Source organism: Sturnira hondurensis, unplaced genomic scaffold (genome assembly GCF_014824575.4).
Source record: "Sturnira hondurensis isolate 20B ecotype Veracruz unplaced genomic scaffold, ASM1482457v3 Scaffold0004271, whole genome shotgun sequence".
NCBI classification, from domain to species: Eukaryota; Metazoa; Chordata; class Mammalia; order Chiroptera; family Phyllostomidae; genus Sturnira; species Sturnira hondurensis.
In genome coordinates this window covers 7,834,229-7,978,407 of record NW_028076902.1, presented here as the reverse complement: position 1 = coordinate 7,978,407, position 144,179 = coordinate 7,834,229, and the positions used below count along the sequence as shown (strand labels likewise).

The window sequence follows — 144,179 nt, the reverse complement described above, 5'->3', positions numbered from 1 at the left end:
AATCAGTGCTTCTCTCTCTCCCTTTCTTTCTCCCTTCCTCCCTCTCTAAAAACAATAAAAAAAATGTCCTCTGGTGAGGATAAAAATAAATAAATAAGCAATAGAACAAGCTCTATTTCGGAGGGCTATTCACAACCACCATACTCATGGTATATGAAAAACTAAGAGTCATAAACAGATGGGGCCAGGTCATTTCATGTACGGTGGGATGGCTTCTCAGTGGTCATCAGTGCAAGCAGAGTCTATTTGGGGACTCTCCTCATTCATTCAGCAGAGGTCTATGCTGAGAGCTACTTCCTTCTTAAAATGCTTTCTTCTTTACTTTAGTGATAGTACAGTTTACTCTTGCCACTCTTGCCCGAATCCCCTTCTGTGACCATTCCTAGCTATAATTACATTGATTATTTTCTGTCCAGTTGCCACTGGACAGAGGCCCCTGACATTCTTCACCACAATTACAGGCACAGCCCCTCAAGTTTTCTCACCCATCCTCCAGTCAAGGCCCCCCTTCACACTACAGTCAAAATGCAAATAAAGGCAACTTCAAAGGATGTCTCTTCTCTGCTTAACCTCTTTAATGCCTCCTAATTCCCATCAGGATAAATTTAAACCTTTTGTTGGCTAACACTGACTTTCAGGGACTTTTTGAAAAGGCAGTTGAAAAATATGAATCACTTTATCTTTACAGTAAGAAAGACCAATAAGTGGGAATCTATGGGCCCCTGTTAAAGGGGTAGCAGAGTTACAAGAGTTGCTGCCATATTTTGAGTATCAGCTCTGGTTCAGGAGCTTATTTTTTACAAAAATCCTGTGAGGCCTATCTCATACCACATTACATCTCCACCTTAGAGATGAGAAAATACAAGCCTAGGAAGGATTGAGTGAACTGAGCAGAGCCGTAAAGGTAGAAGGTGGCAGAGGGGATTTGAACCCAGGCTAAATGAGTACCCAGAGCCTGCAGCTTTCACAGCCTGCGTCTCCCACATCTTGATTCTGTAAGTCATGCAAGACTGTTGCTGGGCAGTGAGCACGTTGAAATTTTAATAATTTGGGAGATAAATTTAGATTCTTAAACAGGAGTGTTTTCTTGCATAAGGAAGGAAAGAATATTTTCTCAGCAAATTTAGTATGATTCATCCTAAATGGAGAAGCCATTAAGAGAGTGACAAAGCAGGAAAGCATATCTTTATTTTCCAGGTTGTGTAAGATAAACAGAAAGAGTGCTGTCTTCTGGTTCCTGGCGGTACAGTGGGGACTGGAGCCTCTCAATCTCAATTTCGGCTCTGAAATTCTGTGGCATTCTGATTGTTTGCTGCCCAGTAAACATCTTCAAGTTTCTAAGGCAAATGCCTGAAAATTAGAAGAGCAAGTTTTTAATTTTTACTTAAATGCTTTAAGCTAAGTATAAATTGTTTAGTTAAATAAATTTACCATCTGTTGTAGGAAAAGTTATTCAGGCTACTAAACATGTCATTTTCAATATAACAATGCCAGTCTCTGCTGTGGTTTGTATTTTGGTAATTTTTTGCTGCATGGCAAACTGACCCAATGCTCAGGGACCTCAGATGACAACAATATATTCTGCTCATGAATCTGCAGTTTGAGAAGGTACTAGGGGATGCTCATCTCTGCTCCACTCACAACTGAGGCACTGTGAAGGCTGTTGGCTCGGGGTTGCAGGCCAGAAGACGCGACCTCCCCATGTGAGACTCATGATTTGGGGAATGGATTCTAAAAGATAAGAAAGAGAGGGAGATAGCCAGGTGGAAGTCTATCAGTTTTTATGACCTAATCTCCAAAATCTGAAATCTTGCGGTGTTGCTTCTCCTACATCCTTTTCATGGAAGCAGTCACAAAGATCCACCCAGGACCAAGGGCTGGTCAGGAGGCCTTGTGCTGAAGGACTGTCATCTCTTTGAGGCAAGAGATTTTTGTCTGACTTTTCTCCGATGAGCACATTGTGTGGCACATAGTAGGTCCTACTAATCTACGCCATTGAATGGAACAAGACTCTGAAACACTTAACAATAAGAAAACAACAACCCAATAAAAAACTGGGATTAGAGCCAAGATGGAGGAGTAGGTGGAGATATTGTGTGCCTCCTCGCACAACCAAAATTAAGGATGACAAAGATTTAGAAACAAAAACAACCAGAGCAGACAGAAAATTGAACTGTATGGAAGTCTGACAACCATTCAACCAGACAGACTGGTAAGAGGGGTGGAGTCAGTGGCCAGTGGAGAGGGGTCGTGGCAGGAAAAGGTGGTGGCTGCTAGACTCGGGAGCACAGGCAGCACAGGGCTGGCCAAGGTCACATATTCACATGCAGATAAACTAGGCAGAAATCGGCAGTGAGACAGACCATGCAACTCAGGGCTCCAGCACTGGGAAATAAAGCCCAAAAGCACTGATTGAAAAGGTGCCAGGAGAGATTCCTAGCCTCACAGGATAACTCTTTGAAGAGACTCACTGGGTCCTAGAACGTACACAAGCCCACCCACCTGGGGAACCAGCATCACAAGGGCCCAATTTGCTTGTGGAAAGTGGCAGAGGGAACTGAAATTCGAGAAAGAACAGAGCAAGTGCCATTGTTCCCTCTCTGACCCCACCCCCCACATACAGTGTCACAACTCATGGACGTGGGTTGACCTGCCCTGGTGAACACCTAAAGCTCTGCCCCTCACTACATAACAGGTGCAAGCAGACCAAAAAATTACGGCTCAAATGGAGGAACAAAGCAAAGCCCCAGAGCCAATACTTTTAAGCGACCAAGAGATATCCAACCTAGTAGATGCAAAGTTCAAAACACTTGTGATCAGGATGCTAACAGAACTGGTTGATTTTGGTCACAAACTAGATGAAAAAAATGAAGGCTACACTAAGTGAAATGAAGGAAAATGCACAGGGAACCAATAGTGATGGAAAGAAAACTGGGACTCAAATCAATGGAATGGACCAGAAGAAAGAAAGAAACAACCAAACAGAACAGAATGAAGAAACAAGAATTCAAAAAAATGAGGAGAGGATTAGGAACCTCCAGGACATTTTTAAATGTTCCAACACCTGAATTATAGGGGTACAAGAAGGGGAAGAGAAAGAGCAACAAGTGGGAAACTTATTTGAACAAATAATAAAGGAGAACTTCCACAATCTGGCAAAAGAAATAGACTTCCAGGAAGTCCAGGAAGCTCAGAGAGTGCCAAAGAAAGTGGAGCCAAAGAGGAACACACCAAGGCACATCATAATTACATTAGCCAAGATTAAAATGAAGGAGAGAGTCCTAGAAGCAGCAAGAGATAAGGGGACAGTCACCTACAAAGGAGCTCCTATCAGACTGTCAGCTGATTTCTCAAAAGAGACCTTCCAGGCAAGAAGGGTCTGGAAAGAAGTATTCCAAGTCATGAAATCTAAAGACCTACATCCAAGATTGCTCTATCCAGCAAAGCTTTCATTTAGAATGGAAGGGCAGATAAAGTGCTTCTCAGATAAGGTCAAGTTCAAGGAGTTCATCATCACCAAGCCCTTATTATATGAAATGTTAAAGGAACTTATCTAAGAAAAAGAAGATAAAAATATGAACAGTGAAAGGACAGCAAACTTGTGGTCTCCACCTACACCCCAAGCAGGAGCCAGGTCACTGTGGGCAGGCCACCGTGGGCAGTGCTATTCCCTGCCTCATCTGCTGAACATCAGCTGCTCAGGATTTCCCATTAATGTGCAACAAATTCTACTCTCTCTCTCTGACCATTTGCCTGTCCCATAAACAGACACCAGTGGACCAGTTCGATACCATGTTTTACCTGTTTGACTGTATCACCTCTGTCAGCATCTGTTTTGGCATTATTTTTCCTTGGTGTTGACCCCTCTCAGGGCTGGCCTTGCTCTGAGTTCTCCTGGGCCTGATAGTCTCTGAATGGGACATCCTCAGCTGCACAACTTCTTGCAAATGAGTTATTGTCTCCATGATAGACTGAACATATCCTGTTCTATGTCTGGTGTGTTGTGGTGGACTCCGGCCTGCAGGATCCATGTATGTCATGGCTGCTCATGAACAAATACACATGGACAACAGAAGTTCTGGGGAGAAAAAGGGATGGCATGGGCCACTCTTTAAGTCAGAGAGAGAGGGTGAGAGGGCCAGAGCCCTCAGTCCCTGACCGGACAGGCTTTTATTGCTCCTCATTTAGTATGCACAGGTTCACTGCAGGTGATTACTTTTTACAGATAACATAGGAAAAGAATGTTTCTAATTACTCCAAAGAGAAGGCTATTTAAGACCACGGGAAAAAGTGGTTGAACTGATCACACTCCATACTTGGGAGGTTTAGCTCAGATTTTAGGAAGTTACAGTAAGCCCTTTCTGCCTCAATTCAGGATGAGGGAGTTTTAGCAAAAGGAAGCCTCATAGCAGCTTAGGTATAATGCAGGCCTGATTCCCCATAGGAAAACCTATCCACAAGAAAGGTCCTGTGTGCCACTCGCTCCCCACTGGTTTTCCACATGAGGGCTGAGCTACATTTCCACAATACGTGAAACAGTTCCCTACAGTGTGTATCACTTCGACTGGAAAGACAAAGCTATCAGCCTTCCTCTAAACCACAAACAGGGGTGGAGTGGGGAGCACCTAGTCCAACAATGTAATTAGGTCCTCATCCCAAAGGATTTGGAAGCTTCTGCTGACTCTTGTGTGGCTACGGATTGGTCTTTCAGAAGTTTATATTCAGGTATGACACTTTTCCTTACTTATAATATTTTGGCAACATATTTCAAACTTCACCAAGGGAAAGCGAAAGAGCATCATTCATATTTTGCCAAATAATGTAAAACCTTGTGAAATGCTTACTCTATGGGGATCCAGGTTGCCTTAGTACAGAGCAGTTAGAAAGAGGCTTCCCCTCTGCAAGGGTCAGACTGTGCTGTGTGAGAATCAATACTTGCCATTGAGGTGTGTGTGTGTGTGTGTGTGTGTGTGCATGCGTGAGTGCGTGAAGGTAACTGTTACCCCTGCATATATGGAAAAATAAAGTCACAAAGTCACAGACCTGCAGCTCAGCTCACTTGTTGTTGACATCTCAAAGGAGACCCACATGGCATCTCTGTACCCACCTTATAGGATTTGGATTGCAAAGGATCATTGTCGTTCCTGCTGTAGATCAAGTGTATTATTTCAAACAGAATAACTCAGACACTGTGGACATGCACTCTTGCAGAAAGGGGTGCTGAGCATTGGAAATGTGGTTTTCTGGACAGTGGGTGGGGATTTTACACTGCAGGCCTTTTTGGAGAGCAACAGGCCTGAGAGCAGTGGCAAAAGCTAAGACCAAGGGCATACATTCAAATAGCTATAACTTCAGGGCAGAGACACTGGCCAATCAGAAGAAATGGTGACTGGGGCCTAACTAGCCATTATTTTAGTAATTTTTTATTTAACTATTGTTCAAGTACAGTTTTCTGTGTTTTACTCCAAACCTAGTCCCCCCAAGTGCTCCCCACCTCCCGCCCATTTCCACCCCCTTCAGTTTTTCTCCATGTGTCCTTTATACTTGTTCCTGTAAATCCCTCCCCTATTTCCCCTGAAATTCCCTCCCCTCTCTCCTCTAGTCCCCGTCAGCCTGTTCTCTATTTAAGTGTCTTTGGTTATATTTTGCTTACTTGTTTGTTTTGTTGTTTAGCTTTCTGTTAAAGGTGAGATCATATGGTATTTGTCTTTCACCACCTGGCTTATTTCACTCAGCATAACGCTTTCCAGTTCCATCCATGCTGTTGCAAAGGGTAGGAGCTCCTTCTTTCTTTCTGCCACATAGAATTCCACTGTGTAAATGTACCATAGTTTTTTTTGATCTATTCATTTATTAATGGGCACCTAGGCTGTTTTCAACTCTTGCTATTGCAAATTGTGCTGCTATGAACATTGGGGTGCATAGATTCTTTTGGATTGGTGTTTCAGGTTCTTAGGATATACTCCTAGCAGTGAAATTGCTGAGTCAAAAGACAGATTCATTTTTAGTTTTCTTAGAAAATTCCATAGTGGTTGTATTGCATAGTGCTTTTCATAGTGGTTGTATTCCATACTGTTTTCCATAGTGGTTGTACCAGTCTGCAATCCCACCAACAGTGAACTGGGATCCCCTTCTCCCCATAACCTCTCCAACATTTGTTGTCTGTTGCTTTGTTTATGATGGCCCTTCTGACCTGTGTGAAGTACTATCTCATTGTGGCTTTAATTTGCATCTCTCTGATAGTTAATGATATTGAGCATCTTTTCATGTGTCTCTGGATCTTCTGTATGTCCTCCTTGGAGAAATGTCTGTTCAAGTCCTTTGCCCACTTTTCAATTGGGTTTCTTGTCTTCTTGGAGTGGAGTCATGTAAGTTCTTTGTATATTTTGGAGATTAAACCCTTGTTTGAGGTATCATTGGCAAATATGTTTTCCCATACAGTTGGTTCTCTTTTTATTTTGATACTGTTTTCTTTTGCCATGCAGAAGCTTTTTAATTTGATGAGGTCCCATTTGTTTATTCTTTCCTTAATGTCCCTTGCTCTACGGGACATATCAGTAAAAATGTTGCTGCATGAAAAACCTGAGATTTTCTTGCCAGTGTTCTCCTCTAGGACTTTAATGGTGTCATGACTTATATTTAAGTATTTTATCCACCTTGAATTTATTTTGATGTATGGTGTAAGTTGGTGCTCAACTTTCATTTTTTTTTGCACATAGCTGTCAATTTCTCCCAACACCATTTGTTGAAGAAGCTATTTTTACTCCATTTTACGTTGCAGTCATTTTTGTCAAATATTAATTGACTGTAGAGGTTTGGGTTTATTTCTGGGCTCTCTGTTCTATTCCATTGGTCTATGTGCCTGTTTTTATGCCAGTACTAGGCTGTTTTGATTACAGTGGCCTTGTAATACAGTTTGGTATCAGGTATTGTGATCCCTCCTACTTTGTTCTTCTTTCTCAAAATTGCAGCTGCTATTCGGGGTCTTTTATGGTTCCATATAAATTTTTGAAGTGTTTGTTCTATGTCTGTGAAATATGCCATTGGTACTTTAATAGGTATTGCATTGAATCTGTAAATTGATTTGGGTAATACAGAAATTTTGATGATGTTAATCCTTCCAGTCAATGAACACAGTATATGTTTCCATTTGTTTGTGTATTCCTTGATTTGCTTCTTCAGTTTTTCTGAAGAAGGAGTTTGTACTTTTCCATGTACAGGTGGTTTTCCATATACAGGTCTTTTACTTCCTTGGTAAAACTTGTGTAGTTTTCTGTATACAGGCTTTTACCTCCTTGGTTAGGTTTATTCCCAGATATTTTATTTTTCTTTTTCCTATATTGAATGGGATGTTTTTCTTAATTTCTGCTTCTGCTGTTTCATTGTTGGTATACAAAAATGCCTTTGATTTGTGGACATTGACCTTGTATCCTGCTGTTTTACCAAATTCATTTATTAGGTCAAGCAGTTTTTGGGTGGAGGCTAAAGGATTTTCCATGTACACTCTCATGTCATCTGCAAACAATGACAGTTTTGTTTCCTCCTTTACAATTTGGATGCCTTTTATTTCCTTTTCTTGTCTGATTGCTGTGGCTAGCACTTCCAATACTACATTGAATAGAAGTGGTGAAAGTGGACAACCTTGTCTTCTTCCTGATCTTAGTGGAAAAGCTTTTAGTTTTTGCCCATTGAGCATGATGTTGGCTGTAGGTCTCTCCTACATGGCTTTTATTATATTGAGGAATGCTCCCCCTATTCCCACTTTGCTGAGTGTTTTTATCATAAATGGGTGTTGTACCTTATCAAAAGCTTTTTCTGTATCTATTGATATGATCATGTGATTTTTCTCTTTGCATTTGTTTATGTGATATATTACATTTACTGATTTGTGAGTATTGAAACATTCTTGCATCCCTGGAATGAATCCCACTTGGTCGTGGTGTATGATCTTTTTTATGTATTGTTGGATGCGATTTGCCAATATTTTGTTGAGGATTTTAGCATCTATCTTCATCAGTGATATTGGCCTGAAAGTTTTCTTTCTTTGTTGTGTCTTTATCTGGTTTTGGAATTAAGATGATGCTGGCTTCATAAAAAGAGTTTGGGAGTCTTCCATCATTTTGGATTTTTTGGAATAGTCTGTGAAGAATAGAGGTTAGCTCTTCCTTAAATGCTTTGTAGAATTCTCCTGTGAAACCATCTGGTCCAGGGCTTTTGTGTGATGGAGTTTTTTGATTACTGCTCCAATTTCATCTGCTGTTATTGGTCTGTTCAGGCTTTCTACTTCTTCATTGAGTTTTGGAAGATTATATTTTTGTAGAAATGTGTCCATTTCACCTAGGTTTTCAAATTCCTTGGCATACAGTTCTGCATAGTAATTTCTTACAATCCCTTCTATTTCTGTGGTGTCAGTTGTAATTTCTCCTCCTTCATTTCTTATTGTGTTTATTTGTGTCCTCTCTTCTCTTCTTAATGAACCTACTTAAAGGCTTGTCTATTTTGTTTATCTTCTCAAAAAACCAACTCTTGGATTCATTGATCCTTAGAATTGTGCTTTTAGTCTCTATGTCATTTAATTCTGCTCTGATCTTGGTTATTTCCTTCCTTCTACTTCCTCTGGGCTGTCTTTATTGTTGTTCTTTGAGTTCTTGTAGGCGTAGGGTTAGGTTGTTTCTTTGCAATGTTTCTATGTTTTTAGGTATGCCAGTATTGCTATGAACTTCCCTCTCAGGACTGCCTTTGCTGTGTCCCATAAGTTTTGGTTTGTTGTAAGTTCATTTTCATTTGTTTCCAGAAACTTTTTGATTTCTTTCCTAATTTCATTCTTGACCCATTTGTTGTTTAATAGAATGCTATTCAAACTCCATGATTATTGGGACTTCCGCCAAGATGGAGGCATAGGTGGAAACACTGTGCCTTCTCCCACAACCAAGTTTGAACACAACAAAGGTTTGGAGAACTAGGACACACCCAAAGACCAGAAAACGGAATTATACTTATATGGAAGTCCGACAACTACGAACCGTTCAATGTTGATGGTAAGAGAGGCGGAGCCAGCAGCGGAGCTGGGTCGGGCAGGACAGATCCCCCGACCTAGTCGCGCAGGCAGCCCGGAACCAGTCAGAGTGTGGGGCAAGTTCTAAAGAACTTGAGACACGTGGTTATAGACTAAGGGGGGGAGACTGGTGGGGGAGGGAGTGTGCGGGTGGAGGGGAATGAAGGGGGGGAATAGAACAACTGTAATGGTATAATCAATAAAATATATTTTTAAAAAAACAAAAAAACTCCATGATTTTGGGTGTTTTGAGTTTTTTCCTTTGTGGTTGGTTTCCAGTTTCAGTCCCTTGTGTTTGGAGAAAATGCTTGGTATGATTTCAATTTTCTTGAATTTGTTGAGTCTCATTTTGTGTCCTATCATGTGGTCTATTTTTGAAAATGTTCCATGTGCATTTGAAAAGAATGTGCATTTATCTTCTTTGGGATGGAGGGCTCTCTCTATATATATCAGTTATGTCCATTTCATCTAGAGTGTCATTTAATGCTGCAATATCTTTGTTGATATTTTGTTTGGAAGATCTGTCCATTTTTGACAGTGGGGTGTTAAAATCCCCTACTATAATTGTGTTGCTGTCAATATCTCTGCTGAAGTCCTCTAAGATTTTCTTTATATATTTCGGTTCTCCTATGTTGGGTGCATATATATTTACGATGTTAATGTGTTCTTGGTGAATTCTTCCCTTGAGTGTTATGAAGTGACCTTCTGGGTCTCTCTTTATGGCCCTTTTTCTGAAGTCTATTTTGTCTAATAAGAGTATTGCTACCCTGGCTTTTTTTTCTGTCCATTTGTTTGGAAAGTTTATTTCCACCCCTTCACTTTTAGTCTGTGTAGGTGTTTTGTCATGAGGTGGGTCTCTTTTAGGCAGCATGTGTGTGGGTTATGCTTTCTTATCCACTCAGGTATTCTGTATCTTTTGATTGGAGCATTTAATCCATTTATGTTTAAGGTTATTGTTGATAGGTACTTATTGATTGCCATTTTTGTACCTGTGTTCCTCTCTGTCTCTCTCTTTTCCTTCCTTTCCTTAAAGTAATCCTTTTAGCATCTCTCGCAGAGCTGGTTTGGTGGAGGTGTATTCTTTTAGATTTCTTTTGTCTTGGAAGCTCTTTATTTGGTCTTCTATCTTGATTGAGAGCCTTACTGGGTAAAGTAGCCTTGGATGCAGGCCTCTGGTTCTCATTGCTTACAGTATTTCTTGCCATTCTCTTGCTTGGAGCATTTTTATTGCAAAGTCAGCAAGTAATCTTATTGGGGCTCCCTTGTATGTTACTTCCTGTTTCTCCCTTGCTGCCTTTAAGATTCTCTCTTTGTCTTGGAATTTAATTCTGATGTGTCTTAAAGTGGGCCTTTGGGTTCTTCTTGATTGGGACCCTCTGTGTTTCCTGGATTTGTGTGACTTTTTTCTCTCATCAAATTAGGAAAATTTTCCAAACAGGAAAATTTTTTAAATTATTTTAAATTATTTAAATTATTTTTTTCAAACTAGGAAAATTTTCCAAACAGGAAAATTTTTTAAATTATTTTAAATTATTTAAATTATTTTTTTCAAACTAGGAAAATTTTCCAAACGGGAAAATTTTTTAAATTATTTTAAATTATTTAAATTATTTTTTTCAAACTAGGAAACTTTTCCAAACAGGAAAATTTTTTAAATTATTTTAAATTATTTAAATTATTTTTTTCAAACAGGTTTTCCATCCCCTGCTCTTCTTCTTCTCCTTCTGGTATTCCTATTATACGCATATTATTATGTTTCATATTTTCTTTCATTTCTCTTAATCCCTCTTCATTCTTTCTGAGCCTTTTTTCCTTTTCTTGTTCTTTCTGGGTGTTTTTTTCTACTTTGTCTTCCAACTCACTGATTCGATCTTCTGCTTCATTGATGCTGCTTTGGTTCCTTCCATTGTGTTCTTCAGTTCAGAAATCGTATTCTTCATTTCCTCTTGGCCCTTGTTGATAGTTTCTATTTCCTTTTTCATGTTGATATAGTTTGCAGTGAGTTCCTTGTAGTTCCCCATACTTTCTGGTAGCTCAGGGTGAGCTCTTTGTACTTCCTTGTAACCAGTGCTTTGAATTCAGTATCTGCTAGCTGACTTGCCTCTATTTCATCTAGCATTCTTTCTGAGGCTTCCTCCTTTCTTTTCATGTGGGGATTGTTTCTTTGTCTTCCCATTGTTTGTGAGACTCTTCTTGTTAGCTTCGGCTTCTTAAATTATTTTTTTCTGTCTCCCTGGGTTTATGGTGTGAACTTCTGTGGTAGAATACCTGTGAGATTTGGTGGGGTAGTCTCCTTGATCTCCCAAGGTCACTGATCTTGGGCTGTTCTTTAATTTGGCTCTGTGTTTGTGTTTGTGTTTGGGTGGTTTTGGGGTCTTTCTTTTGTGGGTCCTTCACACCAGCTGGTTAACTGATGTTCCCTCTGTCTACCTCCTGTTTTAATTTGTTGTACTGGTGAGGGCAGGTTGTGGTGAAGCTAGTTGTTTCATGTGTACAACGTTTTGAGGATTCTCTTTGCTCTTGTTCAGTTGTTTGTACTGGGTAGGTTTCCCCTATTTAGCTGCATTTCCAGATAGATCTTAGATTGAGGTTTGTGTGGTTTCCACTCCCCTCTTCACTTTCTTCTGTTGTTATCTGTTGGCAGTTCCTTTGTTGTTGCGTTTCCTGTTCCCTTGGGTATCCTGGTGTTCACCACTTCCACTTACTCTTTTTTTTTGTGATCATTTGGAGGGGGAGGCAAAATGATTTATGACAGCAGGAGAGTATTCTATGATATTTAGAGTAGCAGCCAGTAGAGAAGAGATAGGAGATCTCTAGGCTATGTATAGTGTTAACCATAATCTTCAACCCAACTAGCCACCTTTAAGAAAGGATATACAGAAGATAAGACTCTAGTTGGGGAGGGAAGGCTTGTGAGTTGGATCTAGAAAGCAGTGAGGTTGTGGGAGGTCAGATTCTGAGGTAAGGTGAGAGTGAAGGATAGTAAATAGGTGTAGTGTGTGAGCGAATAGAGTTAACCACTGCAGTAACAGAGTTTAGGAAACTGTGAAGTGGGCTAAGATCCAGGAGCAGTTTTGTGAAGTATTTACAGTTGTATGGAACAGCTATTATTTACAATAGTATTAGAGCAACAATCATATGACAGAATCTATGTGATCTGGATAACATGAACAGGGGGTATAGAACTTTGAGTAGTGTGCTAAAGGAACACATTTGACTTGAAGTACAAAAAATTAGCAATACACTGTGGAGGAGAGAACAGGAAAAACCTGTCATATGATGCAATATAACCAGCCAAGGCAAAGAAAACTATACAGAAAGAGGAGGAATACAAAGATACTATTAAAATAAAAAATGTAAGAAAAATGAAAAAATAATAATAGAAATATTTAGTAACTTGTAGTTTCTCTGCTATAGCAAAGTGAGCTTTGTCTCTCTGTCTCTACTGTTGGGATGCTCCCTCTTTGGGTCCAACTCTGATCTTTTCACAGTTCCAAGTTTTTTGTCTCACTTGTGGTGGAAAAATGCAGGAGAAGGAAGGAAGGAGAAATAAAATTGGAAAGAAAGAGGAATAAAACTAGAATGAAGGAAAGAGGGGGAAAATGTATTGAAAGATAAAACAATAATAAAGTTAAAAAGTAAAAGATTACTTAAAAATAAAAAAACACCTCTTGTTGGTTTCCAGTTGGCCAAACTGGTCTTTCTGGTCTCGCTGGCTGCAGCAGCCTGAGAGCCTCTTTCACTTCCCAATGTGTACCCAGCTAGTCTCCTGAGCACTCTCCCAAGAGATAGCCTGGCACCTCTCCCCAGCGCCCCACAAAGGGTATCCAGGTTTTCTTCAGAGCACTCTTTCCCTGGGAGTCATCACCATCAGCTGGGGTGCAGGTGTGTGCCTGGCCAGGCTGCCTGGGTCCCGCAGGTTTGGCCACGAACCCTTCCCAGTTCTGTGGGGGAATGCAAGTCCTTCTGCCCAACCTTGGGATCGCTGCCAGGCTTGGTGGGGAGTAGGCCAAGCAGTTGTCGCAGGAGAATACCCCAAACAGTTTACTTTTCGAGAGATTTCTTCCCCTCAAGGCTGCCCAGCACAGCTCAATTCTCCAGCCAGACCAGTGACGATCGGAGTTGGACTCCGACATTGGGCCTCTCAATTCTCCCAAGCTGGTGGCCATAGACTCCGTGTGTGATCACCGCACTTTGCCCATATTCCCCTCTCTGCAGCCTCAAGCAACCAGGTCTCTCCCAGTGTTGCCTAAACCTTGTTTGGCCAGGAAGGGAGGGAGCTGATGACCCAGCTTTCTCCCAAGGACCCTGCGGCAGGCCCGGGGCTTCCAAAGAGTCTGTGGTAGACCCAACGAGCTCTGGGTGCTGGGCTCTGGGCACTGGGCTCTGGGCACTGGGCTCGGGGCACCGGCCAAGGCCTATGCCGCTCCTGTCTTTGCTCTGGGCCCTGAGACCCTACTGTCCTGCAGCTGTCTCCTTAGCATCTAGTTTTTTCAGTGTCCCCTACTATTTCTGGTCTTTTATTTTCATATGTGCTGAGGAACTGTTGGCTGTTTGTGCTGTTCCTCTGTAGATCGGCTAGGATTTTCTCCCATGTGTAGAGGGAGATGGAATCCGCTCCATCCTACTCCGTCGTCATCTTTCTTTTCTCTCCTGACACTATTTTAGTGATTTTTTGTTCTACTTTTGTCCTGTTAATTACCAAACACCTACTGTACTCTTCTTTTCCTTCTCTTTTCAAGATACAGCTGGAAAAATCCTGGGGTCCTCTCCAGGTCTTCTAAATCAGAATCTGCATTTAAACAGGATCCTCAGCTATTTTCAGTTGGAGAAGCTCTCATTTAGAGTACAAAAATGGCAAATAATGCCCTTTGCCCCCTAAACAGCCATTCTTATCTATCTTCTCTCCAAATAAAATCCCAAATTTGTAATTGGGCAAATAAGGGTGTCTTGCAGACTTTGAAAATAAAGCCAAATTATTTTCCTTGCAAAATTTCTCTACAAATTACAGTTGCCAGCAAAAGCTTCTCTAGGTAAAATGAGTGATACTGTGTGGACGAACAAATGCACAGCTTGGAAGAAGGGAAAAGGAACTGTTCTTCCTCCTGACATCCCTGCACCGAGGGCACCAGCCTTCCTGTTCCCTGATCTGGGTCAGGGAACTGGCTGGGAATTGGGTCAGGAGTCTGCAATGAGCTGGAGACGGAGCCTCTGCCTGCTCTCTTTCCAGCTCCTCTGAAAACTACTGACATGGCTGCAGTAGGTGAAAATTGTGGTATGGGAATAAGGTTTTAGAGACAGTCTGCTGTGTCTGGAAGACAAATTAGATCTAGAGTTTGTCTCTTGAGAGCTATTTTCTGTTGACCTATGGGGAGTGCTCATGTCACTAGCCCACCTACTTCATACAGATGCTGAGAGCCCCAAGTAAGATGATTTGGGCAAAGCAAGTTGGTTGACTGCTGCTAAAGTCTGATGTTTTCATCCCAACCAAATTCATGTTGAAATCCTAACCTCCAAAGGTGGTGGTATTAGGAGGGATGGCCTTTGAGAGGAGCTTAAATTATGAGGATAGAGCCCTCAGGGATGGATTTAGTACCATCAACTGAAAAATAATATTGACTAGTTGTTTCATCACCTTATCCAAGTAAAACAAGTGTTCAACCCAGTGCATGCAGATGTGGGCAAGCCAGGTGCACACTGCCCTGTGTGGCAAGACGGGATGGTGTTTATATAAGGGAAAAAGGAAGTTAAGGGGAGGGCAGTTCTGTGAGCATAGAGTTATTCCTGCAGGATTCTCATGGTTAGATAGAGTCGAGAACTCCTCCCATGAGTCCTAGCTCCTCCTATAGACTCTTGACTGATATGTTCCTTCAAAATCCCAGTTGGTTTTTATCAGTCTCCTTGTAGAAAAGACTCCAGAAGGTGCTCTCACACCTTCCACAATGTGAGGACACCAGAAGTCTTTGACCTGTAAGGGGCCCATCACCTAACCTTGCTGTTACACTGATCTCTGACTTCCAGCCTCCAGAAATGTCAGCAATAAATTTCTGTTGTATATGAGCCACCTGGTTTGTGGTATTCTGTTATGGCAGCCAAATGAACCAAAACAACTGCAAAGTAGCAATTAAACAAGAGGAATTATAATAACTGCTATAGTTTTTGCATTGACTTTTAAAAATGCAGTTTTGAACATTCTATAAAAATTTTTTACTTTTTAAATTTATTTATGTTTATTATACTTTTCCACTACCATTTATTCCCTTTCCATTTATCAATTACTATTGCATCTCAGGTCTCTTTGACTTATTACTTTCTTGTTGTAGATCACTCTGCCTGGTTTTAGGAATTGTATCTGTACCCCTTGTGGCTAAGGGCAAGGGACAACCTTTGGAATGTGAGCCACAGGGGACAAAGCTTGTCTCTGGTAGCAAACACTGCCTCAGTTCCTCTCCCTGCCCCAAAAGCTTGATTGGAAGTCAACGATGGGTAAGACCCCTCACAGCGGGGGGCAACCTAAGCCAGACTCGATCACTTGGGAGGCCTTTATGGAAGGACTTGGTGGGCTGCAACAAAGAGCAATGGACTCTTGGCCCCCGGCTTTGACATAGCCCGAGTCCCCAGGTTCTCTGGGAGAAGCACTTCCTGGCTCTCATCCATGATGGGGGAGGGTATTAGAGCCAATCTCTGGCTCTAATACCTGATGGGAAAGGGTGTAGCTTTTTGCCTTGCTAGAGCGTGTCCTGGGGAAAATCTGGCATCACAAAGACTTCCTGATAAACCTGTGAAATCTGCTCTGCTAAGAGTGCTTTCATTCATATGATAAGGGTCCGAGAGGAAATGAGTATGCCTCCTAAAGTTTCTGTAACTCTCTTCCGAACAGACACTGACTCAGACTCTGAAGCCCTCAGATACCTTTGAAATGTTATCTACTGTTTGATCCTTGCTGCCCTGTATTCCTGTGTATTACAATCCAATAAAAGGCTGAGGAGGAAGACGCTCAGGGCCTTTGTCTCCTCTGAGAAACTGGCCACCAGCCCACTCCTCTTCCCCAAGCAGATCACATCATGTCTCGGCCATATTCACTCTCCGTCCATGGCACCCAGGGGGACTCGAGAGAAGTCACTCCCACATTTTCTTACTATCCCTTCAGGTAAGGAAAATGTGTTTGGGTCTCTCTCTGTACATGAACTGCTTATGTCTTTATATCCTAGTGGTTGACTAGACCTTGTAGAAAAATAATGATACAGTCAGTTTCTAGTAGAAAAATCTGTATTTTTAATTCAGTGCAACAAAGATTGTCTTTCCTACAAGGGTACCATTGAAGGTCCTGGGGATAGAAAGATGAATAGAGTATGATAGCTTTCATCAAAAAGTTCATAGACTTTGGGGAAAAAGGTACAGAGAATAAGTAGCATAAATGGTAGGTACAAAATAGACAGGGAGAGATTACAAATATTATAGGAAATGTAGAAGCCAAAGAATGCTTATATGTATGACTCATGGACATGAACTAAGGGCAGTGGGGAATGCAGGTGGGAGGGGATGTGCAGGGCAGAAGGGAATAAAGGGGGGGGAAATGGGACAACTGTAATAGCATAATCAATAAAATATATTTTCAAAAAACTTCATAGACTCATTGGTTGGGGGCAAGGTAATACATATTCAATAGTAACATTTTTGCTACAAAGAAACCGGGCCTTTTACAGTGATCGTCTTAACTAATTCTTTTAGTGTCTCTCTTTACCATATTCTCTCCCCTCTAGAGAGAACTTTGGGAAGATGGTGGGTGGAGATGGTAGGCTAATGTGTCTGATAAAAGCAGAGGACCTTGGATAGCAGAGCCAGAGACATCCAGACATCTCTAAGGGAACCTATGGCTTAGAAACCCCATGTGCTCCAAATACAGCATTAAGTTCAAACCAGGTGAGCTCTGAGACCAACGTGGCATCAGTGCTTGTCCACAGTAAGCAGAGAGAAGGCAACAAGGCTATTGATGGCATCCCTGAGACCAGAACAGTCCTGTGGAGGGTGGTGGGCTCATTAGAGGCCAGCAGAAGCTGCAGGGAGCATTTGCAGCATTGTTTACCTGTGTAGGGAGAATGACATGATAGGTCTGAAAGTGCTGGAGATGTCAAGCCTATCATCTCCCCAACCAATCAAACTCTCTTCCAAAATGGAGATCCTCATGGAGGGAAAAACATTGAGTAGAATCCAGTTAGAGAGAGACAGGGGAGATGAGAACAAGGCAAAGAGAAAGTCCAGATAAAATCAGGGAAGGGAAGCAAGGAAGCAGATCCAAGAAAGCACAGACAATTTTTGAAAAGTTTACCAAAAAACCAGAAGCTAGAAAAGCTATGGGGGCTTCTTGTTTCTCACAATATGTACAGGGAAACTCTTTTCACTAAAATGGAAAATATAATAAAAATACAAAAAGGAATCATGGTTGAACTTCTCCAAAGTCACTGTAAGAAAATTGAGAATAGGAGAAAAAGAATGTCTTTTCAGAAAGCACAACAGACCCAACAAATCCTTCTCTCTGCACTCAACTGTTAAGAGATGAAACACTATGATATTTAAGATGTGCTTCAGTCTGGAATGAATGAAGTGGATTAGGGTATAAAAGACATGAGATTCGTGATAGGGCACTGTGTGTGTGACACTGCCCCTGGTTAATTTTGAACCATTATCTCCTACTTTCCCTCTGGTAGTTCTTACTCAGTTTTTATGGAGCGCTTGTGAATGATGGACTCAATCTTCAGCTTTCTTTCCCCAAATTTGGTAGAACTGAGCAATTCACATGCTCATTTCTAACAAATTGGAATTTTTCACCTAGACATGTCTCCTGAACTCCAGTGTGCATTTTTAGTCGTAAGCCTCACAGACACCTGAAGGTCAAGGCGTCAGTGGCTAAACACATTGACTCTTCCTCAGTACAGCCCCTTCCCCTCTATCTCCCATTTCCACAATATTTCCAGCACCTCAACATTTCTTCTTACCCAAGCCAGGAACCTGAGAGTTATCCTAGATTTTATTTTTTCTTTCTTTATTTTTTTCAATTTACTTGACATTCAATATGATTTTGTATTAGTGTCAGGTGTACAGCATAGTAGTCAAACATTCATATAATTTACAATGTGATGCCCCCATAAATCTGGTACCCACCTGGTTACCATACATACTTACTATACTATTGTCGACTACATTCCCTATGCTATATTTTATATCCTCATGACTATTCATAACTACCAATTCATACATCTCTTCACATTTTTCACCCAGGCTACATGCTCTCCCCTACTCCCTAATCTAGCAACCATCAGTTTGTTCTCTGTATCTATGAGTCTGTTTCTGTTTTGTTTGTTCATTTACTTTAGTCTTTAGATTCCAAATATAAGTGAAATCATATGGTAGTTGTCTTTCTCTGTCTGATTTATTTCAGTTAGCATAATATCCTCAAGGTCTATCCATGTTGTCCCAAATGGTAAGATTCCCTTCTTTTTTATGGCCAAGCAATATTCCATTGTGTATATATGTACCATTTCTTCAACTAGTCATCTATTGATGGGCACTTAGATTGCTTCCATAGCTGTTGTAAATAATGCTGCAATGTACACAGTAGTGCTTACACCTATTTGAATTAGTGTTTTGGATTTCTTTAGATAAATACCCAGCAATTATGTAATATTACTGTGTCATAAGGTATTTCTATTTTTAATTTTGGAGGAAACCTCCATCCTATCATCCATAGTGGCTCTACCAATTTGCAGTCCCACCAATAGTGCATGAGGGTTCCCTTTTTTCCACATCCTCTCCAACATGTTTGTTGATTTATTGACAATAGACATTCTGACAGGTGTGATAATATCTCATTGTGATTTTAATTTGCATTTCTCTGATCATTAGTGACATTGAGCATCTTTCCATATGTCTATTGGCTATATGCCTGCCCCCTTTAAAGAAGTTTCTATTCATACACTCTGCTCATTTTTTAATCAAATTGTTTGATTATTTTGCTATTATGTTGTAAGAGTTCTTTATAAATTTTGGACATTAACCACCTACAGGATGTATTACTAGCAAATATCTTCTCCCACCCAGTAGGATTTATTTCCATTTTTTTATTTCTTTTGCTGTGGAAAAACTTTAGTTTCATGTAGTCCCATTTGTTTCCTTTTGTTTACATTGCCTAAGGTTATATGTGAGTGTGTGTGTTTGTATAACTAAGAGCAATGTCAGAACATTTACTGCCTATGTTTTCTTCTAGGAATTTTATGGTTTCAGGTCTTACTAAATCTTTTTTCAATATAATTTTTATTTAATTCTTGTTCAAGTACAGGTTTCTGTCTTATATTCCCAACCCTGCCCGCCCCCCACCCCATGCTCCCAGCCTCCCTCCCCTTTCCACCCCCCACCCTTAGTTATTGTCCATGTGTCTTTTATACTTGTTCATGTGAGTCCATCCCCTTTTCCCCTATGATTCTCTCCCCTCTCCCCTCTGGGCCCTGACAGCCTGTTCCATATTTGAGTGTCATTGGTCGTATTTTGCTTGCTTGTTTGGTTTGTTTAGATTTCTGTTAATGGTGATATCATATGATATTTGTCTTTCACCGCTTGGCTTATTTCGCTCAGCATAATGCTTTCCAGTTCCATCCATGATGTTGCAAAGGGTAGTAGTTCCTTCTTCCTTTCTGCAGCATAGAATTCCATTGTGTAAATGTACCATAGTTTTTTGATCCAGTCATTTAACGATGGGTCTTACTAAATCTTTAATCCATTTGCATTTATTCTTGTATATGGTATAAGGAAATGGTCTAGTTTTATGTTTTTGCATGTATCTGTCCAGTTTTTCCAACACTATTTATTGAATAGACTGCCTTTTCCATGTTGTATATTCTTTCTTCCTTTGTCATAGATTAATTGACCATATAGTTTGGGATTATTTCTTGGCTCTCTGTTGTGTTCCATTGATCTATGATCTATACATGCCAGTACCAGGATATTAACATAACCTTGTAGTAGCTTGATATTACAGGCAGCATGGTACCTCCAACTTTGTTCTTTCTTGAGATTGCTGTAGCTATTCCGAGTCTTGTGGTTCCATATAAATTTTAGGATTACTTCTAGTTATGTTTAAAATGTCATCAGTGTTTTGTTAGGTAGTGCACAGAATGTATAGATTGCTTTGAGTATGGATAGTTTAACAATGTTAATTCTTCTCTCTGTCAGCACAGCATATGCTTTCATTTATTTGTATCTTCTTCAATTTCTTTCTTTCACATCTTAAAGTTTTTTGAGTACAACTCTTTACTTACTTGGTAAAATTTATTCCTCGATATTTTTGATGCAATTATAAATGGATTTTTCCTTAATTTCTCTTTTAATAGTTTATTATTGGTGTATAAAGAGCAACCAATTTCTAAATATTAATTTGGTACCCTGCTACTTTACTGAATTCATTCATTAGTTCTAATAGTTTCTGGTGAACTCTTTAGTGTTCTCTGTATATAGTATCATGTCATCCATAAATAATGATAATTTACTTCTTCCTATGTAATTTGGATGCCTTTTATATTTTTCTTGTCTGATTGCTATGACTAGGACATCTACTGTATGTTTTACTATAAGATGCACCCCCTCCCCAAGTTTGGGAGGAAAGGCAGGTGCATCTTACAGTCTGAATGTAGCTTAGCTGACTCACTGTTTTGAGGGGTGGCAATGGAGCAGGGTCACAGGAGGCAGGAGCAGGGTTGCTGCTGCATTTTTTCCCCAAATTGGGGGGGGGGGTGTCTTATAGTTTGAAAAATATGGTAATACTATGTTGAACACAAGTGATAAAAGTGGACAATTTTGTTTTGTTTCTGATCTTAAGAAAAATGCTTTAGCTTTACCCCATTGTGTATGATGTTAGCTGTGAGGTTGTCATAAGTGGCTTTTATTGTGTTGAGCTGTGTCTTCTCTATTCCCACTTTGCTGAGTTTTTCTTTTCATCATAAACAGGTATTAGATTTTTTCCAAATGTTTTTTTCTGTATGTATTTATGTGATCATGTGAGTTGAATCCTTCATTTTGTTTATGTGATATATCACATTAATTGATTTGTGGAGATTGAACCAGCCTTGCATCCCAGGAGTAAATCTCACTTGATCATGGTTTATAATCTTTTTAATGTATTGCTGAACTTGATTTGCTAACATTTTGTTTAGGACTTCTTAAAATGTATATTCATCAGGGCCCATAATTTTTTTTGTAATTCGTCTGTCTCTGTTTGGAATTAGGGTAAAGTTGGCCTTATAGAATGAGCTTGGGAGCCTTCTTTCCTCTTCAATTTCTTGAAATAGTTTGAGAAGGGGAGGTGTTAATTCTTCCTTAAATGTTGGTAAAATTCACCTGTGCAGTCATCCATCCAGTCTGAACATTCTGTTCAGACTTTCAGTCTCTTCTTGATTCAGTCTTAAAAGATTGCATTATTCCAGGAATTTATGCATTTCTTCCAGATTGTCCAATTTGTTGGCATATGATTGTTTGTAATATTTTCTTATAATCCTCTGTATTTTTGTGGTATCAGTTGTCAATTCTTCTCTTTCATTTCTGATTTTATTTTGTTGGGTCCTTTCTTTTTGCCTTGATGAGTCTCATTAAAGGTTATCTATCTTGTTTATCTTTTAAAAAAATCAGCTTTTGTTTTCATTGACTATTTATACTTTTAGACTATTTCATTTATTTATGCTGTTATCTTTATTATTTCCTTCCTCCTACTCACTCTGGGCTTTGATTATTATTCTTTTATAAGCCTCAATCATCTACATTAAATTATAATTTCTTATGCAGACACCACATCTGTTTCTAACCAAGTAAGTGGTGACATCGATAGATGGGAAAGAATGCATCATTTTCATCTCTGTAGTGCCTACTTGAGTACCTTACACACCACAAAGGATGTCGGTGCCTGTTGACTGAGTCATTTGTGTTTAGGAACATTTAAATTAGTAAATATTAGCCAAACTTACTAAATTCCATGTGCTTCTAAAATGTGCAGGAAAGGCAAATCCACAAAGGTTGAAAGCTTACACAGTGGTTCCCTGAGGTTGGAAATGGGAACAGAGATTGCAAATCAAGCACAAGGGATCTTTTTAAGGTGAGAGAAAAATTTAAAACTGTATTGTAGTAAAGCCATTAACTCTGTAAATGTACTAAAAATCATTCATTTGTACACTTCAAAATGTGAATTGTGTGGTATGTAAACTATTTCAATGAAGCTACTTAAGAAGAAAGAAAGAGAGAAAGAGAGAGAGAGAGAGAAAGAGAGAGAGGGAGGGAGGGAGGGAGGAAGGAAGGAAGGAAGACACTATTTTTATTTACATGAAACCAGTAAGAATATGTACTTACCATAACTGGAGCTGGAACTCTACTAAAATACACAAGAACTTCTGCCCACATAGGTCAGGTGTAATGAACACTTTTGAGGCCTGTATTTTTCTCTCTGTGAAGTAACTGTCAGCATTGGTTCAAAAATCTATCACGGTAACTATTAACTCTGAAAAATATTATGCAAGAAATCTAAAAACTACATGGACCACAAAATAAATTTGAAGACTCCAAAACACTTCTAAGATTTGAATTTCACTACTTTTGAGATTCCTCTTAGCTCTTTGCTTCTAGGTCCATTACACAGCTTTTTGGGGGGAGTGGGGGTATCACAATAAGTTTAATACACATCAATGGAATTTTACTTCCATGTTATACAAGCCAACTACTGCTAAAGTAATGCGGACTTGAATTCCTATCCCTTCAAAGGCTGAAGGGGTCAGACATTTCATAACATGCTTTCTCCAATCTCTTCTCTCTCCTTCAGATGAGGCTCAGCTTACCTGCTCTTTTAAAATCCATACATACCTCCAATTCCCAAGATTTTTTCCTAGAGTGATGCAGAAGACCAAAGCCTGTAAAATAGGAATTTGTAAAATTCTCAATTTACCACTAAGATATTTAAGGGCAAATGAGCTTAAATATAGGAATTTATATATGAGAAACAACAACAGAGAAGCTATTTCAACATTGAATTCACATCTTTACTTTCCTCCAAGGATCTGTCCTCTACCTGCCTCCCCCACCCCCACCCCCACCACCACCTCTCAGAACACGACAACAGGAGAGTGTAAGGCTTGATTTCAAACACTACCACCCCCTCCTGGCCTTCTGTGTCTGATAACTACCCCTCTCTTTCTCCCTAGGCCAGTCTTTCCACTTGTGCTCCCTGCCAGTTCCTGGTCCATCCTCATTTCCTCTCCCCTCTAGTTTCAATGTTTTTCATGCTTTAGGAATGCTCCTTGCAGTCTGCTCTCTCATAATAAGAGTCTTGATGGCTTTAGCTCCCTCCTCCTCTGCATCTTCATCCTCTTGTCCCAGTACCGTGATGCTGTCTGCTCTCCTTCCAGGGTCCCCTTCCTCCTCAGACAAGATGTCTCACCAGAAACAGCAACCCTAAATATTTCCCTTTCAGTGAAATTATAAAATAAAAATATGCATTAATTTTATAAAAAATAACAAGTACTTTATAAATAAATAAATAAAAAACACTCATAAATCCACCACCTCAAAATAGCCACTACTAATACATCAGGGAGCATTTCTTAGTTCTTTCTCCTACACATATGTATACACTTACAATTTTACAAAATCATATTTCATTTAGTTTCATATCCTACTTAACATTATGAAAAAACAACTCCTGAAGCTGTTAAATATTATTAAAAAATACAATCAATAATGGCCACATACTACTCAATCATAGGCACTAACATGTTTATTTGGGTTATTTAAAACTGTTACGAATATAATATAGAATTCTCAACAAACTTTCTGTAAAAGGCCAAAGAGTAACTAGTTTAGGCTTTGTGAACCACATGCTGACCCTGTTACATAATCTTTTTCGGCATTTTTCTACAACCCTGTAAGAAAGTATTCTTAGCTCTTAAACCTTGCACATACAGGTTGTTGGGTAGATTTAGCCCATGGACTCTCACTTACCAAGCCCTGATACAGAAGAGAAAAACATCAGTGATATCTCAGAATATATACTTGGGGAACTTTTCCTAGAAGTAAAATCAACCAAAAAATATTGTTTGAGCTTTCTATCCTTATTATTCAAAACTACCTATTATGTTTGGCCACATTGAAAATTTCAAAACAAGCATCTAGAAATACCTGTAGCAAATATTAAAAGTTGTGAGCCCCAGCAAATTAGGTTATTGTAAGTAGGAAAAAAATAAAATATTAAAATTCATAAAATACAGGCCTAAGAACCCATATTTTTTCTTCAAAAAATCTAAACAAGCAAACTTCTGGCCAAGATGGAGGCATAGGTAGATACACTTTGTCTCCTCACACAACCAAAAGAAGGACAACAACAAATTTAAAAACAAAAAATAACCAAAAGTGCCACAAAATTGAACTGTGTAAAAGTCCAACAACCAGAGTTAAAGAAGAAGCATTCATCCAGACTGACAGCACTACAATGCTGCAGTATGTGTGTTGCCCCACCCTGGCTAATACCAAAGGCTCTGCCCCGTACTATGTAACAGGTGTGTGAGACAAAAAAATATGGCCCAAATGAAAGAACAGGTCAAAGCTCCAGAAAAAATACAACTAAGCAACAAAGAGATAGCCAACCTGTCAGATGCACAGTTCAGAACACTGGTGATCAGGATGCTCACAGAAATGGTTGAGTATGGCTGCCAAATAAAGGAAAAGTGGAGGCTATGAAAGGTGAAATAAAGGAAAATGTACAGGGAATAAAGAGTGAAGAGAAGGAAACTGGGACTCAAATCAATTGTGTGGAACAGAATGAAGAAACAGGAATTCAAAAAAATGAGAGGCTTAGGAACCTCCAGGACAACTTTAAACATTTCAACATCTATAAAACATTTCAACATCTTTAAACATTTCAATATGAATCATAGGGGTGCCAGGAGAAGAAGAAGAGTAAGAAATGGAAAATATATCTGAAAACATAATGAAGGAGAACTTCCCCAATCTAGCGAAGGAAAAAAACTTTCAGGAAGTCCAGAAAGCGCAGAGAGTCCCAAAGAAGTTGGACCCAAAGAAGCACACACCAAGGCACATCATAATTACATTAGCCAACACTAAAGATAAGGAGAGAATCTCAAAAGCAGCCAGAGGAAAGGAGACAGTTACCTAGAAAGAAGTGCCCATAAGACTATCAACTGATTCCTCAAAAGAAACTTTTCAGGCAAATAGGAGTTGGAAAGAAGTATTCCAAGTCATGAAAGGCAAGGACCTACATCTAAGATTGCTCTATTGTGTTGTGACCATTCAAAGCCTGACAGATTCATGGTATTCAGGCAGATGGAAGAATATTCATGGAGCTGTTGGGATGTCTGGCATGTCTTTATTCATGGGTGTGCAAGCCATGCATGCTGGAAGCTGAGTGTCTCCCTGCATATCTCTGCATAGAACACATTGTGGCCCTTGCTCCCCAGCGTGCCTCCAGCTATTCTACAGCCACTGGGACAGGGAGGGGTGTGTTGTGACGGATGCTAACTTTTCCATCTCGGCATCAGAACACATGATACTATCCTCCTGTACGTCCCACAAACACAAGAGCTACGGAGCCAAGGAGCCAAGGGTTCCCCAGATCGCTGGTGAAACTGATTTGCAAGATCAGCCAGCTCAGCCTTCATGTAAGGTCTATCAGTGGTATGCTCCACCATTTGCACAGGGCCCACTGGGTTCCCCCCAGGCACCATGAGCTGCTGGGATTTCATCTTTTGTATCACCATGGGGTAGGCCTTTTGGGAATAGGGTCCCGCTTTGATGTCATCTTTCTCTGACTCTGATTCGACCGCTGCAGCAGGAGACAGAGATCTGTGTTGCTGTTCTGCCACTCACAGATCTTTCAGAGCACCAATCCTGGCTTCCAGGGCTTCTTCTCATTCTTGGAGCTCATGTAGTTTTATTGTGTTGTAGAGTGCAGTCTCTCTCTCTCTCTGTTCAAAAAGCTGAAAGGAAGACCCAGCCCACAGCCCTTACAACCACATGGGCTCTTCTAGGGTCTTCCCCACGACCCACAGGGCTTTCTCCACTATGTTCATAAAATCAAACAGGCTACCCTCTGGTTCACAGGCCAGCACTCAATCCACTGAGTCACACCAGCCAGGGTTGAGACTGACTCTTTAAAAAGAGCAGAATGTAGACCATGCCATATTCTGGATTTGTCTAATTGTTTCCTCCTGGTGTTTTTTCCTTTAAGTTTGTTTTTATTATGAAAAATTTCAAATATATACAAAATAAACAGAGTAACATAATGAATCCCCATCAGCCAGCTTCAATAATCATCAACATCTGGCTGTTCTTGTTTCACCTGTGCCTCCCCTCACCTGCTCCTCATAGCATGGAATTTTACACGTTGATCCTTTAGCCCCCATATTTTCTGTAACTGGAAGTTAGGTCTACATACTAAGGTCAAATATTTGGGGGAAGAAGACTAAGTAGATGACATTATGTCTTCTTCTGTCCCACTATATATGGGAATATGTCATTGAATTGGAGACCAACACATAGCGCTAAAGTACAGGTACATTTGTTCCTTCACCTTGGCACCATGCTAACACCCTTTCACAGATCAGCATTAATATCCATGTACAATCTTTTCTGAACCAGTTTTTATGCTGGAAGGTACAAAACGGTGATTTTCTAATTCTACCACTCCTTTTATATTTGTAGCTAGTGTTCTTCTTTAAATAAGAGTTTCCTTCAGTAACTGAAGATGACCTGCATGTCTTCCTAAAAAGGCAAGGCAAATGCTTAATTCTTTTTTTTCTTTTTTTAATATATTTTATTGATTATACCATTACAGTTGTTCTATTCCCCCCTTCATTCCCCTCCACCCGCACACTCCCTCCCTCACCATTCTCCCCCCCTTAGTTTATAACCACGTGTCTCAAGTTCTTTAGATTCTATATTTCCCCCACTATTCTTGCCCTCCCCCCTATCTATTTTCTACCTACTGCCTATGCTATTTTCTGTGCCTTCTCCCCCCTTCTCCTCCTCCCACTCCCCTGTTGCTAACCCTTCATGTGTTCTTCATTTCTATGGTTCCACTCCTGATCTAGCTGTCCTCTTGGTTTGCTTTTGTTTTAGGTGTGGTTGTTAATAACTGTGTGTTTGCTGTCCTTTCACTGTTCATATTTTTCATCTTCTTTTTCTTATATAAGTCCCTTTAGCATTTCATATAATAAGGGCTTGGTGATGATGAACTCCTTGAACTTGACCTTATCTGAGAAGCACTTTATCTGTCCTTCCATTCTAAATGAAAGTTTTGCTGGATAAAGCAATCTTGGCTGTAGGTCTTTGGATTTCATGACTTGGAATACTTCTTTCCAGCCCCTTCTTGCCTGTAAGGTCTCTTTTGAGAAATCCGCTGACAGTCTGATGGGTACTCCTTTGTAGGTGACTGTCCCCTTATCCCTTGCTGCTTCTAGGATTCTCTCCTTCATTTTAGTCTTGGCTAATGTAATTATGATGTGCCTTGGTGTGTTCCTTCTTGGGTCCAACTTCTTTGGGACTCTCTGAGCTTCCTGGATTTCCTGGAAGTCTATTTCCTTTGCCAGACTGGGGAAGTTCTCCTTTATTATTTGTTCAAATAAGTTTTCCACTCGTGGCTGTTTCTTTCCCCCTTCTGGTACCCCTATAATTCGGATGTTGGAACGTTTAAAGATGTCCTGGAGGTTCCTAAGCCTCTCCTCATTTGTTTGAATTCTCATTTCTTCATTCCTTTCTGGTGGGATGTTTTGTTCTTCCTTCTGGTCCATTCCATTGATTTGAGTCCCAGTTTCCTTTCTATCACTACTGGTTTCCTGTCCATCGCAAATGCTTAATTCTGTCCCCTTAATTATCCATTTTTAGAATAAGCAAGAGCAATGACAGCAAATTAGCTTTTGTCCTTTCCCTTACTCTCTGAGTATTACTGTGAACCTGACTGTCACTTATTCAACATTCTGCAAATATAATCATCATGTGTTAACATATTTTTGAATCCTTAAGTTAATGTCTTACTAATTGCTATTGACAATAACAAATCAAATTAGTCAAGTGTTGAAAGATTATCATTAAATCAACAAAGAATAGTGTAAAAGAGTCACAATACAGAAAATGAAGAAAATTTTTATTTCCCTATCACCTTTATTACATGTTAAAGTGTACACTCGGCTTCTGGGATCCTTACGTTCTGTTGTTATCATTTCTGTTAAATTTTAAAACAAATGCTTTTTTAGTGTTTTATAATAAACCAAATGCTAAAGTTCAAATCAACTCACATATCGAAAAAACTATCACCTGTAGATGCTTTACAAACAGCCACTGCCTGGCTTTTACTTCCTTTCTCCAGGTCACCATACTCCCAGCCACATGGAGTTCCTCATCATAACCCACTTCTCCTATTTTGCTTCTACCTTTCCTTCACTGCCAGCTTTCCTTAAAAATTAACACATGTAAGACATGTTCAAGCACTGTTTACTTTTCTTTTCAGTAGCATGGAGCAAGATTTACTAATTAAATCAAACAGCCATTCCGATACAAGGCTCCTATTCTGTCTTTGCCTTTTAAACAAGATTCAACCCAAGCCCAACTGATAGAAAGTTTTGTGGTACTGATTAACAGAGTGGGGTTGTGGCTGTGTGTATTATATATCTTACCAAGATATGACAGACAGAGACATGCAAATAGACAGAAAATGAAAGGGATATTGACAGAAAGGAAGGGAACACAAACACAAGAATACAAGAGAAGCAACAGGACCTGATATCCCATCACCTTGACTGTATTCTAAGGTGATGGGGACCACTCTGTCTGGTTTCAGAAATTGTAACTACCCCGCACGGCTAAGGATGAGCAAGTGACCTCCAGAATGTGAGCCACAGGAGACAAAATCTTGTCTCTGATAGCAAATGCTGCCTCAGTTTCCTCCCTGCCCTCAAAGCATGTTTGGAAGTCAGAGACAGGTAAGACTCCTCACAGTTGAGAGGCAACCTAAGCCAGACTTAAAGGACCCATGGAGAAACCCAAAGGAGGGTAGAATTGAGATTGGGAGATGGGTGTAGGTGGGACTGGGGAAAGTGGTGTTGGGAAAATAGAGACAACTCTGTGTGAACATTAGTAAAAATGATTAAAAAGACTTCTAGACATATTAATGTCCAGTGTGAGAGATTTTAGGGGACATTAGGGAAAAGAAGCTGAGTGCCAAGACAGGCCCTGCCCAGGGTGGGAAGGAGAGCCTGGCCCTGGCAGGTGAAGGCTGGAGGAGAGGAGTCTCAGCAGAGCAGATGCATGGAGGCAGAAGTGGCTTCTCTCACACGGCGTTCCAGTCTCTGTTAACAGACTGCCAGGCTCTATGTAATTCTGAAAGAGGTGTGTGNATTAATGTCCAGTGTGAGAGATTTTAGGGGACATTAGGGAAAAGAAGCTGAGTGCCAAGACAGGCCCTGCCCAGGGTAGGAAGGAGAGCCTGGCCTTGGCAGGTGAAGGCTGGAGGAGAGGAGTCTCAGCAGAGCAGATGCATGGAGGCAGAAGTGGCTTCTCTCACACAGCGTTCCAGTCTCTGTTAACAGACTGCCAGGCTCTATGTAATTCTGAAAGAGGTGTGTGGGCCTGATTGCTCACCAAGACTCCCAATTTGAGAGTTTGGTAAAAAAGGAAAGGAATGGTTTATTTAAAAGTTGTTCAGATTTAGAATAATGGTGAAATTCTGCCATTAAGTCCCACTCCCTTTAAAATACCCATGAACACACACACACACACACACTCTACTGCCTCCCTTTTACCACAACAGGCCAGTTAGGGGTACCATCTCTCAGGAGAAAAAACAAACAAAAAACAGATATCCACAGCATTTCCCAGGTTTCAGTTCAGTATCACAGGCATCTCCCAGTAATCCATGCTTGGCTGGACAGGACCTGCAGTGCCCCAGCACCACCAGCCATGTCGCTATATTTTCCTGCTCTTAATCCAAAACTTGTGAGGCACCTCCTCCTCCTGGCAGGCTGGTGGGGGTCCTTTTGCACCCTTCCAACCCTGATAGCCAAAGAGAGAATGACTGCCATGCTTAGTTTAAATCCTGGACCAGAGCTTCCTCTGTAACCCCATTTCTGACTCCTCTCACAATGGGCTACACCTGCCCATCCTCTGGTATCTTCTCTCTCTGCTGCCTTGTAAATATGGGCAGATGTGGCCCCCTGATGCAGAGAAAACCACCTCCAAGCTCTTGAGCAAGTTCTGTAACCCAGGCTTCAGCAGGGGTTAAAGTCATACCCACCTCCCTTGCAGCATAGCTTTTTAACATAACTATGAAGTTGGCCAAGTTGCCATAGTTAGGCAAAGTCTCCCAGTTGGTGTTCAACTTTTCCACTTGGCTCAAAATTTTTGTTTTTAGTTCTTCTATATTTCCTGGGGACTTATCAGCCTGTTCTAAACCTTGTTCCATATGCATGACATCTGGACAGAAAAAGTGCTGATTTTCTCATTGTCGATGAGTTCAGACATTGGATTTAAATTTCAAAGGACAGTGTGACTTTAGCTTGACACTTGAATTCATATCCAGGTATACTCTTCAGAATAAGAGAAGTTTCAATTCTGTGAAAATTCTAGAACTTCCTTTTTACATTTAAGTAATATTCCTCTGCTTCCATATCCTAAAACCCTTAAGAGGAGCCAGTAAATATAAGCATGTTTAGGTTTTATTCTGTGCTTCAGGTGCCTACTTAAGTCAACAAGTGTTTATTACACATTTACATTGTTCTCAATGGTCTTATTGTAACAGGGAAGCCAAGAGTGGGGCCCCTTACAAACAGATTTGTAATGGGGTCCAGAACTCAGGGTGTCCAGGAAATATTAGAAAAAAATATATATATAGGATGTCCTCACCCCCACAAGTCTGAGCTGGGGGATGGGACACATGGAGCAGGGCCATTGAGAGTTGTTTTGAATAGCAACAGCTTTGCAGGTAACCTATAGCATGGTCATTTAACATATCTATAGCCTTTAACTGGTAACAAAGATACATTAAATAGCTGTGGTCATACTTTGAGCCGGGGGATGGAAGTGACTTCCACCCAAGATGTAACTGGGGGGAAGTTCCCCCTGGTTTCATTACCTGTGTAAGAGTTTGGAGATGATTGGCTCTACGCCACGGGGCCACACCTGCCTGGACTTACTATGGCAGCCGAGTAAAGGCGGAAGAATACAGGAAGAATATGCTGGCAGGTATAACTGATTGTAGGAGGAGTCAGAAATGGGGCTGCAGAGGAAGACTGGCACTGGGGTTTATGGTAAATCCAGGAGCAGCAGCCATGCAGGGAGGAGGGGATCACGGGGCTTCGGTGGAGTGGAGACTCCAAGGCTTGGGCAAGAGTCAGGACCATGAGGCTTTGGGTTGCTTTCTTTTGCCATATGGCTTAGGAAGCAGGAGAGACTTTGCCAGGAAGAAAAGGGGTGAAAGGACGATGGCTGGTGGGCCATGAAAAGGTGTCATGTGACTTTGGATTAACTGAATGAAGATCATGGCTGCGACACAGCTGATGGTGTCAAGAGCCTGAATCACGGACTTCTACTTCTTTTCCTGAGATACAATACCTGGAACTGGGCAGAGTGAGAAGGAAGGACTGTGTGCATCTCTGGGCATTCTAAAGGACTTTAGTATTTTTAATGAAGACATTAAGTCATTACTCTTAGACATTAAGAGTAATGTCTACTCTGAAGACATTAAGTCTGTATAACTTTATTTAAAAGTTAATAATTCCTTTCCTTTTCTTTTTTTTAAAATATGTTTTATTGATTATACCATTACAGTTGTTCTATTCCCCCCTTCAATCCCTTCCACCCGCACCCTCCCTCCCCCACCATTCTGCCCCCCTTNTCCCCCTTCTGGTACCCCTATAATTCGGATGTTGGAACGTTTAAAGATGTCCTGGAGGTTCCTAAGTCTCTCCTCATTTTTTTGAATTCTCATTTCTTCATTCCTTTCTGGTGGGATGTTTTGTTCTTCCTTCTGGTCCATTCCATTGATTTGAGTCCCCGTTTCCTTTCCATCACTATTGGTTTCCTGTGAATCTCCCTTCATTTCGATTAGTTTAGCCTTCATATGTTCCTCTAATTTGTGACTATAATCTACCAGTTCTGTGAGCATCTTGATAAATAGTGTCTTGAATTGTGCTTCTGAGAGGCTGGCAATTTCTCGGTCTCTTAGAGTTATTGGCTCTGGGACTTTGAGTTCTTCTTGCGCCATCTTTTGGGCTGTTCGTGCCTGTTCCATAGCAGGATCAGAGCCCTAAAGTGTTCACTAGAACAGGGCAACTAAGTCGCTGGGTTGTGACGTTGTATGTGGGGGCAGAGTCAAAGAGCGACAATTGCTCTCACCAGTATTGCAGGGCAACTAAGTCGCTGGGTTGTGACGCTGTATGTGGGGGCGGGGTCAAAGAGGGACTATGGCGTCCTGTCCGCCGCCTGCCACCACGGCCCTCACCGGTGCTGCAGTTGCTGCCGTCACCTGGCCCACGCGTTTCGTCCACTGCTCGCAAGTGTGCCACCGCCGTCAGCCCTCGCCCCCTGGGCCTGTGTGGTCTGTCTCACTGTGCGCGAATATGCGCCTGCGGTCTGCCCCGCACCCCAGCTGGTTCTCGTCTGCCTGCGCGCCTGGGTCGGGGGCCCTGTCCTGCCCGACCCTGCTCGCTGCTGGCTCCGCCCCTCTTACCATCCACGTTGAACGGTTAGATGTTGTCGGACTTCCGTATAATTCAATTTTCTGTCCTTTGGTTGTGTCTTTGTTTCTCCAAACCTTTGTTTTATTCAAACTTGGTTGTGGGAGAAGGCACAGTGTTTCCACCTATGCCTCCATCTTGGCGGAAGTCATAATTCCTTTCCTTTTCATCTCTGGCATTCAGAGATGTCTCTCCCTGGCAGTGGGCAAGGCAAATCTAGTAGGTGGGGGGACCCCCAGAGAAAAAGGTGGGGTCCTTTTGGTAATAGTATGTCATTCACTGCCCCCTGCCCCTGTCTGTTCTGTAACATTATAACCTGAGGATATGGGATAAGACAAATGCTAGATTTGGTGACAACTAATTAGGTGTCAAGTGCTAATTTGTGGGGTGTGGGGAGATGCTAAGCAGAAGAGCATTTGAAGAAACTAAAGATCCTGATCTAACAGAAGGGGCCTGGGAAAGTTTCAATGAGGAACTGGGACTTGAAGAAGAGGTTTGGATTCAAGTCTTGGTGGAAAGGGCCCTGCAGGACAGGGCTTGTCCACCTCAGACCTTTGGGGACAGAAAATTCTTTGATGTGAGGGAGGTCCTCTGTATTGTAGGATGTGATGCAGCACCACTGGCCTCCACCGACTAGATGCCAGTAGGACCCATTCCCTAGTTGTGACAACCAAAAACCTCTCTACCGATATTTCTATGTATCCTTCTGTCATAGGTGGGCACAGGTAACCAGGTTCTTGGTGATCACGAACAAAGAATTGAACCAAACACACAGAGTTTATAGCAGAAAGAGAGAGAGAGCAGGTTTATTAAGTGATAGTACACTCCACAGAATATGGGAGCAGGCTCACTCCAAGCAGACACTGACCTCAGGGGCTGGAGGGATTCTACTCTTATAGAGCAGGTATTTCCTGACTGCTTTTGGCAGATTTTTATTGCACATGTATAGTAGTTATATTATTTTAAAACCACTGCTCATTTGGTCTCCCATGATTTTCCTTGATTGGCCACCAGAGAAGGGGGCTGCACAAAGTTAATTTATTATAATGCTATTATAATAAAGCAGGGGTCAGGTAGCATCTCCTGTGCAGGTGCATTCATGAGTCACCATGATTCAGTGCTTCTCCAGAAATCAGGAACAACCAGTCTTAGAACAGGGCCTCTGTCCTGTATCCATACCCTTTATCTTAGCTCTGGGGCACCTCCAGAGTTTCCTTCTTCCTATCTCCTGCTTACCTCAAAGGCACAATTGTCCCCAGATGAGAACTACATGCTGAATAAAGGGAACATTGTATGAATTGAAGGGAGAAAGAAAGTTAATCACAGAAGTGAGCTCTTGTGCAGGCCTCCCCACAGAACTCTGGCTTCTTAGTGCACAATATGCCTGTAGCATAATTCATTTTACTCTTTGCTGTTGATGGAAATCTAAGTAGTTCCTAATTTCCACTATGGCATTGCCACAGTACACATTTGTCATGTTTCTGCAAACTCCTGTGAGTATACTCACATAATAAATTCCTAAAAGTGGACTGCTGAGTAAAAGTATACACACATTACACCCTGATAGATATTCCTAATTTTGCTCCAGAGTATGGTACAAATTTACACTTATATGAATAATTATGGGAACCAGTGATTCTTTTTTTAAAAGATTTTATTTATTTATCTTTAGAGAGGAAGGGAAGGAGAGAAGGAGAGAAATATCAATGTATGGTTGCCTCTGGTGAGTCCCCTGCTGGGAACTGGCCCGCAACCCAGGCATGCGCCCTGACTGGGAATCGAACTGCGATCGTGTGGATTACAGGCCCGAGCTCAGTCCACTGAACTACACCAGCCAGGGTGGGAACCAGTAATTCTTAAAACTTAGTGCCAACGAGAATCACTGGGAACTTGTTGTATAAGCCACAGGCTCCGCCTCACCTGCCCAGAGATTTTGATTGTTAGTTCTGAGGTGAGCTCCTTATGTTTTTTTGTTTGTTTTCAATTTTCACACCATAATTTTTATGTTGGGGAAGGTGGAGTGCGTGGTTTTGTGAATTTTAACATAGGTAGTAGGTTTATGTAACCACCACAATCAATACACAGAAGAGTCCCATCATCCCAGTGAGTTCTCTCTTACTGTTGAGTTACAGTCACACCCTACTCCCACCTCAAACCCCTGGTAAACAACATTTTCTCTGTCATTACTGACTTTTTCTTGTGAGTCTGACTTCTTACTCAGAATAATCCCACTGAGATTCATTCAGGTTGCCTCCTGTATCAATAGCAACTGAGGTATGGGATTAAACAAATGCAAGGTTTGCTTAAAAATATGTATATATATAATATATTATATATAAATACATTTACATATACTTATATAAATATACATTTATAAATATGTATTTCTCAGTAATGAAAAGTATATATAAATGTATTTTATATAAATATAAATGCGTGTAAATATATATTATATATACATGTGAAATATATATTTCATATATGTTCATATATGAAAAATGAAAACAAAAAACATAAGCTCACCTCTGAACTTATATTTATATTTATATATAAATGTAAATTTATATGTTTATCAATATATATGTGTGCACATATATAGTACATATATATTTTTTCCTTTGCTGAGAAATATTCCCTGGGTAGATACGCTGGTTTGTCAGTTCAACCACTGAAGTATATTTAGGTTGTTTCAGAGTTCTGGTGATCCCCTTTTAAATAAACCACCGCAAGATTCTGATGCAAATGATCCTCAAATCACACTCAGAGAAGAAATGCCCTATAGTCTCCACAAAAGCAGATATTAGTAATCTTTTAAATTTTTGACCTGATAAGTGGAAATACTGTCTTATTAGCTTTGCACACCCGATACTCAGATACTGGGAATCTTAAAATTTTGATGAGCCATTTGTAGTTGTGTGAATTGCCTACTCATATTGTCATTTTAAAAAATGAGTTGTTTTTGTTGTTCATATTGACTTTACAAGCTTTTTTGCTTGTGATTTAAAAACCTTATTTATTGAACTTACTGGGTTACAGGTTTCAAGTGTACAATGAAAGCAAACATCATCCACACACTGTATCGTGCACCCATTGCCCCAAGCAAAGTCTATTTCTGTCCCCATTTCCTGGGGTTGGCTCACCTCAGCTTAGCCCCACCCCCTTTTCCCTCTGATTCTGTTGTCTGTATCTACATGTTATATATATATAACATATATATATATATTGTGTGTGTATCTATATCTATCTTTTTTGCTTAATCCCTTCCTTATTTCATCCAGCCTCCCCAAACCCCCACCCCTCTGACAGCTGTCACTGTTTCGTTTTATTAGACTCCACATATAAGTGAGATCACATGGTATTTGTCTTCCTCTGACTGCTTTATTTCACTTAGCAAAATAATTCCCAGATCTATCAGTGCTGTTGCAAGAGGTAAGATTTCCTTTTATTTCAATAGCCAAGTAGTATTCCACTGTGTAAATAAATGTGCCACAGCTTTTTTATCCTCTCATCTACTGATGGGCACTTGGGTTGTTTTCAGACCTTGTGTGTTGTAAACCACGCTGCAGTGAACACAGGAGTGCACTTACTCTTTTGAACCAGTGTTTCAGGTTTCTTCAGGTAAATTCCCAGAAGTGGTGGGATCACCACATCAAAAGGCCATTTCATTTTTAATTTTTTGAGGAAACTCCATACTGTTTTCCACAGTGGTTGCACCAACCGGCATTTTTGCCAACACTACATGAGGATTCCCTTTTTCCCACATCTTGCCCAACATGTTGTTTGTTGGCTTATCAATGATGGCCAATCTGACAGGTATGAGGTGATAATCTCATTGTGGTTTTAATTCGCATCCCTCTGATGATTAATATTAACCCTTTATTCTATTTTTCAGCAGGCTGCTCTTTCTGTAAAGTGTTTTGATCTCTTGAGGAATAATCAGACTGGCTCATGCTGACCAAAATCCCTTAGTTCCTAGGACAATGACTTCTGATGGGATTCCAATAAAGAAATAGCATGATTTATCTGAATGACTAAGGGGACTGTTAGGAAACATGCCATTTCATTCTTCCTTGCTATTATCTACTTTCCCCTGCTTGTCCAAGGTATTCAACAATGAAATGAACCTATAAAGCACAACCTACTTTCAGCTGCATTAGTTTTGGTTCTGTGTTGCAGTGACTTTTGGTTATTACAGCTGTTTATCTGTAGTGGGTACAGCTGAAGATCATTTCATTGTTTATGAACCTGAAAATTCAGTGACATTTCAAAAACCTGCATAGATATATTCTAGCATTAGACTGGAATGAAAGACATCCTAATGCTGAGCCTCACTTTCTAAAATTCTAATCAGCTATTAAAATAGCCTTCAACCTGGAAGAAATGATGATATTCCATTTGTCTAACACACCAGTGCATTTTCCAAATAACAAAAGCTTCCTGCCTTGAGAAATAATGTATTCTTTTAAAATTTTAACTCATTTTGGGCTCTGGCTGGCGTAGCTCAATGGATTGAGCGTGGGCCTGTGAACCACATGATTGCGGTTTGATTCCCAATCAGGGCACATGCCTGGGTTGCAGGCCAGTTCCCAGCAGGGGACTCACCAGAGGCAACCATACGTTGATATTTCTCTCCTTCTTCCCTTCCCCTCTAAAGATAAATAAATAAAATCTTTAACAAAATATTTTTAAAAATAACATTTTAATTCATTTTGGTGGCATTCTTTCTAATGTACATTGAATGATTTTTTTTGTCTTCCAGAGGAAACTAAACATGGTTTAATTTTTTTCCAGGAGATTTTTCCAGTAGGAACATTTGTTTGAACAGGTCTCTGGTCTACATGAGTTCACTTCCGGCTGCCAGTTCATCTTCACTCTCCTGCCACCACCAGTTGACTCTGAAATCTCCCAGATACTTCTAATGAGAACAATTTTCCTCTCCTATCTCTCCTTCCTTACCAGCTGTTGCCTCCCTAGAAATTCCTACTGCACCAAGTACAAGGGCTTCTTTTGGTTCATGGCTGCTGCTCTGTGCCTAGCTCTTTGGCATCTAGCCCCATAGCTTGGACATCCTGGGTGTAGGCAATAAGGAACTAGATCTCCATCTTTCTTTAAGTGGCTGCCCTTCTTTAGGAAGAGATATCATCCATCCATTGCTTTCCTTGCTCAAAATACATTTGTCTACAGTGTTCCAGTCAGTAAGTGCTGGGAACACAATGAGGGTCTGACACTGCCCTTGGTAGTCTAGTAAAGAATAGATGCCCTTTGACCGGATGCATCAAATCAGTGAGAATGCCCTTACCCTGTCCTAGTGGCAAATCAGGTATCTTCTGGCTTGAGGCGGGTGTTAGCTCTCCTTCTACCCTTTCATACAAAGTAACCCCAACCCATATTTCTCCATTTCAGATTCCAATGGTCTGTGGGGTAAGTCAGGCAAAGCCTAAGGGAGATTGTCTCCACCAAGTGGGCCTGGGCTTTGGACCAGACAAGCAGTTTGGGGAGCACTGCAAGATATGGACCTATTTTATTGGTATTACCTTATGACTTTTATGTTTTAAAAATGGCTCTAGAATTGTTTTCTGTAATGTTTACTGTAATTCATAAACACAGCACTTGTATCATGGAGGTCACTGGTGCTCGGAGGCTGAAAGCAAAATCACTTTTTGTATCACTATATCTAAATTTCTGAGGGTTCCAAACATCTAGCTTACTGTTTGTATATTTTATATATAAACCACATGAAAAAATCAGGCAGTGTTTGAAGCACACCATACTTGGAAGAGCCATGAAGGTATGACGGATTGCTTGAATAGTAAATTGTCTTAAGAACTGTCTAAAGACTGTTCTGCCTTTTAAGCTCTTATGCCTAATATTTTTAAAGTTGTATGTATTCTTCACTTTCAGGTGCCTCCTTTATTCTCCTAAATTCAGTTTCCATCTCTGGCAGCATTTTGTTTCTCTTTTAAATACTGTTTCTTAACCAGTTTTTGGTTAGTGAACAGAAATATTATACTTGTTAGAACTGGGCATAAAAAGTAAATAGATTTGGCTCACTCATAAACAGTGCACAAACTTTTTTGCATGTTTTTCTGCTTAGAGGTCTTTAGTCATTTATGCCTAAATCTGCAACTGAATTTCTGATAATTAAAATTAGAGCCTAAAGCCTTGAATTAAGTGTTGCTGGATGAGTCTGTGTCTGAAAGCAGAGAAAGGCACTCCTGCCCTCTGAGAGTAGAAGAGCCTGGGGTTCAACTCCTGAGTAGATCTTGCCTTGTGATCTTCCGCAATCACATGATCTTCTCTCCGATGAAATAGTAAATTCCGTGTAAGCAAAAATTCATAGTGCCTGGCACATTTAGTCCTCAATAAACTTTTAGTGAATTAAACTAAAGGCAGGTGTCACTTGAGTATTCCTGATACTGTCTGATAAGGTGAGCCTTCAATGGTGGAAGTGTGGTCAGACTCCTAAGAAATATGCCAAGATGATAGTCAAAGTCCTATATGGATTTCAACTTTTTAAAACAGTTGACCCTCATCTCATGTGACTATCTATACCTATAATAAAATTACCTCAAAGCTTAGTTTCTTTGCTTTTGACCCACACCCCCTATAAACTTTTTTCTGTCAGAGAAAGGAAGCAAACTGGCAGCCACAGAGGGGCACAGGCCCATTGACTACAAGGGTGAAGGCTGCCCACCTAGGTACCTGAGGCGAGTGGGTACTGGTGTCCTCATGGTTGGACTGGGATCACATTACTTCAGGGCTGAAATGGGGTTGGTCCCTGATGGATGCATGACCTGAGGGACACACATGTGTGAGCCTACTGGACAAATGCAGATGGCTTTGTAGACGGATCCCACCAAGCTGGAGGCCCCTGGCAGTGGGTAGATGGGCAGCAGGGATTGCACCCTATGTTTTTGGTGGTTATTACTATTGTTTAATGAGCAACTTGAAGAATTTTACAAAGAAATCAGAGAAGAGATTATTACCTTTTTCCTCTAAAGAGAACAAACTATGTCTAAAAGGAAGCCTAATGTTTGGGGTATGCAAGAGTGAAGTCTGGGTTCATCACTTCAGTGAAGCACCCCAACTGAACAGTGGAAACAATAACACATTAGTATGTTTTATCACACCCCATCCATACATACATACATCCTATTCATCCATCTGATGCAGTTTTTATTTTGTACCTATCAGATGCCAGGCACTCACCTTTTTGGTTGGATTACAGATGTGGTCCAACCACTGTTCTCATATGTTGAATATTACATTCAAGTGGAAAACTGAGCCAGAGAACATAAATTACTCAGTAGGTAAAATGATGCCTGGGCACCTCACAGGAGAGTAGCACCAGTCTGACTCAACCCCAGGAGCACATGGGCTTACAACCCCCTCTGCCTCCGAGGAGGCTGAATATATCCTAGTGTCTCCTTCCCTCCTGTCAGAGCACTCTCCCCCAGAAGGAAGTCTTAAGGCCATTTCCTAGAATTAATTCACTGGTTCCAATCAGCCTGAATAGCACTCAAGTTATTCTTCTTTCAAGAACCAGTAGAACTCTGTGCAGCAATCTGGACCATACACATTTGTAGGGTACTTCTTCATCAACTTTATTTCTTTGATGAATATTTGCTAGTTATGCCATGTATTCAGAAGCCTCTTTAGTTAAATTGCATTTTCTTGGAAAAGTGTCCATTATTCCAGGCTCTCATCAAAACTTGGATTGCATAGACATCTGAAAGTGAAAATGTTAACAAATTAACTCTAGTTTCGGCTCAATACACACATTCCTTCCACCCCACGTCTTCCCTATCTGTATGATGGCAATTCCTAAAAGACAGAAACCTAGGGTGTACCTGTATTTCTCATTCCTTTACCCCTTCCTTCCATCTATCAGTAATGTATTAATTCTAGCTCCAAAGTGGATCTGGAATCTCACCACTTCTCCCCATCTCCAATACCCTCCAGTTGAGCTTTCTTCTTCTATTCTTTTTCCCCTCTTCTATTTTTCACTTCCCCAATCAATTCTCAACACAATAGTTAGAACGATTCTCTTAAAATATACATCAGATTATATTATCCTTCTGCTCAATGCCTTTGCTCAAAACCCATCTATACTTTCCTTCAACCTTAGTATAAAATTCAAACTCCTCCACGAGGTCAAAGAAGTCTTTCCTCATTGAGAGTCAACCACGTTCCCAACTTGACTTCAAGTAAGACCCCCTTAAACCACTGTGATCCAAGAACTTTCAGTTCCTCAAAGATGTCAAGTTCTTCCTACCCAATCTGGTTGCTTTAAACTGTTCACAAGTCCAGGTTTTTCCTATTCTTGAAACACCACCTTAAATGTCACTTCCTTAGACCTTTGATGACCATCCTATCTTAAATTGAACTTCACACCATTCAGCTCTGCCAAAGCACCTGCTTAGTATCCCCCAAAGTACTTAGTAAACTTGCAATTATTTTGTTTACTTGTCTTTTTTCTGTATTCCATTAGGGAATTTATCTTTAATGGAGGTGGGAGCATGTGTGTTGACCACCGTATTTTCCTATTTAGCAGACTGCTTGATGCAGAGCCAAGACTCCATGATAAACATTTACTGAATTAGTGAATGAATGAATGACCCAGGCCCAAAAGGATAACAGCTAAGATGGGAGATACTGTGAAAAAGGAGAAAGCTCAGTGGAAGAGCTGTAATATGGGCAAAGTATCTTTCAGTGTTTGCTTCACCCACTCCTATTCACATCAACTGAACAAAGCAAACCTTCGTACCTACCTCAGGGATGCAGTAATAAAACTGGTCTTTGGCTTTCCTCAGGAAGGCTGGATTGCATTAAGCCTGGAAGAAATTGGTCCATCTCATTATATTCACATTAGGCAATTAAAATTAGGAATATACATATATGTATATGCATATACCATAGAGTTATTTCATAGATTATGTTACCAATGTTAGCTGAGGAGGGTCAAGGGTCAATCTAAGACATTGAGATAAGAAATTAATATTTTACTTGATTCTATTTTATGTATCATCCATCAATACCACTAGCCCACACTTGTGCAGAAGTATTTCTTTTTTTAAGTATACTTTATTGATTATGCTATTACAGTTGTCCCACTCCTTTTTATCCCTTTATACCCCTCTGCCAGGTACCCCCATTCCCTCCAGCACTCCCCCCCACTTAGTTTATGCCATAGGTTATACATATAAGTTCTCTGGCTTCTCCTTTTCCTACACTATTCTTAACCACCCCCTGCCCATTTTGTAACTACCAATTATGCTTATTACCTGTACCTTTTCCTTCATTCTCCCCCTTCCTCCTCCCAGCTGATAACCCTCCACGTATCTCCATTTCTGTGATTCACCATTTCCTTCATCAGATTGAGGAATTTTTGTTTCATTATTTTCTTTCATTTTTTTCAAGTAAGTTTTCAAAAACTTCTTTCCCTCTTCTCCTTCTGGCACCCCTATGATTTGGATGCTGGAACATTTAAAATTGTCTCAGAGGTTCCTCAGCCTCTTCTCATTTTTTTAAATTTGTTTCTTCATTCTGTTCTGGTAGAATGTTTACTTCTTCCTTTTATTCCAAATCATTGATTTGAGTCTCAGTTTTCTTCCCTTGACTGTTGGTTCCCTGTATATTTTTCTTTATTTCTCCCATATAGCCTTCATTTCTTCCTTTATTTTCAGGCCATACTCAACCATTTCTGTGAGCATCCTGATTACCAGTGTTTTGAACTGTGCATCTGATAGGTTGGCTATCTCTATCTCACTTAGTTCTTTTTCTAGAGTTTTGATCTGTTATTTTATTTGGGCCATATTTCTTTGCCTCATCACACCTTTTATGTTGTACAGGGCAACGGGGCAGAGCCATAGGTGTTCTCCAGGATGGGACAACCCACTTCGCTGTGTTGTGGTGTTACACATGAGGGAGGGGTCAGAGAGGAAACAATGCCACTTGCTTGGCCCTCACCCTACTTTCAAGAGACCGGCCATTTTTCCTGCCACCTAACCCTCACAGGCTTTTACAGCCAGACATTCTGAGGCATTATTTTCCCCACGATGGAACCCTGGGTTGTGCGGTGTGTCTTGCTCTCCAGTTGATCTTCCCAGTTTATCCATATAAGAATGTGGGTCTTCCCAGTCGCCAGTTGTCACCTTGCCCACCTAGTCCACCAGCTGCTGCCTTGCCATGTGTCTTCTCTGCCCTGGCTGCCTGTCTCCACTCCTCCTACCAATCTGGATGAATGTTTCTTCTTTAACTTCTTAGTTGTCAGACTTTCATGTAGTTTGATTTTCTGGCAGTTCTGGTTGTTTTCTGTTTTTAAATTTGTTGTTGTCTTTCTTTTGGTTGTGCAAAAAAGCAAAGAACATCTACCTGCATCTCGCTGGAATTTGTGCAGAGATATTTCATGACCACATCTCAAAGCACTGAATTCCAGTCCCTCTATAGCATTATGCCAGCATCTAGTCTGAGAAATGTCCTTTTTGTCTCGCTAGAAAAAAATGTATAAAGCCAACACTAATGTGCAAACATGACAGAAGGACAGACACCAGATCCTGACCAGGTCCAGATATTGGATCTCTACCAAGCTACTTAAACACTCTAAATCTCAGAGGCACTTCAAGCGCTTAGCCCAGAGCCTGGTGCCCAATGCACACTCAGTATAAGCTAAAGAGGATCACCATCCTCTCTCATCTGCAAGCCACAGGGTAGTTTCCTTAGGTGTCTAGGAGAAAGGAGAACAAATGCAGAACTCTGAGATATGTATATTTAGAAGCAATTTTTTTCTTATTCTAAATTCCCATAGGGGGCTATTACCAAGGGAGATGAATGTAAGTGGTAAGTAATATCCTACAATGTAATCTGTACGAATCAATGAAACAGTTGTCCAAAATGTGGGCTTCAGTCAAAATAAGTAAATTCTCTAGTTTCAGAAGAATAGGGGGTATAATCTTCTCTAATGCTTATTACAATGCTGCTTTATACTAGTTGTTAGCAAATTGTGAACCTTTGGACCCTTAAGGCACCCCAAATCCTTGGTTCCATAAGGTGAACGTTTATTTTGGAAAAAGGTGACTACACTAAGACATTATTTGCCTTTTTAGTTCTTACTTTCCTACAAATACACCGTTGAATTTTCCAGAGGCTACATAACTTGTGGTATCTGTTGATATCACAACAGACTGACTTCAGAAGCAGACATGAGAACGCAGCTATCTCCTATTAAGCCAGATATTAAAGAGATTTGCAGAAACATAAAATACTGCTACTCTTTTCATATTCCCTGTTTTGAAAAGTCTGGTTATTTTTCATAAAAATCTATTACTTACATTAATATATACAGATTTGTTTGCTATTTTTAAATAATGTTTTAAATCTCAGTCTCAATTTTTTATATGGAACATTTTCACAGTTTAACCCATAAATCAAAAGCTCTTTGGGGATTCTCAATAAATTTTAAAAGTTTAAGCCTCTCTTGGGTCCTCTCTTCCAAGGTGACCAAGAAAAGAAGGGACAACTGTCATGCCACAAAGAGCCACAGATATACACAGTTCATTCACTGCACTAGCTGTACCCAGTGTGTGCCCAAGGACAAGGCCATTAAGAGGCTCGTCACTGGAAACACAGTAGAGGCTAAAGCTATTAAGGACATTTCTAAAGTGAGTGTCTTTGATGCCTATGTGCTTCCGAAGCTGTATGTGAAACTACATTACTGTGTGAATGTGCTGTTCACAGCAAGATAGACAGGAATCATTCTCATGAAGCCTAGAATGACCGAACACCCCCGCCCCAATTTAGACCAGTGGGCGACCTCCACCATAGCCCATGTAAAGAGTTACATCCTGACTTCCGCCAAGATGGAGGCATAGGTGGAAACACTGTGCCTTCTCCCACAACCAAGTTTGAGTACAACAAAGGTTTGGAGAAACAAAGACACAACCAAAGGACAGAAAATTGAATTATACGGAAGTCCGACTACATCTAACCGTTCAACAGGGATGGTAAGAGGGGCGGAGCCAGCAGCGAGCAGGGTCGGGCAGTACAGGGCCCCCAACCCAGGCGCACAGGCAGCCAGAACCAGTTGGAGTGCGGGACAGACTGACCGCAGTCGCACATTCGTGCACAGTGAGACAGACCACGCAGGCCCCAGGGGGCGAGGGCTGACGGCGGTGGCACACTCGAGTGCAGTGGGACAAAACGCATGGGCCCGGTGACGGCAGCAGCTGTGGCACCGGTGAGGGACGAGGCGGCAGGCGGCAGACAGAACGCTATAGTCCCTCTTTGACCCCACCCCCACATACAGCGTCACAACCCAGCGACTTAGTTGCCCTGTGCTAGTGAACACTTTAGGGCTCCGATCCTGCTACGGAACAGGCAAGAACAGCCCAAAAGATGGTGCAAGAAGAACTCAAAGTCCCAGAGCCAATAACTCTAAGAGACCGAGAAATTGCCAGCCTCTGAGAAGCACAATTCAAGACACTATCAGGATGCTCACAGAACTGGTAGATTATAGTCACAAATTAGAGGAACATAGTCACAAATTAGAGGAACATATGAAGGCTAAACTAATCGAAATGAAGGGAGATGCACAGGAAACCAATAGTGATGGAAAGGAAACTGGGACTCAAATCAATGGAATGGACCAGAAGGAAGAACAAAACATCCCACCAGAAAGGAATGAAGAAATGAGAATTCAAAAAAATGAGGAGAGGCTTAGGAACCTCCAGGACATCTTTAAACGCTCCAACATCCAGATTATAGGGGTACCAGAAGGGGGAAAGAAACAGCCACGCGTGGAAAACGTATTTGAACAAATAATAAAGGAGAACTTCCCCAGTCTGGCAAAGGAAATAGACTTCCAGGAAATCCAGGAAGCTCAGAGAGTCCCAAAGAACTTGGACCCAAGAAGGAACACACCAAGGCACATCATAATTACATTAGCCAAGACCAAAATGAAGGAGAGAATCCTAGAAGCATCAAGGGATAAGGGGACAGTCACCTACAAAGGAGTACCCACCAGACTGTCAGCGGATCTCTCAAAAGAGACCTTACAGGCAAGAAGGGGCTGGAAAGAAGTATTCCAAGTCATGAAATCCAAAGACCTACAGCCAAGATTGCTTTATCCAGCAAAACTTTCATTTAGAATGGAAGGACAGATAAAGTGCTTCTCAGATAAGGTCAAGTTCAAGGAGTTCATCATCAACAAGCCCTTATTATATGAAATGCTAAAGGGACTTATCTAAGAAAAAGAAGATAAAAATATGAACAGTGAAAGGACAGAAAACTCACAGTTATTAACAACCACACCTAAAACAGAAGCAAACCAAGAGGACAGCTAGATCAGGAGTGGAACCATAGAAATGAAGAACACACAGAGGGTTAGCAACAGGGGAGTGGGAGGAGGAGAAGGGGGGAGAAGGTACAGAAAATAGCATAGAGAGTAGATAGAAAATAGATAGGGGAAGGGCAAGAATAGTAGGCGAAATATAGAATCTAAAAAACTTGAGACACGTGGTTATAAACTAAGGGGGGAGAATGGTGGGGGAGGGAGTGTGTGGGTGGAAGGGAATGAAGGGGGGAATAGAACAACTGTAATGGTATAATCAATAAAATATATTTTTAAAAAAAGAGTTACATCCTTAAAGACGGTAGAGAAGTTCTCTGAAAAAAATGAAAATTATACTTAAATCTTTTTAGGTAAAAGTTTAAGAGGTCCCAGTTCCAAGAAGTCTGAGAACCATTCACGATCTGGAGCATTCAGTAAAGAGGTTTTAAAAGTATATTGCCTTTAATTCTTAATAAGGGTACATGGATGGAGATGTGCATGTGCAAGAATTTTGAAAATCTATAGTCAGCACTGTCATTATTATTAATTGTGTTAAATGGAATAACAGAGGAGTGGTAACCCAGATTTCAAAAATGTTGCTGTTTGAAATACATGGTACAATAAGAATAATATCCATCCTAAAATCATTTGACTTAGATTTCTGTGACAGAAGCTGATTCCCAACTGGGAGATACAGCTTTAGCCACTGCAAGTTTATGTAGGGATCCCTTTTGATTGTTCAAACTGGAAGAAAATACTAGAATTCCTCCCAGGGCAGAAGTAGAGGAGTGTGTGCAGGACTCTGCTCTCCACTACCCCACTCCTTACACTCCAGAGAATGGGATGGAACTCCCAGTGGATTGAAGCAGCAGCCTCAGAATGCGGGGTGGGATAAACCCACTTGTTGCTTTATATATGTGTGAGTGTTCTTGATAGAATATATTGTACCAAGAATGCATGTCAGTATATGACAGAAAATCAACTGTTTACTCACAAATCTAAATCCTTCACTCAAAATCCACTGATTTTAATATTCTTAAATACTGCTTAAAAGTAAAAACAATTTGGATCACAAATACTGAAATTTGGGTGGTCCTGTTTCTGCTTTTGAAAATTTACCCTTCTCGGTTGACATCCAGAGCCAGACCACACTCAGGCAGCGCCACAGGAGCGGCTGGTTTACAAAGAAGTAGCCGTTTGGCTCCTTACGTGAAGTTCTACCAACATCACCCCCCTCCTCTAGATAAAGCACAGCTCATATTCAACTAAGATACTTCTGGGACGAAAACTTTAAAAATTACCTAATTATCTGCAGGTCACAGAATGACTTCAAATCATCGGCCTGTTTCCTCAGAAATTCCTAAAATTGAATAATGGGTGTGTTTAGCCAGTAAGCAGTTATTCTACCCTGGAACAGGTTCTTGAAAGCCACCGAGAATGTTGTAAACAAAAAGAACTTACCAGAACATCTTTCTCAAGGTGCTTCAGAGCCTGAAAATCCTTCTCAAGATTGGTCAGCTCTTGAAGAACAAAATTGTGAAACTGCTCTAGTTTATTCAGTCTGTAAATGTAAAAGCAACAGATTTCACTGGGGCTGCTTGGCTGTGACAAAATGCACTCTTGACTAAACCTCTTATTGCAAGGATACTTCACATCTGACTCTAGATGGTTCTTGTTCTTAAAAATTCACATTTCTCTTCTCTTCCCTCCCCTTACAGCCAGCCCACCCTCACCCCCTGAAACTTAACTGCAAACTGTTATTCACCCTTTCAACAGAAGCCTGGAGAAAGCTGATATTTCAATCCATACTTTGTAGAGAGGAAAGGAGAAATAATGCCAGGGGAAAGGGGGCAAACACCACACCTGGGCTAGAAGCCACTGTCTACCAGCCATGGCTCCCCATGTCTTTACAATTGGATTATGAATTTTCAATAGTATCTTAAAATCATATAATGGAAGACCATAAAGAAGCTTAAGGAAGGCCTTCAGTTCAACCCTTATCTTATGAGTGAAGAATCACACAGCTGCAAGGGTGAAGCCATGTATCAAACCCCACGTCTGCCCAAGCTTCAACTCCTCACAAGCCAGCCCAGTGGTCATGAGACAAATGTTTCTGAGCGATCACACTTTCATGAGCTCGTTTTGAACTTTTATGCATGCACTCACCTGCAGTGATGTATCTGGTTTAAAAATTTTATTAGGCAACTTGGTGCTTGCTTTGCATATTTTGAGTAAAGGGGACTCCTCCTGTACCTAAGCTAAACCATAACAACAATAAAAAGGGTCACATTTGGGTTAACCACAACCTCACAAATTGAGTGCAGGCTTTGTGCTAAAAACATGTGGACAGCATTTCATATTCATTGCAATCATTATGGCTACAGAACAGTGATAAGGTTCCACACTACACACCCTCTATGCATTACCTCAGGGTCAGTACCAATAAAGAACAATAAGCTAAAATAGAAACACTCACATCCATACTATTGCTACACATATTGCACATCAGGTACAACTTTCCATTACAAATTAGCTCACATTGAGAAAATGAGACTTCGGAGATCTTCCAACTTAGGTAAATGATCGTATGTTAGGGTAAGATAGTTCTCTCATATATACTATTAAATAACTCTAGGGATATACAAAAATAGGACAGAAGGGGGGCATTGAACTGGTTCTAAAATTCATCTGGAAGATGACAGTTTGGGGACAGCCTGTATGTGCAGTGTCACAAAGAGAAGCCTCCACTCAGCTGAACACCCACCCATAGCCTAACTCCATCTCTGTCCCAGACACCTCTGTTATCCACACACCTCCTCCCCCCTCCTCGTCTATCATTGTGGCCAAATCATTGCCTCCTAGTAGTTCAGCTGTCTATAATGCTATCGATGAAACCAAACCATGAATCTGATCTCCATATAGTCCATCTGGTCCCGTGGTAGTAAATGGGCATGAAATAGCTGTCTTACAAATACAAACCACAATTCACAAAGGCTTTAAAGTCAGTGACCATAGCTAAGACAAATCTACCTTCCCAAAACACTCAGGAACACTTTCACACATGAAAGACAACAGGATTAATAAATAATATGAACCTGTTACTTTAAACTCATCACAGGCCAGCTTTTCATTGTTAGCAGATCATTACCTCGTATTTTCTTTTCAGTTCTTGAGTGAAGTTTTCAAAGGTTGTGACAACAGCAGAACTATTCAAGTTCTCTGGCACAACTGCCAGGGATGGAGGAGAAATGCCTTCTGAACAATAAAAATAAAACACGAAGTAAAATGAACAAAGTGCTTGACATAGATGTGCTCAGTCCATTAGCTGAACTGAGCATGGAGACTGGGGCAGAAGTGCAAATCCGATCCACCAAGCTGCACAGCTGCCGGGTGGTGACCGCAGCGGGGCTGGCTCTGACTGAGGCCAGCAAGGCCACTCAAGCCAAGAGTCCTTGCAGGAGGCACTTCATGTCACTTCCCATCAAACCTCACTCTCCAGCAAGTGCCCATTTAATTCAAACTTTCCCAGTACTTTAAATCAGTGTAAGTGGTATCACATCTAAGAAGCAGGCTATGGTGTTGTATGAGTTTTAAGGAGGACATGGTACGTAGGGCATTTCTATAAGGCAGGGGTGTCAAACTCATTTTCACTGGGAGCCACATCAACCTCGAGGTTACCTTCAAAGGGCTGAATGTAATTTCAACTCCTTACCAGTTAAGGAGTAGTTACATTTATACAGTCCTAACATTGTTTCGGCCCTTGAAGGCAACCTCGAGGCTGATGTGGCCCCCGGTGAAAACCAGTTTGACACCCTGCAGTAAGGGAAACACTGTCATAACAACTTAGGGGTGCCAGAAGTTTCATTGGGGCACATGAGGGGTCTGACACCATTCTAAGGGACTTGCATGTGTTGACTCATTTAATCCTCTTAAAAACCTCGTGAAGTGACACTGGTACTGTCCACATTTAATAGAGAGATCAAATAACTGGTGCAAGCTCACACCAGTTGCTTCAGGATTGGAACCCAGGCTGCCTGGCTCCTAACTACCACAGCCTAGCACCTCTGGGCTTCCCAATTCGCCTTCTTGGAGCCTTTTGTTTCCAAATGTAGTGGCATCACTCTTCCAGAAGGCTAGTCCCACCTATGAAGCCATCTCAGGTCATTCTCCTCCATTGCTTTAGAGTAAACATATACAATGCAAAAATTTAGTTACGTATTTTTCGGACTATAAGATGCACTCCCACCCCCGACCCCAAATGTGGGAGGAATAATGTTTGTTAATGCTGCTGTTGAGTTCCGTTTACTTTAAAATTGGTGAAATATTATATTATTAAATATTTTACCACATTTTTTGCTTCCAAATTTTTTCCTATTTTCCTCCTCTAAAACCTAGGTGTGTCTTATGGTGCAAAAAATATGGTAATAACTCTTAACTAAAGCAGAGATTTGTAAGTTTAGGAACCTTTGGCCTGAAAATTGCCACAAAGAAGCATTAAGTGGCAGAAACCAAAAGGCTAGAAGGGGATGTGCTCACTCTTATCTGTAATTTCTGCAACAATTCACTTGTCTCTGAAAGGACAGAATGCTTAGCTTTTAGAATTTTACAGCTGCTATGAACTTAAAACTGTAACTCTTGTAATTCATATTGCTACATTCAGTCACACTTTGTCACACACTTGCATGACTGGCTGGCTGGGTGTATAGCGTTACCTGACAAGTCTATTTCTTCTGTCACTGAGGAAAGGGATCCTGGAGCATCATCTTCTTTCAATTTTGATTGTTTCCACTTAGCAAAACTGCCATCTGATGCGTCTAAAGGTAAGCACAGCATATTAATAACCACACACACATTTATTTTGTCCCAAGTTTATCTTGTCCTCTTTCTGCCAGTTAATATCTAATGTTAATGAGCAGCAAGTGAAAGTTGTTTCCTGTTACTAACTACTTGTTATTCGGCACATTCAAGAAGTAGCAAAGCACTAAGTCTACTGATGTGTAAAAAGATCACAGGGGAATAGGCCTCCCTTTGATGAGTTCTGTGCCATTTAGGGACACCACTCTGCTTATCAAGGTACAGACTCACTCAAACAAAAAGAAGTAATGATTGGCATTAAACACCCCCCCTTTTTTCCCTAACTCTGGAAAAAAATTTTCCCCGGGCTTCAGGCTTAATGGCAAAGTAGAAAGGTTTCCAGGCAAATGGGTTTTGGAAGCTCATCTGATCACCCTGTGGAGTGCGCCACCTGCTGGTAACACTGGAGCTTCAGAGTCGTCATAAGGGCTACCTTACAATTAAGGTCATTTTGGGTCCTAACTAGTTCAAGTGACTTTGAAGAGATCAGTTTATGAGATTTAAAGATAGATTCTCTTTTCGACTTGGCATTTACTAAATATTTTTTTATTCTGATATTCACTTTTACCCCATCCAGGCCCTCCTGATTTTATCAATGTCACCACCATTGTCAACAGTTCACTAGCATTCACCTGACTCTTGCTTTTCTTTACCATCTACTTCTCTTCTGTCACCAAGGCCTAAGATTCTGCCTATAGAATGAATCCATATCTGTTTCTGCATTTTCACGCTATGGCTCTGTCCACACCTGAATTCCTACACCATAACCCTGGAGGATCTCATCAATCCCATACCCCCAGGTGGCATCTGTCAAATACCTCTCTTGCCTGAGCTCTCCTAGGTAGCAAAGTTATGTTTCCAATTTCCTACTCAATATCTTCACCTCAAACCTGCTCTTTTCTATTCCACTTCATCCTAACCACTTTCTTCCCCACCATACACATAGCCCTACACACACGCTTATCTAGTAAGCCATCTGCTTCCCCCCACCCTTCTCCCATATCCAGCTAATCACTATTAGTTTTCCCTCTGAAAGTTTTGAAATCTAATTTCATTAATATGCTTAATAAACATTTTTAGTATTCCTTGTGCAAGGAATTGTGCACTATGGAGGGCAGACAGTAGAGAAGCAAAGAAGCAAGTTTCTCTTTCTCCACTCTGCTCTTCTACCCTAGTCTCGAGCTTTCTCAGACACCCAGACACTTCCTAACCTAAAGGCCTTTGCACTTGCTGTTCATCCAACTTGAGTCCTTTCCCCACGTTTCTGCATTAAGGTTTTTCTCTGGCCATCCAACTTAAATTTCAATACCACCCTCCCAGTGTTTTAGCTTCTATAATTAATTTTTTTCTTAGCCTTTATCAAAATATAACACTTAATACCATCTCCCAACCTTTAATCCCTTTTCTTGATGTTTTCTTAGCCTTTATCACAATATCATATACTACATGTTTTCTTTTTCTTGTGTATTATTTCTCCTCCACTAGAAGATAAACTCCAATGAGGTCAGGCATTGCGTCCATTTTGTTCTCTAGAACAATAGTTCTCAAACCTCTGGGCTGCAGACTGGTATCGTTCCAGGCCTGTTAGGAACCAGGCCACACATCAGGAGGTGAGGTTGAATGTAATGTGCTTGACTCATCCCGAAACCATACCCCATCCCCCACCTGTGGAAAAACTCTTCCACAAAAATGGTGCCTGGTGCCAAAATTGTTGGGGACTGCTGCCCTAGAATATCTAACATGTAAAATGGCTCACACATAGTAGACATTCAATAGACATTTATAGGCCAAACAAATTAATAAATGCTGCAGAATATCCTAGCTTCTACAACGTAAGATATGACATCTTAACTTCCAGTCAGGATGGGGGTATAGGTAAATATGGTACTTGCCTACTCCCAGAACCACATCAAAATTACAACTACAGAAAAACCATCATTCAGAACTGCCTGAAATCTGGCTGAATGGAAGTCCTACAACTAGGGAATTAAGTCATATGGAGACTGATAAGAGGGAAGAGACGTGGAACAAGCTGGTCCTACACCCACGTACGGTGGACCAAAATTGGAAGGGATATCTCGGGGGCAAAAGTCCCCCCTGAGAAGCAAGAGAACCCAACCCAGGGGTCCAGTGTCAGGATGGGAAGCCCTCAAAACCTCTAGCTGTAAAATCCAGTGGGAATTGTGGTTGGGGGAGACAAAGGGCTTTTGGAGTCCCAGGAAGTTCCTCTTAAAGGGCCCATGCACAGACTTACTCAGACTCACTCCCTCTTAGCTCAAGTTGGGGAAGGAGCTTGAAAGGCACCAGGGACATATGCAGAAGAACCGAATTATCCCACATCAGGACAAGAATTGGGGGGCGTCTTTTTCTGAGGCAGAAGTGCTGGCAGAAGCCACTGTTCCTTTGCTGAACCCTCCCCTCATAGATCTGGCAGACAGGCACCATATCTGAGACCCGATCAACCTGACTCACTGTTTCCCCATCCTGGTGATTTCCTGAGGCTCTGCCCCACCCAACCTTCAGGTCCACCCAAGCTGTTTCCAGTGGCTTTTCAACATGAATGGCCTGTCACAACTCATTCTTCAGATGTTCCTGAAACCTCTTAAACAAGCAGCATCTGTCCACACCTTTCACTAAGTGGCCCCAGGTCCAGCACTGGTGGCAGCTGGCCTTGGTTAACAGCCTTCCCTCAACTGGGTACCTCTGAGCCCAGCATAAGTAGCAGCCACCTGCAGATTTCTCTGTAGCTTATGCTAGGTGTTCCTAGGTAGAAGGCAGGCAGTAGCTGACCTTGGCCTGCATCTCCCAGGAGGCCCCATAGTCAGCTGATAGCTTCAGACCACATCAGAGCACCACTATTCAACCACTTCCACAAGCAATACACTAAAAAGGCAAACTCCATGGGCACCCTATTGAAATAAGTCCTGCTCTGTGGAGTGGGCCCCCTACATAGCTGATCATCCACAATGATCAGTGGTCCACAGTTAGTCCTCTCAGCTAATTGGTCTGGTGGTAAATTCCTCTTGTTCATGTGCCAACAGCAATCAAGGTTCAACTACAAGAGGAGGGTGTACACAGCCCACACAAAGCACATCTCAAGTACCCAGCTTAAATGATAGTGGAGGCTGTGCCACTGGACCCTACAGAACACCTACTACATTAGGCCACTCTCCCATTAGGGAGACATAGCAGCTCTACCTAATACATAGAAACAAACATTGGAGACCTCCAAAATGAGGAGACAAAGGTAACATATCCCAAGAGAAAGAACAAAACTCTAAAAAAAAAACTAAACAAAATGGAGACAAGCAATATACTAGATGCAGAGTTCAAAATACTGGTTATAAGGATACTCAATGAACTTAGTAAAAACTTCAACAGCATTAAAAATAAACAGTCATAAATGAAGGATACACTAACTAAAACAAAGAAAATTCACAAGAAATCAGCAGTAGAGTAGATGAAGCTGAGAATCATATTAGCAATTTGGAAAATAAGGAAGTGAAAAACAGCCAATCAGAACAGCAAAAAGAAAAAAAGGTCCCCCAAAATGAGCATACTGTAAGGAGCCTCTGGGACAACTTCAAGTGTACCAACATTCACATCATAAAGTTGCCAGAAGAAGAGAGCAAGAAATTGAAAACCTATTTGAAAAAATAAAGACAAAAAATTTCCCTAACCTGGTGAAGGAAATAGACATAAAAGTCCAGGAAGCACAGAGAATCCCAAACAAGATGAACCCAAAAAAGGCCAACACCAAGACTCACAACCAAAATGCCAAAATTTAAAGACAAACAGAGAATCTTAAATGCAGCAAGAGAAAAGCAATTAGTTACCTATAAGGGAGCTCCTATAAGACTATCAGATGAGCCCTGGCTGGTATAGCTCAGTGGATTGAGCACAGGCCTGCGAACCAAGGGATCTCGGTTCGATTCCCAGTCAGGGCACATGCCTGGGTCGCAGGCCAAGTTCCCAGAAGGGGACACACGAGAGGCAACCATACATTGGTATTTCTCTCCTTCTCTCCTTCCCTTCCCCTCTAAAGATAAATTTTTTAAAAAGACTGTCAGATAATTTCTGGCCAGCAGAGTTGGCAAGAAATACTCAAAGTAATGAAAAGCAGGGACCTAAAATTAAGATTATTTTACCCAGAAAAGCTATTATTTAGAATCTAAGGACAGACAAAGAATTTCCCAGACAAGAAAAAGCTAAAGGAGTTCACCATCACCAAACCAACCAGTATTATAGGAAATGTTAAAGGGTCTTCTTTAAGAAGAGAAAGAAAGAGATTAAAAATTGGAACAATAAAATGGCAACAAATACATAATCTATCAACAATTGAATCTAAAAAACAAACAAGCAGAACAGAAAGACCAATATGTTCAGAGAACATATTGATGGTTGCCAGATGGGAGAGGGATGAGGGGATGGATGAAAAAGGTAAAAGGATTAGGAGTACACATTTGTTACAGAATAGTCATGCCATTGGCTCAGTTTTGTTTCCATGGTAACTATATGCCTCTTTTAATCAGGACATGTTGACATTCTCGTAAAGGGGTCAAAACTACATATATAGCCCTGGCTAGAGAGACTTAGTTAGTAACATACCACAAGCAAAAAGTTCACAGGTTTCATTCCCAGTCAAGGCATATGGCTGATTTATGGGTTTGACCCCTAGGAAGGGTGTGTATGTGAGGCAACCAGTTGATGTTTCTCTCTCACAATCATGTTTCTTTCTCTCCTTCACTTTCTCCCTCCCTTCCCCAGAGTCTAAAAAAAAACAAAACAAAAACAAAACCCAAAACCCCCAAACCACGTACAACAAACATCTCCAAATGAACACAAACAGTAAACACATCATTTCTGAAATTAAAGCCATCTCAAACATATGATAACTGACCAAGATGGCAGAGGAGTGAGTGGGAGCTACACTAACCACCTCTCAGGACCAGACTGGAATTACAACTGAATTCAAGAACAACTGCCCTGAACAGCAAACTGAACACTCACTGGAGAAAGAAGCCTTATAACGAAGGACAGACAGAAGAAACCAACCCCACCACCGGTAGGGAGTGCAGAGGTGTGACAGGGCTAGTAGGGCTCCTGCAGGCAGCAGCCGAAGTTCCAGGAGGGCATTTTAGTCACAGGAGGGGCTCCCCCTGAGAATTGTCAGGTCAAGACCTCAAGCTGGGCCCCTACCCTAAGCACCAGAACTGGGAAAGAAACCCAAGTAACATACGGCTGTGAAAAGCATTGCAGTTTCTGTCCAACAGGGAGAGACAGCTAGAGAAACAGAGGGCCTCTAGAGGACCACCACGCAATCTTCTCTTTGCAGCCCCACACTTTGGGATCTGGGAGAAGGAAGGCAGAGTGAACTCAGGATGCATGAGGAGAGTCTGGGACTGGTGGCTGTGGTGAGAAAGCAGAGGGATGAGCTGCCAGGAACCCTGTGTTGAGTCATTTCCCATACTGCAGAAGCCATCTCTCTCCAGCAGAGAATTACCCTCCAAATGACATCAGCCTGAGAGGAAGCAATAGCCCCACCCACGGGAATCTGTGTCACCCCAACCTGCAGAGCTCACACCAGGCTGCTAGGTATAGTTGGAGAATGTATCAGTGATTAAGCAACTTGATTTATTAAGTGACTAAATTTATTTCTTCTTTTTATCTGATTGCTGTGGCTAGGACTTCCAAAAGACATATTTTTCATTTTCACTAATAATTTTATTGATGTGGCTATTTTGAGTATGTTGGCTATATCCTACATAGTATAACATTGATTTTCTCAATTAATGTTTCAATCTGATCATATAATTCACCCAACTGTGGAGCATTGTCCAGCAAGAAATCTCCAGCATGAAACTTTGCAAACCACTTTCAACATGTTTGACCAGTTACAGCACCTTCTCCAGAAACTGCACAGATCTTCTTGTGCACTTGAGTTGCATTTTTACCCCTCTTGAAATAATAAAGCATAATATGCCAAAAATGTTGCATATTTTCTCCCATCTTCAATATTAAAATGGCTACACAAAAATTCACCAATTTTGATAAGGTTTTTTAAATGTATGCTGATATGCCAGCTGTCACAATCAATCTAACAAAATAGTTTCAAATGAAGTTAAAGACAACTAAGCACTACGATAGCAATCTTACAGAAAAAAACAAATGAACTTTTTGTTTAACCTAATACTGCCATTTGCAACAGCATGGATGGATCTTGAGACTATTATGGTAAGTGAAAGCAGTTAGTCAGAAAAAGCTAAGAACCATATGATTTCACTCATATGTGGGATATAAAACTGAAACTCGTGGACATAGACGGCAGCATGCTGGTTACTGGTGGAAAGGGTGGTGGAGTGGGGGGAGCGGGCCTAGTATATGGTGACAGAAAATGGTTTGACTGTAGGTGGTGGGCACACAATGCAATGTACAGATCTTGTATCATGAAAACATAGAGTTGAAACCTATATGACATATTAACCAATGTCACCAATTTAAAGTGTAATTAAATTTTCAAAAAAGAAAAGTGGAAAAGCTTTTAACATAAATAATAACGAATATATATTACAATGTGTGGGATTCACCTAGAGTAGTACTTAGAAATGTATAGCATTAAATGTATATAATATAGAAAATAGTATATGAGAATATCTTTCACATTTGATAGAGAATAATTTCTCAAGAATAAAAATGTACTAACTATAGAGAAAAGATAAATAATGTAGAATTCATTAAAGTTAAAAACTTTCATTTTTTTGGAGAAGAAGTCAGAAAGACATACATAGGCAGCATCATACAGAGTGAGAAGTGCAAACTTCAAAGTGGAAGAAGATATTTATAAAACACATAACCAGGTCCAGAACATACAAAGAATTCCTAGGAATTCATATAAAGACAATCCTCTTGGGAAATTGGCAAGACATGTTTCGACACTACACAAAAAAGGGAATTCAAATAGCTAATAAACATATAAGATGAGGCTTAAATTTTATCAAGGATATTCTAATTAAAACTTTAATGTATACATAAACATGCACATACACACACACATCAAAAATTTTAAACACCAAGTGACGGCAAGAAAGTGAAGCAGCAGAACTCTCATACACAGCTGGCAAGAAAGTACACAATCACTTTAGAAAAAGTTTTTCACCTTTAAAGCTGTTAAAAGGTTATTCTATACTCTGGCCCAGCAATTCTATGTCTAAAAAACACCTAGAGAACATTTTTCTCTGCCTGCATGATGAAATAAATGTACATGATTCTTCATCATGACACTATTTCTAACAAGTAAAACTGTAAACAACTCAAATACTGCACAGTACTAGAATGAATAAATACATGATGGTGTATTCATGTAACAGAATGCTGTATTGTGATGAAAGAGAATATATTTCAACTACATGCATCAGCATAAATGGATCTTACAAATGATTATGAGCAAAAGAAGCAGGCCACATCAGATATACACAGTATGATGCCATTTGTTTAAATTTCAAATCAAATAAAAACTACATACTATTAGGGACGCACACAAAGAAAGTAAAATTATGAAGAAAAGCAAGAGAAGCATTTCCATAAGTCAGAACTGCTGTCACCTGTGGGAGGGACAAAGGAAAGGAACAGGGCAGGGCCCTGTGCTGGGAACCCTAAGTCAGTGACAGTTTTCCAGTTCTCACTCTGAGGTGTTGGGAACCGCTCTGCCTGGTTTCAGGAACTGTAACTGCCCCCCATGGCTAAGGATGAGTGAGTGACCTCCGGAATGCGAGCGACAAGGAGACAAAGCTTGTCTCTGCTTCCTCCCCTGCCCCCAATGTATGGTCAGTTAGTCTATGATGGGTAAGACCCCTCAAAGGGGGGCAACCTAAGCCAGACACGACCACTTGGGAAGCCATTATGGAAGGACTCAGGGCGCTGCAACAAAGAGGGAGTGAGGGACCCTCACCCCCCAGCTATTCTGACATAGCGTCCTCTGCGAGAAGCACTTCCTGGCTCTAATCCACTTAAGCCTGAAAACCTGTGGGGGGAGGCAGCGCAGCCTCTTGCCAGCTAGAGTGGGACCTGGGGTGATTGGGCATAAGAAAGAATTCCTAAAAGTCCTGTGAAGCCTGCTTTGCTAAGAGTGTTTTCATTCATATGATAAGGGTATGAGCAGGAAATGAGTATGTCTCCCAAGGTTTCTGCAGCCCCCTTTCCTGACAGACACTGACTCAGACCAAGCCCTCAGATTTCTTTGAAATGTTATCTACTATTTGATCCTTACTGCCTATATTCCTGTGTATTACAACCCAACAAAAGCCCCTTGAGGAAGGGGCTCCTGGCCTTTCTCCTCTGAGAGATTGCCCACCTCTCCTCCCCAAGCAGATCATATCTTGGTAGCACTACTTTCATCCGTGGAGGATGGGGGGACTTGCTGGCAAAGTCACCCCCACACTGAGGTGTGGTTACATATGTATTCAACTTATCATTACTCTTTATTCTGTGTACATGTTCTGTGTTCTCTTCTGAACATGTCATATTCGTCATCATGCAAAAGTGAAAACAGTAAAAGCAGTGGAATCAAATGCAAAACTAAACTGAATGGGCCCCTATGAGGGGGGAGGTACTGGGGATGCAGCGTACCAAGATTTGGAAATAACCACGTTCTAAAGCTGTATGGTAGTTCACAGATGTTTGCTGTGTTGATATACTAAATATCCTGCACACAAGTCATAACTATTTGAATCTTCCTAAAATTTGATTTAAAACATAAGGAAAGTAGACATTTAAACATTTAAAACAGTTTAACATTTAAACAGTTCACAAACATCCTAAACAGCAGTTAGGCACTGTACTCATTCACCACATTGTCAATTAGCCTGGAAACCTTCATATTACTGTTACCATGATAAATAAATTTGGAAGTTTTAATAACTTGGCCACACGACTTTTTCAAGCATTTCTGATACACTGTAAGTGCCCCCACTAAGCTCTTCTCTGAGGCCCAAAGCGAGCTGTGCTGGCTGACAGGATTAGGGCCCCCAAGCTATATGCGTCTCGATGTTAAGACACTCTTGTTCCTGAGTGAATCCCCCTGTTCCTCCCCTTGACCTTCATGCACATTTGGAGCTGGTGAGCAAATCAAGCTACTCTGTTCAAGGCCTGGCAATCGTCATTCTGTAAGGTGAGTTTTTCTGCTGCAATTTGAATAACGCAGCCTGCAAATTCCAATAATTTTGCTTCATTCTGCAAAAAGGATTTAGTATTCTCTCACCTCTGTCTTCCAGATTTTCCAGTTTGTGTTTGAGGTTAGCACTTTTCATCAATAGCTCTTGGTTCACAGCCTTAAAAAAAAAGAAAAAAAAAGGCCAAAGATATACGTATTTGTATTAAAATAAAAAACGTTGTATTATCCCTTAAAAAGGAATAAGCAGTACATCATGCAAATATAACATTAATCCTGGAAAATTAGATAAAAATCAAACAATTAAAGAGTACCTTAGATAAATTTTCGTCTTCTGAGTGCTCCAGTGAAGAGAGACTGCTCAGTGGGTGGGGACTTTGAAGTTCTGAGTATTAGAGAGAACAGTTTCAAGGGAATGAATGGACTAAGAAGCAACTTCAGGCACTAACATTTTACTATGCCTTTATATATGAAATTTCACCACCAAAAAAGGGGGCTACACAGTACCTACTGAAACAACAACAATAAAAACTTGACCACATTTCTCATGTCATATATGGTTATCAGGTTTGTAGCTCTGAACATAAAATAATTAGCCAGTTCAGATCAGCACTTTTTATAGCTGCCCATCTGGCCCCAAATTCATGGCAAGCATTCTACTGCCCCAGCCTACAATCCCTCTCCTTCTTCTCTCTCTTAGTTCTACTCCCCTATTTCCTCTTATTCTCTAATGCTGATTTTCCTCTCTGCTTATTTGTCTTTACTTCTTTTCTGCCAGCAGCAACCACAATAAGAGGTTGTCAGTTGTGCCTGGCAACATGCTAAACTGCAGAATGATAAACGTGAATGAAACCTTTAAAAGATGCACATAGTTTTAATGAAATTCAGTGGGGATTAAGATACCTCATAGGTCAAGGGCTGGCAAACTCTGGCCCCTGTAGCTTTATAATTCAAGTTTTATGAAAACACAGCCATGCTCATTGTTTTACATCTTGTCTGTGGTTGATTTTGTGCTACCACTGCAGAGTTAAATAGATGCAGAAATAACCAAAAAGCAAAAAAATATTTACTATCCAGTCCTTTACAGAAAAAGTTTACCAGCCTCTGCTAGCAAGTCATCATTTGAATTCCTTGCCTCTTTAAAAAAGGAGAACCAGCAATTCTCATGTACAAGCTGATCTCAAATGTGAAAGTAAAATTAAAACATAATTATCCCCTGTCTTTGGCCAATGAGATTATTCAAGAACAATCATATCTTCACACCTTCTTCAACATATATAACAAGTGTTTTATTTACTTCAAACTGCCTTTCCCCCAATATAATTTTTTTCTATTTAAATTAACAGAAATCAAGTACCTGTTTTCTGGGCAGAAACTTCAGGAGTTAAAAGGGCAGAACTACCCTCAAATTTTGTTCCAGAAATTGGAGGCATGGCATTATTTTGCCTGGCGGTATCCTTCCATAATGGTGTTAGAAGTTTAGCCTAAAATGTAGCACTTTTTAGAAGTATTAACATTCGTAATCACTCAAGACAAGTTACCAAAAAGTTCCAAGACATTTCCAATATCCTTTATACAGGCTTAAATATTAGATTTGTTCCATTTGAAACTAAACACTAAAACTGTAAGATCCCAGAGTCAGAGCACATTAAGTCATATATCAATTAATAATTCTAAAGCAAAAGTAATTCCAAATCAAAGATCTCAAAGTGAGGTTCCAGACCACATCATCAGCAACACTGGGAACCTGATGGCAGGGCAAATTCTCCAGCCCCACCTGTGACCTACTTAGTCAGAAACTCTGGGGACAGGACCCAGCTACCTATATTTTAACAAGTCACCTGGCCATTCTGATAACTACTAAAGTTTTTTTTTTTACTTTACAATATTTTTCCCATTACCATTTAGTCCCCTTATACAAATTAACCACTGCTCTAAATCAGGTTCTGGTAAATAAAATTTAACCGGAACACAGCACACTCGTGCATTCCGGTGTTGTCCGTGGCAGCCTGCGTGCTACAACGGCTGCGCTGAATAGTCGCCACAGAAACCCTGTGGCCACAGAGTCAAACATGTTTACTCTCTGGCCCTTTACAGAAAAAGTCAGCTGACCCCTGCTCGAAATTATTCTCATATACTCCAACACAGAGAGGTGAACTTTGAAAACCAGTATTCGTACAAAGTCAGCAATGCCTTCACTGAAAATTAGCATAGAGTTCTTATCACTTACACAGCTTCAATTTATGGATTCTCAAAGCTTTGATGTTTCTTTGGTGTTTCTTTAAAATAAAAGATGCATTTACTAAAAACTATTCATTTGGTCTATTTCTGACAACATTATTTCAGGTTAAACAAATATTTGGGGTACTTCCCCTGGCTCATAGGTTTAATCTGTAACCTCTGTCATTAGAGAACCTCAGAGCCTCTAAGATTCACAGAGGACCGCAGTCCTCTGGCTGAAGGAGGAGGCAGGTTTGGGCAGGGATCCACTTCTGACTGGGGCACTGAACACCTCGTTGTCTGCCCCTCAGAATCCCAGCAGCCAGAGATGATAGGTCTCATTTAATTATCAAGAAAGAAAAGCCAACTGCTGAGAGAGACAATTCAGCTAATCACAGGAAAAATTAGGCAATTCAAAATTGGTCTGGAGGACACTGGTGTTCATACTCTTAACCATTTTGTTATAAAACAAAGATAAGTGAAGGGAATTAGGACACTTTGAGGGTTTATTCAATATTTATATATCCCTGAAGGCATTTCAACCACTTGCAAAATTAAGATTTATATGTTTAAATCTCTAAAAGCTTTGGAAGTAACATATCAACAAACTGAACACTAAAAGAAGAATTAAACCAAGAAGTTTATTTTTTAAAAGTAAATTCAAAACAGCACATGTTAGCAGTAAATCAGAACAGCCCAGATTGTACGCACTGTTATAATCTTTCAGCAACATTTGAGAACAATGAAAAAAGTGCCTAAACCTTTACTCAAGATTCATTCTAAATGTTTAGAAGTCCTTCCAGTTTCTACTGACAGTGCCTTACATACTAGTGCTTTGTTATTCTCATATTTCTGAAAAGTTTTGTCTGTTTTTTTAGAAAAAGGTGCACTTTAACCCTAGACAGATCAACCGGTGCCATGCTAATGCACAGGCAGCCCAGATAAAATTTACTTACTTGGTCTTTCTCATGGTCACTGCCCAGACGGGGAGGGGAAAATGGCAAGACTAAAATGAAAGGGAAAAGTGTACAATGGATACACTTACTTAGAAGAAATACAAAAAAATCATTTATTCCTCTCCCAATTATACACATCCCAGTGAGAAGCAATTTTTATTTCCTACAACTGGCTCAAATGTCTGGCTCTTAAGATTCCTTTGTAATGATTCAATTTTGTTCCTCACTACCCAGCACAAATGTTCTGCTCCGGATTACCTTCCTGAATGCTGTCTTCATGTCCTCAGTTTGTCCTTGCAGTTTTACCTAACTTACACCACTTCTTCTCCAAACCTGTTTTTCCCCCAATGACAAGCTCAAGTCCCACCCACCTCTCCCCTGAAACGTTTCCTGGTGATTCCAGCTCATATCAGATTCCTCTTATCTGACCTTCTACTCCACTATGTACAATTCACACTTAACAGTCATTGGCCATTTCCATATTTTTATAGTGTTTCACATAGATACATTTTGCCTTCTCAATGTAACTGTAGCAGGGAAGAAGATCATACAATTCTTTGGCACCCTCTCTCATCACATATGGAGAAATAAATACCCACTTGCTTATTTGAAAAACAACTTGGAAGAAGACACACACCAAACTTACTTTTTAAGCTACTTCTAGTTCTTGTCTTTCTTCTCCCAGGATATGGTTTTAGGGATTTCCTATCCTGGTCATTGGTCCAAGATAGTGCAGAGCTACTAGAACTTGAGTCTTGATTGCTCTCTGAGAAGAGGTGATTCCTGTAACTGAACTTCTACAAACACAGATAGCAAATGAGCACTATTAAAGGGGTGTAGGTACTCTTTCTGTAAATTTAAACATATCACTACGAAGTCAGACAAGAGAGGGGTAACAGGGTTTCTTACATAATACAGAGGCAGAAGGAAGGGAAGGAGAAACAGATTATTTCATCAGTCAATTCTCAACCAAGCCGCTGTTGTAAAGGATGACCACATCCTGTCTAATCAGATATTGCACCTGAAGAGATGCTAGGGAGCTCTTTAAAACCCGAGGCACCTCCGTATCATCAACACTGTCACTTCAAAATACTAACCTGAACAACAAAATGAAGTATAAAAATAACTTTTTGCAAAGACATGCATGTCTACATTTTAAAGGAACTAAAAAAAATGAGGGGGTCATTTCTATTTAAACCTTAGTCTTTTCAAATTGGATCTGGACTATGAAGTTTAGAGATTTAGGCAAATTTAATCTGTTCTGGTGGGTTATTCAACTGTACATTAATATTTATATATTTTTAAATCCTTTTCTGTTTTGGATTTGCTTTTATACATGCTATAACAAATAAATGTTTGTGCTTAATTTTAATGTGAAATATGCTTTGACTCTAACATAACATATCTCTCTTCCAGCCCTGTCTGCAGTGTCCCTCTGGGGCCCTGGTCCTCACACCGCCATGCCTCTAGAGGGACTCCAGCACTCAGCTCCTAACAGCTCCTCATTTCAGGCCCGGGAGGATTCTCATGAATCCACAATACTGAATGGTCACAGTACCTCACATGCTCTTGGTGTCAAATTGACACCTATCAGCTGGAAGCTCCACCCTGTGCCCAAAATGGCAAAGCGTAGATTCAGCTTAGGGTGGGAACCAGCCTCACCCCTGTTTATGAAAATACAACCCATGACCTTAAGGATGGTAAACTATCTGTTTTTAAGAGGAATTTATTTTTAAAGACCCAATTTAAAATGTTTAGCAGCTCAATATTTCATAGAGAATTCATTTTTGAAAGGAACTCTGGGAGCCAGGCCTATCTGCCTCTTACTCTTATGGGAAGAATAAGAAAAGTTGGGGGAACTGCCCACATTTCTTTGAAGGTTCCTCAGCCCAGTGTCTGGTAAAGAGAAAGCATCGCTTCACTGAATGTGCCCAGTAAAAATATCACACAGCAAGGCTTTCCAGTTTCTTTAGTTTTATATAATAAAAAGTGTTGAAAGTTACTTACAAAAACACGAGGACCCAGAGCAGTTGGCTTTTTTCATGTTTTATTTATTTATTTTTAGAGAGAGGGGACAGGAAGAAGGGAGAGAAACATCAATGTGTGGTTGCCTCTCATGTGTTCCCCACTGGGAACCTGGCCCACAACCCAGGCATGTGCTCTGACTGAGAATCAAACCGGCCACCCTTTGCTTCACAGGCCCGCACTCAGTCCACTGAGCGACACCAGCCAGGGCCCAGAGCAGTTGTTTTTAAAGTTGGCTGCATATTAGAATCACCAGGACAGGAGGGGAGGGTTTTAAAAAGTCCCAATGCCTGGGCTTTACCCTGGACCAATTAAGTCAGGATCATCAGGAAGGGATCCAGGTTTCAGTATTTTCATCAGCTCCCCTGGGGATTCCAATTAGAAGACTGGGCAGTGGAGAGTGAGAACCATTGCTAAAAGCAAGCCAGAAAGAACCTTAACTCATTTGTTTGAAGCTCATGATCTCAAACTTTTTAAAAAATCCATTTAATGTTCATTATACACATTTTTTAATGCTCTGACTACATATTTAGAGCCGAAGTGGGAGGCATACTGGAGATGTGTAAGTTGGTGCACAGAGAAACAAAACCAAGCTACTGACTCAGAGTAAAAAATTTCTATTCATTAACACGCCTGCTTCCACTCAGGATAAATCTCAAGTGTTTGTAGGTTTTTAACACTTCTCTTCTGCTTACTAATCTTTTTTTTAAGCAATAATAGGCTTTAGCCTCAAAGCCTAATATGAGTAAAACTACAGTTCAATTTGGTAACTTTTTTCCATTGTATTATTATTTGGCGGCTTATATATTATTTGTTACAACTGATGCTGATTTTCCATCTGAAAGTGAAATAATTCCCTTTAAAATAAGTTTAAGATAAATTTAATTGAGAAAATAGAGACAAAAAGCGGACCCATGATGAATTTTTAAGATGGTATGCAAATAACATAAAATTTGGGAGTTATGCCCCCAAACAATAAAAGTTGTTTCATTACCAACATTCTTGTTTCTTCCTTACTGTCTCCCTTGAAAGATGATTCTTGCCTAAAACAAAACATATTGAATCAGTGGAACTGTATCACCTTCACCTTCTCCTTCCCTCATTTCACAGCCCGGAGTTCTTTTCTCCTTCATGTGCCCTTTGTCAAATGCGAGCCCAGTGCAGGCGAATACCACATCACATAGACAAACTTATCATATTACAACCCATCTCCACAGATCCTCTGCCTGACAACAACTTGTTATTTAAAGCAAACCAACCTTTGTTGAGCCCTTCTCTGTCAGGCATGAAGTGAGGAAGGCAGGGCACAATGACGAGCAAGCAGTGAGCTGTGGCAAAGCTGCAGAGCAGTGTTTGTCTGGCTCTACTTTAGAGTCAACTGATGAGTGGTAATGCCGAGCATCTTTCCATATACCTGATTGTCGTTTGTATGTCTTCTTTGGAAAAATGTCTATTCAAAGCCTTTCCCTATATTTTTAACCAGGTGATTCTTCTTTATTTGCTACTGAATTGTAGGAGTTCCTTATATATTTTGGTTTGCTATCTTGCCTTTTATAGTTTGCTATTATAAAAAAAATTAAGTGTTGGTGAAGATGTGGAGCAACTGTTTATAAAAATATAAAATGATGTAGCCACTATAGAAAATAGTATGGCAATTTTTAAAAAAAATTTTAAAATAAAACAACTATATGATCCAGCAATACTACATATCCAATGGAATTGAAATCAGGATCTTGAATAGATATGTTCACTCTAATGTTCACTGCAGTATTATTTACAATAGCCAAGATATGGAAACAGTCCAAATGCCCAGGATGAGTGAAGGGATAAACAAAATATGGTATATACATACAATGGAATACTGGTCAGCCTTTCGAAAGAAGAAAATCCTGCAATATGCAACAATATGGATGAACTTGAGCATTATGCTAACTGAAATGAGCTGGTCACAGAAAGACAAACACTGCATGATTCCACTTACATGAGGCATCTTAGAGTCAAAAGTGTAGAAATGGTGAATAGGATGGTGATGCTCAGGGGCTGAGGGGAGGGGGAAATGTGGAGTTGCTATTTAAGAACTATAAAGTTTCAGTAATATAAGATAAATGAATTCTATAGGTTTTTCATATAATATTGTGCCTACAAACATCAATACTACATTGGACACAAAATTTTGTTAAGAGTAGAGGTTCATGTTAGGTGTTCTTAACACGATTTTTTTTTAAAAAAGAACGAAACAGCCAATGAACCTTCATTTCCAGGCAACCATTGATCTACTTTCTGTATCTATAGACTAGATTGCATTTTCTAGTATTTTGTGTAAATGAAATCATACAATATGCACTCTTTTTTTTTGCCTGTCATTACTTGACTTGGCATTATTTTGTGAATACTTAATATATTTTGGGTATAGTTCTTCACCAGATATACGCTTTACAGATATTTTCCAACTATGTGGCTAGTCTTTTCATTTCCCTAACACTATATTCCAAAGGGCAGAAGTTGCTGATTTTAATGAAGTCCAATTTATCAATTTGTTCTTTTATAGACAATATCTTTGCTGTCATATCTAAGAAATTTTTGCTAACTCAAACTCACAAGTATTTTTCTTAAGTATTCTTTATTAAGTTTTAGACTTAGGTCTATAATCAATTTAGTGGTTTTTTTATATGGTAGAAGGTAAAGATAAAAAATTATTTGCTTTATTGCATGTATGGATATTTGATTGTCCTAGCACCACTTTTTGGGAAAAAAACAACCTATCCTTTTGCCACTGAATTGTCTTTGCATTTTTGTCATGGACCAGTTGTTCATAGATCGGTAGGTCTATTTCTAGACGCCCTAGTCTATTCCATTTATTCATATATCTTAATGCCAAAACCATACTCTCTTGATTATTTTAGCTTCATAAAAAGTCTTAAAAACAGGTAGTGTGTTAGCCCTCCCACTTTGTAGTTCTTTATGAAATCTGTTTTGGCAAGTATTAGATGTTTACATTTCCATCTAAAATTTAGAAATAACTTGACAGTTTCTTTATATATATATATATATACCTATCAATAATTATATTTTTCTAACTTTAAAAAAAAATTTTATTTAATTGTTGCTCAAGTACAGTTGACTCCATTTTACCCTCCTCCAATCCCCCCTGACCCCAGCCATCCTACTTCCCACCCTTGATCCCACCCCTCTTTGGCTTTGTCCATGTGTCCTTCACAGATGTTCCTGAAAACCCTACCCCATTTCCCCCCCATTCTTCCCTCCCACCTCCCTTCTCATTACTGCCAATTTGTTCTTAATTTCAATGTATCTGGTTATATACTGCTTGCTTGTTTTGTTAATTAGGTTCCACTTATAGGTAAGATCATATGGTACATGTCTTTCAGCTCCTGGCTTATTTCACTAAGCATAATGTTCTCCAGTTCCATCCATGCTTTTGCAAAGAGTAGGAGGTTTTTTCTTTCTTTCTGCTGTATAGTATTCCATTGTGTAAATGTACCATAGTTTTTTGATCCATTCATTTACTGGTGGGCACTTAGGCTGCTTCTAGCACTTGGTTATTGTAAATTTTGCTGCTGTGAACACTGGGGTGCACTGGTTCTCCTGAATTGGAGTTTTAGGGTTCTTAGGGTATAATCCTAAAAGTGGAATTGCCAAGTCAAAAGGCAGTTCCATTTTTAGTTTTCTGAGGAAATTCCATATTGTTTTCCACAGTGGCTGTACCAGTCTGCATTCCCACCAACAGCACACTAGGATTCCCTTTTCTCCACATCCAAAACAGACAACCAACAAACAAATGAAAAATTATTCTGGGATTTGAGTTGAATTTGCATGGACTCTATAGATAACTTGGGAAAAATTGGCATCTTAAAAATATTGTCCTATTGAGTAGATGTTTCTCCAAAGAGGACATAGAGATGGCCAATAGACCTATGAAAATATGCTCCATGTCACTAATCATCAGAGAAACACAGTTAAAACCACAATGAGATATCACCTTATACCTGTCAGAATGGCTTTCATCAATAAAACAACAAACAAGTGTTGGCAAGGATGCAGAGAAAAGGGACTTGTGCACTAACGGTAGAATGCAGATGGGTGCAGCCACTGTGGAAAACAGTATGGAAATTAAAAATAGGACTTCTGGACAAGATGGAGGCATAAATAGATACACTTTGCCTCCTTGCACAACCAAAAGGACAACAACAAATTTAAAAACAAAAACCAGCCAGAACTGCCAGAAAATCAAACTATTTTTAAAAAGACTGACTACCAAGGAATTAAAAAAGAAACATTAATCCAGACTGGGTGGAGACAGGCAGCCAGGGTGGAAAGGATGTGCAGCAAGGCAGTAGCTGGAAGACCTGGTGGGTGAGGCGACAGCTGGTAGTCCCACACTTGCATGCAGATAAACCAGGAGGAACAACTGGGGAGCAAGAGAGGCCATATAAACTATGGGTCAAGGCAGTAAAAGAAAGCCTCCATATCTCTGGCTATAAAAACCTGTGGTCAGTGTGGTAGCAGGAGAAACTCCCAGTCTCACAGGAGACTCTGTTAGAGGGGCCCATAAGGTCCTACAATGTACACAAATCCACCCACCCAGGAATCAGCACCAGAAAAGCCCAATTGGCTTGTGGGTAGCAGAAGAAATGAAAGTGGGTCAAGAGTGAAGCAAGCAGCATTGTTTGCTAAACCCTCTCTGACCCCTCCCCCACATACAGTGACACAATGCAGCAAAGGCTTGCCCCACCCAGGAGAGTAGCTAAGGCTCTGTCCCTTACAATGTAACAGGTGCAATAAGACAGAAAAATATGGCCCAAATGAAAAAACAAATCAAAACTCTAGAAAAAAAAAAGTGATAAGGAGATAGCCAATCTATCAGATGCAGAGTTCAAAACACTGGTAATCAGGATGCTCACAGAAATGGTTAAGTATGGTCACAAAGTAGGGGAAGAAGTGAAGGCTACATAAATAAAATAAAGGAAAATATATGGGGAACCAACAGTCAAGTGAAGGAAACCAGGATTCAAATCAATGGTTTGGAGCACAAGGAAGAAAGAACATTCAACCAGAACAGAATGAAGAAACAAGAATTCAAAAAGATGAGGAGAGGCTTAGGAACCTCTAGGACACTTTAAACGTTTCAACATCTGATCATAGGGGTGCCAAAAAGAGAAGACCAAGAAATTGAAAACTTATTTGAAAACATAATCAAGGAGAACTTCCCCAGTCTGGAAAAGGAAACAGACTTCCAGGGGGTCCAGGAAGTTCAGAGAGTCCCAAAGAAGCACATATCAAGACCCATCATAATTAAGTTACCCAAGATTAAAGATAAGGAGAGAATCTCAAAAGCAGCAGTAAAAAAGGAGTAAGTTACCTACAAAGGAGTTTCCATAAGAATCTCAGCTGACTTCTCAAAAGAAACCTTACAGGCAAGAAAGGTCTGGAAAGAAGTATTCAAAGTCATGAAAGGAAAGGACCTACATCTAAGATTACTCTATCCAGTAAAGCTATCATTTAGAATGGGAGAGCAGATAAAGTGCTTCTCAGATAAGGTCAAGTTAAAGAAATTCATCATCACCAAGCCCTTACTATATGAAGTGTTAAAGGGATTTTTCTAAGAAAAAGATCAAAATTATGACCAGTAAAATGACATCAAACTCAGAACTATCAACAACTGAACTTAAAAAAACAAAAACAAGCAAAGCCAACCACTAGACCAGGAAGAGAATCACAGAAATGGAGATCACATGGAGGGTTATCAGCAGAAAGGGAGAGAGAGGAGGATGGGAGAAAAGGTACAGAGAATAACAATTATATTTGGTAGGTACAAAATAGACAGGGTAAGGCTAAGAATAGTACAGGAAATAGAGAAGCCAAAGAATTTATACATGCAATCCATGAACATGAGCTAAGACGGTTGGGGGTGGGGGGTAATGGTGGTAGGAGGGGTGGCACTGGGTGGAGGGAAATAAGGGGGAGAAAAATATTGGACAACTGTAATAGCATAAAAAAACACACTTTAAAAGATTGAGAACTAAAACTTCCATATGTTCCAGCAATCTTATTCCAAGGTATTTATCTAAAGAAATACAAAATACTTGATTCAAAAAAAATGTATGCATCCTATGTTCAATAAAACATTATTTACAATAGCCAAACACAAAAATTACCAAGTGTCCATCAATAGACAACTGGACAAAGAAGAAGTCATACATACAAACAATGGAATATTACTCAGCCTTAATAAAGAATGAAATATTTCCATCTGAGACAACATGGATGGACATGGAGGGCATTATGCTGATTAAAATAAGACAGAAGGAGCAAAACAAATACCATATGATTAAATTTATATGTGCAATCTAAAGAAAGAAAGTCATAGATACAGAGAACAAACTGATGGTTGCCACATGGAATCCAGGTTGGAGGGCTGGGTGAGAAAAGTGAAGAGATTAGGAAGTACAAACTGGCAGTAATCGGGGGATGTAAACTACAGCATAGGAAATACAGTCAATGATACTGCAATAACTATTTATGGTGTCAGGTGGGCATGCAAGACCTATTAGGGGGATCACTTTGTAAGTTATACAAATGTGTAACCACTATGCTGTATACTTGAAACTAATATAATATTGAATATCAACTATAATTGAAAATTGAAAATGGTTAAGATGATCAATTATAAATTACATATATTTTGCCATAATTCCTAAAACTATAATTATACATTTAAAAATTTACTTATTAGCTCTAGCAGCCTTCTTATAGATTTCACCAAACTAGCTACTTAGGTGATCATATCACCAACAAGTACAGTCATTCCAGTCATGCTCACAACTGCTGCTGGCGCTGTGCTACAGGAGTGAAGAAAACAAGCTGCTCATTTCTTGTACTTTACTGGGAATTAAGTACTTAAAATGTGCACGGCAACTAAAATTCTATCAAATGGACTATAGGAAAATTAGTAAGTGGGTTTAAGAAGGATATAATATCAATATACACACATCCACTGCATTTCTATAGAATAAACATTCAAAAACTGAAATTCAAAAAATTTATAATAGCAGAGAATATGAAATACTTAGGGATAAATTCAGCAAAATATGTGCAAGATTTACACCTTGAAAACAATAATACATTACTGAGAGGAAAAGTTTTAAATAAATAAAGAGATATGTTATGTATATGATGTTCCTTTTTTTTAAAATTGATCTGTAAAGCCAACACAATCCCAGTCAAAATCCCAACAGACTTTTTTGTAAAGTTGATTCTAAAATTTATATGAAAATTCAAAGGACCTAGTATATTCAAAGCAACTTTGAAAGCAAATGACAAAGATGGAACACTAACACTACCTCATTTCAAAATGGAAAATAGTACTTACAATAGCAAAGTTATATTAAGTCAGATAATATGGAAAGACAGACAAACAGATCAATGGAACAGAATATAGAGTACACAAATAGATCTATACAGATATGGTCAACTGATTATCAACAAAGATTCCAAGAAAATTAAATGGGGGAAAAATAATTGTCTCAATAAATGGTCTGAAATAACAGGACAAACATATGAAAGAAAGAAGAGAGAAAGGATGAGAAGACAGAGAAAAAGGGATGGAGGGAGAGAGGGAGCAAGGAAGGGAGAAGATACTCAACCCCTACCTCACATAATATATAAAATTACTCACAAACTGAAATAAAATCTAAAATTAAAAATTCTAAAAGAAAACATAAGAAACAACACTATTGATCATGAGTTTGCCTAAGATTTCTAAGCATGTTTCAAAAAAGCAGTATTAAAAAAGAAATCAATAAATTGGATGTTGCAAAAATTTTAAACTTTTGTTTTTAAAAAATACACTGTTATAAAAATAATTAAGACACAGAAAATATATGCAAACATATATCTGATCAAAACATTTGTGTGTATAATATATAAAGAACAATTATAACTGAATAAGAAAGAAAAAATAATCCATTTTAAAAAAAACTTTTTAAAGATTTTATTTATTTATCTTTAGAGAGGAAGGGAAGGAGAGAGGGAGAGAAATATCAATGTATGGTTGCATCTCGTGTGTCCCCTGCTGGGAACTGGCCTGCAACCCAGGCATGTGCCCTGACTGGGAATCGAACCGGGATCGTGTGGTTCACAGGCCCACGCTCAATCCACTGAGCTACACCAGCCAGGGCTAATTCATTTTTTAGATGAGCAAAAGATTTGAAGATACTTTACTGAACAAGATACTTAGATGGAAAACAAATATATGAAAAGGTGCTCAACACCACTTCCACTAGACTTCCACTGCAATGGCTAAGATAAAGAACATATTACCAAGTACTGGTAAAAATGTCTAGCATCCAGAACTCTCGAAGACTACTGATGGGAATGTAAAATGCCGCAACCACTTTGGAAAACAGTTTGACAGGATTTTTTTACAATTAACATACACCTACAATGATCCAACCATTCCACTCCTAGTTACCCAAGAGAAAACACATGTCCATGCAAAGACTCATACATGAATCCTAAGAACTTTACTTGCAACAACAAAAAAACAGAAACAACTCAAATGTCATCAACAGGTGAATGGATAAACAACTAGCAGCATACAATGGAATACTATATAAAAGAATGAACTGCTAATACATACAGCATGGATGAATCTCAAAATAATTAAAGTAATAGAAGCTAGAAAAAAAGAGTGTGTACTGTTTGGGTTCCATTTATATAAGATTTTTAAGTCTGCAAACTTATCTACAGTGGCAGAAAGTAGATCAGTGATTGCAGTGGTGGTGGGAGGGAGGTGAAATAGGGCAGGAGGGAGGGATTTCAAAGGGGCAGGAAAAAGTTCTTGGTGATAATGGATATGGTCGTTATGTGTTTGTGGTCACAGACATATGTTAAAACTCAATAAAATATATACACTTAAAATATGTACAGTTTATTTTAATTATATCTCAAAGCTATAAAAACATCACTTGTCCCATGCTTCAGAGGCATAGTGGCAAGTAAATTAATGCCTGGGATATAAGTTTTCTGGCTGGCGTTATTCAATGTTTTGCTGCAGAAAAATACATCACCAAAGATAACACTGGGGGTATAACAGCAGACCTGTAGGTCAGGAGAGCATTCTACCACTGCTCCAATCATTCTATAGAAACTGCACACAATGCCCTCTCCTTGTGTGGGGTGTGGCCACACGCAGAAAAGGGGGATAACTCAGAGAGTTGACTTGTACATTAACCTGTCACATTAATAGAAATCTGCATCACTTACACTTGACTTGAAAAACACTTACCTAGATTTGTCTTTTAATTTAGGAACCAGAATTTCTACTGATTGTTCTTGTAAATCTGAAGAAAATTCATGTACTGAAGTAACCTCTAGTGGTGAAAATAAAAAACAAAAATGTTAAGTTTTTCAAGTAAATATTTAAATATAAATATACCATCCAAGCCTTATTATTTTATTATTTAAAAATCTGACCTTGCTGTGTATCATGCAGTTTCAATTTTTCAGGAGAACTATCAGCTATCTTCGTTTGCTGCAGAAAAAATATGTATTTCATTATGGTACCTTCGAAGGTCTCTTATCATTAGTGTGGAGCCACTATACACCTCCAAAGAAAAGCATTTCCATTGAATACTAAGATACCAGGCTCTTAGGCCCTGGCTGGCGTAGCTCAGTGGATTGAGCACAGGCCTGCGAACCAGAGGATTGCGGTTCGATTCCCAGTCAGGGCACATGCCTGGGTTGCAGGCCAGTTCCCTGCAAGCCAACTCCCAGCAGGGGACGCATGAAAGGCAACCATACATTGATGTTTCTCTCCCTCTCTCCTTCCCCTCCAAAGATAAATAAATAAATAAAATCTTAAAAAAAAAGATACCAGGCTCTTTGTTCATTACAGTTAGTCGTTCAAAAAAATCAATATTCACCCTCAGGAGAAATTTGCCACTCTCAGAGTCAATCAGAGTGTTCCAAAGTTACTAAAAGAAACATCAAGGGAAAACTTACAAAAATGTCTTCGATAGTGTCAGAATTGTTGGACTAAGCACAGAACTTCCCAAGGGGACCAACTATCTAGAGGAATAACCTTTGGTATGTTTGTTTTCTTAAAAAGTCATTATACTATCAACACAGTTCAGTACAATGTATCCAGGTAATCCAACATAAGTAAAGGAGAAAGGGGCAGAACCCTACATACGCTAAGCAGCACGTTAGGTGCTATACAAACATTCTGTTTTTAATCCTAGAGGTCCACACCGAGAACCAGCTATTACTTCCATTTTGTAGATGAGCGTCTTTAGGCTCAGTGATGTTAAGTAATTTGCCCAAGTTCCCACAGGTAGTAAGTAAAAACCAGGTCTATCTCCAAAGATTAGGCTCCTTTCCCTACATCCCAGTTGCCAGATCCCAAATGAGGGAATGAGGCCGACCCAGCCAAGTCACTCATTCCATGGGAAAGCCAAATTGAAAGAAAAGAGAGAACGCATACACAAGGTGGGCAAAAATAATCTAAAGAAGGGGATGGTCAAAAAGAAACAGATGGTTGGCCAGGAAAAAATGGACTACGCCCCAGGAGAGGCAGCTTCTACCCGGTGGACAGAGTTCAGAATCTTGTCTCCAGCTCCCCATACTCACAGCAAGCTCAGACTGGTCATTTAAGGGGGGAGTTGTTAGGCAGTTGTCAACTTCAGCATGCATTAACTCTGCCGGCTCAGTGGATTCTTCTGCCTGGTCTGTCACATTAAAAAAGAGTATATGAAAGTGATAACAGTATTCACCCACAACAGTGGGCACACTCTCCAATTGCTGTTTGTGGGAACCTCAGTGCAGGAACATCAACATCTTTTGGTAAAAGCTGGTAAATTAGATCAGGTCTCCAATCTCAGATTGGAAATCTAGAGGAACTGCAGCTGTAACTGAGTTACAGCTGTGGGCTGTAACTCATAAGGGCTACCTAATCTGTACAGGGCCAGCCTTGTAGATAGACAGGCCCCTGCACACCCTGTCCCCTGCTACCTGCCACTGACATCATTTTTTTCTCTTTTTTCATTTCCAGTTGACCCAGAAGAGAGACTGTATTAGGTGGGGAAAACAATTTTAGACTATTAGCAGGTTTTCTTTCTCTAAAAGTACAATAATGAATTTATTATTCTTACATGATCATAGGTTTTCAATGACCTCTTCCAAGTAAGGTTTTATCATTATTTTTACAAATATTCAGAGTAGGAAAACTTGTTATCTTCTACTATACCTGTCTCTCTTTCCAGGTTGATAGGAATCGCAGTGTCTTCTTTGTTAAACTTATCAACAAGTTCTGAGGAGATTTCTGTCTGGACAGGCAACACCTAAAAGAAGCCACATGACTTTTAAAACCAGTAGTCTTTTAAAAAATTTAAGGAAAATTTAAAGCTCAGAAACAGCACATCAATAAACCAGAAGTTTGTCTTCATCTTGTCTTTTTTTGAAGGGTCATTTCACTGTTTCCAGCTTCTGGCCTACCTCCATCCTCCAGAAAAGCTCTGCCTTACCACTTCCCTGCTCTCAGCCCCTCCCATCTTGGAGTCTTCACAGCCTTTGTTTCCTGTCTCCCAAGTCTGAGGCCTGTAACTTCTACTCCTGCTTTACTTAGGAAATTAAGCTCTCAGGATGAGTGTGCTGTGAGTTCCCAACTGTGGGCTCTCGCCATCCCCACCCCTTCCTCTCAGGGGCTCATGCCCAAGGAATTGTGGCTTAATAGCATGCAAAGCCCAATTTTCTCCCAAGACATTTTATTCATTTTGTGAAATGTGGAGATACATGTAATTCTGATATTTTTCATGAAGACAAACCTATAGTGTTGGGCCAACTCATTGAAGTATGATGGAAGAGGTATTTTCATTAATTGATTAATTCTACTTCTATTTCTCATCTTCATGAAATGATCTTCTCATGGGTAAGTGTTTGGAAATTATATATATTGTGCACTTTAGCATGCATAAAATGATTTTCTATACAACTAAAGCAAAAAGGATAACAGCTGACTGCATGCTCCCTCAGGTCTCTACTATCTTAATTCCACCCCCATTGACCATACCATAGTGTTTTATGTTTTCTTGTCACAAATTTCTTTGCTGTGCTTACTGTCTATGATAGTCTCCTTGCTCTTGTATACAAATAGGAAATATTATACTTAGTAAGATCATAGCAGTCTATATAAGGCTCAGATCATTTCCACAAGAAAAGACCAACAGATAGAACTATAGAAAATTCCCAAAGAGACCCTATTCCCAGAGATTCCCCTCCATCCTCAAGGAGCTGAGAGATAAAGAAGTAACAAGTCCACACCAAGTATCCTCAGGACTTCTGGAATAATATGATAAGGAGGTGATAATATCCTAGAAAAAGATCAAGTATTCAAAATAAATAAAATAAAGCATTTACAGGCACTGTGTCCTACATAGTTAGGATGATATATGAAAAAGAAGAACTGGGATTAAAACTCAGTACTCTCAGCTCTTACTCATTACATGATATGAAAGAGATCAATCCTTCTGCTTAATCAAATGTTCACATCAACACCCAACAAGGAGTTCTGATTCAAGATGGCAATGTAGGAAGATCCTAAACTCACCCCCTCCCACAGGCACAGTAATCTTCAGCTACATATAGTACAATTTCCTCTGGGGGAAAAAAAAACACCAAATGCGGAATCTGAATGATTCCTACAGACCAGGTGAACAAGAAAAAAAACTACAGAGAAGGCAAGAAATGTTAAGACACAATCTCACCATAAACCCTACCACTAGCATGGTAACCCACAATCAGGAAGGAACTCAGACTGCACATTTCTCATTGAAAAGTAAAGGGTATGGACCAAAAAACTATGGTACATATACACAATGGAATTCTATGCAGCAGAAAGAAAGAAGGAGCTCCTACCTTTTGCAACAGCATGGATGGAACTGGAAAGCATTATGCTGAGTGAAATAAGCCCGGTGGTGAAGGACAAATACCATATGATCTCACCTTTAACAGGAAGCTAAACAACAAAACAAACAAGCAAGCAAAATATAACCAAAGACACTGAAATAGAGAACAAGGGGACAGTGACCAGAGAGGAGAGGGGAGGGAATTTCAGGGGAAATAGGGGAGGGATTTAGAGGAACAAATACAAAGGATACATGGACAACAACTAAGAAGGGTGGAAATGGGAGGGGATGGGTTGGGATGGGAGTAATTGACAGAAAACTGTACTTGAAAAATAATTAAATAAATTTTTAAAAAAGAAAAGGGTATGAACCCCCACATCTGGTACCTCAACTTTTAAGATTTGCACCTGAGATACAAACCTCCCAACTATCTAGCTTTGAAAGGTCATTGGGACTTGAGTCCATGAGACCTATAAGGCTATAACAAAGTGAGAAACAGTTTTGTTTTTTCTTTTAAATTATTGTTGTTCAGTTACACTTGTCTGCATTTTCTCCCCACCCCTCACCCACCAACCCCAGCCAAACAAACCTCCCTCCTTTGCTTCCTCCACCTTTCCCTTTGGTTTTGTCCCTGTGTCCTTTATAGTAGTTCCTGAAAACCCTTCTCCCCACTGTCCCCTCCCCCTACCCTCTGGCTATTGTTAGATTGTTCTTAATTTCAATGTCTCTGGTTATATTTTGTTTGCTTTTTCCTTTTGTTGATTATGTTCCAGTTAAAGGTAAGATCACATGGTATTTGTTCCTCACCTCCTGGCTCATTTCACTTAGCATAATTTTCTCAGTTCCATCCATGCTGTCACAAAGGGCATAAGCTCCTTTTTTTTTTTTTAAATCTCTGCTGTCTAGAATTCCACTGTGTAAGTGTACCATAGTTTTTTGATCCACTCATTTACTGATGGGCACTTAGGTTGCTTCCAGCACTTGGCTATTGTAAATTGTGCTGCTATGAATATTGGGGTGCATAGGTTCTTTTGGATTGGGGTTTCAGGGTTCTTGGGTATAATCACAGCAGTGGAATTTCAGGATCAAAAGGCAGTTCCATGTTTAGTTTTGAGGAAATTCCATACTTTCTCTAGAGTGGCTGCACCAGTCTGCATTCCCACCAATAGTGCACTAGGGTTTCCTTTTCTCCGCATCTTCTCCAACACTTGTTTGTTGATTTATGATGGCCATTCTGACCAGTGTGAGGTGGTATCTCATTGTGGGTTTAATTTGCAGCTCTCTGATGGCTAGGGATACTGAGCACCTTTTCATGTGTCTCTGGGCCCTCTGTATGTCCTCCTTGAAGAAGTGTCTGTTCAAATCTTTTGCCCATTTTTTAATTGGGTTGTTTGTCTTCCTGCAGTGGTGTCATGTGAGTTCTTTATATATTTTGGAGATCAAACCCTTGTCCCAGGTATCATTGGCAAATATGTTTTCTCATATAGTTGGTTCTCTTTTCATTTCAGTGCTCTTTTCTTTAGCCATGCAGAAGCTTTTTAATTTGATGAGGTCTCATTTGTTTATTCTTTCCTTTATGTCCCTTGTTTTAGGAGACATCATCTGAAGATGTTGCTTCCTGGAATGTCTGAGATTTTCCTGCCAATGTTTTCCTCTAGGACTTTTATGGTGTTACAACTTATATTTAAGTCTTTTATCCACATTGAATTTATTTTTGTGTATGGCGTATGTTGGTGATCAAATTTCAATTTTTTGCATGTAGCTGTCCAGATATCCCAACACCATTTGTTGAAGAGGCTATTTTTGCTCCATTTAATGCTTCCCCCTCCATCAACTATTAATTGACCACAGATACTTGGGTTTATTTCTGGGCTCTCTGTTCTGTTCCATTGGTCTACCTGTCAGTTTCTATGCCAGTACCAGGCTGTTTTGATTACAGTGGCCTTGTAATACAGTTTGGTATCAGGTACTGTGATTCCTCCTTCTTTGTTCTTCTTTCTCAAAATTGCTGCAGCTATTTAGGGTTGTTTATGGTTCTATATAAATTTCTGAAATGTTTGTTCTATATTTGTCGAATATGTCATGGGAACTTTAATAGGGATTGCATTAAATCTATAAATTGCTTTGGGTAGTATGGCCATTTTGATTATGTTAATTCTTTCAATCCATGACCATGGCACATGCTTCCTTTTGTTTGTGTCTTCCTTAATTTCTTTTTTCATTGTTGTATAGTTTACTGAGTACAGGTCTTTTATCTCCTTGGTTAGGTTTAGTCCTAGGTACTTTATTTTTCTTGTTGCTATATCAAATGGGATATTTTTTCCCAATTTCTGTGAGAAACAGTCCTTAAAGGGCTCACCTGCCTTCCCCAGGGCCCAGCATGGAGGCAACCCACTGAAAAGAAGCTTATTTGATGATCTTAAAACTTCACTGTGGTCCTGGCTGGTGTAGCTCAGTGATTGAGCACAGGCCTGGGAACCAAAGGATGGTGGTTCCATTCCCAGTCAGGGCACATGCCTGGGTTGCAGGCCAGTTCCCAGCAGGGGACTCACAAGAGACAACCATACATTGGTATTTCTCTCCCTCTCTCCTTCCCTTCCCCTCTAAAGATAAATAAATTAAATCTTAAAAAAAAACTTCAGTCTTAGTGCCAGCCATCTAAGGACAGAAGCCAGAAAGCACCATGTTTATAGTCTACTTTGTCTTGCTCTAGCTTGACAATGTCTCTGGATAGGAGCTTGTACCCTCAACTAGTGCCTTGATTTTTACAGCTACAACCCAGGGAACACCTCTAAATTGTCTGGTTCTTGTGACCAGCAGGGCTCAAACTCAGGACTGCAACCAATGAAGAGTTTTCCTAACTACCTACCACCCTCAGGACACACAAAAGATTGAGATGTCCAGTCTTTATGCGAAAAAGGCCTATTCACTTATCTCTTTAGCTGCTGCCTGAGAGGCAGGTTTCTAATTAAACACACAGCTTAGGGCTGACTGTGAACCTCCCCAGAGGCTTTGGAAGGCATGTGTTTTCTTCATACTCTCCCTCTGCCATGCACCAGAGTACCAAGATCTCCCAGAGAGCAGCTTGTACACACATCTGGTACCCTTTTCTACATCTGGTGCCCCAGTTTTGGTGGCTGCAACCCAGAGTACGCCCCTGGGTTGCCTGGTACTGACAGCCATCAGGACTTGCATTCCTGCATCCCATAGTACTATAACAGCTGGAGAGACAGTTTTCATCTGGCTATCACCCCTAGGGCACAGCACACACAGCAGAATAAAACACACCACCACCCCCTCAGTTTTTCTTTGAAAAAGGCCTATTTGCTTTCCTGAAGATCTGGGCAGATTCCTGGTTCGGCACATGCATAGAGGCTACTGAGGTACTCTCTAAAACAGAGGCCAGTGGATGCCACCTTTGCCTTCTCTCTCTCTGCCTCACTACAGCTCACTACTATCTTCCAGAAAGAAGCTTGTACTGTCACTTAGCACCCCAATTTTTGTGGCTGCCACCAGGGTACACCTCTTGATCACTTGGTTCCAGTGGACAGTGGGGCTTGCACTCACACTCATAGTCCCACAGGACTGTAAATATCTTCATACTTTAAAAGCTGCTGGTTGATGGTCTATTTTCCACTCAGCCTGACTCTAGGTGTTGACTGAGATCTTTCCCTTTAGGATACTGACAGCTCTTGGCACAACTTCAAATTCTAGGAGCCACCAAAATGAAAGAGGCTGCTTAGACTTCCATAGAATTGAGAGAAAATGAAGAGCTAGGACAGGGTTGAGAAACAAGATTCGTCTCTTTATGAGGCCACTCCTTCAGATTGGGAGAGGTGGCTATTTCATCTAATGCATAGAAAGCAATTTACTTGATAAACATTTCAAAATCATGGTCATAAAAATACTCATCAATGGTAGAATAATGGATGAACACAGTGAGAACTTCATAGAAAACATTAAAAATATAAGAAAATACCAAACAGAAGTCACAGACCTTAAGAATACTGCCACTAAACTGAAAAACACACTACAGATGTTCAACAGCAGGATAGATGAAAGAAAGGATCACTGAACCTGAAGACAGTAAAACTTGCCCAATCAGAACAGCAAAAAGAAAAAATGATGAAAAAGGCGAGGATAGTATAAGGTATTTATGAGATAAAGTCAAGAGATAACATCAAGTGGACAAACATTCACTGCAGGGGTCAAAAGGAAAACAAAGAAAGAAAGGGGCAGAAAGTTTATTTGAAGAAATAATGGCTCAAAACTTCTCTAACGTGGAGTAGGAAATAGACATGCAGATTCAGAAAACTCAAAGAGGTTAAAAAAAGAAAGAAAGAAAGAAACCCAAAAGACCCACAGTATGATACATTATAATTAAAGTGTCAAAAGTTAAAGATGAAAAAAGAATCTTAAAAGCAGCAAAAGAAAAACAACTTGTTACATATAAAGGAACCCATCTAAGACTGTCAGTTTTCTCAACTGAAAATTCGCAGGCCAAGGGTATGTGGCACCATATATTAAAAGAGCTGAAAGAAAAAAAACTTCCAACCAATAATAGCCTACCTGACAATGCTGTCATTCAAATTTGGAGATAAAGTGTTCCAGAAAAGCAAAAGCTAAAGGAGTTCATCATTACTAAACTATCTTTATAAGAAACGTTAAATGGTTTCTCTAAGTTTAAATTAAAGGGTGCTAATTAGTAACAGGAAAATATATAAAACTACAAATTTCACTGGTAAAGGTAGATATACAGTAAAATTCAGAACAACCTAATGTAAATAATCTAATGTTATAATTACTTATAAAGCTAATGTGAAAGTTAAAAAGGATAAAAGAATAAAAGTAACTATAACTACAATACTTTGTTAAGGGATATGCAAAATAAAAAGATGTAAATTTTAACATCAAAAATATAAAACATGGGAGGAAGAGTAAAAATGTAGAGCATCTGAATGTGGCTCAACTTACATTGTTATCAACTTAAAAATAGACTGTCACAAGCTGCTTTATATAAGCCTCCTAGTAACAGCAAAAAACTATAGTAGACATACCCAAAAAAAAATTTTAAGAAAGGAATCTAAGCATACCACTACAGAAAATCATTAAATCACACAGAAATAGAACAAGAGAAGAAAGGAACAGAGGATGCACAAAACAGCCACAAAAAAAGAGAATGGCAATCAGCATGTACCTATCAATAACTTTAAATGTAAATAAATTCAATTCTCCATTCAAAAGACATAGTCACTGAATAAATTTTTTTAAAGACCCATCTATATGTTGCCTTCAAGAGACTCACTTCAGATATAAGGACACACATACACTGAAAGTAAAGGGATGGAAACGATATTCCATGCAGATGGAAAGCAAAAGAAAACTGGAGTAGCTATAGTTACATCAGACAAAATAGACTTTAAAACAAAGGCTGTACAGTCATCCCTCACTATATCGTGGTTCACTTATTGTGGCTTCACTGTGTTGCAGGTTAAAACCTGTGACAATGAAGGTGCAATAAGTGAATCCCAATAAAGTGAGGAATGACTATATACTTCATGGGTGAGTACCCACATAGAATTTTATATGTTGTTAAAATTACATACGTTAAAGTGCAGAAAATGTTTAAGAGTATATGGAGCGTTTATAAGAGTGTGGGAAAGGTTAATAAGAGAGCAGGAAAGGTTTATAGGAATGTGGGAAGGGTATATAAAGCCTTAAAATATATATAAATAATAAAATAAATATAATGCCACCACTTTGTGGATTTTCACCTATCGAGGGGGTCTCTGGAACGTAACTCCCAGGATAGGTGAAGGATCACTGTAATAAGAAACAAGGAAGGTTATTAGTTAACAATAAAGGGGTCAATCGTATCAGCACAATACAATATTTATACGTGTTTATGCACCTAACATGGGAACACCTACCTATACAAAGCAAATATTAAAAGACCTAAAGGGAGAATTAGAAATTGCATGTTTGAAAACTGCTGAGAGTAAATTAAAAGTTCTCATCACATGAAAAACTCTTTAATTATGGCAACAGCTCACCAGATATTGTGGTAATCATTTTGCTATATACACAAATACTGAATCACTATGCTGTACACCTGAGAGTAATAGTCATGCACCACTTACTACATTCTGAGAAGTGCATCATTAGGTGACGTTTCAGGTGATGTTTCACTGTGTGAACCTCGAGTACACTTACACAAACCTAGATGGCATAGCCTACTACACACCTATGCTGTATGGTAGACTCTGCTGGTCTTAGGCTACAATCCTGTACAGCAAGTTACTGTATAAAAACAATGTGAGATTAAAACAAACACACCCTAAAATGATACAGTCAAAAGACACAGATGTATGAGGCTGCTGCCAGCATAACACAGAATACTGTTCTACAGCAAAGTTCTTTTTTCAGTAAGGAGAAAGATTATTCTAAAGAAACAAAAATGGGAGGCAGTGAAGGGTGGAGAGGAAATACAGACAACTGTAATTGAACAACAACAAAATAATTAAAATAATAAAAAATAAATTGTATTGTACTTTAAAAAAAGAAACAAAAATATAGAGTACTAAATATATGTCAATAATATTGTTGCTTATCATTATCAATGATTATGTGCTCTACATAATTGCATATGTTATACTTTACGTAACTGGCTGTGCAATCGGCTTGTTTACACCAGCATCACCACGAACACCTACGTAATGCGCTGCGCTCTGATGATGATGATATGAAGGCTGCAGTGTCACTTGGTGATAGGGACTTTCAGCCCCATCATAACACCGTGGAGCCACCCTCATCTACCAAGTCTGTCACTGACGAGACATTGTTATGTGAGTGACGTGTTATATGTCAGTTATATCTCAATTAAAAAAATCCAACATGGAAATTTAAGAGACGTGAAAACAAATTAACACAGTAAAATAATTAAAGAGAATTAAACCTGCCACCTGTTTGTCTTCTCCTAAAGCTTTAATGGAAGCTTGTGATATGTTGAATTGCAAATCAAAATGGATTTCTATTTTTCTCACTTCTTGGTTTCTGATATTAATAGGCTTCAGGTAAATGGTGAATATCTTCTTTTCAGTTTCTAGAAAAAATAAAATATACCAATGTATATTAACAGCTCTAAGTTTTATTTTAAATTTTTATAATTTTATAATTTTATAAGTGTACTGTGATATTTGTCAACTGTCCAGATTTTCCTGCAAGTATTGGTTGAAAATAAATATTTTAATGTGTCTTTTTAAAATATTTTATTTATTTATTGTTAGAGGGGAAGGGTGGGAGAAAGAGAGGGTGAGAAACATTAATGTGTAGTTGCTTCTCACAGCGCCCCCTTCCCAAATGGGGACCTGGCCCATAACCCAAACATATGCCCTGACTGGGAATCGAACCAGTGACGATTTGTTTTGCAGGCCGGCACCTAATCCGTTGAGCCACACCAGGCAGGGTGAAAAGAAATATTTTAAAAGCTACTTTGAAGTTACTTTTATTAGATTCACATATGCATTTATAGACACACACAATATAATTAAGTGGTCATTTTGGCAGAAAAGAAAGGAACTGATCTTACACACATAGCAATGGAGATAGTTTTGTCTTCTAAAACTTAATCCATTTTTCAAAGAGTATTTTCTAAATATAAAGCTATCATTTACAACAGATGTTTTACATCCCAATATGTGAAGGATAACATTCATTCTCATTCTTTTTCTCTCCCAGATCCCACTCATTTCTAAAATTCAGATTAAATGTCAATGGTCACAATATGCAAAGTGGAGTAATCTACCTTCCTTTCAATGGCCTCCACTTAAACAGGAGAAATGGAAACATCACAGACAGTCCTGCTCCTCAGACAACAGTCTCCTTGAGGGTCCTGTTCCAGGAAACCAGCCCTTTACTGACAAACAGTGATTGGTTTAGAACAGAAAATAGCTTGGACCAGTGATTTTTAACCAGTGTGCTGCGAGAATTTTTTTTTTAAGATTTTATTTATTTATTTATTTATCTTTGGAGGGGAAGGAGAGAGGGAGAGAAACATCAATGTATGGTTGCCTTTCGTGCGTCCCCTGCTTTTGTTGGCCTGCAGGGAACCGGCCTGCAACCCAGGCATGTGCCCTGACTGGGAATCGAACCGCGATCCTCTGCTTTGCAAGCCCGCGCTCAATCCACTGAGCTACACCAGCCAGGGCGAGAATTTTTTAAAACTTGCAATACCTTGCTCAACCTGATAAATGAATTTGGCAAAACAGTGGGATACAAAGCCAATATTCATAAATTGGCTTTGCATTCATAAGCATTTTTATATACTAACAATGAATCAGCAGATGCAAAAATCAAGAAAAGAATCCCATTTGATATACCAAAAACAAAAATAAAATATCTGGGAATAAACCTAACCAAGGAGGTAAAAGACCTGTATGCGGAAAACTACACAACACTGATAAAAGAAATCATGGAGGACACAAACAAATGGAAACAAATACCATGTTCATGGATTGGAAGAATTAACATCATCAAAATGTCCATACTACCCAAAGCAATTTACAGATTCAATACAGTATCTATTAAAGTACCAATGGCATATTTCACAGACAGAGAACAAACACTTCAAAAATTTATATGGAACCATAAACGACCCCAAATAGCAGCCACAATTTTGAGAAAGAAGGACAAAGTAGGAGGGATCACAATACCTGATATCAAACTGTATTACAAGGCCACTGTAATCAAAACAGCCTGGTAATGGCATAAAAACAGGCACATAGGCCAATAGAACAAAACAGAGATCCCAGAAATAAACCCAACTCTCTACAGTCAATTAATATTCGACAAAGGGGGCAATGACATAAAATGGAGTAAAGATAGCCTCTTCAACAAATGGTGTTGGGAGAACCGGACAGCTACATGCAAAAAAATGAAACTCGAGCACCAACTTACACTATACACCAAAATTAATTCAATGTGGATAAAAGACTTATGGAACCATTAAAGTCCTAGAGGAGAACATTGGCAGGAAAATCCCAGATATTTCACACAGCAACATTTTTACTGATATGTCCCCTAGAGCAAGGAATATAAAGGAAAGAATAAACAAATGGGATCTCATCAAAATAAAAAGCTTCTGCGCAGCTAAAGAAAACAGCATTAAAATAAAAAGACAACCAACTGTATGGGAAAACATATTTGCCAATGATACCTCAGACAAAGGTTTAATCTCCAAAATATACAAAGAACTCACACGACTTCACTCTAAGAAGACAACTAACCCAATTAAAAAATGGGGAAAGGACTTGAACAGACACTTCTGCAAGGAGGACATACAGAGGATCCAGAGACACATGAAAAGATGCTGATATCACTAGCTATCAGAGAGATGCAAATTAAAACCACAATGAGATACCATCTTACACCGGTCAGAATGGCCATCATAAACAAAGCAACAAACAACAAATGTTGGAGGGGTTGTGGGGAAAAGGAGACCCTAGTTCACTGTTGGTGGGATGGCAGACTGGTACAACCACTATGGAAAACAGTATGGAATTTTCTAAGAAAACTAAAATTGGACTTGCCTTTTGACCCAGCAATTCCACTGCTGGGATTGTATCCTAAGAACCCTAAAACACCAATCCCAAAGAACATATGCACCCCAATGTTCATAGCAGCACAATTTACAATAACCAAGAGTTGGAAGCAACCCAGATGCCCATCGATAAATGAATGGATCAAAAAACTATGGTACATTTACATAATGGAATTCTATGCAGCAGAAAAAAAAAAGAAGGAGCTACTACCCTTTGCAACAGCATGGATGGAACTGGAAAGCATTATGCTGAGTGAAATAAGCCAGGTGGTGAAGGACAAATACCATATGATCTCACCTTTAACAGGAACTTAAACAACAAAACAAACAAGCAAGCAAAATATGACCAAAGACACTGAAATTCAGAACAGGCTGACAGGGACCAGAGGGGAGAGGGGAGAGAACTTCAGGGGAAAAGGGGAAGGATTCACAGAAACTAGTATGAAGGACACATGGAGAACAATTAAGGGGGGGGTGGAAATTGGAGGGAGGTGGGGAACATGGGGGGGAGGTGGGCTGGGAAGGGAGTGGGGGATGGAAAACTGTACTTGAACAGTAATTAAATTTAAAAATTTAAAAAAAAACTTGCAATACCTAACTATTTAATCAGGGGCACTGATCTCTTTTTCCTTAGATTGTCAAACAAACAAAAAAAAATGACAACAGCCATAAGGGGATTGAATGGTAATGGGAAAAAATACAATGACGATTAAATTTTTAAAATGACAATAGCCAACATAACAATAGCCATCCAGAGTGAATGAATGCCCTGTCTTCAACCATATATATATATAGGTCTTAAGAGAGTGACATTCTATTGGTCATATCACATAATAAGATTGCATCTGATTGGTTAATTTTTGATACCAAAAATCCTTATATACAAGTATAGATACCAGCTTTTTTAAATAGTCACTTTGGAGCAAAAATTGTAGGTATCAAAATTTTACCTATTTTTGTCAGATGAGCAAAATATATACATTTTTGGTGTGCTACAGAATTTTAGTAACTAGTTCATATGTGCCATGAGATTAAAAATATTGAAGATTGCAGGCTTAGACAAAAAATTAAAGGGGAGTCCAAGAAAAAGCCATAGTAAGTGCATGCTGAGTTGGAAACAGCAGGAGGAAAAAAGGGTAGTTTATGAAAGAGTGAGCAAAGCTAAAGTCACAAACTGTTGAGAATGGAAAGAGGAAAAGAGTGAGACACACCTAGCTCTGGATCTGTGGCTACTAAGTACTTGTAACACGGCTGGTACAAATTGAAGTGTGCCATAAACATAAATTGCACGTTAATCTGTGAAGGCTCAGTACAAAAAAAGAGAGAATAAAATATCTGATCAATTTTCCATATTAATTACATGTTTGAAAGTTGATATTTTTATATACTGGGTTAAATGTATATTATTAAAATTAGTGCACTTAAAACAACTCCTTAATGTGGCTATGTGAAAATTTAACATTAAATATGTGACTCATATTATGTTTCAATAGGACAATGTTGGCCTAGAAAAAAGTTCATTAATCCCTCAAAATACTGGTCTTGCTGAATATCTGTTCACTACAGGAAAAGTCTATGAAACACTGCAACAAAAGTAATATCTAAAAGTATACATCTAGTTAGGTACAGCTCAACACAAACATACAAGCATCAGAAGAAATTACCTGAAGGCTGCACCAAGAATTCAACACACTACTAAAACACTGCCAACTTCTTAGTAAGAAGTTGCATAAAAAACTAAGATGTTGCTTGGAGAATTTGCTAGACAATCTTCAGTGTCCTTGGCTATAAAAATAGAAAAGTGATACCTACCTCCTTCAGATACTGTGAGGCACATAGCAAATCATAATCTCACAGAAAACTGATATGTTAATGAATATATAATACTAACTTTGAGGGGAAAAAATACTAACTTTGGCAAGTTGGTTCCTGAAAACCATTACAGTAGCAACAGTTGGAGTTCAGGGACTTAAACGATGAAAAACAATGCTAGGGGTACCTTAGTCAGAAAACCCATGAAGTTCTTCTAAAATGTTCACTTAGAATAAATATCAACAATGTTTTGTGTATCTTAAATTAATAGTAAGTTTAGATGCCTTTTATTTCTTCTTCATGGCTGATCCCTGTGGCTAGGATTTCAGTACCATGTTGAACAAGAGAGGTGAAAGCAGACACCACTGTCTTGTTCCTGATTTAAAAAAAAAAATGCTTTTAGTTTTTGCTCATTGAACATGATGCTGGCTGTAGGTTTTCCATATGTGGCATTTATTATGTTGAGGTATTATAATAGGGGGACACCCTCCTGGAAATGAGGCAGGGTTGGAAAGCACAGGGGACTGTGCATAAGCAGCAGCTACAGTGTGGCCATGCCAAGGAGCATGTGTTGTTCTGTCAACCAAGGCAACATATCATGATTTAGCAGGAAGAGGTGTACAGGGTGCACGTTGGGCTAGGGAGGTGATTGGACAGAGGGACATACCCTCCTATCTGCTTCCACCACACAGGGTATTCTGAGGGACATCTTTAAAAGAGCAGAGAGCCCTGGCTGGTGTAGCTCAGGGGATTGAGCGCAGGCCTGCAAACCACACGATCCTGGTTCGATTCCCAGTCAGGGCACATGCCTGGGTTGCAGGCCAGTTCCCAGCAGGAGACTCATGAGAGGCAACCATACATTGATATTTCTTTCCTTCTCTCCTTCCCTTCCCCTCTAAAGATAAATAAATAAAATTTATTTTAAAAAATAAAGAGAAAAATGTTTAAAAAAATAAAAAATAAAAGAGCAGAAAGTGTGAAAACAAGGAACTCTCTGCTTTCCCCTTGCCTTGTTGGTCTGGCCGGACACCAGGGGCTTCAGTTCCTGGGCCAGTGATTTTTGCAGACCACATGGTCCAGAAGCATTCCCAGCACCCTTCCCCAAGTGTCCATAGCCTGCCTGGCCAGAAGCACAGCAGGCACTGGGCAGGTGGGGTACAAGGGAAGGAGGCTGGGGCTGGTGGGCCCTGGAAGCCATGTGGTAGGGCACTAGCCTCATACCCCTCCCACACGTGGGAAGCTGCAGCAGCACTGGAGACTGGGGTGAGAGCTGAGCAGGCCTGCCTGACCAGGAGCACAGCTGAACTGGTAAGCTGATGCTGAAGAGACAGGGAGCAAGTGCTGGACTAGTGGGCAGAAGCCAGGGAGCAGCATGCCACCAGTGGGACTTCCGCCAGTGCACACAGACTCCAAAGGATGCCTGGGGCAAACCGTGACAAGAAGTATGCTGCAGCCACCTGCATTTTCCCAAGGACAGTACTTTTAAATGGGGAAAGGAATTCTGGGTGCAGCCTACAACTGATCTGGCCTGGCAGAGAGTGGCAGGGTAATTTTATTTGGATATTTTAGGAGGAATGGGCTTTGAATCAGAAACTTGCCTTTATTTCAAATGCTATGGTCATTGAGTAAAAAATTCCTTTTCCTTTCCACCAAACTCTGTCTCCAGAGGTTTGCTTGTTCAACAGCAAGTGATGGGACTCCCACTGGCTGGTTTTGGTAACAGCATGATCCTTCTATTCCCACTTCGCTGAGAGTTTTATCATAAATGGGTGCTGGATAGCACCTTTTCTATGTCTATACTTTTCTATGTCTACAATAACAGGTAATGACAACATAAGTTATGTTTAACTTATATTTATGATTACACTTAATTTACATTTCTGGTGAGCTATTCATAACCCAAGTCTTTGTACTACAGATAGGAGGTACTCCCAACTAGTGTATCCTGCCTTTTCAATTCTGTGATTACTTAACTACTAAGTTTTCCCATCTGTGACACAATAAGAACTATATATTCGGCTTCTGACCAGGTTCCTGACACAGAGCTCCTAAAATCTTTGTAATTTCTTGAGTACTAGAAGCATCTTCTCTTCTAATATTTGGTCTTTGACTCCTGTTCCTGACAGAAGAACTAAGACTCTTAGCATCTCCTGAGTGACGAGTGTCTTTTGTATGCTAACGAGGTGACTGCTGGCTGGAGGATCTCTGATGGCATCAGGATGAAAGACTAAGGCATGATTAGAGGGTTAGACCTTTCAGACCCACCACTCAAGCTCCAGGAGAAAGGGGCCAGAGATTTAGTTAATAATCTATGATGCCTATGTGATAAAGCCTCCACAAAAAATCCCTAAGGTAGGGGTTTGTAGAGCTTCAAGGTTGGTAAACACATCCTTGGTTCTGGAGGATGGAGCACATGTGGAGCTTGCCCTGTGTACCTCTTTTACCTAGCTATTCATCTATACCCTTTAATTTAATAAACTGGCAACTTGAATTGTTTCCCTGAGTTCTGTGAGCTATTAGATCAAATTATCAAACCTGAGGAGAAGGTTGTGGAAACCCCAACTTGTAGCTAGTTGGTCAGAAGTACAGGTGGCCATCTAGGCCTTATGATTGTTGGGGGCAGTTTTATGGGACTGAGCCCTCAACCTGTGGGGTCTGCACTAATTCCAGGTATTTAGCCTCACAATTGAGGTTAATCATTGACAACGTTTGTTGTCGGAAGGGTTGTGAATGAAGAGCTTTCTTTTACCCTCTCTCTTAGTTCTTCCAACTCCCAGACTTCTCAGAGGTCAACTGGTACAGTTCCAAATTCCAAGCTCCTTCATTTCATTTTCCCTTCATTTCCCAGAGTTCCACTAGAAAGGTCTCTCCTCCTCTTCTGCCATCTGCTTTACCCCTTCAAATATCACAGTCCCAAAGTATCCCTCTTTTTCCAATAATATCCAACAGGAGAAACTAAAAATACCTGCACACTAAAACAAATTCTCACATGCATTGAAAAGAACCAAACTGAAAACTGAAACATTTGAAATGGGCCAAAAAGTTCCTGGGTGCCTGTCTACAGTCCTTTCTGGGTTATCTGTACTCTTCATGGTCTTTGAGCTATTTCACAAATCTGTGAGTTATAGAAAACTAATAATAATGAAAATTATTCTTGTCCTTAGAAATTCAAATTAATTGTGTCTGTGGAATGCAATTGCCTAGTCTTAAATCTATTTGTAAACTAATATCAGTATTGTTTACATATATGTGTGGTTTTGAATTCTCCTTTGAACTGTTTATTACATCTCACTGACTTCCTCATTAATTAATGAATTAAGTAAAATCTGCAACTCACATTCATTTAATAAATTTGTATGAGGGTCATGATTACATCTTTTCAAAAATTATCATTTAACAAAATGATGAATTTAGCTTATGCACACAAAAAATTTCAGGGAAACTCAGGGCTGAGAAAGAATACCTCATCCTAAGTGGTCCATGGGAGAGCCTTCAGTTACAGGCTTAAGGTTAAGAAGGATTTGTTCTCCCCAGGACTTGTATGATGAGAAAGAATTGTGCTACAGATTAGGTTTCACTTTTCACCCTGTTTTCAGGAAACTAAGCACCAAATCTGAATATCCATGGTGTCTACTTTAGACTAGCCTTTATGACAGACATTTTTATTATTCTTGTGTGTGTTATTGATCTTCCATGTTTATTATTTTGGTATAAATATGCAAACTGGTCTAAATTCTCTGTGGAAAGAAGTATAATATCCATATTATCACATAATATTTAGTTTTTAACCTTTAATAAACCCAATTACTTTTAAAAGGTTAAATATATTAAATTACTTTTAAAGAAACATGCTTTCATTTTTTAAAGACCCAGTTTCAGAATCCTGATAGATGTTCTAGCGTGAGTATAGCTGAAATGCTGAACTAGACTAACAGGTTACTTGTACCCACCCAGAAGAGGGTCACTCCTGATTTCATGTCCCTCAAACCTACCTACCAATTTGAGAAAAGAGGTGAGTAATGGAGGTTTAAGAGGAGGGTGCCAGGGGGATGATATTTCGACAGAAATGGCACATAACCACATACACTCACTATTACCATAAATCTGTAGGAAGGGAAGGACAGGTACTACATGCATGTTTTTAAATTGTGGTACAAAAAAATAGTATTTGCCATGTTAAGCATTCTTAGGTGTATAGTTCAGTAGTGGTAAGTATGTATCATTGTACAACTGCTTTCTAGGACCTTTTTGCCTCGTAAACCTGAAATGGTACCCATTAAACAACCATCCACAGCCCTGGCTGGTGTAGCTCAGTGGATTGAGCACGGGCCTACAAACTACACAGTCGCGGTTCAATTCCCAGTCAGGGCACATGCCGCACATGCCTGGGTTGCAGGCCAGTTCCCAGCAAAGGGACACACAATACATTGTGTGTCCTTGGCAGAGGCAACCATACATTGATATTTCTCTCCCTCTCTCCTTCCCTTCCCCTCTAAAGATAAATAAATAAAATTAAATTAAATTAAACAAAAAAACCAACCATCCCCACTTTCCCCTTCCCATAGACTCTGGTAACCATTCTGTAGTCTCTAGCAATCTGACTTCTTTAGATACCTTACATAAGTGGAATCATACAGTATTTGTGTTTTTGTGACTGGCTGATTTCACTAAGCATAATGTCCCCAAGGTTCATGCATGTTGTCCCATGTATCAGAATTTATTTCCTTTTTAAAGCTAAAATAATATTCTATTATATGTATATGCCCCATTTTTGCTTATCTATTCATCCACTGATGGGCTCTTAGGTTGCTTCCACACATTAGGTATTGTGAATAATGCTACAATAAACATGGGTCTATAAATACTCATATCTGTTCAAGTCGTGTTTTCAATTCTTCCAGATATATACCCAGAATTGAAATTGCTAGATCACATAGTAGTTTTATTTTTAATATTTTGAAAAACTACATAATTTTCACAATGAGAAAACCAGGCAAGTAGAGAAAACTAGGCAAGTAATGGTACCCCAAAGTCACAAAGTGAAGGAATCAGCAGTCCTGTGCCCCTGCCTCCTAGCCCTCAGCCCACTGCTCCTTCCACTATACTTCCACATCAATGCACCAAGTCTGCTCTGTAAGTAACTAAACACACACTGCAACTATGAACAGAAATAGTACTCTGAACTAAATGTTGGATAGCTTATCACCTTACCTATTACGCTGAAATTAATCACTTCTTCCTTCAAAAGTATTACTGAGTCCCACAAAGCACTCTTGGAAGAAAAATAAATGAAATTCATGAGCACATAACACATATTTGCATATCTGTTCACCATACTATATATGAACAATTTCTAAGTGCTTAAGTTTAAACAGAAATCAAATGTGATTACCTCAGTACTATTTATATAAAAAGTTACACTCTGACTTCCTAGGTTGAAATCAATCCAAAATTTCTCTAATTTTTCATCTGCTGGTTTTCTCATCTGTAAGATAAAATTTCAGCATTAATTACACACATAAATATTATGTCAAGGGTTCAGATGAAAACTTTTCCATTAAAAACTGTTTTCCTAAAACACTACCCTAATATTATAGGGTATCTTTATTGCCTTACTCATTTCAATAAAACAAAAGGAAGATCTCAATTTTATATAACTAAACTATTTATGAAAAATCCTACTATCTTTAGCTATTTAATGAGATGTTTAAATATGTCAGATGGCTCTAGCCACACAAACTCTTTTTCCTAGTGAAACCACAGAGACAACAGTTCTGTGTTTAAGCAGTAACAATCCACACTGCATACAGATGGAAACTTCTAGTAAAGGAAGCACCGTGATCAAATAGAAGTGGTGATTTGTCTTCTAACTTACTGTCTATTAGGATAGAGCTAAGATTGAAGATTTCAAGTTACCTTCATTTTAATTATTATAAAATAAATATATGCTTATAGTAAAAAAGAAAGTCAAGCAGTATGGTGTTGATAGAAACAGCAAGCTTCTCCTTCTCTGCCTCCCTACTTACTGCCAATAGGTACCTTCCCATAGGCACCATTAACAATGCCTTTGTTTTCTCCCAGACGTATTGTAGACATATATCAGAAAATAGAGTTTTTATTCCATAACAATGAAGTAAACACTAAACTTACTATTCTACCTCCTGTTTTCCCAATAAATAGTATTTCTTGGATACCTTTCCATCATACATGCCTACTTTTTTATAGCTATAGAGTTGAATAAAGGTTTTAACCCACAATGTATGTTACTGGAATCCAATGGACAGGCCTGATTGCAGCAGCTGGAAATTTAGAAGTCCAAAAAAGAAGAAGAACCAAGCAGAGATGGAACCCCTCAGACAACTAGAAGGGAAAGTAAAATACAGATATGGGAATCAAGCCATCAAAATCAGTTCTAGAGAGGACAAGCACAGGTTCGGAACCCAAACAAAGAAATAATTAATTAGGAAACTCTGAAGACATGGTTCAGAAAATCATGGTTCTCTGAACCATGGTTCAGAGATCTTTTGAGATGTAACACCAAAATTGAAATGTTGCAGATTGGGGCACCTATACATGAAGGACCTTGTTCCTCTAGAAACCAAAGGAAGGAGTAAAAAGAGGCTGCTGAACTTTGGACTATAAAGTACATAGTCGAATCACTTATGAAAAGGAAAAAGGCCCCAATTGCTGTGGTTAGAGTAAGAAGCATCAACTGTGTGGAAAGAAGCAAAATAATTGTCTTTTTCCCATTTACCTAGATGTGAATAATGTTACCCACTAACACAGTAAAATAAGGCTAGGTTCCTGTAATTGAGCACATGAACACATATAAACCCTAAAATTTCTTTATCTAGTAGTAACAATAGGACCCTTAAACTCACTGGCAATGCACCCTAGTTACAGTATGAGAAGACGGGAAAGGGACAATGAGCTTCAGAGTTGAGGCCTCAACTAGAAGTGAGCTGCCTTTTCTACAAAGCCCTTCTGAGTGGCAAGAGCAGCATGGCCACTTACTGAGTAAACCTAACTCTGAGTTTCATCACATACCACCCTCACCACCCCCAGGAAATAGAAACATACCTCATGCCCATCAGCAAAAGCCACAATACATGGAAATGAATAGACCCTGTAAAACAATTCACGATTAAAAAGTAAAAACATGGATGGAGCCCAAGCACAGCCTACAGATGTTCTACAAACAAGCATTTATGAGGAGGGTATGCCATCAAGTCTCCTTATACAAGACACAGAAGGGGACCTCGACTCTGCAAATGGGGATCTTCTGTGGCTAGATCTCAAGTCTCCATCTGGCAGTCTACAGGTCAGATTCATTGGTACTGTAACTCAGCCCAGTCACTTGGCAAAACTACCAATGAAAGGAGTGAATTTAGCAAATATCTTCCCATTGTGGACTTTACTGTCCATAATACACTTTCCCCTTGTGACCTCAAGGATGTAGGAAATCACTCTTCATAAACTCTTCCCAGAGGATGTAATGTTAAAAATATTCCAAATCATAAGTATGCTGAAAGACTGATAGAGATTATTTTTTTAATCTACAGTTATGTTCAGAGGGAGGAGAAGGGAGGGAGAAAAAAAGGGAGAGAAACATCTATGTGTGACAGAAACATCAACTGCTTGTCTCTTGCTTGCTGGCAATGAGAACCTGGCCAACAACCCAGGCATGTACATGACAAGGAATTGAACTGGCAACATTTTGGTTCCCAGGTAGGTGGTCACATCCACTGAGCCACACCAGCCAGGGCTGATACAGATTATTTTTAAACACACAAATGAGTCAATAGGCAGAATGCATCTAATCTAAGGTTTCTATGCAATGAATATAAAATAGATCCTAGATTTTTTATATTAAACATTTTCAGGATATAACTAGGCAATAAAATAAGGCTCAGAGACACATCTTACCTTCTTTGGTCACCAAGTCTGTTGTTCAGGTAATTAAGAAACAGTCTACTGTCCTTCAAAGTAAATAATACAAACTTTTAAAAAAAACATCAAGATGTCTTAGTTAAATAGTACTTTCCTCACCAGCATGTTAGAAGCCAGCATTTGCCTCTAAATTTCTAGTATCTAGTAACATCATAAGGCTTCACAGAGATTATTACACGTTAACTAAAATAATACTTTATGTCAAAAGAGAAAGCCCCAGACATTATGTTCTAGAAGGAATCCTTGAGCCAGGAGATTTTCAGCTGAGGAATGTGTAGATTTCTCAAAGTTCCAGGCACAATTATGTATACCTTGGTTAGAAAAGTAGCAATAGAAACCACATCTTACTGATGAGGTAGATTATGGTATTTGACTAACCCACTGGGCATCCATCTCCCTAACATCTGTCCAGCACAAACCAACCACAAACCCATAAAACTTACACATCACCTGCCATTTTCCTTACCCAGAACACTCTACATGCTACTTCCTGGATTTTCTCTTCCAGTATATGCTCTAATAATGAAGAATGTTTTTAGAGCTCTCCTATCCTACAGCTATTAGGAAGGTAAATTTGTTGCTTCCAGAATTCAAAAGCCAAGGAGAGATTGATCCAGGTTTTTGCCATTGAGGACCAGCTGTTGATAGTATTGAGTCCTGCATTCTGTGTCTATATCGAACACTAAATAGGCAACAGGAATGTGAGCCTTTAGATGCAAGCAGTGCAATTAAGAGTTGATAGCTCTGGAGTCAGGGAAATGATTTGAAAAACAAGATAATTACTCTTGCCCTATTCTCACCAATTTTCCACGCAGATGAGGGAGTGACACAGAGGAGAAAAGAAACATGCCTGGCACTTCCATTTTCTCTCACTTAATTCCCCAAATGTTAAGGTCAGTTTCATTTCCATCTTATAGATGAGGACACTTGGGTTTTCTAAGTAAACTTGCCAAAATGCAAATGTCAAAATACATATAAATCATGGAGTTGGGACTCCCAGGGCTCATGGCATCCTAACTATTGCAGATCTGGCAACAGGCTCAAAGTCAACTGTAATATATTTAATGATATTTAAAGGTTTGGATTTAATAGAATCCTAATTGCACAACTGTCTAAACCTAAGAGCCTTTGTTCACTACCTTTTCCTAGGTGTCCAACCCTCATTTTCAGAACTTTTACAGAGAGAAAACATTTTAGCTATTTAGGATGAAGGTGAGTATGAAACAAAGCCATAAGCTATTTTTGTGCTACTCAAGGAGACAATCACAGTGAACCCAGGTTCATGGAACACACTGAAAATTATTGTCCCTCCAAAGTGTCCCAACACAAACACCCTGTGTTACTCCTCTACCACTAGAGTACAGGGTGCCAATTTAAGCCTCCCGTTATCTCACCAGCTGCTCTCTGCTAGGCTGAAATTCACTTTCTATTCTCCTCCATCTCTACCCATCCTTTGAGGTTCATTGAACAATTGCTCCCCCCACCCCATGACATTTTCTCTGCCTGGATCCATCCAATTCACATATAGTAACTTCTAAGTTACCTATAAAGAAGCCCTATCTGTATCCACATATTTGACCCACAAAAAATATTTTATTTGTACCGTCCTCAAATTGTTCCACATGGTTGGGAAACAGAAAGTTTAAAAATGGTAACTTAATCACAATTGAAGAAAAAACCCTCCCTTAAGCACAGGGAATTCCTGAGAGGATGCTTAGTAAATACAGACTAAATGGAATTTTGAGGACCAGGAATTGCACCGTCTCAAATTCTTGATCCTTAATTTTTTTGAAAGCTTCAGCAATAACATCATCTTCAAACCACTGATGGACAAGGTCATCTCTTGATGTTTTAGTTGTCAGTCTGCACAATGCTTCAGAAAGAGCAACCTGCTGGCCATAATCTAGAGATTAAAAATACAGACAATTCTGGGCACAAAGCACAGGAAGAAATGAGTTCCAGAGATTAGCACCCACTCAAAGAAATCCCACTTTAAAAGACTAGTATTGTGTCCTATTAACAGCAAGATGTGTCTTGGAGTAATTATAGTTATTTAAGTTCAACATTTAAGAAACATTAGAATATCTAAATAGTATGTCAGCATATAATAACTTAAATGAATTATATTTCTGCATTCTATATTATATATATACTAAAACATTCATCAGAACCAGCTCTTCAATTAGCCTTTCAAAAATATTTATACTGCAAAGATTGTCTCCACATCAATTGTGGCATTTCACAGCAGAAACACAAAAATTACATATATCTACATGTTTAAATCTCAATTTTTTAAGGACAAAAAGAAAGTTGCAGCTGGATAGGTACAACAGAATGAAATTTATAAAATGCTTTTAAAATTTGCAAACCAATCATGTATGTTGCTTTTGAATACACAGTGAACAAGTAGAATAATATACTTAGGAAGGAAAACCAACTCCAAGTCGAGGATCACCCTCCCACCAGTGGAGAGGAGACTGAGATCAGGGTCATAGGCACAGATTAGCTTTCAAAACTAACCAAATGTAGCAAAATGATAAAATTTTACTAAGCTCATTGGTGAGTAAATGAGTATTCATTAATTATTTTTTATGTTTTTCAGCATGTTGAAATTTCTCATAATAAATAAAAAACAAAATCTTAACTCCTATTTCCAGTTTGGCCATAATTTATTCCCCATAGTGTTACAATGCTCATAAAACCCTAATGTCCAATATTTAACATTATTATATTTAAAATTTTAAACATTTCTTACCACCCACAGTCAAAATTGTCCTTGAGAGATCTTTCCTGAAAAACATTTAGATAAACTGCATGTTACTGAAATCAACCCAAATAGGCAAACTTCACCATACTGGCATTAAAATTTTAAACCAACATGTATATTTTTAAAATTACTTTTTTCAAATTCAGCAGCAGCATTTTTTTCAATCTCAAAAATAGATTTGAATGAAAAATTTTCTCAAGTTTATATGTTAAGGACTTAAATGTTTTGTTTTATTTTGTTTTGTTCAAATAAAGCTGTGCTTCTACTCCCCCCTCTGTAAAGCGAATTCAATTTTATGGCCTTTGAGGATTCAACCAAAGTTAAGAGTCTAGAATTTTATAATCACCTTGCCAGCCTTGTCAGGATGCGTGCCCCTTTTTTACATAGTTTAACATCACGAAGAAATATTAACAATAGGTGTGGAGAAATATTAATAATGGGTGCAATAAGCTTTTTGAACTTATTTTGAAAACTAAGTTACTACATTATTGTAACAAACAGATGCCCATTTTGTATGCAGACTGTCTCTAAATCACAATTCTTTGACTTATGATTTTTCAACTTCACAATGATGGAAAATGATACACATAGTAAACAACATGAAATATTCAACACTTTATCATAAAATAGGCTTTGTGTTAGATAATTGTGCCCAACTTTAGATTAACACAAGTGTGCTAAGCATGTTTAAGGTAAGCAAGGCTATCTGTGATGTTCAGTAGGTTAGATATATTCACTGCAATTTTGACTTAAAATATATTCAGTTACCATGGGTTTAATGGGACGTAGCCTCATTGCAAGTCAAGGAGCATCTGTGTTTAACAATTTTAATTAAATGCTAACAAATGTGATATAGATCTTTTTAATGTTTGAAATAACTCTCATTTTAACACATTTGTTAAGAAATCTTAACAAATCTTGTAGTAGTTCAGTTTCTCATAATAAACAATTGATTTGTTACTACGCTAAGTAGAAGCCTTAAAACAGCACCGCTGAGAGTTCTGCCTAATTTTATACTTGCACATTTTACTTGAAGTCTAAAATATTCCAGACTTGCTAGAACACACAAGCAATAAGGTAAGACCATAGGACTAGATTGAACACTTACGAGAAAATTCCAGTCAGCTACTCTCCAAGTCTAAATACACTACTAAGAATCATGATTTTGCTAATGTTTTCAATAAATATTTTTTAGGAAAAATTCAGTGCAAAAAACTGAATCCTGCACAGACTCATTAAATGGACAAATATGACAGCAATGAGCCCCATGTTCACCAGTCCCCTCTCGGGCCTACATTATAGTAAACCTGGTCACCTGTCCTCATGCAGTCATGGCTGCGTGTCCCATGAATCACTGGGTGCTACAACAGTGTCATCAGAGTGTGTTAGTAGTTAGCTCACAGTCATGGTTTTTGGTTAAAATTTCAAAATAGGGTGCTTGTTTTCTTCTTTCTATCTTCATACATAACAACTCTACCTCCAAATTTCAATGTCCCCAAACTACATAATTGTGACTGGGGCACAAAAACATTAATCACTTGAGCCCTGGCCGATGTGGCTCAGTTGGTTGGAGCACCATCCTGTACACTGACAGATTGTAGGTTCTATTCCCAGTCATCGCATGTACCTAGGTTGTGGGTTTGATCCCCAGGTTGGGGAGCCTACAAAAGGCAACCAATCAATGTTCGTCTCTCACATTGATGTTTTTCTCTCTCTTTCTTACTCTCTCCTCCCTTTCCTCTATCTCTAAAAACAATTTTAAAAAATTTTTGAGTGAGGATTTTTAAAAAATCTATCACTTGAAAAGCAATACAAATTCCATGCACTATGGTATAGCTAATAGTTGGTAACCTTTGGGTATTTGCCCTCTACCAGGTAATGTGCAAATCATTTTCAATGGATTGCCTGCTTTACTTGGTACATACCTATCAATCAGGTATATTTAATGTTGGCTTCGTTTCACAGGCAAGCAAACTAAGACACAGTGAGGTTAAGACTGTGCTCTAAATAGTGCAATGAGCATAAATGGCAAAACCAGGGTCTGAAGCCAAGCAGTTTACCAGTGGGATTTGTACTCAACATTCCCCCATAAATAACTAATTTAGTTCACACTGACAGTGAAAAATGAATCTATAGCCCAAGGAAGCTTTTTACCTCACAAACTTGATGAAAAAAAGTCAAAAAGTCATAGTGCTAAGAAAGAAGAGCTTAGCAAAGTCTGGCTTTTTTCTTCAGTCCCTCTTCATTGTTTAGCATAAGAAAACAAGAACAGCATTTCCTGAAGGAAGGAATGATGCAGTCAGGCCTAAGGAGAACAAAGACTGAGGGACATATTCTGCCTTTACATCAACACACAGTTAAGTACAAGGTCACTTACATAAGCTGACACACTCCTTCTGATGAGGGGAGTTGTTTTCTCTCCTCCCGAGGTACAGCATGCAAAATGCCGTTCAAAGTCTTCAAAGCCTGGTCAGAGTAAGAAAGGCATTCAACGGGAAGAAACACACAGGGACAGTGCATAGCCTTCTCCCAGGTTTCTGTTTTGTTATTTGCAACTCACCTCTTGCTGAATCAAATGATTGACCACCTTTTCTGTCACCAGAAATCCTAAGGTAGACATGAAGGAACCCAACATCTGAATTTTCCCTGAAAGCGTAATTTTAAAACAATAAAATTGATGCTACAAAGAATAAGGAAATGTCTCCTACACAGCAAGAACAGGCTAAGACTGGAAAAGGTGTGAAAGCAGTAAACATTTCAGAAGTTATATAGCTAGGGCCAGAGACAAACAGCAGCCTGCTTCAAGGTCGAGAAACCACCAGGCCACAGCACCCTCGCACTGCATAGATCCCACCAAGGAAAGTAAGAACAGCACATACCAAGCGTGCTGTTGCGATGGTCACAGCTCGAACAAAGCTTTTCTGTCCAGACTGAGCCACATGCAAACCACAACTCCTCACGCAGTGTCCCGCTGTTTCTTACATTTATGAGTTTCATAAAAATTAAAATTTTATAAGGTCTTATACTAACAGAAGCAGGAATTTTTTTAAGTGTTGGCCTTTATTAAATAACATAATCATAGAAACTTGAAAAGCTATGCGGTAATTTTTATGCTTATTAAATGAACTATTGTTTTGATTTTACTTAAGCATATTATATTAAGATATGAAATGATACCAGTAGCATACATTGCAAAAACTTATACTAGGATCATAGTATTATTTTGACAGGCTCAGATGTGCAGTTTTGATACATGAATTATTCATCACATCTCATACACTTTTAAACCCCCATGTAACTTATGAAACTATAAGAACCCAAGCCAGAAAGTAGAAATTTAAAAATCCCTATTCAGTCCCAAAGCAGCCAGATCAATACTGCTAGACAATCTCTGGAAACCAGGTATTTGGCTAGGGGCTGTGGCAACAATTTGCCTGTCAGCTTAAATTGGACAAAGATTCTAACAGAACCCAGGTTGACAGGAGGGGATCCTAAAGATACTTATGCAGCCTATCAGCAAATATCAGCCATCATCAGACCTTTTCACTTAAAGGCTAATAAAGAAAAACTAATGAACACTGCCCAGGGAAAAAGGAAAGGGAAGTAGTTGAAGCCAAGCAGTAGCAGAATGACTGGAAAATATGCTTATTTCAGGAAACAAAAATTTTGAGGCATCTGATTTATCATCTCAAACCTCAGAAGAACATGAATTCTATGGAATAAAAAAACAGATCTGCAAGAAAAGGTAACAGTCTAAGATGAATATAGAGAATACAACTGTAAATGAGAAAGAAATACATAATATGAAAAATAAAGCCATTCTAGATATTTCAATCTGAGGGAATTTAATACAGGAAATTAATTACAAAGATACTTTTTAAAAGCTGTGAAGCCAAATTGGAAACACTGATGTGGCTGAGCAATTGACATCATTAACCAAACTACCAGGCCCCTTCCAGTGTGCCACCCTGCCCCCAAGGTCACTTGGAGAAAGCAGTATTATTGGACCCCAGGAATCAAGGTCACCTAGCAAAAGCTGTAACACAAATGGGCCAGAGCCGCAGAGACTATGCAGTCACTCCTGGAGATGGCACCTCTGTGGAACAGAGAGGGAGACATGCCTTCTTTGTTCCTTGCTGCTTTGGATTTCCTTCCATTGGCTAAACCTAGCAGGCAGCCAGTTGATAAGAAAACCTAGAAAAAAAACAGTTCTCTGTAATAGAAAGTAGAATGAGAGAAATGAAAGAGTGGGCAATGGATGCAAAAGCAGAGGCAGATCACCACCACCCCGAACTTTCAAGGAAGCAAAGATGTGATAGCAGAATTCAAGACTGTACTGGAAGCAATGAGAACAGAATTAGTTAACTGATGGCTTCTAAGAAAAACTTAGAAACTATTCTCAAAATACATGCGGAAAAATAACAGAAACCAATGCAAACCGATACATGTGAAGACAGAGAAAATGTAATGAATGAATAATAACCTTACACAGAGACTAGAAGGAGTAACTGTACTAGAGGGAACCCCCCCAAAATGGAATTATCTTTTGGAGGTTGGGGCCTTGTAGTACAGGCTTCCCCCAGTAGGTGAGTATTCTAGGAACCCATCTGTATCAGTGTACCAGCTGGTGTTGTTGTGAGAGGCTGCATTTCGCATCAGTGAATGTTTTTGAAGACTCTTTCAATGTGTTTGCCCATGTCATGATGGGTGGTTTACAAGCACACATGCCCATACCATACTGAGTATTTAGCAGTTTTTGACCAAAAAATGTATGACCTCCATGTTCAACCCCCCCTACTCACTGAATCTCACCCCAGAGACATTTTTTGTTTCCCCTGATGAAAAGGTCCTCAAAGGGAAACATTTTTGCTGATGTGAAAGAGGTGGAAAAAAACCCAGAGAAGCACTAAAAGGCATCAAAATACTCTTTTCAGCAGTGGAAAAATGTGTGTTTTGCATCTCAGTTGGTGTATTTCATCAAATGGAGAGTATGCTGAAGGTGAGTGAGGATTAAACATGTAAGAATAAATACACAATTTTCTATAAATAAATTACATTTGGGGGATGCGCTCTTGTAAAGGACTTTCTGCTGCCTCCCATCACCCTTCCCCCTCCTACTATATAGCTGCCATGCTACGGGGTGGGACAGAGTGGCTTAAGTTATGCTGGGATATCATTTCATCTCTTCATAGTGATTGGTTCATTAAGGGGTGGGGGCATCCAATTAAAGCAAAACTATGGCTTTCTTTTGATGGTTGAGGAAAAAGAAATGTTCTTCCCCTGGATATGAAGCAGAAAGCACAAAGCTCTGGTTACTGGCCACCACCTAACAACCAGCAAGGGACACCCACTTCAGAGCAAGTACAGGAAAGGCAGAACTGAGAGAACTGCAGCACACGCAGCACAGCCCCAACCCAAGTGCTCCTGGGACTGCCCTCCTCTGGCCTTTTTAGCTCCTCTGCCTATAAACATCTTTATCATCCAAGACTACATGAACTAGATACGACTATGTTACATACATGGAAAACACTTTACCTCTGTGTTTTTCAACTAGAGGTGATTTTTGTCCCCTCCTCCACCCAGGGGGCACTTAGCAATTTCTGGAGAATTTTTTTTTGTTTATCACAATTGCAGACATGGGAGGGGCTGCTATTAGCATCTGGGTAAAGGTTAGGAAGGCTGCTAAACATCCTAAATGTACAGGACAGTAAACCTCCCCCTCCCCCCCAAAAATATCTGTCCCTAAAGGTCAACAGTGTCAAAGTTGAGAAACCTGGTTTTAACTCATACAATTCAAAGAATAAAATTCCCCAAGCCAAGTAAGATCTGACTTTGAAATAACTCAGCATGAACCACCTAAAACAAATGTGTGCACACCCTTCCAACACTTAATATTAGAAGACAATAAAACAAGAGTTTTGAGGGGGAGAAACTGCAAAGAAGGAGTTATAGTGTATAAAAGCCACAAAGACTTTCTTAAATGATAACAACCTCTGACCATGTCCAACCTACACACCCCAATAACACTCTTCCAAAGATAATATTGCATTAGAGATAAAGCAGAACAAAGAACTCAAGACTGAGGACATCATGATATAAACTGGTTGGTAGTGACCCCTACACAATTATTGTAAATAGGCCTGCAATTCAAGGCAAAGAGCAGATCCTGTTTATAAAGATATATACCTAATCCAGGCCTAAAACCCCAGATTAAATTAATGTGGGTAAAAGCTGGAGAAGGAATAAAAACATGTTGGATTCCTTCTTATATGATATAAAGAAAAAATGAGGTGCTATAATTTTGATGTTGATAATTAAACTAAGAGTAACTACCAGGATAATACAACACAAACATAAGCCATTCAAATCACTAGAGAGAAGCAAATTTTGAAAGAAAATAGAATCCACATAGTAAAGCACAAAACAAAGGAATCATAAAATAGAATATATCTAATAAGAAGACATAAATCTTGGTGGAAAAAGGAATACTAATTCCATCAATGGCAAGAGGAGATGGGAAAGTCGGTGAAAACATCTTTGTACTTCAAAAAAGAGATTAGCTCTGAACTCTGTGGAGCCTGGACATAACGCCATCCATGCAACATGACTGTCAGAGCCACATGTGAAAATCTGACTTGTTTAGAGAGGCCAGCCATCCTAAGGTGGCCAGGGTGGGCTCCAACCCCAAACTGTCATTGCTAAGCTGTTCCCCTCCAAATTAATAGGTTGAAGCCCTAACCTCAATGTGATGGTATTTGAAATGGCTCCTTTGAAAAGATGATTAGGGTTAGATGCAGTCATGAGCGTGGGGTCTTCATAATGAGATTAGTATCTTTATATAAGATGAGATACCAGCCCTGGCTAGTGTGGCTCAGTGGACTGAGCGCCAGCCTGCAAACTGAAAGGTTGCCTGTTTAATTCCCAGTCAGGGCACATGCCTCGCTTGTGGGCCAGGTCTCCAGTTGGGTGAATGTGAGAGGCAACAGATCAATCTATCTCTCACTCACCCATTGATGTTTCTCTCCCTCTCGCCTTCCCTATCCCTCTCTTTAAAAGTAAATAAACAAAATCTTTAAGAAAACTTACAAAAAAGATGAGATACCAGAGAGTTGGCTTGCTCTCTGCCATGTGCCATGTGAGGACATAGCAAGAAGGCGGCCATCTGCAAGCCAGAAAGAGGATTCTTGCCAGAACCCAACATGCTGGCACCCCAGTCTCAGATTTCCAACCTCCAGCAGTGTGAGAAAATAAATTCCTGTTGCTGAAGCCACTGAGCCTTTGGTATTTTGCTATGGCAGCCCAAGCTGACTAATACAGTCATCTAGAGCAGAGTGGCCTCCATTCGGGGCAATGGAGTCAGTGTATAGACAGGAACCTCTAAGTGGGCCGAACAACAATGGTAGACGGAATAGATCTCTCTCATATGTATTTCTCCCAAAGATGCAGTGATATATACTGCTGTAATTAATATGACAAGTTTATTTTTAAATGTTACAAAAGTCAGAATAGTTTTTAACCATTGTGTATTGTATTAATCAATTTTAGAGACATCAACTATCACTTATGAAGGTCATAAGAAATTTACTTGAAAGTATTTGGATCCACTTACTAAGAATAGGAGGACCTTTAAAAAAATCAACTATGTACCATATACATGTAGGTTTCTAGCACTGAATTTCCTCAATTATGAGATGACATCCATTGTAGAATGTGATGTCAATTAGTAACAGCTTCTCAAGAGACAAATAAGAAGACAAACGATAGGAAGAGGACATACCCAATTTAAGATGATGTCAATTTCTGAATGTTCCAATATTTTTGAATCCATAGTATAATTCAAGATATCAAATTACCTTTAACTTGGGTACCTGGAACAGAATCATCAATCTAACTGCCAAATATTCTAACAATTTGCCTTTTAGACTCTTGAAAGACAGGGAAGGCATCAGCTTCAGGTTAAATCAGTAACGGCTCAGCCTTTGCTGCTTTGGAACGACAAAGATGTCGTTCCAAAGATGTCGTTCTCTCTACGCCAGAATGGAGCAGGGTAGCCAATGGCGATTGGAGCAGCTAAATTAAGACGGACCTCAGGCAAACTGAGACATACTTTACAGCAAAATTCAGTTCAGCGTCACAATATGAATACCATAGATGATCAATAAATCCAAGCAATAATTAAACACACTTTACTTTTACATATCACATAGACAAATATTCTCTCTATACCAGAATAGTCTAGTAATGAAAAGTAAATAGCCAATGAGTGGTTAGTAATACACTTACCTTTACTGCTCCTCCTGGAAATAATCTAATAAAAAGAAGAAAAAGTGAGGCTTGCATAATTTTTAAAAATTATTTTAAACTATAATCTTAATACATTAATGCTGATATTTCTCTAACAAGCAGGAGTTGACTTTAAACACAGCAGAAACAAATTTAGAGAAATTCTATGTGAACTTCAATCACTTTATTAAAATCAGTATATCATTATCAGGTGATTAATAATGCACTGGATTGGTATGTATGAGAATAAAACACCTCATCTTTCTATAATATTGGTTATCTCTATTGTTTATTTCTATCTCATATAATATTCTAATAATAAAATATGGGAGTTTTTTAGTAAAACTCAATCTTAGAAAAACTCAAGTTTTAGAAATAATGCAAAGTTCCTGCAAATTACCAATGGCATCTGTCCAGAGAGGCATCCACCCCCATCCTTACCAGTGCTGCATCAAAGAAGTCTTCTGTAACATTCATCAGCGATGTGTCTGAAGCTAGATCTTCCATGGTCAGAAATCCTACTGTTCTTTCAAACCAGGTAACCATGTACACAAAAGAAGAAACACACATGAAACCCCCATAATTGCATAACTATTTCCTAACTACTTCCTAAATTTGATAACATTTCATGAGATAATTCTTTCACTAGAGAAAAATAATTTCAAAGACCTTTTTCCATTCCATCACCAAGTTCAATTAGGCCTGGCTCTGAGGCCTCCATCTAGAACACTCAGGATGTAAGCATACTGCTACAGAGTTGCAATAAGTAAATTCTCAGACACCAGCAAGAATGGTTTACATTTGGCCATGAAGCAAGGCTAGAATAAGGGGCTAGTGAGGAAGGGTGAGAACATAAATGGGCCTCCCAACACAGAAGTTCCTGTCCTCTGGGGAGCTGTAGAAGACAAGCTGTCAAAGGAGATGTATAATGTTGAACATGCTCCCAAAGTGCATGTAGTGCAGTAAACATGCCAATGTCTCACTACCTTTCTTTCGCCAAAAGTACCAAAAGCTACTTGAAAATTTTCCTTTCCATAAGGACGTATATCTTTAAAGCTCATATTAAATTGCTAAGATGGCTATGATTTAAAGTAAACTACCATAAATCCTCCTACAACATATTTATTCAGTAAATCAAAGGCCATCTTTGGGCCATTGCTGTTGAGACTGCTCACTCTGAATAAAAAAGAAAAAGAGAGGAAAAATTCTGCATGCATAGTTAGAAATAATCACTTGAACACAAAGTCGGTAACGTAAGTTCATGGTGATCCACTTTTATCAGGAGCAGAGCCTTGGACACTGTTCAATTTGGAGCCAAGAATACAAGGCACCCCAGCTAAAGAACATGAACAAACCAATCAGCTCTCGCCCTCTGCTGCACCTTAGGAGAACCCCCAAGAGCTACGGAACACCCTCATGCCTAGGACCCAGGCGGACCCAGCAAATCAGAATCTCTGCTGATGTACCTGGGTAGTACTTGTTAAAGTCCTTCAAGTGATTCTAATGCACAGCAGGTTGGAGCCACTACTAGTTTCCAAGTAATGGTTCTTTTATCTCAAATCAGACAAATATTTGTATTAGACTGGATGATCATTCACTTCTGAAGCAAACTTTTCTCCAACAGCCAGAGGAAAGAAATGTGCTTTTATACAGCAGAACTCACTGCTAAGGTGATAGTTTCTCTTCCCTATCTTCATACTCAAAATTCTATGCTTTTTAAATACATTTTTGCCACCATTCCATTTTTTCCTCCCAATCCTTCCCCCTTCCCAGCCCACCAAAATATGTTGGTTGAGTAAAGATACAAAGAAGTGGGGGAAGTGCCACATTATTTGATGAAGGCTTGGGACCAGGAAGTCACTCCTGAACCCATTGATATGCTATGGCCATACATGGTCTAAGAGATAACACCAACTGCCCTCCACAACTGTGTTGTTACCAGAGGCCCAGATGAACAGTAATTTACAGATGCAGTAGCTACTAATCATTATGTATATGGTATATGACAAGGTGTTTAATACTCCTGGATCTCAGGGTACAGGACTAAATGCATTCCTTTCTGTAGGAAATTCTTATTCTGTGGAGAGTTAACACCCCAGCACATTTTATATTGATCTGCAAACACAACTGGGTTTACAAGTACAGAATCTAATATCCCATCCACTTTGATATCAGTCTCCTCTTCTTGGCCAAAACGTAAATGAAACAACAGCACTTGCTTTAAATTTATCTAAATTATGGTTATGGAATTTTCATCATTAATTAGAATGCCAATGGAATATAGAAATTTCTATGATTTCAAGACTCCAGTGGAGATCTGATCTGATACTTTAAACCTTTGGGAGGGTATTCTTAAATCAAAATGGGAAATTCTGGTTGGGGCAGATGGTAACTCATCCCCCTAATAACCAGCTTAAGGTTCCAAGGTACCCCTGGGAAGTCCTGCTCCATTTCCTTTAAAGTTTGATTTTTCTCTTCTCTACTTCCTGTTACTTGCATGAGTGTGTATCAGGGAGTTAGGTGAAGCTAAATGCAAAAAATACACAGGTTGTAAACTGAGCACCTGAGCACTACCTGAGCACTTAGTCGTCCCCCCCCCTCCCCCGCCAGCTTCCCAACCCTGAGAAGACTTAGGGGAAGTCTGGTGTTTATTCTTTCTCCCCTGGAGAGGCAGCTGCAGGGAGGCATTTTTGAGTTATTTAAAGAAAAAAGCAGAGACAAATCTCTTTTGACACAACCAGATCTTAACTTAACACATTTTAGGCAGTAGAGTCCAGGGGGCAAATCAAAGATGTTACTACCAGCCCCACCACCCTTCTGCCCCTCTACCTCCTCCCATGTCCTCCCCAATACACAAATTGTCTCAGGACTGAAAAATCTCATCATGAAAAGGGAACTGCAGCCAGTGTTTTTGCAAACTCTGCTGGGTCCAGATGCCAGCTCCTAGGAATATTACCTACTAGTTAATTAAAAGACAGAACAGAATTTCATAATTGGGGTGACTTAGAATAAATAAACAATGTTTTGCCATTTGTTTTTTCTTTTAGCTTTAACTGGGATTTTAGAAAGTTGGAAAAGCGGGCTGTGGCAAGGGGAAGTATTTGATCATTTAGGTCCAATCTTGTTATTAGTGTGTATTAAAATACTTATAGAGCCTTTGCAGGGGTTGTGGGGAGAAGTGTGGAATGACTAGTCCACTACCTACTCATCCTATATTCCTAAATCAAACTCACTAAAATAAAAAAAACATGTGATTACTGCTCTGGCTTCTCAAGGAGCAAAAGGGGCAGTGTCTGAGTCCTGCTGTGCCTCCCAAAGTGTCCTGCCCAGCACATACACCAGGAAACACATGCTGAACTCAATTTCTGACTGGATATGGGCAATAAATACTTTTACCAATTTCTTTTCAAATTTGATTTTAAAGGAAGAGAAAATACCAAACTTACCTAGATTACTGAATCCTTTCTAGTTCTTTAACTTACCCAAAGTCATACAAAATTAAAACATGACTTATCTTTGGGATCAGTCCCTGCTGAATTAGCAAAGGTTCATCTTCTTTGAGGCCATCAATGAAGAACCGCTGAATACATTTCAGCAACAGTGAAACATACTGAAACTCACTTTTGTCCAGTTCCTAGGTATGAGACCACACTAAGTTAAAAGTCTTACAGTGAAAGTTGAGAGTAGATCGTAAGTGTTCTCCACAAAGAAAAAAAACTTATTTTTAAATTTTCTTTTTTTTGTATTATATGACAGATGTTCACTGAACTTATTGTGGCAATCATTTCACACCCATACACCAAATCTCTATGCTATACACCTTGAACTTACATAGTGCTGTATGTTAATTACATCTCAACGAAACTGGAGGAAAGCTTTACAAAGTATAATTATATATTGGTATTCTGGTCAAAAAACAAAACAACTTACTTGCCTTATTTATTGATTTGTCAAGATGGTATAATAAAAGATGATTATATTTTTGAGGAATGTGGCTCACTTTCTGTTGAAAATATTCTTTTATTTTCTGAAATCCTTTACCATGGAATGCATCAATAATAAGTGATTGAAGCTGAAAGGTTGATAGTTTGCAAATTACTATTTTCCCTAAGAACATTTATTTCATAGTAACATTTCTAACTACCATTATCAATAATAACTCAGTGTGAAAATATTAGAGGATAAATATAAAACAGAGTTATATCTTGAACAGCACATAGTTGTGTACCCAATGAGCAAGTTTGTTGGCTTAAGACAGTGCAAGCATATCTAGTAGAAATTGCAGGTTCAGTTCCAGACCACCCCAATAAAGCAAGTATCACAATAAAGCCAGTTGTAATGTTTTTGCTGGTGGAGAGTCTTGCCTTCAGTTTGTAAAAAATGCAACACCTGTAAAGTGCAATAAAGCAAAACACAATAAACTGAGTGATAGCTGCAGTTTCTAGGCTCCCAGGCCACCAGCAGTATGGCCATCACCTGAGGCTTGTCAGGAATCAGGAACTTGGGGTAGTGTTCAGGTGATTATCATCATGCTACCATCTGAGAAACACTGACTTTAGGAAACCTGAACTTCAGGTACAAACGCTCTGGGGGTACAGACATGCAAATTTCCCTGATGAAACTCATCTTTTCTGCCTGAACATTAGCCAAGACATACTTCTAATTATATACTTAAATAATACTCTTCCTTAAATATCTGTATTACAGAGATATGATTTTTTATTTTTAAAAATCCAGTCCAATCCTGCAGGCTAAGTTACAACATATAATGTTATTTTAATAAGAAGGTATTATACTGTATGAAGCCCAAAATTCTACTTATCCTTGGTACTGATTTAAATGAGAAGACAGCATTTAAAATTAAATATTTAAATATTATTTTCTTTATAAAATTACCACATAGTGAATCTTTCTGTGTCAAGTGTTAAGTGTTCTGCAGATGTTCTCATTTAATCTTCATCACCACCCTAAGAGGTTACATTCTTTATCTGGGGATAATAATAGCAAGGCTGGGAAAGGTTAAGAACTCACATGAGGTCACCCAGCTGAGATTTACCCTCTGATTCTCTGAGTCAGAACCCCAGCCTTCTGTCTGCTCAACACTGCCTGGCTGGTCCACACTCCGATAAACCCAAAACCTTTGCCTTGGTCTACAGGGCTCTGCCTGATCTGATCCCTATCTGCTTTCTCTTATTGACTTCCCTTATGATGAGTCCCAGAATAATAAAACTCTTCCCTGTCTCAGGGCCTCTGCACTGCCTATTGAAAGCTTACACTGCTTCTCCCCACAACTTTCCACTCATCTGGCTCCTGTTACCCCTCAAATCTCAGCTTCAGTATCACATTTTCACATATGTCTTCTAGAACTTTGCTTAAAGTAAGCCAAGTATCTCCCTTCACTCTCAATTATTCTCCACCACAATATCCTGTTCCTTTCCTTCCTCCTATTCTCCTTTGGTTGGTAACCTGTTTCTTTGGCTAGGTGCCAGGCTGCATGCTCTAGGAGGGCACAGACTCTGTTTTGTTCAACACTGGTTACCTGCATTTAGAATAGTGGCTAGCACAAAACAGCTTAGACTAGCTTGCACTTATCACAAGACACAATGATAAATTGGACATTGGAGATTAGGGAAGGAGAAGCAGCAAAGGTGATTTCTCTGCCTCTGGTTTGAGCAACCAGAGGAATGACAGTGCTGAAAGCCCAGAGAAGAGAACTAGAAAGAGTATACACACATTGGGGGTAAGGAGGGAGGGGGAAAGAGACAGACAGACAGACAGAGAGAAGACATGAAATTAATTTGGTCTTTACATAGAAGGCATCCTGGGCCATTCCACTCCCATCATCTTCCTGAACAGGCTGCAAAGGACCCTCTTTTTCCTGTGTAGAGTGAAAAAGTTTTTTTAGTTTTTATTTAAAACAAATGCAGTTCAAATTTTTAAAGTAAAAGAAATAAAAGTTCATATTAATTTCTTTTTAAAAATTCTTTTTTGCCAGTGACCCTGATTTTAAGTCCGGTTCTTATTATTTTCTTGAACAAAACATTTTTTTGCTTGCTCATGCCCCTGATTTTATGTCTAAGTCAGATATTACTTTAAACAAAAACATCTATGCAACCTCTTTAGCACTATAACACAACTATCACAAGAAGCAAAGCAAACATCATTGTTGTAAATGACCACACAAAATAGATCTTTTTCAACTATACAGACACAATTATAAAATAAAAGGCTTTGAATTAATGAACATTTTAGAATAAGAATTTGTAAAATAAAAATTTAAAAGATGCATTTCAAGCCCAGTCATCAGTTTAAGCTTCATGTTTCTGATTTACAGGAATTTAAATGTGATATAGGACTTATATTGAAATGTCAAGGACCAACTACAACCATCCACCACAGAGCATTTACAAAACGGCAGTGAATTGTTACATATTTCCTTCAAAAAGTGCCCCCTGGGTCTGCCATCCTGTTTTTCACAACACAGCGCAATAATAGCATCTCATCTGCTCACTTCATCCCAATAAATTAAATTAGAAAGTATAACAAAAAGAAATATTTTTAAAATCTCTGCTCAAGTTTTTTAAAAACCTAGCTTGGGCTAACAGTCGTACTTCTACATATTCTTGCCCCCAACTCCTCAAATGTCAGCATATTTTACAATATTATCGTCATTGTTTATAAATATGAAAGACAGGGTGAATTCAAAAACCCAAACCCAGACTTTTTTATCCTCCCACCAGCCGTGCATTTGACTGGGCAAACAAAACAACAAAGCAATTGAAAAGAACTAATTATTGCCTTCCAAGCATTAATTCTGCACTTTATCCTTTTCCCGGCGTTCTGTTAACAAAGGACCAGAGGTTTCTAAACTGGTTTGTTATCTCACTGAAAGCTGCCAATAAATTCCACACAAACGTAAAGAGGCGGAAGCGCCCGAAGGGTCCCGGAGAAGGACCAGTTCTTCAGCCGCAGGGGCACGGGGATAGGAGCCAACCCCCGTCTCTGGGCCAGCACGCAGGGCTCCACGCCCTCGCTCCCGCGGGAACCGCGAGGAGGAGGCTAGAGCTGCCAGGGTACCCAGCCCTCCAGGCGTCTCTCACCTCCCGCATCCCGAGGCTCCTGGCCGACGCCGCACTCCACTTCCCGCGATGCCGCGCGCCCGGAGAGGCCGGATGGCTCTTGGATTCCAATCTTTGTCGGGAGTCTAATTGCTGAATTCGCCCCCGAAATGCACTAGAATCAAGTATTTGAGATGGAAGGTACGCTTGCAAGCAACTGGCAACCCTGGTCAGGCCACCAGGACACAGACACATAGTTCAAGAGACTACTCAAAGCATGTAAACAATGTCATTTAAACGTTCAACCTCTGCAAATTTCTACACTGATAGGAGTCCCCTTTGAGTCAGCAGGCAGTTTTCTCTCCATGTTTAACAGCTGTTAAGCTGTTTTGGGTCTATTAGTAGAAATACAGACTAAAGCTGAACTTTTACTACAAGAACCAGATTGTACCTGAAATCTGAGTGTATTCCTGATACCACAAAAGTGTAAAAAAACAAACTCAAAACCTTGGTGTACTCAGTCAAAATAAAATAAAACCACAACAAGCAAATATTTTCATACAGTTTGTTTTCTGCCCAAGTCCTTTATCAGGACACGATTGTGTACTAACCTCCAGGATTGGGACAGCAAGTAGCCTGTTACAAGAATACCACAGCGGCAAAAATAATTTGGACTGGTGTTTTCTTTAAAAAAAAAAAAATGACCCCTCAAATCCAAACATTTCTTGTGTAACATCAACTTGAATTATAACTAGATGCTAAGGGTATTTCATGTTATGACATTTACAGAAGATATTTGTTTACATCCAAGCAAAACATGATATAATCAGAATCTCAGCTGGTTGGCCCAGGACTGTGCATGTACCACCAGCTCATTCCAAATACTTATTTCAAAGCTTGTCATTTCCTGGCAAATATGATGTAAATATACTTCATTAATTTACCTATGTTAATCTCAGCCTAGCAAATTCAAAGCATTCTTCCTTACCTTTGAATTAATTGGCTTTTACAGTATCAAACTATTAATTAAGGGAGAGCCAGCTTTGAATATGAAGTGTTCTGAATCAGTGCAAATATTACTTAAGGAAAAATTAAAGGATAATAAACAATAATCAAAATATAGTTTAAATACATTTTACTTTAGAAAATAAAACAATGTAATATATAGAATATAATATAATAAAATTATTACATTTTAAAACTTTATTTCCATTATTTTCAAGCTTTTCAGGAAAAAATACCCTTTCAAACAATATGGTTGTTAATGCATTCAAAATTTCAGGAGAAATTAAAAATAATATAATAGAGAACACCTCCATTTATTTATTTTTATATGTTGTATTTTCACTTTGATTCGTTCCACTAAGTATTTTACCCAGACACAATTTTAGGGCAATTTAGAGCACGTATATTTTAATTCTTCTCAAACTAATATGGTGGAGACTCTATGACATTTCTTTGGACACCAGAATCCATTTAGAAAAGAAGGATATGATTAATTGATTCGGCTTTAACATTAAAATTGAATTTCTTTACGTTTTTGAAGGATATAACTCTAGGAGTATTCCAAAAGTATAGAGACACGAAGTATTCTAAAAATGTTTACAAGACAACTAGGAATTAATATCTATGCATTCTGAGATGTTACTTTAAATTACTTTTGACATTATATTAAAATATTTTAAAGTATACATTATGTTACACTATCAAACTAACAAAATAGCTATTTAAAAAATAAAATGTCAAATATTTTAACTTCTAAAAGGCAAAACGGCATAAAAAGCAACTGAATAAAAGGGTTGCAATGACCTTCTGCAGTTAGTTAACATATGAAAGTCTGAGGACAGAACCAGTGGGTGAAGAGTGGACACTCTCTTCCTTCCCTCCCAGGACTTCCTGAGGAGCACGTGAGAGTGATTTTAATCACAAACCCAGACCAACACAACCTTTCAGGTGACAAGAACTATGGGGCAGAGGAGATTCGGGAGGTGTATCCCAGCTTGAATCTAGAGAAGGAAGGTAAGTCCTAGAAATGCCCGTTTCCTGTCCGGTCACGAGAGTTCTCCGGTAATCAGCTGCCAGTGGCCCGCGGCTCTGAAAAGCGCTTTACTAATGGATTGACTTTTCTGACCCGCCTGACAGTGCCCTTGAACCCAAGAGATTAGGAGGATCAGGAGCATAGGTGGTTATTCGGATAGTTTTTCACCTGCTTCTTCCCGCTTTTCGCCAAAGGATAAGACTAATACTGCAAGAGGTGCTGGCCTGGGTGCCCGCCCAGCCGGGTCCCACGAGGCATTGGTCCCTGTGCCGGGCGTGCGCTCGGAGACCCCAAGGTCTAGGGTGCGCCAGTCTCGGGGTTTAGAACGGTGTAGGTTTGGAGCATTCTCCTCTAACAGAGACGGCCTTCAGCGGCTGGCTCTTCTCTGGCTGGGGCTGGGAACAGAAGCACACCCCCACAAGACAAAATAAATTCCGGGAACCCATCTTCTCTCCGCCCAACTCGGGCAATGAGTGACTTAAATCGCTTCAATCGTTTTTCTTTTATTGGACGCCTTCGGGTGCTGGAATCACTCTAATGAGGCGGAGTAACAGGCGAAGGGTTGATCTCAGCCTTGAGGAGCCCACGGGGCCCCCGCCTCACCTGGCTACGGCAGCCTCCCCAGATGGAATGGGGGTAAATACGATTTTGTCTGGTATGTCCACGACACTGTCAATAAAGTTTTTTTAAGGGTTGTGTCAGGTTGATGGCGACGTGCTGAGCCCCAGTTCCTCATTTAAGCAGATAGGGAAACTGGCTCAGAGGGAGCCAAGGCAACAGAGAAAGCTACGGGCTCTTCAGGAGCTCCTGTGCCTAGGGCCGCAGAATTCACCTTCTCCGTCTTCCCTCACCTTTTCCAGGTTCACTTTTCAAGGCTTTCTTCCCACTGGGCCGGTCGCTTCTCAACCCCAGGGAACATGTGTGCCCCTAGACCCGCGAGCCCTCAGGGGCTTTTGACAGGCTCTCTCCCTGACGTCAGCCTGGCATCCCACCTGCCCCCCGCCAAAAGAAAGGGGGCAGAACTCCCAGACACGGACACCAGCTGCAGCAAAAGACTAGGATAGAGGCCCAAAGAGGGCCGACACCAACCCGGAGAGCGTGGGCACAGTCACTCAGACTGGGGTGCAGGGCGAACTACCGCTCCGGAGGGTCCTGAGAATTGAGTATTGGCTTTCAGGGATGACTCGAGAGCCTCTGTCTGAAAAGCTGCCACCTAAGCCCAAACCAAAACCCCAGAGGCAGGGCGAGGTTAGAAAAAAATTAATTTCAATTTAAATGAGGTATTCCAACATCCATACCCCCACTCTCGTCCCTTAACATCTAGGCTTCATTTTTCTGTCACCCAAGGGCTCAAGCTAACCATCCCCTCTGTTCTTACTTCTGTCGGGGAGAGGGAGCTGGAGAGGGAGCCCTGCTGGAGCGGGGAGCCTGGGGGCTGGAGAGTGAGCGAGGAAAGGCGGAGCAGGGGCGGGTGGTGAATCTTTATATAAGTGTGCGGGACAGCCGCCTGGCGCCTTCAGCACCGCACCCTGAAGAAGGCTCCGACAGGGTCTTCAATCCCCGTGGATTTCCTAATTCTCATTTCTCCCTCTCTCCCTCTCTCCCTCTCTCCCTCTCTCCCTCTCTCCCTCTCTCCTTCTCTCTCTCTCTCTCTCTCTCTCTCTCTCCCTCCCTCTCTCCCCCTCTCTCCCTCCCTCCCTCCCTCCCTCTCTCTCTCTCTCTCTCCCGTTCACCACTTTCTTTTAGAAGAGGAAGAGGAAATCACCTAGCACACTTCTAGATTGGTTTTCCTCTTCTATCTTTCAGAATCCTTGCCAGAGACCGCTAGCAAGGTGAGCAGATGCCGACGGGAGAGGCGCAGAAGGCGGACTGTGCGCGCTCCTATGGGATGAAGCTCAGTTGGGACATCAACGACCCGCAGATGCCTCAGGTGTGTGATACCCGGCGTGAGCGCACAAGTAGTGCTGTCCAAAGAAGGAGGGTGGCATTCAAGTCCTTGCAGAGACTGTGGACAGAGGACACTCGCCCGCACCAACAAATGGGTGAGAGTCCTCAAGCGTAAATGGGCTCTACAATGGGCAGAGTTGGGATTAGAGATGTATCTTCACCTAGCTCTTTCTTCGAGCCTGTCGAAAACACTGAAAACAGTGGAAACTTTCAGTCTGGCTCCAAGTTTCCAGTCCTCTGGAAGGGAACGACTGGTCCCTTACTTTCCTTTAACTAAGGCAGAAATCAAGCCATTCTCTCCTTATCCGTTCTTTGTAATCTGTGAGAAAGGTAGGGGAGAATCTCAGCCAAGGTAGACGCCACTGCTTCTCATGCAGGAAAACTGTGAGACAGGCTGTAATCTCGGAGATGGTGACAGAAATCTTAAACAAATAGCATGATTTAGGATTGGGGCAATTTACTCAGATGCCCTGGGATACCTGGATGAAGCACAGCTCCTCGGAAACAGCATTGTCATGCTAACCAAGTCTTTGATGCCTAGAGGCCTGGAATCCTGATTTTGGACATAACATGACAAGAAAATCATTTTCTTTATGGCAAGAAAATTTCTGTCCTTTAAGGGTGGATTTGTTTTGTTTTGGAACCAAGTGATTTAAAGCCAAGTCCAGGGAATTTATGCTTTGTTATACTGGTCTGGGGCCAAAACTGAGGTGTGACTTTAAAGTTCTCAGTCCTATAATGACTTTAAAGTTCTGGAGGGAGGATGGGAACGGCTTCCCAAGCAATGGCAAGTGTCGTGGCACCAGAATGACTTTTCCTTCATTCAGCACCTACTAGGCACCATACAGATGCTCACATGGATAGCAGTTAATTAGTAAAGCCATGTAACCTCTCAAAGAAATCAATGCTGTTTTGGATGTCATTTTTGTAGAAGGTTTTTTTATTTGTTTGTTTTAAAGTTTGCCTACTTTACAGCCACACGACCATTTTTGTGAAAGTAGACCACAGTACAACGAGGGCATCTCGTTCATTCTCACTGACTTTAGTCCACACAAATCTTCATAGGAAAAAAATCTAATTTTGCATTTTAGAAAAGAGCCACATCCAAATAATGAAAAGATGGCTTCTCTTTCAAGCATTTCAAGACTTCCTATGTAAATGTGAGTAATTATTCCTTTTGGAAACTGGTTCTTAAGCAGGGAGTGTGTGTGGCATGTCAAAAGGGGCAGATGCGCTGGGCTGAATAAAGAGAACTGGAAAAACTTGGGCTTCTAGCCTTGTGTTGGTTAATCGAAGGAAGTAGAGCTAAACTGGCTGTGTGACCTTGAGATAGTTACTGAGTTTGGCTGTCTCAGCCTACTCACCTGTCATCGAGGGGCAAAACTAGATAACAATCTTAAGCTCTGGGCAGTTCAGTGTGTCCATGCTTGTCTGTGTGTGAGTGTGTGCGCTCACACATGCCCACAAATTAGAGCAAATGAAACCCAATCCTGGAGTCCTCCATTCTTGTTTTGACTTAAAAACACTGCCTCTGTGGTCTAGTTTTTGGTGTCATACTTTGGCAGCTGGTGTGAGATGTGGGGGCCTAGTGTATACACTTACAGGGCAGTGCCAAAAATTGCTCTGTTCTGGAAAGTTGGCAGTTTGTTACTAAGCTCTTTCAACTGTAATGTTCACTTTAACAATGAAGATATTAGCATTAGCATAAACTTAGAGTTGATAGCACATCATTATATATTTCATTTGTGACTGACTTTAAGTCAATCTATTAACTTATAGTCAATTATAATATTTCTAGAAAAGATAATAGTACCTATTAATAATAATAATGATTTCATAATACCCATGTGGTTTTGGAAACAAAGCTGTCCACCTACCTATTACTGTTAGACTATACAATAGTGATGATGTACACAAGTCCAAACTGTCCAACTGAGAATACGTTTGCTTTGCAAATGTTGGATCTAATTTTCTTGGGGTGGTGGAAGGGAGAAGTTGCAAATGTCTTATTACTCTGCACCTCCATCACACCAGTGAAGTCAGTGGGGCCTGGCTGTCACAGCCTTCTGTTTAAATACCAGCTATTCCACTGCAGAAGGTTCACTCTCTAACTTCCATTTCCCGATCTATTAAATAAGAGTAACGATGCCCGTCATGCAACATTGCTGTGAGGATTTTAAGTACGGCATAATGGGGCTTCTCTTTCCCCAACTCCCAATTCCACGTGGTAGTATGAAAACACCACAGACAGCACAGAGACAAGTAAACATGGCCATGTCCCAATAAAACTTTACTTATGGGTACTGAACTTTGAATTTCATATAATTTTCATGTCAAAAATATAATTAAATTTTTTAATTATATAAAAACATAATTAAAAGTCATTCATAGCTTGTAGGTTGTACTAAACCATGTGGCAGGCTGGACTTAGCCCACGGGCCCTTGTGTACTGACCCCTGTACCAGGTACTCTTTAGAGAGGGGTCAGTTAGTGCTAATTAAAGGGTAATTTTATATTAAACTTATAAGTAAGAATAACATTGCGTGTAAGTAATGCGTAATATGGACAAAGACCACCAAACATGAACAGTAAAGCAGTGATCAGCATTTTAGATCTAACTTATTATTGGAGCCATGTGGCTCTTTGTCGAGAATGACAATCCCTGTTGCTCCGGGTGGAGGTCTCATTCTCAGTGTCGGGGTTTGCCTTGATGCGTAGGTCCTTCGTTGCAATGCTCTTGTAAACTTGGAGAGCTAAGTCAGGAGGAAGAGGGAAGCTGTTGTTGCCTCTCTGTTGTTGCCCTGGGTATCACTGCTGAAGTGACTGACAGGTTTGGGAGAGAGCTGAGAGCATTTGAAGGAAAAGTGCTGTGCTGAAGTAAAGCTATTTACAGGCTCAACTGCATGTCAGTGAGAGAGCATCCCAATCACTTTTTGCCCTGGCACTTTGATACTTCATCTGGAAATGTCTTCAACACTGAAGCACACAAGAAGTGTTATAACATGGTGATAGGGCAAACAGGCTCTGGAGTCAAACTGCTAGGGCTCAAATCCTAGAGCTAGGTCTTACCAGCTGTGTGACTTTGGGCGAGTCAGTTAACCTCTCTGGCATCCACTTCTCATTAGGCAAAATGGGCATAATAATATCACCTCTTGTTTGTGTGTTATGAAGTGTAAATGAATTGATATGTGTACAGCCTTTAGACAATAAGCACTATATTAACATCAGTTAGGCCAACTGTCAGAAAGGCATTACAGACAGGATAAGTAGCATTTTGTGATGGCATAGTTTCTGAGTTTTACGACATTTCTGGATCTAAAACAAACCAGTTTTTATTCTCTTGTCCTTGAGAAAATTATGAATGTGATGTGTTGGGTTTGGTCTTGATGAACTTGACCGCCCTTCCTTTTTTGTGCCTTTTCAGGAGCCAGCCCACTTTGACCACTTCTGCGAGTGGCCAGATGGCTATGTGCGCTTCGTCTATCGCAGCGATGAGAAGAAGGCGCAGCACCACCTGAGCGGCTGGGCCATGCGCAACACCAACAACCACAATGGCCACATCCTCAAGAAGTCCTGCCTGGGCGTGGTGGTGTGTGTGCGGGCCTGTGCCCTGCCAGATGGCTCCCGCCTGCAGCTGCGGCCTGCCATCTGCGACAAGGCGCGGCTGAAGCAGCAGAGTGAGGCTGTGGCCCTGGGGTGGGGTAGCCCTGCAGTCCTGAGTTCCCTCTATCCAACTAATTTACCCTTTCTTCCTTCCAAGGGGTTTGGGGCTAGGGCTGTTATCAATGTTTTTCCCCTCTGTCTTTGCAGAGAGAGCATGCCCAAACTGCCATTCTGCTTTGGAACTGATTCCCTGCCGAGGGCACAGCGGCTACCCCGTAACCAACTTCTGGAGGCTTGAGGGCAATGCCATATTTTTTCAGGTGGCTGGGGCGACACCACCATTTGTGATGTATATTTTCATCACACAGTAGGGACCACACCACCTGGGATATGCCTTAAGAACTCTAGACCAAACCAAATACAGCTTTTGTGGCCAGAAAAAGGTGCTGGGCCCCCCAGGGCCTTTCCAGGCTCCTAGGATAATTAGTGTGCTCCTTACTGTGAAAGGAAGGAATATGCTCTGGAAGTGTGAGAGATGGCGAACCACATAGTAGTTTTAGTTCATTTAATATGGTAAAAGGACTGTTAGGTAATCTTTTAAGGTGTCTATTATTGATGCTATTGTATTAGTTCAAGAATTTTTTCCCTGTCAGTTTGAAAAAGACAAATAACAACTTGGGACCTTGGGAAAGAGATACTTTTTGACCAACGTTGCCACCTTCCTTATGCAGGCCAAGGGAGTTCATGATCACCCACGACCAGAGAGTAAGTCAGAGACAGAAGCTAGGAGAAGTGCCATCAAGAGACAAATGGCTTCTTTTTACCAACCCCAGAGAAAGAGAATTCGAAAACCGGAGGTAATGGGGAGCTGACATTACACTGTGGTCTGTGTTTACACTGTATATTACCATAATATACAGTGGTAATTATATAAAACATCAATGTCATGCATTAATTAGCATTTGATTATCTGTGAAAATTATATATCTCCAACAAAGTGTCATTGAATCAACATTTTGGATAGTCTTTTTAGTTTTATCTTCTTTTCAAAAAAAAAGGGAACTTTCCACAGTCAATAATAATATAGTTAGGATGAGCTGGCATCCTGATAAAAGGGCAGTTAGGCAGGAGAGGATCCAGTGGTTCCAAAGAAAGAAATATGCATGCCAACAGTGAGTTAACACTCATCCCTGAGAGAGTCCTTTGCACATAGAGAGTCTATGTACATAGAACAGATCAAATTCATTTGTGCAACTTGATCCAGTTTAGCTTTCTAGCCAGAGCATGCGGAGCAGGCAGAGTGTTAGTCTGAGGATAAGAGACACTGAGTACTATGTACCAGGCACATGAGGTCTGAAGTTTCACACATGAAATGTTGTGAAAGGCTTGGAAGTTACTATTATTGAGCCCCATTTAAAAAATTAGGAATCTGAGGCTCATAGAGGTTAAGTAATTTGTTCAATTAATGAGGAACAGAGTCAGGATTTGAACCCTGATCTGTGTCAGACTCTGGAGTCTCTCCGCTTTTACGAACATAGTATAGTGAATGGTCCTGTACTCCCCTATAATTTGACACTCACATTCATCCTGACTGGCTGCTGTCGATTCCCTTCTGTAGCAGTGTCTTATTCATGGCTTAGCAAGCTCAAGTATGCAACCACTGGCCCATGTGTCCAAATCATGTGCCTGAGCTGTGCAGTGCTCACAACACAGAATTCACCAACTGGAAGTTTATTTTCGTTTGGTTGGGTTGCTTCTGTTACAGGTGAGAGTGTCCATGCAATTTGCATTTTATTTACAAATAAAAATTTATATCACTTTTTAGGCTGGAGAGGATCAAGACAACAGTGAATATTTCAACAACATACCTGCCCTGGAAAATACAGAAGAACATGATACAATTACTGACACTGGCTTTCCAGGGGTAGGGCAGTCTTGTCTTTCCTGCTCAAACTCTGATACTTACAAGGCTACCTGTGACCTAGCCACCTTTCAAGGAGATGTAATGCTACCCTTTCAGAAATATCCAAACCCAAGATTCTATTTGCCTAAGCCACCTTGCAGCTATGAATCAACAGGTCCCGATTATGCAGATGTAAGCCCATATTCTAGCAATAATGCTAATGAATCAGACTGGGTTCATCTGAATGCACTACAATATAACATCAAGTCATATAGCAGCTTCCACAGAAGCTGTGATTTCACCAATAAACAACATGGCTGGAAACCAGCTCTTGGAAAACCTTGCCTTGGAGAGAGGACTGACCCTAGGCAGTTCCAGGCCATAGCCAATCGCCCCTACTATAGCCCTGAGCTTCCCTGCAGGTACCTCACTACTCCCCCACCAGGTGCTCCCTCCCTACAGACTGTGATCACCACCACCACCAAAGTGTCCTACCAAGCCTACCAGCCCCCTGCTCTGAAATACTGTGACAATGTGCGGGAAGCTAAGAGCCTTTCAGCCTATAACCACGCTTCCGAAAACACCCCGATATCCATCTATCCAGAAGCCTTGGACCTTCCAGCTGCAGTCACAAGAGCAGCCTCTCCTTCAATGTCATTTCCTTTGAAAATTCCAGGAGATTGCAGGACCATCAGATCTACTGTGGCTTTTCCTCAAGAATCAGCTGCCTCCAGAGCAGACAAAGCAGAGACCTGGGATGTGTGTGCATCTGGAATGGGGTCCACACTCAGTTATTCAGATCGAGTTAGCCCATTCTTTAGCTATGACAGTGAGGACTTTTAAACAGCAAACCTGGGCACCACATAATATTAGTATCTGTGCCTGTGATGGAACGTGAAATGGCAACTCTCTCCTGTTGAGTTGGAATATTTCTGTAGTGCATTTTTAAACCTGCTACACTCACAGAATTAGGTCTGGAATGTGACTCTCCTGACTGAATCAGGTTCTCATTCTAAGCCTTCTTCCATTAGACCATATTAGGGAATCTTATATCAAGTTCTTTAGATTAAGGAATCTAAAAATTTCACAAATCTTTATTTGGCGTTTTGAGGTTGCCAAATAGTTTCAGGAAGAAATCTTTACACTCTTGCCTCCTGAGTCACTTGTTTTTTCCCTCCTATATTTCAATATTTTAATAGGTACTGAGTTGCTTGACTCAAAATCTGAGTCACTTATTAAGATTTTTATTTAGTGTGTAAAGCCTGTCAAAATAGTTTCAGGAAGTAATTTTGGTCATCTTAATTCCAAAGTATATATCTACAGGTTTTTAAAAAATCTATATTAGTCCTAGCTGATGTGGCCCAGTGGATTGAGTACCAGCTTGTGAACCAAAGGGTTGCTGGTTCAATTCCCAGTCAGGGCACATGACTGGGTTATAGGCCAGGTTCCCCATCTGGGGGTATGTGAGAGGCTACCACAAATTGATGTTTCTCTCCCTCTCTTTCTCCCTCCCATCCCCTCTGTCTAAAAATAAATAAAATCTTTTTTTAAAAAACCTACATTATTGCAATGATAAAATGCAGTTGTTTTCAAGAAAATTTTGTTTTCCATTGTCAGCTGAATAGTTCTTATTAATATTGATGGATGTTTTCATAACAGATACAGCCTAACAATGATGTGCATTTAATGGATTTTTATCATACTATCATATTGGTTTTTTTCTGATTAGGTTTCAAAATTAGAATTGAGATGTTTTATTCAAATATAGTTTTACCATTTCTTTGTTATTTCTCATAAATATTAATTGATAATGTTCAACTAAATATAGTAAGTTGTAAAGTAACGTAGCTGATGCTTAAGTTACATCAAGACAGAAATACAAAAAAATATTGTTCATATTATGACTTCAAAAATAGTTGTTATGGCCCTGGCTGGTTTAGCTCAGTGGATTGAGCGCGGGCCTGCAAACCACACGATCCCGGTTCGATTCCCAGTCAGGGCACATGCCTGGGTTGCAGGCCAGTTCCCAGCAGGGGATGCAGGAGAGGCAACCATACATTGATATTTCTCTCCCTCTCTCCTTTCCTTCCCCTCTAAAGATAAATAAATAAAATCTTTAAAAAATAGCTGTTATGATAGATTAAGACATATTAGTATACTTAACAGTTTTGTAATTCATTTATTTTTGTACCTTTTCACCCCTGTTAAGAGAAAAATTAAAGTGGAATGAACATGGCTATGAGAGTCACTTCAACTAGAGTGAGGAGGCTATTAGGGAAGTGAGCCCTAATATGCCACTTTTCCATAATTTGTCCAGTCATCTGTTGGCAAATGCTTAGGTTGTTTCCATGGCTCGGTAATTGTAAATAATGCCTCAATGAACATAGGGCAGGTGCATATATCTCTTCAAATTAGTGTTTTCATTTTCTTTAGATAAATACCCAGAAGTAGAGTTGCCTTATCATGTGGTACAGTAGTTCCATATTTCATTTTTTGAGAGAACTGCATACTATTTCCATAGTGATTTTACCAATGATCATTCCCACCACAGTGCACGAGTGTTCTCTTACGTCCTTGCCCACATTTATTATATTGCCCTTTTGATAATGGCCATTCTGACAAATGTGAGGTGATGTCTGCCTTGGTGATAGGGTTGCCAGAGTTAGCAAATAATATAGAGGATGCTCTGCTAAATTGGAATTAAGATAAATAACAAGTAATTTTGAGTATAAGTATATTCCAAATATTGCGTGGATGCACAGAAACTATTCATTTTTTGTCTAAAATGCAAATTTAACTAGATGTCCTGTACCTGTTATTCCTTGGTAACAGGGAGAAGTATTGTAAAGTATTATAATTTAATTTCATTCTTGTTCAAAATATGACATTTGATGAAGTGAGAGGCTAAAAATGTCTTTATGTAAAACTATTGGTTCCTGAACTTTTATAAGGAAATAATATTTATTTTAACTGTGTAGTGTAGTTAATGGGAGAGAATATATTTTTATTATCCTTTATAGTATAAACATCATAGGTAAACTTAATAAAGATTTTTAAAAGCAAAAAAAATCACCCTTTAACATTTCTATTTACAAACCACATTGAACAGTGAACCAGATTTCCAAATGCTAACCTCTTCAGCTAGTAGTCACCCTGGTTATTCATATTTCTAGACCAATTGATTAAAGCAAAAGAGTGTTCTTTGTGTCATATATATCAGTAATGGATTTTTCATTAATTGGCCTATTAATGCTTGATCTTCTGATCCCCTTGGACAGCTGAGTTACCCACATAACATTCTGGTTTACAGTTTGATGAATCTCTTTTAAAATGAGCCATTCTAGGGCTGGGCATGGAGAGAAGAGACTGAAGAAGCTGCTCTTAGACCTCAGCCACCTGTGGTTCTCCCAACTCATGTACCAGAAGGACATTACTGAGTAAAAATGCCACCTGGCTTCCCATGGAAAATAAACACTCAATTTTCTAATGAATCTTAAGGGTTCGGTTTTAAAAAAATAAAAAAGACTTCTGCCTGGAGATGGCTGATTTAATAAACTACATTACTTATTCAGGTTTCCATAAACTGCCTGAACTTTAACCACTGTAAGCACTATGCTTTTAAAGACATTTCCTGGCTGTTGCCAAGATGTAGCAAAAAGCCTACTCATTCAAGTGTACCTGGAAGTGAGACACAGGAAAGGGATGTGCAGAAATCATCTATTCCAGCCTTGGTCTTCAGGCTCAAGTGCTCCTGCAAGGACAACCATTTCCGCTTTGGAGGCTATTGTCCTCACTACATGGGTATCACAGTCATCACAGTCATCACAGTCATCTAACAAGGCCTCCTAAAACTCTATGTTTTAGTTTTGTGAATTAAAAAAAATCCAAGTTTACCTCAGTTAATATCTACAAAACTGACTAAAAAATTATGACCTATTCAACAGAATATATTCATTCACCAGCCACATACAACGTCCTCACTGTGGGAATTATAAAGAAGCATAATCTGGCCCTGGATGGTGTGGCTCAGTGGATTGAGCGCGGGCCTGCGAACCACACGATCCCGGTTCGATTCCCAGTCAGGGCACATGCCTGGGTTGCAGGCCAGTTCCCAGCAGGGGACACACCAGAGGCAACCGTACATTGATATTTCTCTCCCTCTCTTCTTCCCTTCCCCTCTGAAGATAAATAAATAAAATCTTTTTAAAAATTGATAAAAAGAAAGTGTGCTGCCCTGGCTGGTATGGCTCATTGGATTGAGGGCTGACCTACAAACCAAAGCCTCCCTGCGGTTCGATTCCCAGTCAGGGCACATGCCTGGGTTGCAGGCCAGTTCCCAGCAGGGGACTCATGAGAGGCAACCATACATTGATGTTTCTCTTCCTCTCTCCTTCCCTTCCCCTCTAAGATAAATAAATTTTTTAAAAAAGAAGCATAATCTGGGGCTTCTGCCTTCAAGAAATTTCTAGGAAACAAGAGAAATAATATATGCTGAGCAGCATGTTCAATTGCAGGCAAAGTTATATTATCATTTGCATGGTAATATTTTTAAAGTGTTCCTAAGAACATTTCCTTCCTAATCTTAGAGCTGTTAAAAACATTAAAGCTGTGAATGTCGAATATGTCTCTGAGGCTGGAAAGGCTGGGCATTTGCCAAAGGAAGGGTGACAGGCAGGGAGATTCAGAAGTCCAACCAGGGAGGAAGGGAGGGAGAAGATAAGCAACATTCTCATGAATATTTTCTTTATCCTGTTTTTCTTTTTTTACTAAGATCTTTTTCCTTGTTAGTATTTTCTTTTTTTAAATATATTTTATTGATTATACCATTACAGTTGTTCTATTCCCCCCCTTCATTCCCCTCCACCCGCACACTCCCTCCCCCACCATTCTCCCCCCCTTAGTTTATAACCACGTGTCTCAAGTTCTTTGGATTCTATATTTCCCCCACTATTCTCGCCCTCCCCTCTATCTATTTTCTACTTACCATCTATGCTATTTTCTGTGCCTTCTCCCCCCTTCTCCCTCTCCTACCCCCCTGTTTCTAACCCTCCATGTGTTCTTCATTTCTATGGTTCCACTCCTGATCTAGCTGTCCTCTTAGTTTGCTTTTGTTTTAGGTGTGGTTGTTAATAACTGTGTGTTTGCTGTCCTTTCACTGTTCATCTTTTTCATCTTCTTTTTCTTATATAAGTCCCTTTAGCATTTCATATAATAAGGGCTTGGTGATGATGAACTCCTTGAACTTGACCTTATCTGAGAAGCACTTTATCTGTCCTTCCATTCTAAATGAAAGTTTTGCTGGATAAAGCAATCTTGGCTGTAGGTCTTTGGATTTCATGACTTGGAATACTTCTTTCCAGCCCCTTCTTGCCTGTAAGGTCTCTTTTGAGAAATCCGCTGACAGTCTGATGGGTACTCCTTTGTAGGTGACTGTCCCCTTATCCCTTGCTGCTTCTAGGATTCTCTCCTTCATTTTAGTCTTGGCTAATGTAATTATGATGTGCCTTGGTGTGTTCCTTCTTGGGTCCAACTTCTTTGGCACTCTCTGAGCTTCCTGGATTTCCTGGAAGTCTATTTCCTTTGCCAGACTGGGGAAGTTCTCCTTTATTATTTGTTCAAATACGTTTTCCACTCGTGGCTGTTTCTTTCCCCCTTCTGGTACCCCTATAATCCGGATGTTGGAACGTTTAAAGATGTCCTGGAGGTTCCTAAGCCTCTCCTCATTTTTTTGAATTCTCATTTCTTCATTCCTTTCTGGTGGGATGTTTTGTTCTTCCTTCTGGTCCATTCCATTGATTTGAGTCCCAGTTTCCTTTCCATCACTATTGGTTTCCTGTGCATCTCCCTTCATTTCAATTAGTTTAGCCTTCATATGTTCCTCTAATTTGTGACTATGTTCCTCTAATTTGTGACTATAATCTACCAGTTCTGTGAGCATCCTGATAAATAGTGTCTTGAATTGTGCTTCTGAGAGGCTGGCAATTTCTCGGTCTCTTAGAGTTATTGGCTCTGGGAGTTTGAGTTCTTCTTGCACCATCTTTTGGGCTGTTCGTGCTTGTTCTGTAGCAGGATCAGAGCCCTAAAGTGTTCACTAGGACAGGGCAACTAAGTCGCTGGGTTGTGACGTTGTATGTGGGGGCGGGGTCAAAGAGGGACAATGGCTTCCCACCTGTCGCCCGTGGCCGGGGCCCGGGCGCCGCAGCCACCACCGTCACTGGGCCCACGCGTTTTGTTCGACTGCACGCGAGTGTGCCACCGCCATCGGCCCTCCACCACTGGGTTCGCCCCCTGGGGCCTGTGTGGTCTGTCTCACTGTGCGCGAATGTGTGACCGCGGTCAGTCTGCCCCACACCCTGACTGGCTCCGGGTTGCCTGCGCGCCTAGGTCGGGGGATCTGTCCTGCCCGACCCAGCTCCGCTGCTGGCTCCGCCTCTCTTACCGTCCCGTTGAATGGTTCGTAGTTGTTGGACTTCCGTATAATTCCGTTTTCTGGTCTTTGGGTGTGTCCTAGTTCTCCAAACCCTTGTTGTGTTCAAACTTGGTTGTGGGAGAAGGCACAGTGTTTCCACCTATGCCTCCATCTTGGCGGAAGTCCCTTGTTAGTATTTTCTTATTAAGATGTTCTTCTTCCAAAACTCTTCATGTATATATTCTTCAAATTACCTCAAAATTAATTTTCTTGTGAAATATTCTGCATGGAAGCACTCTTCATGAATATGAATATATTCCATGACTATATCCATTAATATGTTCTTCTTGATTACAAGTATTTTAATATAGCCATAAGAATATACTTAAAATGAATGAATAGAATATTGTTCCCATTTCTAAAGAATTACTTCTAAAGATAGACAATATATTAGTCCATATTCATAATGAATATATTTTTTAAGATTTTGTTTGTGGAAGAAGGCAGGGAGGGAGAAAGGTGGAGAGAAACATCAGTGTGTGGTTGCCTTTCACATGCACCCAGCTGGGCACTTGGCCCACAAGCCATGTGTGTGCCCTGACTGGGAATCAAACCCCCAGCAACCCTTTGGTTTGGAGGCCAGCACTGAATCCACTGAGCCACACCAGCCAGGGACATAATGAACATATTTGTGGTCAGTTATTCAAGCAAATATTTGAGAACCTGCAATGTGCTGTACACTGTTCTAGATCCTGATGATAGAGCAATAGATGCCAGGCCTGGTCCTTGCTCCTGTGGAGCTTACATTTTTTTGTAAAGAATGTGTTCTCTACTTCCAGCCAAGATGGAGGTTTCTCCCTTCACTTCCTCACACAACCAAAAGGAGAAAAACAACCAGTCTAAAATCAACAAACAACCAGAAGTGCCAGAAAGTCAAATGGCATGGAACTCCAACAACCCCAGAATTAAAGAAAAATCAACCAGGACAACCATACTGGTAAGGTGGCAGATGGTGAGAAACTGCGGTGAGGCGGAGGACTGTGTGGGTGGGGCTGGCTGCAGTGTGGCGGCAGGCTGTGTAGGAGAGGCTGACTTAGGGGAAATTGAGACTCAGAGATGGCTATGGACTACCGCTGTTGCTGCAGTGGGAGAAACTCCCAGTCTCACACAAGTTAGTTGAAAAGTGCACTAGAGACGAGCAGGCAAGCTGCATTTTTCCCTCTCTGGCCCCTCCCCCACAGGCAGCACTGCAGCCCAGCAAAGAAGTTTTCCCTGCCCAGGTGAATACCTAAGCTCCCCGCCCCCTTACAGCTTTCTTTGTCCCCCGAGCAAAGAGATGTAGTCCAAATAAAAGAACATTGCAAAACCTCAGAAAGAGAGCTAAGCAATGAGGAGATTGCCAACCTATCTGATGAAGAATTTAAAGTCCTGGTAATCAAAATGCTCACAGAACTGATTGAGCTTGGTCAAAAAATTAAAGAACAAATGAAAGTTACTCAAAATGAAATAAAGCAAAATATTCAGGGAACCAACAGTGACAGGAAGGAAACCAGGACTCAAAGCAATGATTTGGAACAAAAGGAAGAAATAAACATCCAACTGGAACAGAATGAAGAAACAAGAATTAAAAAAAAATGAAGAGAGGCTGAGGAATCTCTGGGACAACCTGAAACATTCCAATATCCAAATCATAGGGGTACCAGAAGGAGAAGAACAACAGCCAGAAACTGAAAACTTATTTGAACAATTGATGAAGGAAACTTCCCCAATCTGGCAAAGGAAATAGACTTTCAGGAAGTCCAGGAAGTGCAGAGAGTCCCAAAGAAGTTGGACCTAAAAAGGAACACACCAAGGCACATCATCATTAGGTTACCCAAGATTAAAGACAAAGAGACAGTCTTAAAAGCAGCAAGAGGGCCCTGGCTGGTGTAGCTCAGTGGATTGAGCACAGGCCTGTGAAGCAAAGTGTCGCTGTTTCGATTCCCAGTCAGGGCACATGCCTGGGTTGCAGGCCAGGCTCCCCAGTAGGGGATACATGAGAGGCAACCACACATTGATGTTTCTCGCCCACTTTCTCCTTCCCTTCCCCTCTCTCTAAAAATAAATAAATAAAATATTTTTTTAAAAAGCAGCAAGAGGAAAGGAGACAGTGACCTACCAAGGAGTACCTATAAAGCTATCAGCTGATTCCTCAAAAGAAACCTTATAAGCCAGAGCAGGTGGAAAGAAGTATTTGAAGTCATGAAGGGCAATGACCTACATCCAAGATGACTCTATCCAGCAAAGATTTCATTTAGAATGAAAGGGCAGATAAAGTGCTTCCCAGATAAGTTCAAGTTAAAGTTCATCATCACCAAGCCATTATTATATGAAATGTTAAAAGGACTTATCCAAGAAAAGGAAGATCAAAACTATGAACATTAAAATGACAACAAACTCACAACTATCAACAAATGAACCTAAAAGAAAAGAAAAACAATGAAAACAAAAATTAAGCAGATAACTAGAACAGGAACAGAATCAGAGAAATGGACATCACATGGAGGGTCTTCAGTAGGGACAGGGAGGAGAGGAATGGGGGGGAAAGTACAGGGAAGAAGCAGCTTAATTGGTAGGCTTTAAATAGATGAGGAAAACTCAAAAGTGGTATAGGAAACAGAACTAAAAGAATTTGTATGTACAACCCATGAATATGAACTAAGTGGGGGAGATGCTGGAGGTGGGGTGCAGGGTGCAGGGGGGATAAAGGGGGAAATTGGGAAAGCTGTAATAGCATAATCAATAAAATGTAATTTAGAAAAAATAGAGTATGTTCTCAATAAAGAGGGAAATGTTATGTATATTCTTATAACTAAGAAACATTAGTAAGAGATACAATTTAACCTCTTACTAATTTTTCCCATCTGGTCTGGTCAGTGCTCCCTGTCTTTTCTCCCAGAAAAAAAAAATCTCCTTTCTGCCCAACTGTCTCTAACACAGCAGTATACATTTAAGGCAAAGACAAATTAAATATTCTTCAAAATGCTGTTATGAACATAAAGTGAAAACTGGCCTACCGAAATTTTGCAGAAGCCCTCAAAACTTAAGGAAAATAATCTCATCCCATTTATTAGTAATTGCTATAAACTTTATGTTGTTTTTTTTTAAAAAATCAGAGAAATCGCTGTTTGGAAAATTATTTTTCAGTAAATGTCTTTCACGAAGAAATTCATTCCTCATCATTCTACTGATTTGCACTGGACATCCACTGAGTACCACATGCTAGATAGTTAACACCACCCCATTGAAGCTGAGACTTGAGACCATGTGTTGAAAATGGAGACACGGGANAAAATGTAATTTAGAAAAAATAGAGTATGTTCTCAATAAAGAGGGAAATGTTATGTATATTCTTATAACTAAGAAACATTAGTAAGAGATACAATTTAACCTCTTACTAATTTTTCCCATCTGGTCTGGTCAGTGCTCCCTGTCTTTTCTCCCAGAAAAAAAAAATCTCCTTTCTGCCCAACTGTCTCTAACACAGCAGTATACATTTAAGGCAAAGACAAATTAAATATTCTTCAAAATGCTGTTATGAACATAAAGTGAAAACTGGCCTACCAAAATTTTGCAGAAGCCCTCAAAACTTAAGGAAAACTCCCTGGCTGGTGTAGCTCAGTGGATTGAGCACAGGCCTGCGAACCAGAGGATCGCAGTTCGATTCCCAGTCAGGGCACATGCCTGGGTTGCAGGCCAGTTCCCAGCAGGGGACGCGAAAAAGGCAACCATACATTGATGTCTCTCTCCCTCTCTCCTTTCCCTCTAAAGGTAAATAAATTAATTAAATTAAAAAAAAAAACTTAAGGAAAACAATCTCATCCCATTTATTAGTAATTGCTATAAACTTTATGTTTTTTTAAAAAAAAAAATCAGAGAAATTGATGTTTGGAAAATTATTTTTCAGTAAATGTCTTTCATGAAGAAATTCACTCCTCATCATTCTACTGATTTGCACTGGACATCCACTGAGTACCACGTGCTAGATAGTTAACACCACCCCATTGACGCTGAGACTTGAGACCATGTGTTGAAAATGGAGACAGGGGAACACTAAAGGCTGCCCGTCCTCTGTCTGGAAGGAGAAGAGAGCCTTCTGTGTAGACTTGGTTAAAAGGGCCTCAGCTTGCTCCTATGTGCCAATGTCTTTCAGTCAGACAGTTCTCCTCTACTTCCAAGTGAAAGAGTTGAGCCCAGAGCACCTAGCAGCACTGGAAAGTGCTAAACAAACAAACCCAACAACAAAGCCCCAATATGATATGTGTCATGTCAAAAGGACACAAAAGTTATATGAAAGATCCTGTAATGGCCAAAGCTGGAATAAGTTAAGAAAAGATAGTATTGGATTCTAAACCAAAGTATAGAAAAAAATCCATGCGTCCACCCTCATATAAATACATGATTAAACAAGTGGGGGGAGAATAGACAAATGTTCTGTGCAGAATAATTCAAATAATCGATGTAGATGCCCCATCCTCGAGGAGATGGAGCACAATTCCCCACTCCTTACTGTGGGCTGTTCATAGTCACTTCCTTTCAGAGTACTGTATGAAAAAGGAAAAAGGAGTAATTTTATAGTGGAAAATCTGACAAACGGTACCTCACCCAGATGATCAAGGTCAACGTCAACAGTGGTTGTCATACTGATAGTATGCACCCTTGATATCATGTGATGAAAATGGCACTTTGCCTCTCTGTTTTTCCTCTTACAAAGAACAGAATACCAACCTAAGCAAGAGTAAAATAATAGATCTATGTAACTAGAGTTATAAATGTAACTACTCCCTCCCTAACAGTTAAGTGAGCTGTTAACTGTTGCTGGGCTGGATAAAACAAGGTGGAGGGCCAGATTTTGCCCACAGACCTCGTGTTTGCCGCTTGCGCAATAGATGAATCCAGTTGAGGGATCATTCTACAAAACAGTATTCCTCAAAATTGTCGAGGTCATCAAAACAAGTAAAGCCTGAGAAACTCATAGTGTAGAAGACCCTGAGCCCTGGCTGGGTGGCTTAGTCAGTTGGAGCATTACCCTGTACACCAAAAGGTTGTGAGTTCCATCCCATTCAGGACACATACCTGGCAGGCGTGTTAAGTCACCAGCTGGGGCATGTACAGTAGGCAACCAATAGGTGTTTGTCTCTTCCTTTCATTTCCCTTCCTTCCTTCCTTCCTCCCTTCCTTCCTTCCTTCTCTCTCTCATCTCTCTCTCCCAATTCCTTCTCTCAAAAATCAATATATACAGAGTCTGACATAAGTAAGGCTTGCTTCACTATTGTTGGTAGGGTACTAATATGGGTATGATGATTTATAGTTTTAATTTGAACATTTCACTAAAATGTCATATGGTGTGCTTCAGTGATGTTGTCATGTTACAGAATTACACAGTAGTGATTTTTAATATAAAATTTTGTAATAAAAAGGGGAGTTATTTGTGCTGGACCCCTGTGTATTCTCAAGTGAGGATTTTTTTTTAAATCCATAAGCATATTTGGGTGAGGATTTTAAAAGGAGAGAGAGAGAGACTTGTCTGAAAATTAAATGTAATGTGGTATCCTGGAAAAGGACACTAGGTAAAACCTGAAGAAGCCAGAATAAAATAAGAACTTTAATAATAATATATTAACTAATTGTAACAAATACACCACACATTATTAAAATGTTAATGGTAAAGGAAACTGGGTGCAGAGTGTAGGTGAACTCTGTACTATTTTCTCAATTACTTTGTAAATCTAAAACTCCTAAAAAATAAAGTCTATTTAAAGTGTACAATAAATATTCTACCTTCCCAGGTCCCCTCTTTGTCAGCAGGATCCCACACACAAAGGAATAACAGAGCAGAGCCTTTCACTAGAAAGGCAAAATGTCCTTATATGTGTGTATAAAACCCTGTTATCTCCTGCTTCAACATATGTTTGAAGGCATTTTTTTATATTGGATTTTAACCATTCTGGTGCATTGAACCAACTTTAGCAAGATGAAATATAATAGGATAATGGTCCTGTCTTGCTAGTTTGGGGTCTAACAAACACACACAGGCAGTTTGGGTTTGAGGGGTCACCGGGAGCCCCTGAGGAAAGAACTCTGAGGTTTAGCTGACACAGTGATTCAACAGTATGATAGGGTTGCTTTTAGACAGCAGCTCACGAAGCAGGCAGGAGCATGTTTAGACAAGATGTAGCTGTGTTAACAGGCCTTCCCAATGAACTGCTATTGTCTTAATAATTCTCCCTGAATAGCTATTTTTCTCTCTAGCCATCTCCAGGCCTAATTTGATGTTGGCTTCATGGTCATTTTGAGTGTGAGTATCTACCTCAACCTCTTCCCAGGCTGACAGTCTTTACTAGCAAAAAAAGCCAAAGTAACATTTAAGGACAGCATTAGAATTATGTATTAAGATGGTAGCTAACATTTATTGATTACTCTATGCCAGGCATTATGCTGAATATTTTTCATATATGATCCAATTTTGTTCCCTGTCAAAAGATGTGGCCACCACTGAATGCCTGAAACAAAGAGCTGAAATTACTGGTAAACAAGCAATAGCTGTGCTCATAAGCTGTTGTATCTGAGCAGAGCAAAGAGCTGTGCTTACATAGGGTTGAGGCCAACATAGAGTTCAGACACTGGTGCATGTTCAGAAGCAGAGGTATCAGTGATGGGTCTGTTGATATTTACCTTTGGAAACAGTTATTCAAGTAAGACACTTGTTGATAGGCTGCCCTTTAGAAGTATATTCAGTGAGTCTATCGCTAATCAACTGTTTTGAAGTGTGAGCTGTCTCTGGTTGGTTTACTAGTCACTGTGGCAAGTGTCATTGATTAATCCAGGTGGGTTTAAAACTGATCCTGATGATTACTAGTTGCTAAAACCAAAGAATCTGTTCTTCCCTTGGAGTAGAGTATATCTTTATTCTCAATCACTAAATACTATAATGTAGTTACTATTATTATCCTCACATAGAGATTCAAAGAAACTAAGATTGAATTAAGTGACTGGCTTAAGACACAAAATAGTAACATGGGACCTTAAAACTCTTTCTCTATACAAAACTTAAGCACAAAATTATACTGGGGCTATGATAAGATGGGAATAATATTGCTCCACCTTTTATTTATTACGCCCTATGTATATACTAGGTGAGGTATTAGTAACCTGGAACATATTCAGAAAATAACAAAGAGGAGGATAAAAAATGAAAAACTTTTGTTGCTTGATGTTTTAGTTAGGGTTCTCCAGAGGAAGACATATATGGGATATATATATATATCTATCGCTACCTCTATCGCTATCGCTACCTCTATCTATCTAATAGGAGATACATATAGATTAGATAGATAGAGATAGCGATAGAGTTAGTGATAGAGATAGCGATAGAGATAGAGGTAGCGATAGAGATAGAGATAGAGGTAGAGGTAGAGGTAGAGGTAGAGGTAGAGGTAGAGGTAGATAGAGATTTAAAGAAATGACACATAGTCCTCAGACTGTCAGGTCAGAAATCTGTAGGGCAGGCCCATAGGCTAAAATTTCTGACAGGCATTGATTTGAAGTTCTGAGTTTTGCAGGAGAGCAGGCTGAAAACTCAGGCAGGGTTTCTTTGTTGCAGTGTTTTTTTATTTTGATTTTGATCAAATATTTTTTATTTTTATTGTTGTTCAAGTACAGTTTTCTGCCTTTCCCTCCACCCTTCCCCATCACCCCAGCCTTCCCCACCTCCTTCCCCTGTTTTCTCCCACCATTGTTATTGTCCATGTGTCCTTTAGATTCGTTCCTGTAAACCTTTCACCACTTTCCCCCATTTTCCCCTCCCCTCTCCCTTCTGGTTACTGTCAGCTTGCTCCCAATTTCAATGTCTCTGGTTATATTTTGCTTGCTTGCTTGTTTGCTTTGTTGATTAGGTTCCAGTTAAAGGTGAGATGATATGGTATTTATCTTTCACTGCCTGGCTTATTTCACTTAGCATGATGCTCTCCAGTTCCATCCATGATGTTGCAAAGGGTAAGAGCTCCTTCTTTCTTTCTGCTGCGTAGAATTCCATTGTGTAAATGTACCATAGATTTTTGATCCATTCATTTACTGATGGGTGTTTGGGTTGCTTCCAACCCTTGGCTATTGTAAGTTGTGCTGCTATGAACACAGGAGTGCATAGGTATAGGAGACTGTTCTGTGTGGCATGGGCCCAGACAGAACCCATGCCCGCAGATCAGTTCTCCCGTGGGGAGTCAGAACTGCATTGTACCTAGACTGCTTTGAGGCTTGCTTTTTGCTAAAACTCCCTCACCCTAAATTGAGGCAGAAAATGTTTACCGCATATTTTTAAAGTAACTTCCTGCCCTGGCTGGAGTGGCTCAGTGGATTGAGCACCAGCCTGCAAACCAAAGGGTTGCTGGTTCAGTTCCCAGTCAGGGCACATGCCTGGGTTGCAGTCCAGGTCCCTGGTAGGGGGTGTGTGATATGCAGCCACACATTGATGTTTCTCTCCCTCTCTTTCTCCCTCCCCACTCACTCTAAAAATAGATAGATAGATAGATAGATAGATAAATAAAATATATTTTTTTAAAAAGTAAATATTTTCAGGAAGTGAAAATAAACCTTTCACTTCCTGAAATCCATGCTAACCCTCCCAAGGACAAGTGTAACAAATTCAACTACTTTTCCCTTTGCATTTGAAAATATTTTTCTTCTGTGATGTGATGAGTGGCATCCTCTCCTTTGTTTTCTATAAAAGGTAACCAACTAAAGTGAACCTGTGCATAGTAAATGAGGATCATCCTGTAATGTGCCCCCCAAAAGCAATAAAAGCTTGTCAAGGCAAATGTTGGGGTGCTCTTCCCTTGATAGAATGGCTGTGCTGCCTGCCCTTTTCCTCCACAAGATTCAGTAGTCCATGTGAATTTGTCTCATGTCTCATCCACAATGCAGCAGACAGCCCTTGCCACTGATCATATCAGCTAGTACTCCAGAACAGAGACCCAGGGCTATGAGCCGTCATTGTGGACAACATACCAACTTGGTGGGAGTGCATGCGCATCAGCCCAGGTAAGGGCTGACAATGTTGAGTGCTTTCTGTTTAGGCTGTAGGGTGTGTAGGATTTCAGAGGAAAAGTGTTTGAACTGGTTACACTCATCCTTGGAAGGTTTAGCGTGGATTTTAGAAAGTTACTTTAAAGATATGCAGTAAATGTTTGCTGCCTCAATTCAGGTTGAGGGAGTTTTAGCAAAAAGCAAGTCTCAAAGCTGTCTAAGTACAATGAAGGCCTGGTTTCCCAAAGGGAGAACCCATCCGTGAATGTGGGTCCTGTCTGGGCCCACACCACGCAGAATGGTCTCCTATCCATAAGTTCTTTTGAATTGATGTTTCAGGGTTCTTAGGATATAATCCTAGCAGTGGAATTGCTGGGTCAAAAGGCTGTTCCATTTTTAGTTTTCTGAGGAAATTCCATACTGTTTTTCATAGTGGTTGCACCAGTCTGCAATCCACCAACAGTGCACTAGAGTTCCCTTTCCCCCACAACCTCTCCAACACTTTTTTGATGAAAAATTAACATCATCAAAATGTCCATGCTACCCAAAGCAATTTGTAGATTCAATGAAATCCCTATTAAAGAACCCATGACATATTTCAAAAATATAGAACAAACATTTCAGAAATTTATATAGAACCATAAACAACCCCAAATAGCTGCAGCAATTTTGAGAAAGAAGAACAAAGTAGGAGGGATCACAATACTTGGTATCAAATTGCATTACAAGTGCACTGTAATCAAAACAGACTGGTACTGGCATAAGAACAGACACATGGACCAATGGAACAGAATAGAGGGCCCAGAAATAAACCCAAGTCTCTATGGTCAATTAATATTTGACAAAGGGGGAAGGAGGATGAAATGGAAAAAAATAGCCTCTTCAACAAATGGTGTTGGGAGAGCTGGACAGCTAGATGTGAAAAAATGAAACTTGACCATCAACTTACGCCATTCACAAAAAATAAATTCAAGGTGGATAAATGACTTAAATATAAGTCGTGACACCATAAAAGTCCTTCAGGAGAACATAGGCAGGAAAATCTCAGATATTCCACACAACAATATTTTCCCTGATATGTCCCCTAAAGCAAGGGATATAAAGGAAAGAATAAACAAATGGGACCTCATCAAATGAAAAAACTTCTGCATGGCTAAAGAAAAATCATTAAAATGAAAAGAGAGCCAACCATATGGGATAACATATTTGCCAAAGATTCCTCAGACAAGGGTTTGATCTCCCAAATATATAAAGAATTCACATGATTCCACTCTAAGAAGACAAGCAACTCAATTAAAAAGTGGGCAAAGGACTTGAACAGACACTTCTCCAAGGAGGACATACATGGGGTCCAGAGACACATGAAAAGATGCTAGCTATCACTAGCTATCACTCCATCACTAGCTATCAGAGAGATGCAAATTAAAATCACAGCGAGATACCACTTTACACCAGTCAGAATAGCCATCATCAACAAATCTTTGTTCCAGTCTTGAGGTAAAAGTGGTTTTTCTTTTAACAACCTGTCTTTCCTCTTAAGGCCTTGAACTGATTAAATGAGGCCCATCCACCTAATGGAGGGATGGAGGGTAATCTCATGCTCTACTCAAAGCCTACTGATTTAAATGTTGATTCCCATCTATAAATTCCTTCACAAATATCTAGAATAAAGCTTGACCAAACAACTGTGCGCTGTAGCCTAGCCATGTGATCTCATAAAATTAACCATTACACTTAATAAAGGTAGATTAAAGGGTACAGTAATAGTTAGAAAAAAACAGCTAAAAAAACTTAGAGTAATAGCTAGAGAAAAAGACTCAGATGGGACATGATAAAGTCCAGAAAGATTTGCAGTAGTGGCATTACTTGTGCTGAGGTGGCATTAAGTAGTGTAGCGTAGAGTTTAGGGACACGGTCTTCAGTTTAGGAACATGATCTTTAGACAAAACTGAAAACAGTGAACATGAGAATAGATTTTTCCACAGTTCACATAGCTATTTAGTGAGAGTGGGGATTTGGACTCAGATTTTGTGCTCTGTGAAAATCAGGTAAGCAGTTCTTTTTTGTCGGTGGTTTAAGGGCTGTAGTCCCTTCCTTTCTCCTTTTATTCAGGGGCAGACATTCTAAATTACCTGAAACACTTGTATGGGAACATGGGAAATATGTTCTTTACAATCTGAAATAATTAAGAGTGAAGATGAGCCAGGAAATAGGATACAGTCTAGAAGTTTGCTTAGAATCAACCCATTTAAGGTACAAAGGAAAAGACTGGGGAAAAAATGTGTCTGGTTAAGCAAGTGCATTTTGTTATGATAGAACCTTTCCCCTGGACCTTGGAATCGTGAATCAACTTAAGCTCTACCAAAATGGGACTCAGTACATCCTTAAGAGGAAGATAAATGGTGGCACTCCAACACTGCAAATACTGATTTCCATCACACATCTCCTGTTTCATATTCTTTCATGGTTTGTTCAGGACAAAAGTCAGACTTAAAGTCTGCCTTGTCCATAAAAACACATTTTGAAGGTGTAATTTATTTTGACAAAATTTAATTAATACTATTTAAGACTAGAGAAGATCATGCATTAAAAATATAATGTATTCTATATGGAGAAAAAATAATACTAATAATGTGCCAAGTTACTATAAGACTTTGTGCTTACCATAGTAATCTGTAATTCTTACTCTGCTACTAGCTATTTGGCAGCTAATGACATTCTTCTACACTTTGCACTAATGGTGGAAAACATGGGAGATATACCCATGATTGTAAGCTGTGACTGTGAGACCCTGGAGATTCAATTCTCTGATGAAGACAAGTTGCCATGAGTCTGTGAAATGCTATCTCAGGCATTTGCTAAATCTGAAGAGAGGAGCAAGTGGTGACAGAATAACAAATGTTATCAATGACCTGTATCAGTTGTGCAGATGCCAGGAAAATTATTTCAAGGTTATTCACAGGTATTTGTAACAAATCATAAATCAAAAATGGTTGCTGGCTTGTAGTTTTACGCATTCTACTTTGAATATCTAGCAAAGAATGGACAGATCTAATTTGAACTCCCACAGTTACCTCTTACTCTTTAAATCAGGGTTGTCCAAACTTTTAGTGTCTCTGTGCCACACTAGAAGAAGAGTTGTCTTGGGCCACACATTAAATACAATGTGACACATAATCACAAAGAAATCTCATAACACTTTAAGTAAATTTACAATTTTGTGTTGGGCCTCATTCATAGCCATCTTGGGCTGTGTGCAGCCCATGAACTGTAGGTTGGACACCCATGCTTTAAATGTTCTCTGAAGAAAATTTCTAATTAACTAAGTGAACAAAGTAAGGGATGAATTCTCCATTTTTTATTAAGCATTTACAGTGGGAGGCTACCCCTCTACACTGTAGGATTCAATAGACAGCAGAAATACTTGTGAAGTAGGAATACTTTCTAAAAATTACATCCA

At 39.9% G+C, this 144,179-nt stretch overlaps 2 protein-coding genes across 2 annotated transcripts; one reads left to right on the top strand and one right to left on the bottom strand.

Annotated features, from left to right (window-relative positions):
- Positions 1-40,450: 40,450 nt before the first annotated feature.
- On the bottom strand, positions 40,451-116,014 carry SYCP2L (synaptonemal complex protein 2 like). Its single transcript, XM_037045435.1, has 31 exons — positions 115,802-116,014; positions 114,511-114,579; positions 112,636-112,773; positions 112,216-112,335; positions 109,143-109,247; positions 108,702-108,726; positions 102,979-103,064; positions 102,796-102,884; positions 100,407-100,441; positions 99,412-99,554; positions 97,628-97,680; positions 96,782-96,827; positions 95,094-95,186; positions 94,913-94,973; positions 85,254-85,393; positions 76,635-76,728; positions 75,973-76,116; positions 74,676-74,760; positions 66,366-66,414; positions 63,993-64,143; positions 63,347-63,396; positions 61,528-61,654; positions 60,485-60,555; positions 60,261-60,330; positions 50,863-50,964; positions 49,299-49,405; positions 48,317-48,408; positions 47,612-47,711; positions 47,452-47,510; positions 41,595-41,657; positions 40,451-40,552 (listed from the first exon to the last, which is right to left on the bottom strand). The coding sequence occupies exons 1-30, from the start codon at positions 116,012-116,014 to the stop codon at positions 41,633-41,635; spliced, it is 2,742 nt and encodes a 913-aa protein (XP_036901330.1). The 3' UTR covers positions 40,451-40,552; positions 41,595-41,632.
- A 3,623-nt stretch (positions 116,015-119,637) lies between these two features.
- GCM2 (glial cells missing transcription factor 2) lies at positions 119,638-126,093 on the top strand. Its single transcript, XM_037045434.1, has 5 exons — positions 119,638-119,727; positions 123,169-123,421; positions 123,555-123,667; positions 124,079-124,204; positions 125,173-126,093. The coding sequence occupies exons 1-5, from the start codon at positions 119,638-119,640 to the stop codon at positions 126,091-126,093; spliced, it is 1,503 nt and encodes a 500-aa protein (XP_036901329.1).
- Positions 126,094-144,179: the final 18,086 nt, after the last annotated feature.

Coding starts and splice junctions, on each gene's coding strand:
- SYCP2L (XM_037045435.1), bottom strand. CDS start 116,014: ATGTGTCTGTGTCCTGGTGGCCTGACCAGGGTTGCCAGTTGCTTGCAA. Junction 108,727..109,142: donor ACTTCTTTGATGCAGCACTG/GTAAGGATGGGG, acceptor TCTTTTTATTAG/ATTATTTCCAGGAGGAGCAG. Junction 66,415..74,675: donor AAATTAAAAGACAAATCTAG/GTAAGTGTTTTT, acceptor GTTTTGTTTTAG/GCAAGAATCATCTTTCAAGG.
- GCM2 (XM_037045434.1), top strand. CDS start 119,638: ATGCCGACGGGAGAGGCGCAGAAGGCGGACTGTGCGCGCTCCTATGGG. Junction 123,422..123,554: donor GGCGCGGCTGAAGCAGCAGA/GTGAGGCTGTGG, acceptor CTGTCTTTGCAG/AGAGAGCATGCCCAAACTGC. Junction 124,205..125,172: donor AGAGAATTCGAAAACCGGAG/GTAATGGGGAGC, acceptor ATCACTTTTTAG/GCTGGAGAGGATCAAGACAA.